This window comes from Nelumbo lutea, chromosome 8, assembly GCF_056320005.1.
Source record: "Nelumbo lutea isolate HS-2025 chromosome 8, American lotus-T2T, whole genome shotgun sequence".
NCBI lineage: Eukaryota > Viridiplantae > Streptophyta > Magnoliopsida > Proteales > Nelumbonaceae > Nelumbo > Nelumbo lutea.
Window position 1 is genome coordinate 51,039,152 of NC_142691.1, and position 129,203 is coordinate 51,168,354.

The window sequence follows — 129,203 nt, forward strand, 5'->3', positions numbered from 1 at the left end:
AAATTGATTAAAATGAATAAAATTTGTATATATAAAACAAATTTATTTAGCAATTTAAAAATTCATAAAAAATTGTATATATAATAATTAGTATACTTAAATCATTTAAGTTTCATGTAAAAACTAATAAAAAAAAGTTATACAACAAATAAATTGAAATTATATCTAGCCTCAACACCCAATTTTTGGTCGATCTCTTAACCCTATCTCTTTATACCCTCTTTTGAGACTTCAAAATTTGAAATCATAACCAAATTAACCTAAAACTTACTAAAACCTAAAATTCCATTTATTTAGCACAATCCCTACAACTGATGCTCGACGAAACCACACCAATAAACTTAACTTCTAATTGATGCGATTAATATTGAGACCAACATTTGACACTACATAGGGTTTAGTATTCTGATCAAATACAAACCCAACTTAGGAAAATAGAACTTAGTTACATGTTGAATTTCATGACCAAGCTCCAAGAATTCACTATTTATCATACTAACTTCTTTTCTATGGCCCCGATTTATGCTAATTTTGAACCTTGACCTTAAAAAACAAATTTGACACATCCATTGATTCAAGGATTTTAATAATATAATCAAGCCCCAAATCCTACCTTTAATCTACAACAATTAACCATACAAATGCAAAAATTTTATTTCAACAACCTTAGGTAAATAAAGCTAGACAACCAAGATGATTAAATTCTTTTCTCAGATCTGAACCTTTCACCCAACTCCTCATCATAATCCATGCCTATATGTTAAATTTCAAATCAAAATTTCTTTATTTAATTATCTGATCAATAAAGATTCTAATTTTATCTCTTTCATCCAAGTCTTATTTGACTAATCGGACCACACCACCAAGACTCAAAACCCAAAGTATCTTAGTATGTCAAATTTCCCAACCTAATTCGCCTATTTTACCGTTAAAGTAGAAAGATTCTATATAGATGCAACAAATTAAATCGCCAATTACTCTATTCCAACCTAAGACCCCAATAGAGTGGAAGATGATCTCAACCCTATACTTAAACCTATTAAAACACTTAAATCAATAAAATCGAGATTAGTAGACTTAAAAAAAAAAAAGAAAAACTAAAGATATCCCTACTAAAAGCTTGAAAAGAACCAAATGACATTTATAGTCAACTCAAGTTTACATTTTATTTCATTAAAAAGTCTCAAATACGAGCCTGCAATGTCAAGATTGCCCCTAACTCTCATTGAATGCACAAAACTTATGGAAATCAATCCTAAATCGAAGAGAAATGTTTCACCAAGAAAGAAAGGTTGATTGCAAACATTTTCCATTTGAAAAACTTATACCTTTTTTTATGTAAACACTCTCTTGTAACCTAACCCTTGTGATTAATTGAGTTTTAAACTTGATTTCCTTTTATTTTTCTATATATAAAGACCCATATCAAGCCTAGTAGAAAAAGAGACAAGTTGCAAGCATTCATAACCTCTAAGGCTGTTCACGGGTCAAGTAAGGTCGGTTTACTAGTGTTTTCTCAACTGACCCAACCTGGTTGGGTTACCTATAGATTAAACCAAAACCAATCCTCTACTAAGTAAAACTGACTTAGTCGGTTTGAGTCAGTTTGGGTCGGTTTGGGTTTCAACCAACTCCAAGCTTGCACAATGTACATGAAGTCAAAGTGCTAACATTATATATAACATTTCAGAATATATTTTCTGAATACACACACACACACACACACACACACACACACACACACACACACACACACACATATATATATATATATATATATATATATATATATATTAAAACCAAAACATATATACAAATATATCGGAATATATATTTTCTAATTTCTAGAAATATATATTTCATAAATATATATCTGATATATTTCAAAATAAATAATTTTTCAGATATATATTTATTATTTAAAACTAAAATATCTATATTTAACTGATATTTTTTCAGATAACTCGATTTGGTTCGGTTTGGTTTTGGTTTTCACACATGAAAACCTAAACCAAACTAAATTATTAGTTTACTCATCTTTGTAACCTGAAACCAATCGATAGTGAAAAAAACCGGCCAACTTGGGTTAGGTCGGGCCAGTTTGGTCGGTTTGGATTTATTTGTGAACAGCCCTAGTAACCTTTGCAACATCCTCATTTTTGTTTCCTCAAAAGAAACTCCCAAATCTTAAGTCCCTGAGCTTTTCAATATACCCAAAAAGATTTTTCTTACCTAATAAATTTTTCCCAACTTCAATTGACTTTTGTTCTAGTTATTGGATATTAATAGTCAAGGCTACATCCAAGAGGTAAGATTCTCAAATTGTCTCTTTAGTCAAAGTTTAATTTAGTGAAACTAATACCCAAATCTCAAGAACATCACCTCAGACCAAGTCTAAAGTAAGTTAAGAATCTTGGAAATGATATAATGTTCCTTTTGCCTCAATTTTCACTCAGTGATATAACATTTACAAGATTAACAAATAATAATTAACATAGTAATATAAATTTTTTTGATAGCCAAATCTTTGATTCAATCAACTTCGGCTGGTGTTAAAGATTACAAAATGTTCAAAAAAATCATGACACAGTAACTAAGTAAATGTTGGGGATTGAGACAAAGCAGCTTTGGCCGATCTATGGGCTAATTTCTTGTGTCATCTAACATATGTAACCAAAAAAGATTCTACACAATAAATTATTCTTTTGCACTTTGCAATAGTCATACTAATGCACCAAGAAGGAATGGAGTTGCCCTCTAAGGTGGACCAATACCTAACTCCCAAATCCTTAGGAAAGAATAATCCCTAGAGAAGCCAATGTCATTGCTACCAAGGGTGAGATAAAGCAAGACAAGCCTCTTAGGAAAATAATAAACTTTTGTAAGAGTCAAAAGGAATAATTCTACCACCGAAATCCTAGACTTCAACTGTCCAACAACGACACCAATGTTGGTTAGGTGTGAACCATCGTGTTGGAGAATCCAACAACCTTTCTTAAGCTCTATTTCACAAGGAAGAAACAAGATTAAAGAGCATTGGTGATGATTATATAAGCCTGTCTTCTGAACCACCTCCAAATTTTCAAAGGGTCTATGTTGAAAGATTAGGGCATTGCGAGCATTCCACACAAACCAAATTAAGTAACATCACCCCTCTCAAGAAGACATAATCACCCTATTGTCTATCCAAGTCCCAAAGTCACACCAATGATTTCATTTATTCCAGAGCAAAAAAGGTCTCCCTCATCTAGTTATAGAATTAGATGTTGAAGCATTATTAGTGATGTAGGCACAGATAGCTCTGTCTAATCACAGGATTGACACGTGTCGAATGGTGTGGGTCAAAGCTCACCAATCAGTTAACCCGTTTTGCCCAGCTCGATGGATTTTGAAGAGCCAATAGTGCAAGGTCACTTGGCGGCTTAGGATGGCCACACTCCCCACATAAAGACTCAATCCCCACCATCTGAGCTCACCTACTCTAGGCGATTCCAAGTATAAATATGATGTGACCCCCCTCTAGGTAGAGGATCGAATACTTGAGCTTTCTCAGTAGCACTTGAGATCTATTACTCTCCTATGACATTGTTCGGGTGCTCAAACCTTAGACTTCATCCACTCCACACCTCGGTATTGACTTGACGTTCGAATCATCGCCTCAAGTCTTCACCCGAGGCCTCTGACATTTTCCTTCTTGTAGAACCCACCTCTTAGCCCTCGACTACCTTGGACACAAGACGCAACGGACCTTAGAACTCGAACCTCAGATATTTACCACCTCGGTCACTAGTTCTCAGTCACCTCAGTCTTCGGACCTTGGGCACCTTGGTCCTACTTGGGATTAGGAGCAAATTGGCATTATTGTCCTTAGCCAATCCGAGCATCAACAATTAAAATCTCTAAAATTTTCCATAGAACTTCAGCTGAATAGAGTATTGATTGAAGGATGAAGCGCTATTGGAGAATTTCACTCCTTGGTGTATCAAATGCACTTTCTCTACGTGCAGAGATTATGTGTGAAGAATCCCAAAATACTCAATATCCTTCACTCCCAGAACTGCGAACAGGCCGACTCATCTTATTGCAGAAAACTAGTCATGTACTCTCTCATTCCTATCCTTATCCTTGTGCCTTGAATAACTTCATAGAAACTTGCATTCCAAATTATGCTTTTTGAGCAATCAATGAATTTTCTTTGTTAGGCTTAAAAAAATGCCAGTGAATATTTGGAACTTCTCTCATGGTGCACATCAGTTTGCATATCGAGGGATTATCCAACCATATCAACTGTACCTTCAAACAATAAAGGAATAAATGTTTAGTAGACTCTTCTAGAATGATTACAATTATAGAATGTTTAGTAGACTCTTCTAGAGTAAGGTAAAATTTTTATTAATAAAAATAAAAGGTATACAAGAAGTAAACGGTAAGTAGAATACAAGCAAAATCCAGCCAGCTCCCCTACCGACCAACTAAACTAAAGCCAAGAAAGACAACAAACAGAGACCACCAGACCTCCTTCCAAACAACTAAAACAAAACCATCCTAGAAACAACTCAAAACAACTAAGAACCCACCCCAACCATTGAAGCATGAAGTCTACAAAGATCCCTTAGCCACTGCCTATACCTCTTCTATCCCTCCCTTTGGATCCTTGGAGCCCACGAGAAGGAGAGTCCAGCAACTTTACATCATAACAATCGCCTAGGAATTTGGATTTCTTATTTCCAAGGAGGAATCCCATAGGATAAAAAGAGCAGGCCAACCAAGAGAAGTCGGTCTCTAAATCAAAATTTGACAATGTGCTAGGATCATCCCATGAACTAATCGACATGGCTTTGTTGGTAAATTTTGCATTGAACCAATCCCGCCCAAACAAGTCTTGCCTTGCTAGACAATAAACTTCAAGGAGCCTTCCGAAGCAAGATGTCTTTTTTGCCTAAATTGCGTTGCAACCATGAATACCCTCTTCAAACACCTGACAAGGTAATCCCCTCACCTCCTCACTAGTTGGGCTCTGCTCACCAGCACAAGGGCTTGTTGACTTCGCTTGCTTCTTACCATAAGACTCACCACCAAGACTGTCATAAGTTCCATAGATGAGCGGAGGGCCACTAGAAGAAGAGCCTCTAAGAGAAACAAAATGTTATCAAATGGAAGACAAAGGAACTAAAATGTTGGAAGATTCAATAGATATTTTTTTAGAATATATATTATTCAAATAACTTAGTTTGGTTCAGCTCAGTTTCGGTTTTCACACATGAAAAATGAAACCAAACCAAATTATTGGTTTATCCATCTTTGCAACTCGAAACTGACCGGTAGTGAAGAAAAACCAGCCAACTCGGGTTGGGTTAGGCTGAGTTGGTCTGTTTAGTTGGTTTGGATTTATTTGTGAAGAGCCTTACTGATGTTGCTTGATCTGAGGTGGTGCACAAACTAAGGCCACAGTCAGATAATCCTTGCCAATTAGGCAGAGCCGATGTGGAAGGACGAAACTGCGCTCCAAGATCTGCAATTAAGAAAAATGTCAGAGGCCCGAGGAATTATCCCCAGGTAGATACTTCGATGCTCAAGTCCGTGAAAGGTAGCAAGGAGTCAGGCCAAGCAGTTGGAGAACAATGTTGGTCCGAGCAGTATAATGATATGAGAGCTAGAAGTTGGGATCCATTACCTTGAGCGAGAGATACCTTTATATAGCCGAAGGTTCGTGTCTTAATCGGATTAAACTCCTGGGTTTCTGAGATGAGATTAACCACTGAGGTCTTCGGGTTAAGACCTAATCCCCAGCGGAGTTGTCCCCAGCGGAGTTGTCCCCATCCGCTCTCCTATCTTGGTTGTGTTTATCCGCATGATGTGGAACTTCTTGTCTTGGATATGCTTAAGTGGAGTTGTCCCCATCCGCTTATCCTCATTTTTGTTTCCTTACAAGAAGCTCCCACGTCTTAAGTCTTGAACTTTTCAATATGCCCAAAAAGATTTTTCTTAGCTAATATTGTTCTGGTTATTGGATATCAATAGTCAAGGCTACACCCAAGAGGTAAGATTCTCAATTTGTCTCTTTAGGGAAACTAATACCCAAATATCAAGAACAACACCTTAGACCAAGTCTAAAGTAAGTTAAGAATCTTGGAAATGCTATAATGCTCCTTTTGCCTCAATTTTCACTCAGTGATATAACATTTACAAGATTAATAAATAATAATTAATATAGTAATATATATATATATATATATATATTGATAGCTAAATCTTTGATTCAATCAACTTCGGTCAATGTTAGAACTTACAAAATGTTCAAAAAAATCATGACAATATAACTATGTAAATGTTGGGGACTGAGACAAAGTAGCTTTGGCCAATCTGTGGGCTAATTTCTTGTGCCATCTAACATATGTAACCGAAAAAGATTCTAAGCAATAAATTATTCTTTTGCACTTTGCAACAGTCGTACTAATTCACCAAGGAGGAATGGAGTTGTCCTCTAAGGTGGATCTACCTAACTCCCAAATCCTTAGGAAAGAAATAAAATTCAATGTCTTTGCCACCAAGGGTGAGATAAAGCAAGACAAGCTTCTTAGGAAAATAAGAAAATTTTGTAAGAGTCAAAAGGAATAATTCAACCACCGAAATCCTAGATTTCAACTGTCCAACAATGATTTCAATGTTGGTTAGGTGTGAACCATCGTGTTGGATAATTCGACTACCTTTCTTAAGCTCTATTGCAGAGGAAAGGAAACAAGATTAGAGAGCATTGGGTGATTATACAAGCCTGTCTTCTGAAACTCCAAAATTTCAAAGGGTCTACATTGAAAGATTAGACCATTGCGAGCCTTCCACACATACCAAATTAAATAACATCACCACTCTCAAGAAGATATGATCACCCTATTGTCTATCCCAGTTCCAAAGCCACACCAATGATTTATGCTATTCAAGAGAAACAAAAGGTCTCCCTTATCTAGCTAGAGAATTAGAGGCTGAAGCATTATAAGAATCTCTAAAATTTGTCATGGAACTTCAACTCGATAGAGTGTTGATTGAAGAATGAAACATTATTGGAGAATTTCACTCCTTGGTGTATCAAATGCACTTTGTCCACATGCAAAGCTTATGTGTCAAGAATCTCAAAATGCTCAATATCCTCCTCTACTAGAACTGCGAACAGGGTAGCTCATCTTATTGCAAAAAACTAGTCTTTTGCTCTTTCATTCCTATCCTTATCCTTGTGCCTTTATTAACTTCATAGAAACTTGCATTCTAAATGATGCTTTTTGAGCAGTCAATGAATTTTCCTTGTTAGGCTTAAAAAAAATGCCAATGAATATCTGGAACTTCTCTCATGGTGCACATCAGTTTGCATATTGAGGGATTATCCAAACCATACCAACTGTACCTTCAAACAATAAAGGAACAAATGATTAGTAGACTCTTCTAGAATGATTAATACAATTGTAGAATGTTTAATAGACTCTTTTACAGTATGGTAAAATTTTTATCAATAAAAATAAAAGGTATACTAGAAGTAAACGATAAGTAGAATACAAGCAAAATCCAGCCAGTTCCCCTACCGGCTAACTAAACTAAAGCCAAGAAAGACCACAAATAGAGACCACCAAACCTCCTTCCAATAACTAAAATAAAACCACCCTACAAACACTCGCAACAACTAAGAACCCACCCCAGCCATTAAAGCATGAAGTCTTCAAAGACCCCTTACTTAGCCACTGCCTATACCTCTTCTATCCCTCCCTCTAGAGCCTCGAAAGTCCACCAACTTTACATCATAACAATCAGCTAGAAGTTTGGATTTCCTATTTCCAAGGAGGAATCCCATTGGATCAAAAGAGCAGACTAACCAAGAGAAGTCGGTCTCTGAATCAAAGTCTGACAACGTGCTAGGAGCATCCTGTGAACTAACCGACTTGGCTTTGCTGGTAAACTTTGCATTAAACCAATCCTGCACAAGCGATTCTTGCTCTGCCGGGCAAGAAACTCCAAGGAACTTTTGGAAGAACAAAGTCTTTTTTGCCGGCATTGCATTGCTACCATGAATACACTCTTCAACCTCACAAGGTAATCCCCTTACCTCCTCACCAGTCGGGCTCTTCTCCTAACCAAGACCGCTAGAAATTCCACAGATGAGCAGAGGGCCACTAAAAGAAGAGCCTCTAACGGAACGAAATGTTGTCAAATGAAAGACAAAGGAACTAAAGTGTTGGAAGATTCAACAAGGCATAATTTCTTAATAGGACTTGGTGAGTCCAAGCCCAATTTGTGGCTATTGGATGAGGTGCACCAAAAAAGCATCCGAAGAGGTCGAGCCAAACCCTAAAGGGAAAGATTTGAACTCGAAGTAAAAAAAAAAAAAAAATCTGGTTGGTGAAAATTTTTAATTTCTGAATGAAAATTGAATCTCCCACCCTTGACGATTCACTAAGAGCTTGGGAGGCCATTTCAACCAATGGCTTCGGTAAATTAGAACCCATAGACACGATACTCAGACCCTTTTCCAACAATGACATAGGGATACTCATGTGTTGGGGCTTCACAACAATCACCCACAATATAAAATCATAAGGTATTTCAAATAGCAACCACGAGAAATCCAATAGCAACAAAAATGAAGAAATCCAGGCAAGGACAAATAAAAACAAGTACCGCAAAGAACATAAAGATTTACATGGTTTGGCTTTACTACCTATGTCCACAAGAGAGGTGAAACTTGTTATTTATTGTGAAAGAAAACTAAGAAGAATTACAAATATCTTGTGGCTTGTAATTCAAGCCAACCTTAACCCTTGTACACCCATTCTCCCATTCTTAATCCTACATACAAAAGAAAGCTTTTATATGTAAAACTTCTTTAAACTAAAGAGAGACCACACCAACCATTAGATTAAAATTAATCTAGTGGTTGTAAAATAAGACACAATCCCAACAATTTCCACTTTGACTTATTTTTCAACCACCTTAAAAATATTCTATTTGTACCTCCATCTGTTTGTAAATACTGCAAACCTTTATTTTCCTTATAAAATACCACCAGCTATACATAACATGAATAACTCGGTCTTAACTCTAGTTAATTCAAACAAAATAGCCAATGTACTTGTATAACTATACCCAATCTAACCTAGTTAACTTTAGAGAGGGACCTCAATCCTTCCTCTCTTCCAACAAGAGTCTTCCTCTCACCATAATCTATACCATGGAAACTTGTAGCACGTGTCTTTACTCTATTCGCAAAAGAAACACTTCATATGGCTACAAATGATACAAACACTTGAATTTTTGAAACATCCCATCAAGGTCTTGGGAACCACTATAGTCCTAAACAGATGATACAAACCCTTGAATTTTTCTCCCTCCATTAGGACCATATCACTATCTGTGATTTCATGGCTCCACCTGTATCAAAAGCTTGCATCCCTTGGAGTCTAACCGGCTAAGTGATATTAGACTCCTATACATTTTTTGGGACATAAGCCACACCACCCAAAGTGTGAACCACTCCATCAAACATTTGGATTTTCATTGTTCCAACACCCGTGATGTTACACGTAGACCCATCACCTAAGGAGACAACAACTGTCCTCCTCTCTTGGAATGTGTCAAAATATTATTTCATAGAGAAAATATGCATAGAACATCTAGAATCTAAAACCCATTCATTTGAAGAAAAATTTCACATACCTTTAGATATTGTGAGAATGTCTCCATCATCATTAGATGCAATTGCCATGCTTCCAGATTCATCCCCATTCCTTTTTTGTGCAAGACAATCTCTCTTCATATGACCAATTTCCTTGCTTTTATAACATTGTATCTTTCCCTTTTCCCTAGCCTTGGATCTAGACCTAGTGCTCGCAGACTCTCTGTCAAATGACCATACTTTTTGATATGTTCCCATTCTAACCAATACAAAGTCTTGCCTACACTCATACTTGGGCTTCCTCCTAACCTCATTGTATAGAAGAGATGTAGTAACTTCCTTCAACTTCATTATATCTTTCCTATACAGCAAGGTCGTCACCAAGTTTTCATACAAATTAAGAAATGAAGTAAGAAGTAAAAGGGCCATGTCTTCTTTCTCCACCATGACATCAACTTTCCCTAGTTGATTCAAGATATTGTTATTCCTGAAGATTCTCACCTTATTCCATATTCAGCCCGTACAACAATCGCTTCAAATATCACTTTGTATATAAGCTCTTTTCCAAATAAAGCTTCTCCAACTTATCCCACAATTTCGGTGCAAAATATTCCTCCATAACGTTATTACCATGAGCAATTGAATTGTACTCACACACCTTGGCTCAATGTCCTCCCAATCAGCATCCTTCATGTCTTCTATATTCCTATCATTTCCCTTCAATACTCTAGCAAAGCTTTGTTGAAACAAGACATCCTTTACCCTTCTTTGCCATTGGGTAAAACTACATTTTCCATCAAGCCTCTCAATTTGGAATTGAGAACTTATACCTTTTGTTGCCATTATGTCTCAAGCAATTTTACAAACACCTTGTAAACACTAACCTGGGAGCTCTGATACCACTTTGTTGGGGCTTCATAACAACCACCCATAGTATAAAATCACAAGATATTTGAAATAACAACTACGAGAAATCTAATGAAAATAAAAATTGATGAAATGCAAGTAAAGACAAATAAAAACAAGCATTACAAAGAATACAAAGATTTACGTGGTTCAGCCTTACTGCCTACGTCCATGGGAGAAATGAAACTTGTTATTCACTATGAAAGAAAACTAAGAAGCATTACAGATATCTTGTGGCTTGCAACTCAAACCAACCCTTAATCTTTGTACACCCTTTCTCCCATTACTCTCAACCCAAATAACAAAAACAAAAGAAAAAAAACACTCTCACACCAAGAGCACTCAATATTTTTCTCACACACCTTTCCTCCAAAAAATCCTTAACCCTACATACAAAAGAAAGCTTTTATGTGTAAAACCTCTTAAACCTAATGAGAGACTACAGCAACTATTAGATTAAAATTAATCCAGCGGTTGTAAAATAAGACACAATCCCAACACCAAGCGCTCCCCACCCGCTAGGTCCTGGGGTTGTGAACATTGATCTCTCCAACGCATAACCCGGTGCCAGACAAGTAGATGAAGCACTCCCCACCCTCCAACTACATTTTTTGATCCCATGAACACCGAGAGGCACCAGGATGAAAGGTTCTAATCCACCATTTCCCGAAGCCGTTCACTTATCCCTTCGAACAATGCAATAGCAAAACTTGCGGATCATTTCATGAGGACAAACTAGAAAAGAGGGACCCACTGGTTCCTTCCTCCGAAGCAAAAACGATGAGCCACTTATTCCCTTCCAACCTTTTCACCACCAGCTTCTACATGTTCCTCCATCACAAGGAAGACCAGGTTTCAACCTCTTTGTTGGATGGGAGATGCTACTAGAGAATTGAAGAACTAGAAACTTTTGTAGGAACCTCTCATGTTCTCAAACCCTAGTCCTTGAACTTGCACCACTGTGGTGCCTTCCTGAAAACACCTAGTAGTTCCACCATGAGAATGCCAAGTTCCACCTGTGAGTGAATCCTATGAATCCTTTGGTTCACTAGAAACATGTACCCTCCAATAGGAGTCGTGCATGTTCCCCTTTTTAAAATGGAGCTCCCATTAATGTTTAAAAGTCCCGTTAATGGGATGAATCCAGTTGAACTGGATAGAAAAATACAAAAATTAAAAGAATCCATCAATGATACTCATTACATTACCGCTTACAAAAGTCATTGTTTGTTTGGTGGAATGGGTTTCTTGAGCTATATGCATCTAACCAGTGGAGGTGTTGTTGAAGCTCTCTCTAGTGACAATCATAGGTTTTAAAAAGGGGATGTTTATAGTTTCTTTTAATGGATGACGCAATTGTTACCAGGGCTAGCTTGTGCAGCTATCACAGAATACATCTAAAAGCCTATACCTACGTCCTGATCTTCTTACTCCTTTGTATAAATTTGGACCTTCTTTTATCATTTTGGATAGCTTTTATTTCTGGGTATTTCGTTTTGGTTTTTAGATGAGGGGAATGTTCTTTAATTCAAAAGGGAAGGGGGTATTAGAAGTTTTAGAGATTTCGGGCATGTTCTATAATGTGGATGAGAAATTGGTGGGTGTGGATTGATCCACATCACACCTTGTGGCAGGGACCAATCTACACCATACCATAATCTACAACTGTTCTGAATTGTAAACAACAGTGGTGTTCTGTAGGCGTGGTGTGGACCAATCCACACCTCACTTTTTGATTCCATGTATTTCATATACATTTTATGAATGATTTATACAATTAATCATAAATGTCTAATTTTTACATTTTATATAATAAATATATTGAAAAATGCATTGATAAGTTAATACTAACTAATAAATATTAATTTTAATAAAAATGATAATAAATTAATTAATAATAAAAAATATATTTTAAATATTTAATAATATTATTTTATTAATAAAAACATTAAAAAATTTTCTAATTAAAAAAATCATATTTACCAACATTTAAAAATATTATTTTAATAAAAACAACATATAGATTTCAGACTCAACTTACCATGGTTAGTCAAATATACATAGAATTGGAATATTTTGAATCATTGTGAAGCAGGGTACCAAAATTTAACCATGGATGGACCCCCTCCACGAGAAAATGTCGTGGTCAATAATATGGGGTGTAGACAGGGCCGGTCCATGATATAGTGTAGATCAGTCCCATCCATGACCAATCGAACACCTTGTTCATCCTATGGCGTTAGACAAAACAGTCCATCCACAAGATGAACATGGAACTGAACACCGTCTTAGGGGGTGTTCTATAACGTGGATGAGAAATTGGTGAGTATGGACTAGTCCACACCATACTCGGTGTCAGGGACTAATCCACATGACATGCACTATTATTTACAGTTATTCTGAATTATGGATCAAATTATGCAAACAGAAACTGTCTACCCAAAAGGGCATTCTACAGGTGTAATGTGAACTAGTCCACATCACACCCATTGATTCCATACAATGTGGACTAGTCCGCACCACACGATTGATCATGTTGGATCGGATAAGGGTGATCCGAATTAGATCCAATACAATCCAAAAATATTACAAATGATTATCTGAATATGACAAAACTAGGACTGGATTTCGAGTTAGATTATGATTTGATCCATTTCCACCTGTAGGATCATGAATGAAAAAAAACCACATTTTAAACAAAAAATAATTTGAAATAATAATATAAAATAATAATGGATAAAATAAAACACCAATACATAATTACTAATAAGTATAAAATAAATAAATATTTATGTCATTATAATATTATCTTCAGCAATAAATAATTTAAAAAATAATTTTTATATAAATTATAATATATTAAAAGATTAAATAAAATAAGAGTAGTTGGACAAATGTAACACAAGTGTTTTACACTGAATCTTACCCACAAACTGTCAACATCTTAGTGTGGTGCATCCACAAAAAAATAATATGGACGATAAATTGGGGTGTATCCCATCCCTATCCACACTATTTTCACACTAATGTGGATAGGACCAAAACGGTCCTGTCCACGATAATTCCACAATACCGAAAACCATCTTCTCTCTAGATAGAAGTGGAAGGACTATAAGTCTGGGCAGTGAGAAGAAGCCCAAGTTTTCTTACATCTACCTCAACCCCGTATCTTCTTGCTTAGGTGGAGGTGGTGGCTCAACCAACACAGCCGACGTGGTGGCGATTCAGCTACCGTAGCTGAACCTGAGAGTTATGTTGTGGGTGGTGGTTCCCAGAAGGACGAAAGGGCCTAGGAGCTTCAACCTATTCCAACTTCACAAAGATTGTTAACAGCAGCACCACTAGAGTGTAAAAATGTGGCTTTGGAATGGAAGTTTGGAGAGTATGTTTGTTGGGATTTGTAGCTTTGCCCAGCCATGAACAATCGCTTTTCCAATGGATCGATCATGGGCAACATAGATGATCCATCATCTAGTTTTAAACAATTATTGCATGTTGGGGGGTTGTTCTTCGGATTTTGAAGGCAATGTTGTCAACAAGCCTGTGTTGGAATCACCGGTGCTGGTATGCTACATGGTTGTTAGGGCTTGGAGGAGAAAATGGGAGGAAGTTCGAATGAATAGATTCTTTTCATTTTTTGTGCTTTTCTATCAGGTTTAACGGAATTACCACATTAACGGGTGATTCATTTTAAACAAGGTGACGTGCACACCTCCTATTTTAATAATCATGTGAGATTATTAAAATAGATCAGTTGTAATAAATTAATTAATGGTTTAGAAACCCCATTAATCTTAAATTAATTAGTTAATTTAATAGAACTGTTGAGTTGAATTTATATAATTAAGTTCATTCTATGACATGACAGCCCATAGTTATATAAATAAATATAATCATGGTTTGAAACCACCCAAAATTCTCTCCAAACTATTCTTCTTTATTCTTCTTTTCTAAGTGAAATAACGATGATGCCAGGGAAAAGGCTCCACAAGGAAAGGGTGAGCGTCATGGGAAGCTGTTAGAATCCATCATACAGGACTGTGGTCTTAGAGATAATACAAAACCTCCAAAATCCCTTAGTAGTATCTACAGAATACCAAAGGCGCTTGTCAAGATCAATGGAAAGGTGTATGTGCCTCAGATAGTTTCCATTGGCCCCTTTTATTATACAATAAAACATGGTACCAGAAAACAGAAAAACAAATATCTCAGATACTTTCTGCGCCGTAATCCCAACTGCAGCTGGGAAACAACCTTGGATAGCTGCGTCGAAGCCTTGAAAGAACAAGAAAAAAAGGCTCGAAGGTGGTATTCCGAAGAGATAGAATTCATCGATAGTAATGAGTTTGTGACAATGATGTTAGTGGATGGTTGCTTCATTCTCGAGTTGTTATGTAGAATGTATGAGAGAGAACACCCACAAGCTGTGATCGGCAGCAAAACCGAGGACAACAACGATGATGAAGAGGGCCCAGTATCCAAGAAGATGCTCCCAAGAATACTACACGACATGTTATTACTTCAAAACCAACTTCCCTTTTTTATCCTTGACCTATTACTTAAAAAAACCATCCACATCTCATCAATATCCCTCATTGAACTTGTCTATTATTTCTTTCAAGACATAGCTCCAATCCAAAACGTGAAAGTGTTTCTACCCGAAACGACCAAGCATATACTCCATTTACTGCGCAAGTTTATGTGTGATTCATCGAAATTGGAAATCACAGGGAAGAGTAGTCGAGAGGCCAAATTAAGTAATTACTCTGTGACACAACTCATAGAAGCTGGAGTCAAGTTCAGGAAGAAGGAGAATGCTGATAGCTTCTTAGGCATAAGCTTCACAAATGGTGTATTAGAAATCCCCAATTTACGTGTTCATAGCTACACCGAATGCTTATTTCAAAATTTGATTGCATTTGAGCAGTATTTCCCTAAATGTACTGGTCGGATCACGTCTTATGCCTTCCTCATGGATAGCCTCATCAACACTCCAGAGGATGTCCAGTACCTCTACAAGAAAGGAATAATCACGCTTGGCTTGGTTAACCATGAAGAAGTATCAGATCTGTTCAACAATCTTAGAAAAGGAGCTTTCCTCCACCACTTCTATTATGAAGACGTCTGCACGGATCTTAATAACCATTATGACAAGCGTTGGAAAGTCTGGGGAGCAATTTTCAAGCGCGAACGTTTAAAAAATCCGTGGACGATTGTTTCACTCATTGTTGCAACTTTATTTTTTGTTCTCACCTTTTCATCGTCCTTGTTTTCTGTGCTCTCTTTCTTTGTCCATGGTTCTTGACCTACTATAGCCACTACTCTGGTTGAATAGCTCAGTCAGCTGGGTGTATATCCACGCATAATTACATGCAAGTCGATGATCACCGATCTACAACCCTTTCAACGGTGGCGCACAGTGGAATGGCAACCTTTCAAATTCTGCATCGATTCAAGTCTTTATATATCTATTGTTAATTAATATTTGTGTGTTTTATCTCTACTGTATTGATGAATTGCCATGACTTTGTTCATTTTATTGGTTGTGTTTTTCTTGGTCTCTCAGAGATGCATCTTAATTACCACCCAACTATTTGTACTTGTTCAATTACTTTACAATGTTAATGACTTTGTCAATTCAATTCTGTTTCACTTTGTGGGGATGCAACCCGGGCCTAGTTGGATCGAGTCATTCTGAGGTCAACACAAGCCAACCCTGACTTTAGAGTACTCAATTCAGCCATTACCCAACCCTCAACCTACAAAAGCAGTAATGACTATAAGGCTGAGCCCAACTCCAATATATAAATATGTAAAAAACTCGTATTTAATATTATTTTATATGCATTTATATTGTATACATTTGTATTTGTATTTGTATAAATACAAATAGATATAGTGCAAAACCTTGTATTTTATATCATTTTGTATGCATTTGTATTGTACATATTTGTATTTGCACTGTTTCCGAACTGAGCCTAAGCAACCTGGATTTTATAATTGGATTGGATTGTGCCACATTAATCCCACAATGATTTTCTTTTTTTTTTTTAGTTTTTTGAGTATCAAAAATACTCAGAAAACAAAAGGAAATCGTTGCTTCTATACTATTTTACTACTGTTATAGAAACTTAGAAGTGAAAGATTGGAATAGTTGTAGGTATAGCTGCAATTAATTTGGGCGTGCACAACCCAACCCTGAGCTTTTGCATAGTTAAGGCCTTAGTTTTTGGGCCTCTGTATGGGCCTGGATCAAAAAACTTGGACTTGACTAAACTTGGGTTCGGCACAGAACTGTGTTCTGTCATTTTCTGTAAATTCAAAACATTTTTTATTTTCAAAGAATTCAATATCTCTAGTTTCAACTATTATGTTGGACTCTAAGTCTAAAAGCCTATAAGTCATGCAAAACAGGGTTTTGCAAGAGAGAAGCTAATTTTTCAATTAAGTGTGCAAGTGCAATTTCTCATATAATTGACCAATCAAACCCATTGGATTTAATCTCTTAAGAGACTAAAATCCAACAATGTCTTTCTTACTCAACTTAGGGGGTTTTAGATCCTTATTATATTGGTTGTGACAGTAGAAGGCACAGTGGTTCCTGCTGCCACAAATCTAGCAAAGATTAACAACACACTTCAATGGTTTGGTCCAAGAAAGACCCTTGTCAATTGAGTGGAAGTTGGATCTCTCCAAAGACTAAGTTGTGTTTGAAGTTACTAGGGGCCCTGGTGTATGTTGCAGCGTCAAGATAGGGAAATAGAGACTACTAGGGGTGTCAATTGGACTAGGTTTGGCCCAATCCAATCCAGTCCAATCCAATATGAATCCATTACAAATGGACCAGGTCTAATCCAATCCAATGAATACTTTGGATCATTTTGGAATAGTCCAATTTAATATTTGAATCATCTAATATGTTTAAATTGGTTTTAATTTAGATCGGTTCCAGTCCAAACCTTGTCCATTGACAGCTACATTCTTATCTTCTATCAATGGACTAGTTATTAATTCAAACTGACCCAATCCAATATAAATACCATACAAACATATCAGGTCCAAATCAATATATATGTCTTATTGGTATGCCCAATGATTTGGATGGATCGGACCTAAAAATGCCCATTGACACCGCTAAAGGTAACGATTGAGTACAGTTATGCAAGCTTTCATGTAGTCCTCAGTAGAGATTATCAAAGTTCACATTGTTTGACTAAATTTGGATAAAGGTAACAAATGCATCAATGTCTAAGGGCGCGCCATTGAAGGTGTAATGGGAGTGCACTAGATCAGATAGTAGCTAACCAATAGCTACCAAGTTATCAAAAATAGTCTTGATACTATGCAAAGTTAATTTTGAAGTTGTGTAAAGCTAGAGTTTGAGCAAGAATATAGAGAGACTCCATGGTGTGCCAAACATCATGAAATGTGCATCTGACAAGTTGAGAAATGGCAGGCTCCTTGAGAGAGGAGGGAAGCTAGCCCATGAATATCTAGCCTTGTTGCTCCCATTGAGTGAATGCTGGATTGACTATAGTTTGTCTTTTTCATGAACACACTAAGATGGATTCTTCAGCATGGTTTTCAAAATCGGATCAGATCGGACCAAATGGTTGGACCGGAAAATCGGGTATTTTTCTCCAAAATCAGATTTTTGCAAAAAAAAACGTTAATTAGGTCAACAAACCTCTGACCTGGGCATTTGAACCGTCAACAGTTTTGACCATTTTTCTTTTTTTTTTGGTCAGAATGAGCTAATCGTTCGACCCAGGAATCGGACCCCTGACTAGTTCAGTCTCCGAATCAATTTTAAAAACCTTGCTCTTCAGTGTTTCATTGACATAATCGGAAATCCTGCACCCTTCAACATTGGTATAAAATGAAATTTCCATAGCAAGTGGCTCTTGCCATCCATCTTGATGCATGGCAACCAGATTAGCAATAACAATTCCAAGAATGACGAGCGATGTTGTGGTTATAGTGACAATGACAATGATTTATCGAGATGAGAAAAGGCAATGTAATCAACAATTCAGTTATGAGGATTTGATACCCTGAAACAATGTAGAATGTGAGAAATGATCTCAAGAATCGATGTGAATCATTGATTGCTTGTGAATATTTATATATGTATAAAGTTTGGTTACACTACATGGGTCACAACAGTGGGATAAGTTATATAAAAAGGGATAGAACAAATAAATTATGTATACCAATCATGGCTTATTGGTAGTGATCAAAGACTCTGTTTCATTTTCTTTAATGGACTCCACGCTTGGAGTTGGGATGGGAGCCTTCTATAGTTACGTTCCCATTTGGATCAGTTTCCCAAGATTGCTGATCAATCTCTACAATGATCGGTTTATCCATTCCCTTGCCCAGGTCATAGGGAGAGTTCTGAAGGTTGATCTCATGAATATTAGACTTAACCATACAACTGCCGCTAAGATTTGCATGGAAGTTTATTTGTTGAAAGAAAACCCTAATAGGGTTTGGATTGATGTTGGCAAGGAACAATTTTGGGAGAAGAATGTGTATAAGGATCTTCCCATATATTATAGTTTTTGCTATAAACATGGCAGTGATTAGGATGAATGTCATTAGAGGATTAAGAAGGAAGAAAAGAAGTTAGAGGGAGAGAAGATGACTCTGACCTCTAAAGATTAAAAAAAAAAAACCTGTCGAACCAAAGAACATGGAGATTATAAATCGGTGGTTAAGCAAATCTTTTAGCATACTGGCCATTTGGTCCAAATGGATCTAACTCCATTTTAGACGGACGTCCAATTCTGAATGGTCCAATCGTCCGATTTGAATGAATGGTCCATTCTGACAAAAAAAATATATTAAAACTCAAAATAATGGCCAAAAAATGTTATCGGGTCAGATGGTTTGATGGTTAGACCACCCGGGTCAGTGGCTTGCTGACCAAATTAATAGTTTTTTGCCAAATCAATGGTTTTGAAGTAAAATGGAACTGATCAAGTGACCGATTCCTGGTTTTTCAGTCCGACCATCCGGTCTGGTCCGATTTTAAAAATGTGCATTAACGTGAAAATTAAATTAAGGGACCTAATATCGATGTGATAAGTTTAAAAACCTTTGACTTAATTTTCTATTCTATCGAATTCAACTTTTTTGGTTTAGAAAAACAAAGTAACTCATTTATTAATAAACGATACAATAAGAAGAACTACACTACATTTCCAACGATTTGAATAAGTCTTAAAATAAAAACAACACCATGTCAACAACCTTAACGAAAGCACATCATGTGCAGCGCACTATTTTTTTATTCTTTCTAAACGCCATAAGGGTAATAGCCTTATGATCAAAATTCATTCAAAACACAGTGTTACAATATTTCCTTTTTGATAATATCACAAAAAAAAAAAAAAAAATCAGTGATAGAGGATCAGGTATGTATGCATGAAATTTTAAGGCAAAATTAGCAATTCTATAAGCAGCCTTATTTCCCACTCTAGGAGTTCAAGACACTGAGGCCCCGTTTGGTTCACGGGAATAGAGGGTTGGAATCGGAATTGGAATGAGCTATTCCATTCCTATTGATTGGGCAGAATTAGAAGATTCAGAACCTCATTTTCATTCTTTCTGGAATGATATTCTCCCATTTGAGGGAATGATATTCCCTGTCTTTCCTTTGGAAATGAAATCTCATTCTCACTAATTCTAATTTCTATTTCCATTATTGTCTGAATCAAACAGACTATGAAAATGGATTATTCTAATTCCGATTCTAATGGGAACTAGAAGTATGCAATCTATTATGAGATTCCAATTCTAACTATGAACCAAACGGACCTGAATGGGGTATGTATCAAGCAAAGGAAGCTCCCAAAACAGGCACGTACAGTTTGGGGATAAATGATGATCCTGATCGATCGGATCATTCTCGGGATACCCATGCAATTCAAAGAAAATTTATTATTTTAACACTGCAAGAAGGTGCAAAGTAATTAATTTTTCATATATATTAAGTGCAACTATCGGACTCAGAAAATCCCCTCTCTCTCCATTGAATCCAAACTAGTCCATTTTAAACTGTGGGATTCTTAATTTCATTTCCTTTCTCATGTTATATGAACTCTTTCTTTAATAAATAATTAACTATGAAAATCAGGAGGTGATTTTACTCCATACCAGGTCTCGCTCTCACTCCCCTCCCAGAACTGTGTGTCGTCTATTAGATGTTATCATGCATGTCTAATTTTTTTATTCCTTTTCTTTTCTTACAGATTTACGGATTTCTCCTAGTATTAACACTAGTCATCAAGGATTTAAATCCTCACAGGTATGTCTTTGTTAATCTATGCCACATAATATATAGTAGGATTTCCACCATGCCTGAGCAAACAATGAAGAATCGAATTCCCATTAAACATCATGCTTGGCGATGTTAGCTTCATATATAAACCAGTTAGTTAATCTATACAATTTATGGGGTTGAATTAGATTTTGATTAGCAAATTTGGGATTTAAAATCAGTTTGGGTCCATATTTAGGGTTAGGGTTTGTTTTGGATAAGCCTTTAGCCCAACCCAACCCAATTAATTTGTACCGCTACTTTATTAGATATAATCAAAAAAGATTCAAGAGAAAAACTTGCAGTATGGAATTCGGACCAACTGGATAAACATTTATTAAGTTGTAAATCGCTTTATACCTTAAAATTTTTACTACAAATGGTAATATCTAAACATAATAGGAAGTTAATTGCTGTTAATTTTTTTCTTTCTAAACATAATAGAAAGTTGGATTAATTGGATGATAGATAAAGATCATTCACATGCACTATATGCTTTCCTTTATGCAGGATGAATTGGAATTGGGCACCAGACAATCAGAGTAAGACGACACAGGTATGAAAATCAACTTATTAGGGAAAGAATTATGATATTGCATTGAAATTTGAAGTGATAGTAGGATTGGACCAAGAAATTAATTAGCATTGCTAGATTATATAAGTGAAAACAAGCTTGTTATTCTTATCTTGGCTCCTGGAACCACTTTTTATACCGACCTTTCACAATTTTGTGATTTCCCAAAAAAGCCATTATTGCCTTCCCATTTCAAGCATAAAAGAATTAGTAGGGTAGAAATAAACAAAAACTGTAGAATGCAGCGGCCTATAATGAATCCTAGTATGTTTCTTTTTCCATAAAACGGTTGAGGAGTAGGTGGACTGATTGAAATAATTGGAAGATAATTAAGAAAAAACATTGTTATAAGAGATGCCAAATTCAGAAATCTCTATTATTGCATAGGTTTAGTTGTTGCAGATTTGGAAGTTGAAGATATATGATTTGATTTCACTAGAAAGGTAGTTATTAGGGAGGTTTGAAGCGGTATGTCTTGGACACTTTAATAGATTTTAGGGAGGTTTAAAGCGGTATGTCTTGGCGAGAAAGGAATATATTTTTTTCCCAATTTTGCATCCAATGTTTGTTTCCTGAGAAATGGTATGGTCAAAATCCATTTTCTATTTGTTTTCTGAGAAAATTTAACAGAAAACATATTATCCCAAGTTTGTCAACCTTTCTCACCTTCATCAATGACGTGGTGATAAGAATTTATTTGAACGCAAATAGTAGATCTGAGATCAACACAACAAAAAAATGGTCAAATCAAAACCTGACAAAAAAGATGCTAAGAATTTATTTGAAAGATAGATTTGAGTTCACTTAATGTTTGGTGATAAGAGGAACTCTAGATCTGGAACATATGCTATATGCGAGAAGCCAGATCTAGAGCTTTGACACTAAACGAAGGAGAACCATCCTTTGAAAAGTGGATCAAACATGCCAAAGTTGAGGTGGCCGTTAATGTGGCCAAGGAGGACATAGAGTAGTTTAGTTCAATGTGGCCAAGTGCATGGAGGCCAAACACTATGCACAAACAAGAGATGAAGGTTGAGCACACCCTATGGAGAAGATCCATGGAAAATAAGATGCCAATGCAACATAAGTAAACATTGTTGCCCTATACCTAACCAACATGGTCATGCTTTCGTTTTGTAGGCAGTGCATGGACATGGAGTAAGGCACCTACACCATAAACTCATGAGCCAGAGGTCAAGAGGGAGATAAATAGGTAGTTTTATCTTGACAATGTGGAGTTTGTGGCTAGGAAGAACCTACAACATCTCAAGCATATGAGCAACTTAAGGAACTACATTGACAAATTTTCAATGTCCATACTCAAAACATAAGATGTGTTAGGAAAGGTCTTCTTGTTCTTGTTCCTGTTCCTAAATGACCCTTAACCAAAGGCACGAAAGGAGTTAAGACTAAGAATGTCAATAGGGTGTTGTGGGGGCGGGTTTGGCTTGCCCCATCCTTGACCTTGAACTCAAATACCCTGCTCTATCCCCCCCCCTCTCCCTCTACTAGGGCTAGAAATCCCAACCCCATCCCCATTCCTATGGAGAACAAGGATACATGAATTTGCACTGACCCACCTTGGTCATTCTAACAAGGAGTCTAGTTCAACATAAAGTGGGTTCAAGGCTGGGGATGAGATGGTCTTGACAAATACCATACATTCCCTATCCTTGATCCCTAAAATTTTAGGTTTCTCGAACCCACTCGAACCCTGATTAGTGATGGAAAGGTAAAGCCCCACAGGGATGGGGCAAATTTCCATGTCTAGTTAAGACATCATGATATATGGGCCTTGGCTAGTGCAATGACAATGGCAAAGCAACTAAGAGGGTATGAAAGGGAAATTAAGGACCCATACTTGAAAGTAAGTAGGGCAAAGGTGGGGAGATGCACAATAGACTCCAAAAAGGACCCTACCAAGCCACAATCATAAGGTAACAAGAACCAAATAAGTGAGGATTGGAAAGGACATGGACAAGAATAAAGAAAATAATCCATTGAAGTGCTTCCTATGTGATGATAACCACTTTGTCTAGAATTTCTCCAACAAACAAGCTTTCAACACACCTTAACTTCCAAATCAAAATAGAAGAAATACCAAGAGAAGAGTAAAGAGAATAAGGTAACAATTGCTTCACAATGTGAAAATTAAAGTTAGACAAGACACCTATGGAGAAGAGTAAGTCTAAGGTTAGGTTGATGTACATGGACATAGTCATGAAGGGAAAGTACACCCAAGCCATGATTGACATAAAATATACACACAACTTCTTCTTAGTAAAAGTAAGTAAACCAATTAAGCTTAAGCATCACCAATGGATTAGGGTGATTGAAGGCAGTCAACTTTGAGGCACTAGAGATTAAAGGAGTAGCTCAAGGAATGAGCCTAAAGATCAGGAACTGGCAAGGCATTATGGAAATCACTATGGTGCCCATGGATGATTACAGGTAGGTCTTGGATATGGACTTCTTATACCATTTCTGTCCAAGCCATGCCTGGATGATATGAATCAAGGACAACAAGGCACCATGCATGGTACCAATAGTGGGTAGTAAAGGAGCAACCACAAATACTTTCTCAACTATACACTTAGGAGTGACAAATTGCTAAGGTGAAGGCATGGGCCAAGACCATGGCCATGGACATGAAAAGAGCCAAGAACAAGGCCAAGGTAAAAATGAGAATAGAAACCAATCCACAAACACATGAAAGGCAACAAGTTAGCGGTCCAAGACCTGGACAAGAGGATGCATTGGCAACAATGAAGGCAACAACTAAGTCTAAATGGGTGCCAAAGGAGGTTATAGGTGATCGTGTCATTGGCTTTGCAGAGGGATTACCACCAAGTACTTAGTCATGTGAAGAGGCTTATTATAGAGTTCAAGATTACATGGAAACGAACTGAGGCCTAAGCAAGGCATCAACAACTTATTAAGCAATTGAACAAAGACTACACTAAGGATGTTGCACAATCAAATGGGGGAGAATGCCAGGGCCTACCTGAATAGAGCTATAGTGGAATTGAAGGCTATAGGTTTTTAGAGACTTTATAAGAAACTTGTAGACATACTAAGGAAATGGTAGAGCATTTTAGATTAATTTCATGCAACCTAAAGTCTTCTAGAGTTTTCTTGAAGAGTCTTGTACTTCCTTGAGCATATATTCTAGAATTTTGTAGAGGAGTTGAAGTCTATAATATGCTAGGCTTATCCTTTGTAAAAATATTGTAATATTCCAAAGAGGGAACATCCTAAGGAGTTTCATAGAAGCTCCTACCAAAGGAGTTGGAATGTATGGTTGATATAAGGAAGTGATAAACTTATGGGTAGGATAACGAGGTGCAATCTAATTACTATGGTAAGGAGGTAGAAAATGGACAATTAGAATTGCACCCTAAAGTAGATGGGATTGCCTATAAATAGGGCCCCTTATCCATTTGCAAGAGGCATCCAATGAGTAATCAAAGTAGAGAATAAGGTGTAAAAGATTGAGTCTTCTACTCTTATCTTTGAGCTAATAAAGAATTCCTTGAATTAATCCCTTGTGAGTATCATTGTCCCTAAGACCTTTCTACTTGTCCAAGTGTGAAGAAGCTTAGGAGTGAGCCCACTTGGTCCAAGAGCCAAAGAGTGTTCTAAAAGAATGAATAAGAATACTAGGCGCATAATGTTGAGTTGCGCCTAGTTGTTTTTATTCTTATTTTAAGTTATTTAGTTAGGAAGTTGTTGGGCTTTAGGCCCATTAGTTTATGTATTTAAGTTGTGACTGTTTAGTTGCATTAGTAGCCACCCTACTAAGGGCATCCTTGTATATTTCATCCTTTAAGTTAAGTATAAATGATAAGGACGGGTTGGCGGCTAGGTTTTATCTAAGAATCCCAGTTGATTTCCTACTCTTTTCTCCTCCTTTTTTCTTCTCTACTGCTAAAATCTTCATCTTCCTCCTCTTTCCCTTCACAAGAAATTCAACTAAATCTGTGATCAGTGATTTCTACTTGGTATTAGAGCCAGGTTGAAGGTTCCTTGAGTTGTTTTCTCATGCAGCCCTAGATCGGTCAACTGCATGGTGATTTAAGAGGTTGATCAAAGATCTCAAGTAAGCCCAGTTTTTTTATTTTTTGGTGGACCTATTTGCCCTATAGTTGATCTAGGTTTTCTCATCAAAATCAAGAAAAACTAGAGAAAGGGGAAGAATCATGTTTCTGTTGGACTCTTCAATTTTGACCTAGGAAGTGGCACCCTAATTTTTTAGGGTTCCTTGGAGTTTTTTGTAAGGGGTGGTTCAAGTCCTGCCTGATTTGGAGGCTTCTAGAGAGAGTGGTTGCCTCTTCTCTCTCTTCTCTCGTCCCACAGAAAATGAATCTTTTGTGGAAAGACAGTCTAGGACATCAGAAAGGTGTTGTTGGTTCTAGAAGTATTTTGTTTGATCTTTCTTACATATTTCAGTTATTTTCTTTACACTTTTTGAGAAGCATGGAGAGTCACGGAGTTGAAAATAAGCCCAGGAGTGAAATGGGACCTGTGGGAGGAGGTGATGGAGACCTTTTCAGGACTGGGACCATTACTACAGTTAGGTTGGATGGTGCAAATTACTTGGAATTGTCACAATCTGCAAAGATGGCCATTGGTGCTCGTGAGAAATTAGGGTATATCACTGGTAAAGAAGTGAAACCCAAAACTAGCAACTCTCGGTGGGTACAGGAGAATTATATGGTGATGACTTAGTTGTGTATTTCCATGTTGCCCCATATAAGTAAAATTTTTTATGGACAAATACAGCTAAGGAAATATGGGATGGAGTTGTAGAAACCTATTCACAGAGTGAGTGTTGCTAGGGCTTATTAGTTGAGAAATTAGATTATTTCTACAAGGTAGGGAGATAGACCTGTTACAGCCTTTTTTCAACCCTTAAAATCCTATGGCAAGAGATTAACCATTTGGAGACATTTGCTTGGGAAACCACTAAAGATGCAGCTACCTATCAGAAACATCTATAGAAATATAGGGTGTTTGAATTTTTTGTTGGCCTTAATCCTGAATATGATATTACAAGACAGCATCTTCTTTCCAGGGACAGTGCTACCCTTTTCCAGGCATATGCCTTTGTGTCAATGGAGGAGAGCAGGAGAGATGTGATGATGAAAAATCCTATTTTTGATCAATCTGCCATGGTAAGTATTGTGAAACCTAAACAAAGTGGAGATCGGGGTGGTAGTGAAATCAATAAGGAAGATAAAAGATATTTGATCTGTGACTAGTGTAAGAAGCCTAAACACACAAGAGATACTTGTTGAAAACTTCACCCACATCTTGTGCCATTTATACTAAAAAAAAAAAGGGAAATGCTCACATGGCAGTTACTGGTGACATTCCGGCCCCTCCTACTACAGTTGCTTTGGAGTCTGTTGCAGCTGTTGCAGTAAGGGCTGAAGTTGAGAGGTATAGGCAACTTCTGAAATAGGGGGATACAGAAAATTCCAATTCAGTAGTAAGTGGACAGCAAGGTACAACTGGTACTAGTGGAGTTCACTCTACTTCCTTTGCTCACATAGGTAGTTCACACATCACTGCAAATTATGTTTCTAATTCAAGTAATGAGGGACCTCTTTGGATTATAGATTCTGGAGCCTCAAAGCACATGACTCATAGCTCTACTATTTTCTCTTCTTACCAGATCTGTTCTAGCAGAGATAGGGTCTCCACAACTGATAGATCCTATGTTCCCATTGCTAGAAAGGGATCTGTCAAGATTAGTAGTTCTATTTCTCTACCCTGTCCTTCATGTTCCCAGATTGAGCACTAATTTGTTATCTGTTAGTAGTTTGATTAAGAACCTAAACTGCTCAATAATTTTTTCTCCTGGTCATTATATTTTACAATATCTGAATTCAAAGAAAATGATTGGGAGTGGTCGTGAAGTGAATAGGATCTACCTCCTGAATGTGCTTCCTTTTCATTATAGTCATCATGTCAGTAGGGATAGTGAGTCTGGGTTTGTGGGTCAAATTATGCTTTGGCATAATGCCATTTACATTTTTCTTCTTTAAGTGTTTTGTTTCCAAAACTTTTTGAGTATGTTAGTTTGTCAAGTCTAGAGTGTGAAAGTTGTCAACTTAGAAAGCATTGTAGACATTCATTTAAACCTACTAATAAAATATGTTCTTCTTCTTTTGATGTTATTCATTCTGATGTGTGGGGACCTTACCATGTTCATTCTATGGGAAGCTATTAATTTTTTCTCTTGTGGATGATTTCTCACGATACTCTTGGATTTACTTGATGAGATCCCGCAATCAAGTACCATCCTTGGTGAGGCAATTTCATCAGATGGTACTAACACAGTTTGGAACAAGAATAAAGGTGTTCAGATCAGACAATGCCAGGGAATATTTTGAAAAACACTTTGCCTCATATCTGTTAGAATATGGTGTTGTCCATCAGAGCAGTTGTCCCTACAGTCCACAACAGAATGGTGTTGTAGAAAGGAAGAACAGACACATTGTTGAGATTGCAAGAAGCATGATGATCACATTTACAGTTTTGGTTCGGTTTTGGGATGATGTAGTTCTCACAGCAGTATATCTGATTAACAGGGTGCCCTCTCGTATAGTTGGATTCATCACCCCATTCAATCTCATTTTTCTTAAGGAGGAGATGTTTCATATTCCTCTTAGGGTGTTTGGGTGTGTCTGCTTTGCACATATCCTTGGTCCTCCCCACTCGAAGCTTGATCTCAAGGCAAAAAAGTGTGTTTTACTTAGATATGCAGAAAATTAGAAAGGGTACTGCTACTATGATCCAGCCTCTAGGAGCCGGTATGTTACCATGGATGTCACCTTTTTTGAACCCACATACTTCTTCTCAAAGAATCATTCTCATGGGGAGTGTTTTGGGGAAGTGAATCACCAGTCTATTCCTCTCCCAGTTCCAATCCCTATGTCTACTCCTGTGTCACCTATCTTACCACTTCCTTTGCATCCTATTTCTCAGCATTACTTACAATAGAGACTTCACAAGGAGGTTGATTCCACTACAATAAAACTCACATCACTTCCTATCAATTCCTTGGAGACTCCATATTCAGTTGGCATGGATTCAGGTATTCCTCTTGGTCCCGCTACTATTTCAGTTCCCATTGATTCTACTAACCCTATTACAAATAACCTCGATCTTGCTATTGCTCTTAGAAAAGGGAAGAGAAAGTGTACTACTCATTGTATTTCATAGTACTTATCCTACAATGGATTTTCTCCTTCCTATCGTTCTTTTCTTTCCTCTCTTGACTCTATGTCTATACCCAAGGGTGTTAGTGAGACTCTCTCCAAACCTGAGTGGAAGACAGTTATGCGGGAAGAAATGACAGCTTTGATTAAGAATCAGACATAGGACATTGTAGATCTACCAAAGGGAAAGGAGACAGTTGGATGCAAATGGGTTTACACAGTAAAATTTAAGGCATATGGAAATATAGAAAGATACAAGGCAAGACTTGTTGCAAAATGGTACACACAAACCTATAGCATTGGTTACTTAGAGACCTTTGCACTATTTGCAAAGATGACATCTATTCGGATACTTCTTTCTCATGTTGCCTCATACTCTTAGCTCTTGTTTCAACTTGATGTGAAGAACACTTTCCTAAATGGGGATCTACAAGAGGAAGTGTATATGGATCTTCCTGTTGGTTTCTACAGTGATGCTGAAAAGGGAAAGGTATGTAGGCTTAAGAAGTCACTTTATGGCTTGAAACAATCTCCCAAAGAATGGTTTGGTAGATTCAGAAAGGCCTTGATTGTTTTTGGCTACACTCAGACTCAATCCGATCATACCTTGTTTGAAGCGAAGGGGATCTTTGGTGTCAGTCCTAATTGTTTATGTGGATGATATTGTTGTCACGGGGAATGACCTAAGTGAGATTAATTGTCTGAAAAGAAGTCTACAAAAAGAATTTGAAATCAATGATCATGGAGAACTGAGATACTTCTTAGGCATTGAAGTTGCATGACCAAAACATAGAATTTTTATCTCTCAAAGGAAGTATGTCTTGGATATTCTTCAAGAGATAGGGAAGCTCAGAACGAAGGCAATCAGTACCCCTATTGATTAGAACCATAGAATCAATGCATCAGAAGGTGAGACAGTAAAGGACATTGGGAGATATTAGAGACTTGTGGGTTGACTGCTATACTTGTGTATGACAAGACCAGACATTTCCTATGCAGTAAATGTGGTAAGTCAATACATGCATGTTCCACGAGTCCAGCATTGGGAGGCAGTTGACAGGATTCTTGCTTATCTGAAGGGACACCCGAGCAGAGGCATATTGTTTACTAATCATGGAAAATTGAAACTAGAGGCTTATACAAATGCAGATTGGGCAGGATGCCTTGATGACAGGAGATCAATTTCAGGAGTGTGCACCCTTGTTGGGGGTAACCTTGTCTCGTGGAAGAGTAAGAAACAAATAGTGGTGGCAAGATCAAGTGTTGAAGCTGAATACAGGGCCATGGCACATGGAGCTTCAAAACTTCTTTGGATCCGTTTCCTATTAGAATAAATTGGTGTATAGGCAGAAGAACCTATGATGTTGTACTGTGATAACCAGGCAGCAATTAACATTGCCCATAACCTAATCCAGCATGACCAAATTAAGCACATTGAAGTGGATAGTTTATTAGAGAAAGAGTGACTTCTGGAGAAATTTGTCTTCCACACATTGAGAGGAATTTGTCCTGAAGTCCAACTCTAGACAAATGAACGATTATTGATCAAGATTTATTTGAGTTATAAATCACTCCAATCCAGTAGTCACAAATGGGACAGATCTGGATGAAACGGATTCAGACAGTGCAGGGCCCATTCCAACAACCTGTATAGCCTTGCATTGATAATATCTCCCATTGAATAAAATACCATACATAAGTATGGATATGTTCTCAATGCAAGGCTGTAAAAACTGTTTGAACGGTGTCCGAATGGGTCTTGCACTGACTAAGCCGATCTCAGTCTAGATTCAATTAAGATAGCGCAAATAAGAGATGTTTTGACTTTCAAAACTACTGTAAGCTAATGAAGCTCTCTTGGAGGCTTCAATATTTATTAATTTATATATTAAATAGCTTGTAGTTTATTCAATGGCATTCATTTGTAATTTTTCAATTTTTTAGTCAAACAGTATCACATCAATATTTCTTATTATTCTATTTATGATTTAATGAATTTGTGAATGGCGTCACCAATATCAAGTGATGTTGTATATTCTTGATTTTTTTTGCCTTATTTTGAGGTCTAAAATGGCTCTTTTAAGTTCTTTTAAGATCTTTCCAAAAATCCGTTATTTGAGAATGGAATTGATTTTTTTTAATTCATTCAAATCAGATGGATTCAAAATATGATCCATTTGCATTAAAACAAGTTGGGGTGGATTCTCTTTGTACTGGATTCATATGGGATTTGATTGTGTTTGTTTGTGTGAGTTTTAGACATTTGAAAAGTTGTGGTGGGTTTAAGAGAAATGTTGAAAACTCGTGAGTTTTAGACAATTTCCCTTTTAAAAATAAGTGCTCATTTTTAAGCCCAAATTTTCAACTTTTTTAAGTACTTATACAATAAGCAGTTATTCGATATTTTTATAACAAAATTATCCCTAGTTTAATTTTAAAATACTATTTATAAAATTATGCCTAATTGAATGTTATAAAAGGCAATTTCCTTAAACTACTACTGTTTAGCTAATTCACTAACTCCACCCTTAATGTTTAGCTATTGTCTTAAAGTACCCTTAAGTTTTCTGATAACTATCTAAAACCTCCCGTTGTTAATTTTTCGTCACACTTTGCTCACATGTGACATCATATGAGTGGTAATTAATTTAAATTCCTAAAATACACTTATTGTTCACCGCCACTATTGGAAGTTGCAGGGATGGCAATGATTTTCTAGATCCAAAAAGAGCTAAAAGGAGTGAAGGAAACTCTAATATCCCTTTTCCCTTTGTTTGCGAAGGAAACTCTAATATCCCTTTTCCCTTTGTTTTTTGCCATCATAAACCCTATTGTAGTGGCGGCAGTGATTTCATCATCGGAAATGCTATGTTCCTCTAGAAGTTAGAAACCTTCATAATGCCTTTGTTGATAAGGGAGATGGAGACGATGAGGGAGATGGTGATCCACCCCAACCCCAATTTGAAGTCATTCTAGGATCTTCGCTGGTGACTGATATGGATCTAGATGTGTTGTCTGCTCATGGTTTGCAGTTCATCTCTCGTTGCGCTCCTCTTTCATCTAGCAAGAGACAGGCAAAGCAGAGTTGGGAGATTCTAGTTTCATTGGATTTGGTGGGAATGGTTATTTGTTCGGTGGAAGTCCTTGTGAGCAGATGAGGGCGCAAAGAACAGGGTTTGGTGAGAAGGAGGTAAACAAACCGCCCATTTCTTCTTTCAATCCATTCCTTCAGCCCTTGCTCACCATTTTGCCTTTGAGTTCACAATCAAGATTTGCTTTTAGAGATGAGAGAGTTAGCCACAGGAAAACGTTGTAGGAAGGGGGAAAAAGAAGAGAAATGCATCAATACCATATTGTTGACAAACTCTGTTTAGCTAATAACATTAATCATTCTCCACTCAAAGCTACCATGAAATTTAAACTAGAAAGTACAAAGCTGAAGAGAGATGACAATGGTACAGAGAGGGGAGAAAGTCAGTGAGGGAATTTATCGCGGAAGGCGGTCCACTCATGTTGGACTGAGCAGATACAGAGATGGGCGTTGATACTTAGGTGCACCAAACCTGCATACAAAGAGAAAAAGAAACAAATGCACAAGATAGGATCTCAAACAAAATGCAAGAGGGAACTGTCAAAACTGGATGGGGCCAAAATTTGGAGGTTGCTTGACCTTCCAAGTTATCTTAATTTTCACACCTTGCTATCTTTGTGATAGCCATGTATATAGGTCTTTCCCCAACATTCCCTTTCTTGTTTTGAGGAGAGAACTTAACCAACTTGAACGTTTGGAGGGAAAACCAAGTTAAGGCCTCTCCAGATTGAGACAAATGTCTCATACTAACCAAGGATCTAACCACATGGTCATCCAGTCTAGACCGGGTCAAATGGAAATCCATTGACCCAATAAGAGCTGGAACTTGTATCCAGAATAATCCAACATGCTGGTATCTTCATGCATAAAAACATTTTCAAATAAACAATCAAATAAATTTCTTTTTATAGAAAATAAATAAATAGATAATAATTTGAGAAAAAGAAGTGAATGATTGTGTGTGAAAGTATTGCATAGAGATAACCATAAGATAATCATCTTTCATCAACATGTGGCTTGTCACATGGCCATTGGATATTCCAACATGTTGAGGATCAAACGAGGGCCTATGGCCACTCTACCATCACGTCAGCGGTTCTGTCTTTCCATAGAATGACCTCTCGGCCGAGGATCCACTCATTGAAACAGAATTGGTAATCGAGGGTCTACTAGGTTTTCAATCAAAGAGAATCCACTCATTGGTGGTTATCTTTCCATAGAACGATCTCTTGGCCGAGGAGTTGAAAAGGAGTTGGTAATTGAGGGTGTAGGTCTTCGATCAGAGAGAATCCACTTGCCAGTAAGTTGGTGAGGGCTTTTGTGAATACCAGCAGTGGTGTTCTAGGTAGATGGCAAAAATCTCTCTAATCCTCTCTCTTGCACCACCGCTACCGACGTCTTGATTATCTCCCCATTTTAGGGGCAACGTGAGCTCGAAGTAAATACCAGGTGGTGGCTGTTCAAGGCCCCTTAACTTTGGAAGCCATTCGAAAGTTGGAGGCTGCGGAAAGTTGCAATGGCTGTCGTCGCTTGCAACAACAATAGTGCTCAGTCTCCGGGCATTCGGTTCAGTTGAGTGAGCCCTTAGCCATGAATATTGTCCTATCTTGATTGCCGATGGTGACTAGAAACATCGTCTAAGTCCTTTCTGGCAAAGATTTCACAAGCAAACCCATGGGAAACGAATGTTGCAACTTAGAACATTACATAGATGATTTAATGAGCAATGATTCACTGTCTGAACGAATAAGGGTTTTCAAATGGACACTATCGCCATTTTGAAAAAAAAAATACTCTCTTTTTCACACTATAAGGGCTATTTATGTCGTTCTACTTGAAAGTTCGGGTACTGCAGTAACACATTTGAAGTTCGGGTACTGCAGTAACACATTTGAGAGTTCGGTTACTAACTTCACACTACCTCCAAAATTTAAGATACTAAAATGGAATTTTCACAAATTTCAATTTAAAGTTTTTTTTTTTTTTTAAGTTGAGTGTCGTTATGAATTTGAAGAAAACTTTCGTATACTTTAATTTAGTGAGGCTTTGCTATGTATATTGGATGCTAATCAATGCGGTTTTTTTAATGATTTTCTGATACGACCTGAACCGACCCATTTAATCCCACCTGATTAAATGATAATCGGGTGAGACAGGTCATGAGTCACGATAGATTTGAGAAACTAGGAGGAAAACTTAAACAGGAGTAGGACGGGTTTGTGATCAAGGGTGTTGCGCATGGATTTGGGAATTGATAAAAGAGCAATTTTTGTGGGTACTCTACCAGTTTGCCATCCCTTCTTTTTACTCTGGAATAAATGACAAAAGATCCCATTAAGTATCAAGAGAGATGTCATACTTCCTCAAAAGCTTCAGAGTTTAGATAGAAAATATCCTATAAGCATCGGACATTAGCGATTAGAAACCTTAAACTACAAAAGGACAATGTAAACAGGGATTTTAGTACCATTTTGAACCGTATGGATCAATCATTTAATTGGTTGTCTGTAATTCTACATCCATCTCCTATGGAATATGAATTGAAAGTCCCAGACAACCATCATGGTTCTTTTGTTATCATCTTCTAATTCTTGCCACAGCTATATATATCAAGTCAGGAATCCTGTTTCGCCATCCTGTTCTGTTCAGTGCCATATCCACTGTCAATAAATTATGAGAGCAATTATGGCATTTTATAGAACACTATATTAATGATCAAACCCAACCTGTGTTGCACTGCAATTGAGTTAGAAACTATTATTCGGCAAAATACTCCACTCCTGGACCACCTCCACATGGTTTCTGGTTGGGTAGCAGAGTCACTGCTTGGACTAAGCTCCTCCTGCTCCCACATCTTAGAATCTGAAAGCTTTATCACATCATTATCTGGGCTTCATTCGATACATTCTATTGCTCCAAATTGAATGAAGAGTCATATGAAATATGTCATACTTTACTGGCTGACTGTGCCAAAGAAAATGCTGTTGCACCTTCTTCACCCTTAGCTGCATTGCAAGATACACCTCCTCTGGAATTGAAAGGAGTATGTTCTTCAAGTTTGGAATATCTTTCTCTGGGATGAAGACAGCAAATGCTTGCCAATCTAAAACCTCAAAGAATGGAGGCACATAGTTATCGGATAGGATCACAGGAACACACTCATAGAAGATTGCTTCTACCACTCGAGGAGTGTGGACTTCAAAACCCCTAGCACAGATGCAATACTTACTGCTCTTCATGTGTTGTATGTAACTCATTTTTCCCTCATCATCCCGAGGCATTGGACCAAATATTTTCATCTCAGGATCATTGTTCTCCCAATATTGCAGTAGGATTGGACGGAGATATCCATGCATGTTTCCTGCAAAGAATGCCAGAATTGGCCTCTCAGATGGGGATTTGCCTCCACGATCACCTAAAGGGTCCGTTGAATTGCTTACAAATGTCACCGGAAAGCTCACATCCTTTCCTACTTGAAATCCGCTGGCAACGTTGCTATTGCATAGGGCTCTGATGCAATTACCCATATGCTGCCTTGTTATTTTGAGGGCCTGACAATGTCCAGTTTTATTAGATATATAAATGGAATGTCATGCTTTAATCCATATTCAATGTATGTAGTTCCCCAATATAACAGAAATCACAAGCTGTAATTTAGCTAATAAAAGTAAGGCATGGGAAGCATACCCAGTCATGGGATGCAACAAGAAAATGATCTGCTCCACCAGTTCTGTTCCAAAAACGATATTTTGCTGCAATCATGTCCACATATTTGTTCAAATACTCAGCTAGGTTCCTCGCAGTGTGGAAATTTTTATATTTATGCAACATCGTTCGTACTCTTGTTGAACTAAAGGGTAAGTAAAACAGATGAGCTTTTCTGGGGTCCTTCACAACAAATTTTTTGTTTGCTTCCATCAACTTCATAAACCATCCTTCAGAAGCATATATTCCCTTCAGTTTTGGCTGATGGAATATTGGTTTTTCACCTTCTGTATAGACATAGACTTTGAGTATTCGTTCCATCAATCCATAACTCCTACATAAGCATTAGGAAAAAAATTTCATATTCTTAAAATCCTCTTATTCAGAATGTCTAAGGAATTCCACAGTACTTGTACCACCACTTAGACAATGTATATTACCTTTTAAACATAGAGATATTGCGAAAAACAGAAGCATGGAGTTCTGGATCATTCCTTATAATAGGAGCCATCTCAATCTGTGATTTTGCAGATAGAAGTTCCCTGTCACGGACTGAAAACTGTTGTTCCTTCAACTACAGAATAAAAGAAAATCAAGTGAAGAAGTCAACTATCAATTCAAAAACACTGAACTGTCTTAAAAGACCTCAAAATCCAAATTCATACCATTGGCTTGGAGGAAACACGGCTATCAAATAATAATCTGTTCATTTGGGAGATTGAGATTGGTGGCATCCCCCCAGTCTTCTTCTTCATGATGTTACTGGTAATTTTAGAACTATTGCTTGAAGTGATTGAATCTTCATCCAAGTTTCTAACAAGGTCCAAGTTACGGAAAGAAGGTGATCCCACACTAGTATTCAGATTTCCAAATTTATCCAATGCCGAACTGATATCTGACTTCAAAGTATCATTGGATAACAAATCAACTGATTTCGTATCTTCTTCTTTTGAAAGGAAAACCCCAGGTTCTCTGGTTTTTTCTAATGTAGAAACACTTCCTGAACCATTTTTATTGAATTTGGAATTCATAACCAGGGGTTCAGATTTTCCAAATGAAGGCTCATCATATGTGTTCTCAACGTCATCTAATTCTGAATCATATCCTTGGCCGAGGACCTCTTCTGATGCATAATCATCCTCTGGATCCTTACTTGATTCTTTCATATTCTCAGTTCTCCTCCCCATAACCGAACCCTTTACCACTCCAGGAACCAAAGATGAGTCAGTGAAATTTGAATCATTTAAAAGGGGCAAGTTTCCGACTATCACATGTGTAGGAGATGAATCTCCCGTTTGAAAGCTGCTTCTTCCAAGTACTGGATGCCTAAAAGCAGGTAGTATAGAGAACAAAATGCTTGCATAGGGAAGACATAGAAACTGAAACACCAAAGCAGCTGAACCTATTATAAGCATCAGCAGAATCAGTCTCCTGGACTCCATCTGCCATGGTCTTTGGAGTTGGAAAGTAAAAGCCATGTCATTATAAGCATCAACAGAATACCCAACAAATTAACAAATAACTCAATCTGCTAGGAGCCCAGGTTGCTATGGCTTCTCTGGCCCTGTAAAGTTAGCCAAAGCTCCATATCATTATAAGGAAATTTGTTAATACAAAGCTTGCCTTAAAACGGCAAAATATAAAGATTTACTTATTGCCAAGCCCCAAATCATTAAGGTCTATGCAGTTTCATTTGCAGTTTTGCAAAAGTATTTGAGTGCAATTATTTTTTTTTTTTTTTTAGTTTTAACCTTAATTCTTTTATTTGCATTATAGATGAATTAAAATAGCCTGAAGTGAAGTATAACCCAGAGCAAAGGTGAACCGAAACTTGGCATTCTCATGCACTTGTATACTGCTGCAAATGAAATTAGCTTAAACAGTTGAAGAAAGAAAGGTATGATTAAAAGGTCGAAAATTGCAAATCAAAACATTGATTTTCATTAACCTGAGTTAAGAACATTGAACATGTATGTTTGTGTGTGAATGAGAGAGAGAGAGAGAGAGAGAGAGAGAGAGATCATAAATTCATAATTGAGAAATTCAAGAGAGGGCTGTCGAGAGCTACAAAGATCATCCAACGAAGTTGACGAAATTTGGGGCTTTGTTACAGTAATTTTATGCTAAAATCCACAGATGGAGCTAGTAAGAAACTGAATCAAGAAAAAGCTGATTAAACAGAACAGAGATTTTGGAATATGATTTTCGAACCTGGGAAGAGGAGCAGCCCAACCTCTTATGGCAATGAACCTACAACCAGACAGAAGTTGAAGTCGATAGTCCTTTTCCGGATTAACTTGGCACAGTTTCTGAAAGAGATTACACTAGCTAAAGCACTGCTAACCCAGATGAGTTCGGGCGGATTCCCAATAATAATATAAATATTTTATTGAAATAGTGACATTTGAAACGTTACTCAATGTTTAATCTACCAGATGACGACCAACTTGCTGTGGCTGTCTCCCAGAGTCCCAGTTGTCATCATTCTCATAAAAATAATTAATTACTAACAGTACCCTGGCTCCTGTGACTCAAAATTTCTAGATGTTAAGAGTTTCCAAGTGTTTTTGAATCCAAAAGGGATGCATAATCCTGAATTCCAGCCCCCCTTATTATTAGCCCTTTAATTATTTTACTCTGAAATGAAACCCATTACAAGGACGGGAGATGTTCCCATTAAATGGGGGAGATGAGCTGTGGGGCGACTGTGGGAGGCTCCCTGTGGGCAGCCCATTCCGTCTCTCATCCTATTTTTCTTGCAAATGGGATATGTGGGAGGCATTCGGCATGATCTGTCTCGGCACATCTCACTGTGAGACTAAGACCCACAATGTATTTTGAATTTTTGAACAGCTTTTTGTTGTAAACAAATTTGGCCTCATTTTCCTGAATTTTTCTCAATTTAGATCTCCTATCAAGTGCCAAAAAAACATATTCTAATCTAGACTCCATTTATATAGTAGTGATTGAGTTTTAGAGGGGTTTACAGTTTACTAGTTCACATAGCCATTTGATCTCAAGCAAAAGCACCATTTTCCTGATGCTCTCCTGCAATTCCAGTAGTTTGATTGCATATTTTCAATCTCTCCATCCATCCCTTCAACGAGTACTCAAAACCAAGTTGAGACATCTAACACCGTAAAAATTCATCTTGTTCTCTTCCATTTTCTTTGGTATTGGAAGGATCAAAAGTTGGAGTCTTTGGAGATTTTCTTTACACTTACTAAATTCATGGCTCAATAAAAAGACATGGCGAAAGAATCCGGAATTAAATTTGAAGAGGTGAACTACAATGGAAATCCGAGTTAGAGCTGGTATGGGTTTTCAAATTAAAAATAGAATCTATAATGGCTTCTACTCTAATTTCTGATTCAAAAAAAAATAAAAATAAAAAGAACACTTTACTCCTTGAACAAAGGACGTTTTCGTCCTAAATATAATCAGATTAGGGCAATTCCCCCGCCCCCCAAATCCTAAAGACGTATAGCGTTCTTTTTTTGGATTTTGAGAGGGGAAAATTAGTCTAGCATGTTTTTTTTTCATATCTATGTGGGGACTAAGGAAAGTTTATTTTCTTAGGTATTACTTATCCGGCCATCTCCTAGGTGGATAAATATTTTCATCTAGGGAAAGTTGCCAACACATGAATGGGATAAAAATGTCCTTTTTAATATTGGATTTTTATGGCTAAAATGATCATTGCCATATTTACATGAGAAATAAAAGAGCATGGATAAATGTACTTATCTGGGGAAGTGTTTCCCAAGAAAACTGTATTCAGGTAATTGCATTTATCCAGATAAGTAACTTATCAAAAAATGGACGAAGCCTTAGGAATATATGGCAACGGAATGGGGATCATACTCCCCATCCCAACCCCAACTCTAAAACAAATCTATATCCGATCCTAATCTCCATCAAGGAAAAAAATGACCCTCCATCCCTAACTCTTGACAGGAATTCGTCCCCATCAAGGACCCAAATCCTTGAAACATTTAAATTGAAATTATTTTTAGAAAATAAATTTTCTTAAAATAGAGGAATTTTTTAAATATAAAATTTTTAAATATATTTTAATAAATAATATTGTATATATACATATTTAATATGTAATATATTTTTAATATATATAATGGGGATCAGGACAGGGAATTTATTCCCCATTCCCATCTTCGGTTGGATATCCTTTCAATCCCACCCCTACCATTCCTGACGATTAGGTTAAAGAAATTAGGTTAAAATAGGGAAAATTGTCATCCCTAATTCTACCACTCTCATCTCTTCTCCCATTCATCTATGTACAGATTCTTCAACAGCAAGTCTTGAAGAATGTCAACCATTTCCTTATTGCCTCAAATTTTAAATTGTGAGTGATGTTTTTCATTTGGATGATTTGAAAACACATGAGTTAACTCGGCAGGCAAATTACATCAGAAATGGTGAAACATGGAAACAGTGAAGAACCTGTTGGGTTTGGTATCGGACATTGCAGCTTTCATAATTCATATGAGAACTATTAGTTGATGACATTTTCAGAAGATGCTTTAGGCCGTAGGTGTCTACTAGCAAATGCTTTTTATTTAATTTATATTTTGTAGATGAATCTCCCATTAAGGTTGTGTTTGGTATCATTGTTGCTTCTACTAGGTTTATCAATACAATTTTTTTATAGTGAGACCAACTTGAGCCTAGTGCTTTATAGTGAGACCCCTTGTCACAGATGCATCTGTTAGTGCGTTTTCAATCTTGTTTCTGTTTTTGTCCATTGTTATTTTCATCTTGGTATACTTTCTTGGTCACACCTCAGTATTGTACTCTTCAAACGAAAATGGGGTTCACATCTTTTTTACAAAAAGGAAAACATTTTGTAAACTTTCTTAATATTGAAAAATGGGAATACCTCTTCAAATGATTCCTCCCCTTATTAAATGCAAATGAAATAAAAATCGGTGAATGATTTTCTTTGGGTGTTAATTTAGTTTGATTTAGGAAATCTAAGGCTCCGTTTGGGAAGGGTACAAATACAAATGTTATCATTTTCATGAACCTTGCATAGTTGTATTTGCACTTTTCTCAAATTGGGCCTAGTGAAAATTTCAATACAAAACCTTGTAAATGACATTTCTAAACCTTATATTTGCACTGTATACAGTTTTATTTATACTCCTTCCAAACTGAGCCTAAGGTTGTATTTTGTTAGAGTGCAAATGCTGAATCATCGCAAATTTGCACCATAGATCAGATTTGCATCCATTTGGTAAAGTTTTAAAAATATATTGATTCTCAACACAAAAATGTGTATAGAGTAGGGTTTTCATTGAAAATAAGAGAAAATTTTGTTTTCAAAAAAGGAAAGAAATTTTTGTTATTATTCTTGGGTGTCGCTTCTAATCCTTGAAGAAGGAAAGTGAGGAAAGCAGCTATGTAAACTGTAAAAGAGGAATAAAGACAGTAACTCCCACCTTCGATCTTTGAAAATTGAGAGAGCCAACTCTGTTATTTCGATCTTCATATTATTTTGTGCAAGGAGCATGTAGAGCGGCATGCAACTAGTGGACAACTGACGACTCCTCAACCATTTTTGCATCCAATATGATCTAAAGTATCAATATGATATGCCCTGTATTAAGCATATGGTATCATATCTTTTGGGTCCTTGGACCCCTTCATTTTAATAAAAAACACTAAACAGCATCTCCAAAATTAAGTTAAAAATTTAAAAGAAAACATAGCACACATAGTTTTTAGTACCGATACGCCTCTACTGGTACACAGGGGTGTATCAATACTTTAAACTTGGCATCCATGTGAAATCTCACATGTTCTTCTCCATATTATTCCTAAACATTTTTTTTTGGGATTTCTCTAATTTATTGGGTTGAAAACCCATTCCTGTGTCGTTTCTCACCAGATCTGCGATTGGGAAGACACATAACCACCTAGTTGGTGACGGTTTTAGGTTTGGTAACTTCAAGTTTTCAACCTTCCTAGCCATTTATCAATTTTTCCTATTTTTTTCTACAAACCACTATAAATGAACATGACAATACCCGAAATTTTCATTATTTGTTGTTAATAAGATATTAATATAAATTCCTTTTTGTGCTTGAATTGTTTTTTTGTTTGCTATAATATTGTAATATTTGTGGTTAATTAATTGGACAAAAATAGTGGTGCAGTTTCTTTCTTCATGAATATAATGATAATTCAATTTTGTTGTTTTTTTTTATTGTTTACCATGATATCAATATTTGTATAATATTATTATTATTAATTTATTACTACTATGAAATTAATTGTTATCGTTGTTGTTGTTGTTATGATGTTGTTAATGGTAAAGCTAGTTTTAAAGTTTGTAAATAATGGTCAATAGTTATGGGAAAAGTGGGGGAAGCTCCCAAATAACATGGACTCCTAAAGTGCATAATGTGTGGGTAGATCTTGTTTAAAGCAGGCCCTGGCTGGCCATAGGACAAATACTACAATGGATAGGTAGGGCTGGTCAGCTGCGATGCAAGAGTTTACATGAATTATAGAGAAGAGCTATTCTAAGATACAAATAAAAAATCATTAGGATATAGTTAAAAATGAATAAAAATATTCCATTAATTATTTATGTAAGTACACCGGGTCGGGGAGGACCCTATGTTTAGTATGAGAAATTTTGAATTTAAATTTCATAAATTAACAGTACATGTGCTTGATTTTAGGTATAACCCTACATAAATTAATAGTACACTGGACTTCAGGAGTTGTGTCAAGTCGGTCCCCAAACTTCAAAACATGTCTCTGTATTATCCTGAATTTTCAATTTGTGTCTAATAAGTCCCTACCATTAGCCAACACCATTATGTGACATCAGGTATGCATTAATAATTCCAAAATGTTTCATAAGAAGGGTTATGAAACAGGACATCAATCAACTATTGAAGCTCTTACTACCTTGTTCAAGCCCCCTCCCCTCCCCCCGCACTCAACGATCAATTATGACTGGACGATCACGTGTCCTGTTTTATAACCCTTCTTCCCCTTTACTTCTTTTAACACTCAAAGAAAATGGGTAAAATGGTTAAAAAATATCATAAAGGGTAATTTTACCATTTTGAAATTATTTAATGCATACCTGATGTCATGTGACAATGTTGATTAACGATACGGATCTATTAGACACAATTTGAAAGTTCAAATAGTTCATAGACACATTTTAAAGTTTAGGGACTGACTTGACACAACCTCCAAAGTTTAGGGTACTGTTCATGAATTTTCCCTAAAACATTTTCAGAATTTCACCTTTGCACCAAATTCCCCATGTGACAATCTCCCTCCTCTGCCTTTACTTAAATTTATTTCTTTTTTAGCAAGAAATGGGAGAAAGGAGTGATTTTTTTTTTTTTTTTTTGTAATTTTTCCAGATGAAGATGACTTGCAATAAAGGGTTTGAAGTTCAACATAACATTTAGGAACTAAGCGGCCATTAACAATCTGGTGTTTTCTCTACAACAGAAGGTTTTCTCTAAACAAGAACTCAACGACTTGGTTTGTAATAAAAGGTTTTCTCTTAACAAGAGCTTAGCAGTTTGCACAAGAACTCAACGACTTGGCTTGCAATAGAAGGTTTTCTCTGAACATGAACTTAGCAGATTGCAACAAAGGGTTTTTCTTTAAACAAGAATTTATCTACCATCGGCAAATGATGACACGCAACTTAAGGCAACAACCATCTTCTACAGTTTTGGCATGTTGGTTGCATTTGGTTCTTTGATTTTTTTTTTTTTTTTATTCTTTGATAATTTGGTATTGGCATGTTAAGGAAATCATCTATTCTTCCTAGTCCCTTCCTCTGCTCCCTTGTAACTCCGTTCCTTCTCCCCATCCAAAACCCTATCCTTCCCCACTCTCTTTCTCTCCCCCCACCAAACCCAATCCAATCACAGCCGTTGAAATAGGCAATAACTATTCTATTCTTCCATTTCTAAATAGTTATTATATTTTTAAATATTTATTATATTTTTTTATTATTTTTTGACATCACAAGTTTATCTACTCAAACCGAATGGTTGAACTGGAGACCCGGGAATCGGAGTGAAAAGTGGTTCCATTTTCAGGTTGATTTTTAAAACATTGATAACAATGGCTTGCATTCAAGAGGGATATAGAATACCCAATGCGGAAAAGGCCAATGTTTAAAGAATCAAATTGAGCATAAAACCAAAAAAAAAGGAGATTCACAAGTCAAATGTTCAACGGACTCAAATCAGAGGTTGAACCATGATGATGTAGCATATTTGTATATACTCTGGATTGTATAAATACTATATATAATATATTTTGCAAATTATATTATGTTTGATTGTGGTAGGTAGATGGAAAGTTTGTTAATTTTCAAAGTAAATTATTAGGATTCAAGCCTCTTCACTCACATTTACAAATGAATAAGAGGTTCAAGGTTTCAAGTCTTGCCATTGCTTAGGACTAATTTGCTAGTTCTTTGGTTGAATGAACCGATCAACAAGTTTTGATTGATTTTCTATAAATTCAGCTTTTTGGGGTATAACCAAATTGGCCAGTATTTTAGGCCACAGTTCAAGCAAAGGACTTAGATATAAAAATTGACCCACAACTTAATGACTTAAACTTGTGGATTAAAAGTGATATTCATCTCTTATATATAAATCTTATTTATGTGCATGGGCTCCCCATTTTTTTTCAATTCCCCTCAATGCACAACAGAAATCAAATAATATGCTATACAAATAAATTGCAAAGTAATATATAAATATTAAATAATGCATTATAAATTTGTAATGTATAATTTTTAATGGGAAGTGAACCCAGAAATCTATTCAACTTAATGTGGGCAAGATATTTATTTCTTAATATTTTTCACAAGTATTACATGTAACTCTGTATAATATTTCAATCAAACTCAGAAACATATATATTTATTATAAATTTGCATTTAGATATATAAGCATCAACAAAATTAATCTATATCGCTGAATCATCGAGAAAATTGTGCTTTACTAAAAAGAATACCGCTTAGGTTATGCCCTTCAACTTCAGTCAGGGCAAAGTCTGTTCCAACAGCCTTTACAGCCTTGTGTTGGAAATATCTCCGTAGTTATCTGATTTATTTCATGGGAGATATTCCCAATGCAAGGTTCCAAAAGGCGGCACGAAGGGTGCGAGCACCGACTTGCCCTGATAGAAGCCGAACTCTCATTTGGAAGCCTAAAACCGGCAGATTGCTAAATTTCCAACATTTATCAAACTACTCAATCGGGATAATTGGTTGCTGTAAGATTTCCAAAGTCAATTATCAGTCAGATGCCATAAACCTTACATAAACATTGAAGTATATTCTAAATTTCACTTTTTGGTATCACTGACACGACTAAAAGAAAATGCCACCAGATTCTTCCTTGTAGAAAGAACTATAACAGAATAGGGGAACGTTCTGCATAAGGCCTGGGGAAAGAGGGAAAGAGGGAATGAATGGACAAATGGACATAGCAATGGCCTCTATTGGCAACATCAGCACCCTACATGGCAAAGAATAGTTAAAAAAAGGCTGTCCAAAAACAAGCACAAGCCACAGCTTTCATGGCGATCCTACTTTACTAGAATACAACCCCATCTGAAATCCTTTTTCTACAGAAACTGTTCAAACTTCACTGGCAGCAAGAAAGATGAATACATTAATTTAGACTTAACCACTGAAGGTCCTGTACTGTTCTTTTTTGTCTTTAGATTAGAAACAATCAATTAAAGGCAACTAAAATCCTGAAGGGAAATTTATCTCAAGCAATATGCTCTGCCAAAGTAAGGATCTTAACATGTTTCTTCTTCCTTAGCTCATGTGGAACTGGACCAAATACTCTAGTACCAATTGGCTCTCCTTGTTTGTTGACAAGAACCACTGCATTATCATCAAACTTGATCTCACTCCCATCACAACGGCCCCGCTGCATGGCAGCACGCACAACTACACCATAGACAACATCCCCTTTCTTGACTTTTCCACGAGGTTGGGCTTCCTTCACTGATGCTATTATTGTGTCTCCCAGTCTTGCTCCTTTCTTCCCCTTCAAAGCTTGTATGCACATTACACGCTTTGCCCCTGAGTTATCTACAACCTTAAGGTTAGTCCTCATTTGTATGAACGTCCTTTGCTGCTGTAAACATGTAAACACAGCTTGATATCAGCTTGATCACTAATAACTGGACATTCAAGGAGTTGTGAGAATAAATAGAAGACGAAAACTAAAATGCAAATCAAACTAGATACACAGCTAAGAATATTACAGAGAGTAGACATATTATTTGACCGGTTTAACAAGATATTTAATAAACACAAAAAAAAATGAAAGAAATGAGAACATACTAATTTCACAAAGCAAATGAATTTGTCTTGAGATCCCTCTTTTTCAGATGAATCAGATCAAGGTTTATTGTCAGATTTGTAGATTTGTCTTTCTTCTTTATGTTTTGGATCATCAGCAAAATATGAATAAAGGTAGGCTTATTGAATAGTTTTCCAGATACAGATAGGAGTAGTTTTGCAGATCAACGTCATTATTTGAAATCCTTCTTTGATCCTCTTCACTGACTTTTTTTTTATTTCTTCATAATGATCTCTGAATTTATGGTTAATCATTTGGATTTATTTTCTTTCTTTTCCATGTCCTACTTGCAATTAATATACAACCCTTTTATCAAATCGACTGAAATCTCCATCAGATGGAGATCACTGAACTTATGGTTAATCTTCTTTTCCCCTGTTCTGTTAAAACAATGATACCTTGAGATTGCAGTAGACTAAATCAGAAAAGTAAAGCCTTACTGATCTCCATTTGATGCCTCCCCTACAGGATTATGTATGTATTTGTATTAAATTTCTTTCTTTCTTTCTTTCTTTTTTTGAAACAAATGGCAACAAAAAAACATTGTTCTTTTGAATCCTTCCAAATAAACAACAGTGCAATCTGCCCTTTAAACTGGTTTGTTTTTTGCATTTATACAAACTGAAATGTTTTGTATTTGTACCATGCAATTTTGTGTTTACACTCTTGCTAAATGCAGCCTATGGAACATTTTAATTTGAAAGTTTTCTGAGCAATTCAGGCACAAAATGACAAAAATCTTCATTCATGAGTGAAAACCCAAAAAAACTAGAAAGTACGTTCTCAAAATTTGGATAGGGAAAAATAAAAGTAAACTGAATTTGAGATGAATCTTAGATGATCTTGCACAAAATGACAACAAATTCCTAAAAAGAAAAGAACTGGAAATGGCTGAAATATTAAAAAAATATGAAAGAGAGAGGGATCTTAGCTTGGATTGTTTTAAGGGTCCTAAGGAATGATTTGAAGCCTTGTACTTAGCTGAAAGATATGCTAACAAGAAGATCTTGATTAAACATGTAATAGAGAACCATGGGAGAAGAATGAGAATTTGGAAAGTGGAGACAAATTGTTTATTTTTTTTTTTTTGGGGGGGGGTGGGGGCTCACATTGAGAAGAAACAAGGAAGAATTAGGCCACTGAAGAAACACATTCAATTCATTTTCTATCCAAAACAAGGCTTGCAAGAGATATTCATTTGCAAGCTTCAGTCCATAGAAAGCATAATAATTTAGTTTTACCTATCCTATAACCATGCACAACCTAAATAAGACCCAAATAATGACTAGATTATATTAACATCAAGTAAAATTACCAAAATACCTCTAAAGAAAAAAAATACTTAAAAATCAGAAATTAGAAAAAAAAATCGGGAACACTTATTGGTTGATTCTAGGAATATCATGCATCATTCTTCACCCAGTTTGAGAAAATTTCATCCTTGAATTAGATTATCCGTAACTTGCTAATGAGACTCAACAAAGAATAGTCCTAACTCCCAACTAACCAGCGTGAATTATAAGTATCTGTACAATGAATTCACGAGATTTTGATCATCTTTCCATCATCATGCCTTAATGGGTACGCTCTTAATAAACAGACTATGACATTTTGATTTCCTAAAGAAGTAGCCAGCTTCTATTAAAAAGTGTAATAAAAAATTTGCTATTCCACAAAGCAAAGCAAATTATAGTGCACTATGTAGCAGGTATTCATACCCCACATTAAGCTTGAACAATAGAATAATCTGCGTATAGATAATGCAACTGGAAGCCAAAGACAACATCATAGAAATAAAAACTAACCAGAGATAAGAAATTATTGCAAGTCATCGTTGTTGCCATCTCATGTGATGCTCCCAGAAAATTAGATGAATTGATGCCAAGATTCCCCAACAATGACTGACCTACTATATTTTTTAGCATAAATTAAATGAGATTCAATTCAGTTGCCCAGAAAATAGTGATACATTATAAAAGAGACAAATACTTTTGATATCCTTTTAGTTAATCCTAAAGTATTTGGTGGAATTATTTGAATAGCATGCCATGCATGTATAATAACAAAGTTCAACAACACAGAAATGAATTAAATTAGAACAAAGAATGGTTACAACAGGTTGTGATAAAAAAAAAAAAAAGCACAGATTTAGAAAAGCTGACCCAATCCAAAAATTACAATTGAACCCAATACAGATAAGTTCTTTGTACCCCTTGCTTAGCTAAACCATCTGCCAAGCTGTTGGCAGCTCTCCTCACTCATTTAACTCAGATTCACATGTCCTTTGATAGCCATTTAAATCGTCCAAATTCATTCCTCAAATGCCATGTCACCCCCTCCCCCTTCTGCAGCCATTTCACAACAGTTTTCGAGTCTCCCTCAATGAAAATCTATTAATACCCAACTCTTTTGCCTTTTCAACCCCATATACTGCAGCCCAAAGCTCTGATCCTGCCACATCACCTTGTTCAACAGGTCCGGAGTATAAAGCAATGATGTTTCCTTCTTCATCCCTAATGGCCTCCCCATGCTTGAGGGGTCCACATTCCCAGACAACTCCCATCAAAATTCAGCTTCTTCAAGCCACCTATTGGAGGTGACCATTGTCTCGGCAGATTTCTGTCATCTAGATGACAAGGCAACAATAACACCCCAAGCCCTGAAAAAGTCTTCAACCTTAAAATCTGAAAACAGCTTCAGGATTTTGCCCAGTGTGCCACTCTCAAAGTAATTATTCCAATCAAGGCTTCCTTGCTTCTTTCTCTTTCTTCAAATATTCTTGCATTTCTTTCCTCCCAAACAATCCAAAGCACCACTGCCCTAGTGTCACGGGGCTAGTCGACGAGGCCCCATGCGGTGCTCGATTGGGGTCGAGAAAGCCTACAAAAGCAAGCATCAACACACAAAAGGAAACAAGAGTGCACACAAATTAGACAAAAGCCACTTGTATTGCATTAATCAGTGGTAAGCACAAGCACACAGTATAGTGTCGAGGGGATCTCATGCTTAACCTTTACACGCTTATGAGCTCACTCGACTACCTACCTCCCCTCAAAGAGTACGTTAAGCTTTTGGGGGAGTGACAGAATAATACATCAAAATACTGTACATGCATACTACTATTTACATAATTGCCATTGGCATACCCCCCCCCCTTACAAAAAGAGTACAAGGACCCAACCCAAAACACTTGGATGGCGTGCTGATGGTGGCTGAACCGTCACACTAGTACACTTTCCCAAGATCCTACCCGTCCTTTTAGTGCAACTAAGGCTAGTAGAGCTAAACAATCCTTCCAACCTGTTAGGAGACCATCTGAATCCAAAGAGGGAAGCAAACCAATTCCAAATAAAGCTAACAAAAGGGCATGAGGTTAGAAGATGAAATGCAGTCTGGCCATTTATAACTTACATAGGACACACCAGCTGCAGGACAAACACCAAGTTGGTCTTTTTCTTTGAAGCAAGTCAAAGGTATTGATACAACAATGAAACACTTCCCAAGAGAAAGCACTAAACTTCCTTGACTAGGTAAGGAGAAGGGGAGGTGGCTACCAAGGAATTTAAGAAAGATTTACAAGAAAACAACCCATCAGAACTAAGGCCCCAAATCCTAGAATCTGAGCCTCCTCCCAAAAACACTGAATTCAGCAAGCTTAACAACTTTGACACACTAGAAATTTCAGATTCTCTAAGGTTCCTGTTAAAGCCAAAGTTCCAGTTCCACCCTGAAGGATGAAGGTGCTGGCCTATGAAGTCAAAAATAGGTCTACCCTTAAACCTGGAACGATCAAATAGAGAAGGAAATCTCTCACCTAGAAAGATATCCATAATCCACACATCCTCTCAGAATCTGATTTTCTATAACCCAAAGCCAAGCCATCAGAATTAAGAAAGATTTACAAGAAAACAGCCCATCAGAATTAAGGCCCCAAATCCTAGAATCTGAGCCTCCTCCCAAAAACACTGATTTCAGCAAGCTTAACAACTCAGACACACTAGAAATTTCAGATTCTCTAAGGTTCCTGTTAAAGCCAAAGTTCCAGTTCAGCCTTGAAGGATGAAGGTGCGGACCTATGAATTCAAAAATAGGGCTACCCTTAAACCGGGAACGATCAAATAGAGAAGGAAATCTCTAGCCTAGAGGGATATCCCCAATCCACACATCCTCAGAGAATCTAATTTTCTAACCCAAAGCCAAGCCATACCTAATATGATTTAGAAAGATAGGAAAATTTTCATGGATGGCCTTCCAAGGAGCAACCAAGGTAGCTCTATGGAGACATCCAGCATCTCATCCATTCTTGACATGCCTAGTGTTTTAAAAGCGCAAGGCGCAAAAAAGGCGCAAGGTGAGGCGCGTGCCTTTGGAAGCAAAGCACACAATTTAAAAAAAAAAAAAAAAAAGCTAAAAATTCTAAAAAAATGCAAAAACATCAAAAAAAATTATAAAACATAGCACTAATAACAATATACTTAAGTTTTAAAATAAATGTTTTAAAAAACCTATTATCTAAAATTAAAATACATAATATGTAAAGCATATTCAAATGAGAATTTTAAAATGAAATCAAACATATAAAACATTTCAAGCATATAAAACCCACAATCTCTTTTTTTTCTCAACTGCATCAAGTAGCTAATGTGACATATTACATTCCTAATTCTACGAGCCGCCTTTGTGCCACGCCCCTCGAGGCAAGCCCAAACAAGTCCATGTTAGGGTCTTAAACCCAGCCGCCAGACTCAAAAAAAAAAAGGAAAAAGCGGCAAATTTTCAAAGGGCACACGCCTAGGCACACCAGGCATGCGCCTTTTGAATGGGCTTTGCCTAGGACTTGGGCGAGGCGCCTACCCTAAAATGCGCATCGCCTGTGCGCCTAGGCACACCTTTTAAATCACTAGACATGCCATGAATACGTGTAACAATTTTGTGCCATAATTTCCCATTTTCATTGATACCCAGCAGCCAATCCACATGCAACCATCTATGCTAATTCTAGGTAAGCTTGTCCATTTGGTTTTAGATACTAACTTGGGTTCTCTGCCTATAACAGATGTCCTGGAATCCCAACCAGACCAACCAACTGGTAGCAGGGAAGTGGCGATTGATAATGATGGAGTCTGATTAGAGAAGGGAGTTGGGTTGTTAGAAAGGAAACAAGAGGAGTTAGAGTGGATTTGAGAGCAGATTTGTGCTCTGCTGGAGGAATTGATACAGGTGGCTCCCAAAAACCCTGAATCAGAGGCAAGAACCAATAGATTGGGGCAGGAATTAGGAAATAAAGGGCAGAATAGGAAGTCAATGGGAAATAAGGGTAGGAAAAAGAAGAGAAAGTCTGAAGTAGAGAGACTAATAATGGACATTGAAGGGGATATCGAGTTCAGTGGCAAAGGGGAAAGAAAGAAGGGTTATCAATGAAGGAACACCATATTGGAGGGCTAAATTCTTGAAAGGTAATGAAGACAATAAGCTGGAATGTAAGGGATTTGGGCAATGCTAGAAAAAGAAGATCGATTAAGGAGCTACTTAGGAGAGAAAGACTTGATGTTGTGATCTTGCAGGAGACAAAATTAGTTGAACTGGATAGAAGGTAGGTCAGGGAGATCTAGAAAATAAGAGGGGTAAGATGGTGCTCAGCTCCGTCGTGGGGAGCCTCGGAGGGAATAATAACTTTGTGGAAGGAGGACTTCGTAGAACTAGTAGAGGAGATAGTAGGAAACTTCACTGTATCCCTAAAATTCAGAATGGTGGAAAATGGATTTATTTGGGTGCTAAAAAATGTGTATGGTCCAAATAATCATAGAGAGAGGAATGAGTTATGGGAGGAGCTTCATGGAATTCAAGGTTTGTGGAAAGACCCTTGGTGTTTGGGGGGATTTTGATGCAATAAGATTAACAAATGAGTCAAATAATCCCACATAGGCCATTACAACTAGTATGAGGAAGTTCAATGACTTCATAAATTCCTTTGAGTTATGGGAGCTTCCTTTACTACAGGCTACCTACACTTGATCCAACTTCTGAGAAAACCCAACCTGCTCAAAGCTAAGGCCCTACCTAGGATAACCTCTGATCACTGCCCTATAGAAGTAGGACAAGAACCTCTTGGTAATGGACCTAGACCATTCAGGTTTGAAAACATGTGGCTGACACACCCGGACTTCTTGCCTAAGGTTAAGGAATGGTAGAGTGAAGAAATGAGAGAAGTGAAATGGGATGGGGTTAGATTCCACAAAAAATTAAAAAGGTTGAGAGGCAAAATAAAAGAATGGAATAAGGATCAATTTGGAAGAGTGGAGGTAAAAGCTAGATTATTGGTTCAGATTGAAGAGTTAGATGCAAAAGAATCCCAAGGGATGATGGATGAGAAAGATGGAGAAATGAAGAGGAAAGTGAAAAAGGAGTTAGAGGAAACTTTTTTGAGCAAGGAGATCTCTTGGAGACAAAAATCTAGGCATAAGTGGATCAAGGAAGGGGATGGGAACGCCAAGTTCTTTCATGCTTTGGCTAATGGGAGAAGAAGGAAAATTTTGATATTAAAGCTTGAAGTTGATGGTGTGGAGATAACCTCTCAAGAGGAGATTGCCAGTAGGATTGTGGATTACTTCAAATCCATCTTTCAAAGATCCTTAGAGAATTGGTTAATAGTAGGGGAGGAGAATTGGCCAACTTTGAACCAAACAGATAAGGGATGACTGGAAAGAATGATTGAGGAAGAGGAAATTAAACAAGCTGTTTTTTCTATGGATAGGGCTAAGGCACTGGGTCCTGACGGATTTACAATGGCATTTTATCAGGACTATTGGGACATAGTGAAAAAAGACTTAATTAGAGTATTTAGAGAGTTTGAGGATAAACATTTTGAGTCCTGGAATCAATGCCACCTTTATAGCTTTAATTCCCAAAAAGAATGATGCTAGATACCCCAAAGATTTTCGGCCAATTAGCCTGGTGACAAGCATCTATAAGATTCTGGCAAAAGTGCTCACTAGGAGGATCAAAGCAGTTTCCCCTCTCTCATTAGCCAAGCACAAGGAGACTTTATACAAGATAAACAAATTACAAATCAGATCCTTATTGCAAACAAGAGTGTGGAAGAGATGAGGAGATCGGGCAGGAAAGGATTTATTTGCAAATTGGACTTGGAGAAAGCCTATGACTTAGTGGATTGGAGTTTCCTGCTGGAGATGTCAAGAAGACGTGGATTTGGGGATAAATGGTGTAATTGGATAAGAGGATGCTTAAACTCTTGTCATTATTCAATGTTGGTGAATGGGATGGTTAAGGACTTTTTTCCGGCCAATAGAGGCTTAAGACAAGGGGATCGGAGATCCACTCTCCCCTTTCCTCCTTACACTTATTGCTGATGTCAGGATGATCTCCAAAGTAGATGAGGAGGGCCAAATAAAGGGATGGAGAATAGGGAGTAGAGGCATTCCAATAAACCACCTTCAATTTGCTAATGATATTGTTATTTTCTATGAAGGAAATGATTTGAGCAAAGTGGAGAACCTTAAGATTTTAATTACTTATGAGAGGGTCTCCAACTTGAAGGTAAATTTTGATAAAAGTTGTGTGGCTGGAGTAAACATGGAGAATAGGGAGATTGAATCCATTGTAGAATGCTTACGTTGCAATATTTCTTCTTGGCCTTTGACATACTTAGGGCTACCCTTAGGAGCCAACCCTAAAGAAAGTAGTTTATGGGCCCCTATAGTGGAGAAATTTGATAAGTGCTTGGCAGCTTGGACAAAGAATTACATTTCAATAGGGGGTAGGCTGACTTTAATTAAGGCTACACTAGCCAACCTTCCAACCTACTTCCTTTCAGTATTCAGGATTCCTCCAAGGGAGGCTAAGAAACTGGAGAAGAGAATGAGGAATTTTCTATGGGAACTAGGAGAGGTGAAAAAAGGATCACTTAATCAGATGGGAGATAGTTAACAAACCAAAGGAAGAAGGGGGTTTAAGAATAGAGAACATAGTGCTGAAGAATGTAGCCCTTCTAGGGAAGTGGGTATGGAGATGGCCCAAAGAGAGAGAGAGAGAGAGAGAGAGAGAGAGAGAGAGAGAGAGATTATGGCATGAGGTGGTGGCAAGCATTCATGGTTGTGCAGTTTCCCTTCACAAACATGAGCCAATTACAACTTTTCTCCTGAGCCTGTTAAACCCCTTATCTTTAAACTGGGACTTTGGGTTTCGTAGAGGGTTAAGGGATGGTGAGTCGAGTTGTGTTATTGAGCTAATTCTTTTACTAGAATCCGTTTGCTTGGACCCCACTTCTTTTGATCAAAGGATTTGGATTCCTCTTCCAAAAGGTACTTTTCTTGCTCTTTTTTTCTAAAATCCCGTAGTTCTAACCCCATTTCCCAAGGATTCCCTGTCGAAGAAGTCTGGGCACGACCTATTCCCCCAAAAATTGTTGTATTCTGTTGGAAAGTGTTCTATGGGAAAATCAATACTTTGGAAAACTTACAGAAAAAGAGACCCTCTCTTTGTCTTTCCCCAAATTGTTGTTCCTTGTGTAAGGCCGAGAATGATGACTGTTTCCATTTGCTGATCTCTTGTTCCTTTGCTACAGTACAGCTATATGGAGGTGGAGCCTTTGTTTATTTGGAGGTAGGTGGTCTATGCCTTCTGATTTAAGCTCGTTATTCAACCCATCCGTCTTTGTTTGGCACACTAGAAGAGGTAAGGTCATGTGAAAATGTGTCAAGGCAGCCACTTTGTGGACTCTTTGGGAGGAAAGGAATGCAAGAATTTTCTTAGAGAAGGAAAAAAGGTTAGATGAAATAAAGGATTGTATTCTAACAAGGGCAATCCATTGGCTGAAAACTGTGGATATTTTTTATGACTTGTGGAGGAATTGGCTAGCAATAGCTAACACTTCAACAAAGAATGATAGAATTCTGTCAGAATGGGTTCCACCTTTGGAAGGTGTCACCAAGCTGAACTTTGATGGAAGCAGCCAAGGCAACCCCGGGCCTTTAGGTATAGGGGGTATCCTGAGAAATAAGGACAGCAACATAATTTCCTTATTCTTAGGACCAATGGGAGTGGGGGATTCCACAAGGGCAGAAATCCTTGCTCCAGTACAAGGAATTCAGATCGCCAACCAGCTTGGGGTGGAGCATCTCCTAGTTGAAAGGGACTCTTAGGTGGTAACAAGGTGGCTCCTAAACTTGGATACCACCATTTGGGGCTACAAAGATCTCATCAAAAAAGTAAAGTGGTTAACCAGCAATATGAAAGTTGAGGTAAAATGGGTTAGTAGGTCTGCTAATTCTTTGGTTGATGCTTTAGCCAAACAGGGGGTTTATAGGGAAGATCTATTTTGTGCTTCTTCGTAAGTTGTTATTAATTTGGAAATCTGTAATTAACCAGCTCGGAGAGGTTGCAACTCGTGACTCTCCTTGGGGACTTTGTACTATTGTCTATTGCTGATTAATAAAATTATTTCAATTATCAAAAAAAAAAAAAAACCTCCATAGAAGATGAAATGCAGTCTGACCATTCATAACTTACATAGGACACACTAGCTGCAAGAAAACACCAAGTTGGTCTTTTTCTTTGAGGCAAGTCAAAGGTATTAGTACAACAACAAAACAGTTCCCAAGAGAAAGCACCAAACTTCCTTTACTGGGAAAGAAGACGGGGAGGTGGCTACTAAGGAATTTAAGAAAGATTTACAAGAAAACAACCCATCAGAATTAAGGCCCCAAATCCTAGAATCTGAGCCTCCTCCCAGAAACACTGAATTCAGCAAGCTTAACAACTGGAACACACTAGGAATTTCAGATTTTCTAAAGTTCTCGTTAAAGCCGAAGTTCTAGTTCAACCCTGAAGTATTAGGGTGCTAACCTATGAAGTCAAAAATAGGTCTACCCTTAAACCTGGAAAGATCAAAAAGAGAAGGAAATCTCTCACCTAGAGGGATATCCCCAATCCACACACACTCCCAGAATCTGATTTTCTAACCCAAAGCCAAGTCATGCCTAACATGATTTAGACTGATTGGAAGAATTTCATGGGTGGCCTTCTAAGGAGCAACCAAGGTAGCTCTATGGAGAAACCCAGCATCTCATCCATTCTTGACATGCCACAAATACGTGCAACAACTTTGTGCCATAATTTCCCATTTTCATTGGGGAACCTCCATACCCATTTGCTAAGCAAAGCCAGATTCTTCAACTTGACATTACCAATTCCAAATCCCCCTTCTGCCTTCAATTTCACTACTATGAGAACTTTTCTAGGATAAGTTCCATTCACAACTTTAGTGAAAAAGAAATTATTAAGATTGTCATACGAAGTATGAAGTTTACCAATCCAAGTAATTGAACTTATATTCCTGACTAGGTGCAATGCATGTAGGATGCCAAAGCAAGCAGAACAAATGACCCAAGTACTGCTGAGATACAATACCACAAAAATAACATTAGTATCAGTCCACAGTTCTAATTATGTTCTTATACCACAAATAAAATACCACACTGATATAAATGTAACTACTCCATGCAATGCCACTTATTGACTAAAGTACTTGTTCAGGAAAAAAAAAAGACGAAGAGAGAAGGAAAACAAGAATAAAATGATATATATTGCTATACATATGATAAATAACCAAATGAATAGCCCAGGTCATAATGGTTCTATACAATTTTAGTGTTTATGCACTCAGATCATAATTATTAAGATAATTAGTGCTCTCACACTTCAAGTAAGACTATCATGGAAACACTTTGAAGGACTTATCCAAGTAATTCAAAGAGAAGAGAAGATTTTTATAAGAAGACATCTAAATGGACATGTGGGGAGAAGAAGTGCAGCTTATGATGTGGTGCAGGGAGGATTTGGCTTTGGAGAAGGGAATGAAACAAGAAATACAGTTTTATAATTTGCAAATGTTTATGGTGTGATAATAGTAAACACATTTTAAAAAGAATGAAGATTTAATAACATTTAAAAGTGAATCAAACTTAAGTCAAATAGATATTTCTTTTTCTCCTTTCTAGCAGAATAGAACAAGTGATGTGCAAAATCTACAAAGTTACTTGGCAGGAAAGCTTAACCACACAATAGAGATCAATGGTAGTAGATGTGCACATTAAATAATGAAAGAGAAACGGAAAAGGAAATAGGTGCTGATGAATTAGGTGGGGAAAAAGGAGAAAAAATAGTACAATTTAGAGGCGTACTGGTAGCAAAAGGAAAATAGAAGATGGAGAAACTAATAATATGTGGCTTGAAATGGCTAACTTTATAAAAAAAATGAGTTAATAGGTGGGAAGGTCAGCTAAAGTGGAGCTGATAACAGTATTTTTTTTTAATAAATGAAGAATTTATTAGAGAAAGAAATCAGGAGCAACTTTTACAGAAGTCACTTGGAGTGGCACTAGCTGCAACCTCTCCAACCCTTCAAACACTAAAACAGATTACAGTCGAGCTCAATACAAATGTTCCCTTATTACCCCTTGCTTGGGTAACTAGTCAGCCATAGCATTAGCAGATCTCCCTACCCATTGTATTCTAACATACAAGTTTCTCATCAAGCATTTGAATCTTAAGTTCATTTCTGAAGCACCAAACTGCAGTCTCTGGATTCTGTAGCCACCCCACAACCACCTTAGAATCACCTTCTATTAGTAGCTGCTCCACTCCTAGCTATACAACAAACTGTAGCCCTTGTTGTGCAGCTAATAGTTCTGCCCTCGTAGGGTCCCCCTCACCTAAAGGACCTGAAAAAAGAAGAGCCACAGAACCACTTTCATTCCTTATAACCCTTTCCATCCCAGAAGGGCCTGGGTTTCCGAGGCCACTCCCATCAAAATTTAATTTCAAGAAGCCTTCAGGTGGGGGTACCCAGCTCATGAGCATCTTTGTCTTCAATAAGGAACTGCTTGCCACTTCTGCCCAATAACTCCATAGGTCATCCAAAGAAAACTGCTGAAATAACTCCGAAGATTTTAGCCACACTATAGCCCTGTACAGGATACAGTCCTTCAAATCTTGTTGGCTTCGCATGTTCTCTAAGAATGGGTCTACCACAGACCTCCAAACTAAGGGTGAACAAGAAGGGCAATAGTTGATCTCTTTGCCTTACCCCTCTTTGTAGAAACAAAATCTTTTACCACCTCATTTACTAATACCAAGTAGGGAGTAGTAACAAGATCTTAAACATCCAACAATGCATTTCCTCTAACAGTCTTCAAAGCCACATCTTTCTAAGGTCTCTCCCAAAAATGACTAGTCCACTAGGTCGTATGCCTTTTCTAAATCCAATATACGAAACTCTTGCTATCAAACAGATAAGATAGCAACAACAAATACAAACAACTCAAGGCTGACTAGACATATATATTTTCTGTTTACAAAGCCTAGCATATGAAACACATAAGTTATGTCAAACATTCTAAATTTAGGATATGCAAGATGCACGTGTTTTACAAAGGAAGGCAAATTAACTTTTGTGAAGTAATAAAAAAAAAAAAAATCTTGCATTAGCATCTAGAAGATAATCCCAATGAGAAGTGTGGTTTTCATACATGGCTATCGCATGGATCATAGATAATTATATATAACCAATAACAATGTTATACGAAGAAAGTAAATCAAACTTATAAAACTAATAGAGAGCATACCAGTGAACAATCTAGAAGTACGACGAATCATCTCTACAGCTAAGGTGCCAATCTAAATAAACTACTCCTGCTTTCCTGTGTCATTGTCAACCAAAAAGTAGTATTAGACAAGAATCCTTCAACAATGTCTGACAAGAATTTTGGAACTACTCCAAAATGATGTTTTTGCTCACCTCGGTTGTGTAAATAATTTAAATACAGATTAAATAGAAAAAATTAAAACAGAAAAGAAAAACAAAATGATGTTTTGGACAAGAATCGTTCATTATTCGGTTTATTATGAGAGATCACGTAGTATATTAACATTCATCGACAGACATGAGCAGTAGGGTAGGGAACGACAGACATGAGCAGGAGCTGTATATTAACATTCATCACACAACATATACTGGTTCTCAAACAAAACATTTGGGAGTCAAATAACGAAAATACCAGTCGATATGAAATACCAACCTGCTGCGATTTCGACCGCAGGTAATAGATTGCCGCCGCTGGTTCAGTGAGAAGATGAGGGAGAGGAGAAAACACAGTGAGAAAATGAAGGAAAATGGTAAAAATCGCAGTGAATGGAAGGAGTACACTCTGCCATGAAAGAAATCTTACCTCAATGTTCGCCAAAGGGAAGAAACGAGCAATGGGGAAATTAAAAAACGAGTATACTCCGCCAAAGGGAGAAAACGCAGTGAGAAAGGGAAGAAACGAGTATACTCCGCCGCTGGTTGGAGAGAGCAATGGAAAAGATGACAAATTAAAAAATGGCTTAGGGCTTAAATCGCTTATTGATAAAAAAAAAAAAAAAACGAGCAATGGGGAAAGATTGTGTCGAATGTCGATGGGAAAACCTGCTTTCAGATTCGAAGGGCACTAATGGTATTATAAATTTTTTGGGGGGACAGTTTTGATAGGAAAAAATAAAAAATGGCTTACTGTTTAAATCCTTAAAAAAACTTAAAAATTGGATTTATATTTATAATTTAATATATATATATATACTTTCGGCCGCTTCAACATTAATAATAGTAATAGTATAGGCTAAATGTCGGGCCTGGGCCCAAGCTCGGGCTTTCGGAGTTTTTATGAGGGCTGGGCTCGGGCCCAAGTTATAGGTTTGATGGTCGGGCCGGGCACGGGCTCGGGCCTTAGAAAAATTTGTTAATATACAGTAAAAGCCCGGCCCGGCCCGACCAATCTTCTTCTTTTGATTGAGCTTTCATGTACTGCTGGCTTTTCCACTCCCGAGTGACTCCATTCTCTTCTGCTCATTATTTTTATGCTTGGGGTTTACCTTTTCAAATATTTCTCATTACTGGGTTATAATTTTTAGGATTTAGTTGGTCGATAAAGCGGAGAGAGGGACATGCTAGATGAATGAATGGCCATTGGAATCGAGAAGATGTTTCAGGAACCCACACGCTTGTAGCTTCAATCGGTTTTCCTGCCAAATAGGTAAACTGTTATTGTTTAACTTTTATTTCTTATTAATCGTTACTTTTAGATTGTTGAATCTGAGTTCAATTTCCATTTAGTAGAGAGAGTGAACCTGTATGTTTCATTTCCAATTAGCAGAGAGGGAATATTGTCTTTCTTGTATTTTTGAATGTTATGGCCATTTTCTCTTGCTATTATTTTTCAAAAGACTCTGCAGATAGTGAGTAATAGAAGTTCCCTTATCCAAGTTTTAATTTTTTAGCTGTTAATAATGGAACAAATAATCCATTGCTTTATTACCCCTGTTTCTATTGGATTTAGGTAAACGGTTGGGGGGAGCTTAAACATGAAAACATGAGGCTCTCATGCGGTATAAATCTGTTCATATTCAATAATTTCCTGCTGTGCAGATCTGTTTCAACATTGACTTCACATTGTCAGAGGCATTTGGTTTTTTACAAAAAGGAAACCTTGTGAAGCATTAAAAGGTGCAATAGCATAAAGAAAACCATGTAATTTTATTCCTATGCACCAAGAAAGAATAATACATTCTAGTCTCAATTCCTCATAAATATTGGGGCATACCAACCCTAGAGGAAGAATTGCACACCACAATCTGAATAAACTCATTTATGCTTATGTATGTTATGACTAAATCACAACAATGTAATTTGGATAAGTCCTGCACAATTGTGGTAGGAATTTCATTGGAGATGCATAAACTCTTAAACATAGATGAAGCCAGCATCTTTTTTTAAGCTGGTCGTATGCTTTCATAGCTGCTTCAACATTATCATTATCAAACTAAACTTGAGTGCTCATTCTTTTTTACACTAGATGCTCTACATCTCCTAGTTCCACTTCACTTGCTTTGCTTCTCCGTTATTCTAAAATAGCAACTTTATCTCCTCTAGAGACTTTCCCTTTGTTTTTGGGACAAATTTACAACAAAGACAATAGAGAGAGAGAGAGAGCGCTAATATCATGGAAAAGACGAAGAAGGTTCTCGCCATTGTAACGGCATTGGAAATAGAGAGGAAGGACATGGCAACTAGTAGGGGTGCTCATGGTTTGGTTAACCGAACCGTGGGGTTATTTTTTGAACCAAATCGATTTGATCAGTTTTTTGAATATTTGAACTAAAACCGAATCGATGCAACTGGTTAACCGGTCATTGACGGGTTAACCGGTGGATCTATTAACTGCAGTTCAGTTTTTTAGTTTTTTATGCACTCAAAGTAAAGAGAGAGAGAGAGAGAGAGAGAGAGAGAGAGAAGGTTGTTGTTCTATCTGGTCATTGGGATTTTTTTTCCATTGGGAAAGAAGAAGAGAGATGAGAAACTAAGAACTCAGAGGCCGCCGATTGGAGCCCGTAGGTCATTGGTCAGAGACTCTGAAGCCGTTGGTCAGTATGGGGAAGAACAAGACTAGAGAGATAAGAGACTGAGAACTGAGAGTGAGTGAGAAAGGAAAAGGCGTTTAATCTGAGAGAGAGAACTGAGAGATGAGAGACTGAGAAATCGAAGGTCTTCACCCATCGGTCGGAGCCCAGAGATCATCAATCGGAGACTTGGAGGCCGTCATTTGGTTTGGGGAAGAAGAAGACTAGAGAGATGAGACTAAGGACTGAGAACTAAGAGTGAGAAAGGAATTTAGCCATTTAAGACAAGTTAATTTGATTCAAAGAGAGGAAATCATTAAAAGTTGTTGGACTGGGCAGATAAGTGTCGCTCTAGATCTGCACGTCTGCAACAAGAAATATAATATATAAATCATGAAAATTGAAAAGTTGAATCACCATAAAGAGAAAGTCAAAAAACGACAAAGGAATGCATTAAAAGTTAAAGGAGAAAATATATTATAATATATTATAAGATAGAGGACTATACTTAAATATATTTTATTTTATTACATATTAGAAATCTGCAAGAAGCCTATTCAATTTTAAAAAATATAGACTATTAGTATACATATACCAGTTGGTTTGGTTAATTACCGGTTTTTTAAAGGTTAACCAAAACCAAACCAGAATTGTCAGTTTTTAAGAATATCAAACCAAAAACGAACTGACCGATTCGATTACCTGAGTTTTTTATTCGGTTTCGGTCAGTTTGATTTTTCAGTTTTTTTTCCTCACCCCTAGAAACTAGGTCACTTGTACACCCGATTTCCTACTGCCCCTAAGGCTGATGCTTGAGCTTGCAACCTTAGAGGGAAAATTTCAGATGTCAACACCCAACAAAATGGACTAATTCCCACCAAGAAAAAAGGCTACATTCCCACAAACTGCTAAAATCTCTAGCACTATTGCAAGCAAACAAGGAGTCATATCATCCCAGTTGTGCTCACATATAGAAGTGGCTTTCTTCCCACTCTATCTTGGTAAATCCAACAGCAATAGTTGCAGCAAGAAGTGGGCCATTATCCTTTCTTCTAACTTCTCTAAATATTGTCGAACTATAATATACAGTTGCACCGATATTTGTGATCTATTGTAAACATTGGATTCAAAAATTCACACCACACAACCTTTTCTTCATGCTTCTCTGCATTAGCAATACTTGCTACTTCTTGTATCTTGGTCAGCCTTTGTTCCACCTCACTCTCATGAGTACACAAAATTCAAGATACCCTCCTCTATATCACTAAAACAATTTCGTATATTTAAGATTTTTGAGGTAATGCCACAAAGCCTCTTATCAATTTTGTCACTAGCAACATTGCACAATTCATATTTGAGAGAGAGAATTGTTTTAGCTTTTACCTTTATAATAATTAATAGATAAAATTAACTAATAAGTTAAGTAAGTTTTGTAATTTAATGGCCATTTCCCCTAAAAAATTAAGGGTCTATTTGGTTTGCAATGGGAATTGGAATGGTTCATTCCCATAGTGTGTTTGGTTCAGACAAGAATGGAAATGAAAATTGAATTTAGCAGGAATGGCATGTCATTCCCAAGGGAGGGGTAGGGAATGGTCATTCCCCCAAATGGAGGGATGCCATTCCATCAAGAATGGGAATGAGATTCAGATTCCGCCCAACCAAACAATTGGATATTCTGATTCCAATTCTAGACCCCTATTCCATTGAACCAAACGCAGCCTAAGTAATTATGACTTTGAGATTTAATACCCTTCTTAGAGGGAAAATTTTTTCATTTTGGATTTGCATAAGTCAAATAGTTGCTTATTTTAATTTTTATTTTGATTTTCCAGAGGAAAAAAAATATATTTTCTTATTGGATTAATTTAGAAAAGAAATCCACTTTTGCACAAGTTTGATTTTATTTATAAGAACATGCAAAATAAAATTGAAAAAACTTGTTTATTTATAAGAACAAGTTTGATTTTATTTAATTTTCTATTTTCCAATTTACATAATTCTAATAGAGCAATATATCTTGTCATTAGCCCCTACGAAGCAAGGGCACCCTTGCTAGTATATAATTTATAATCCAATACATATAATATATTACATATAAATTATACATACATATAAATTTTATATTTATATATAATATAATATAATATAATATATATATAATTTATATTATGTTATAAAAGAATATAATTATTATTTTAAATATATTATAATCTAATACATATAATTATACTTTGATCTATTAACCTCTCCATCTTCCGGGTAAATGTACAGTTTAACATTGGTTATTTGCAAAATTTAAAGAACCGGACCTGATTGAACCAGTTGAACCATGACCTAGAAACCTAACCGGTTTGGTCATACCCAAAATTGTAGTAGGGGAAAAAATAGGTCAAAATCAGTAACCCGATTTTGGTTTTAGAAAACCAGTCGGTTTTTTGACAATTTTGTTTTTTGCACATAAATGTGGACTTTAAAAGCCATAACTTTATGCCCGGATATCCAATTAGGGTGATCGTTTTTTTTTTTTTTTTGGGTAGCTTTTTGAAATCTACATGTTTTTAAGGTGGAAAAGGTGCTTTGCTCCATTATTTTTGCTAAAAAATGCTTTTTTTGCTTTAAATATTAATTTTTTAATATAAAAAGTTGAAACTAAAAAAATGCATATTCTACAAAAAACCATAGTGGACAAAATTTTTCCTTAAGCATACAGAAATTTGCAAGTTGCATGTTAATTCAAAGAATCCTATCATAGTTGCACAAAATAGATAATGTGTCATATGGACCATATTTTTCCATACAAATGTTATCACATGTTCATATGAGTTATAATAAACATATCACTACATCTTAATTCACTCAAGTTTTTGTAGTTAATTAACATATGATTAAATAGACATCATAAGCCACATCAATAACATCATACATATGATGTTACAACCACAACAAGCAACAATTGCAATGTATTTAATGTTGGGCTTGGTTTGGATGTGGATGAATTATGGTAAATAGTCTCCTAAGTGATTTTGGATGGGTCCCAAGGTATTCATCCACCTAAATAAATGATCATCTATGGTTTCCTCGAATTGGATAGTGAAGAAATGTTGCCCATAATTTGTTTTAATTTTTGTTATACATAGGGTCATAAGACCACTTCCACACGAGCATTGCAAGTAAATCTCTTCGACCATTTGCACTTTCAAAATACAATGTTAATAAGCATAAAAACATCATAATCATATAATCAAAGCAACATGATAATTTATATGAGATAGATAAAACATTAGCTACGACATCATACATAAAATACCAATAATATCCAATCATACAAATATCAAACAAAAAGTGCATCCAATTACAAATTATCATAAATGTCAATAGTAACACATACAATTATATAATGACTAAAAAAGCTATAGGTAGAACACTAAGTCATTGTTGATTCTTTTGGTACTGCTCCCATAATGCATTAGCAATATTGTCCCTAATAATGCTCATTTTGATATTGGAAGTAGAAGAACTAGCAACTTGTTGTCTGACTCCAAGACCACCACTTTCATCATTTGATGTCACATCTTTATTGGCCCAATGGTTAATGTATAAATCCTTGCATGCCCCTCTCTTTATGAAGTATGTTATGAAACATACTACTATGATTTACTGTTGATGTCTAAGTCATAGCATGTCATGTTTTTCAATATTGAAAATTTACTCTTTAGTATCCTGAAGCACTACTCGATGACATTATGCAAAGAAGAGTGAGTATAGTTAAAAGAATCCTCCTTGGATCTAAACCTATCATTGTGCCCACAAAACTCACTAAGATGATATTATTGTCTAGCATATGGAATTAGGAATCCTAATGCATTAAAAAAACCAACATCAACGAGATAATATGTACTTACATGTCAACATGTGATTAGTATGAAGAATAATTGAATAAATGTATAGTGGATATAATATTTTATTTTGAATCACCTGGAATAGGTATTGAAAATCCAACATTTGGCCTAGTCATGGCTTTTGCAAGTATCCTAAAACAAAGCATGTGCAGATCCTTCCTAACCAATGTATACAAAGGTAAAAAGCATATCAAAATTGCATATTGCTAAGACATTTGATGTACAAGCTTTTTTCCTACCCTTATAAGATATATGCTCAACTTGCGACACACTAACAAAAACATATGTGCCATCCATAGCACTAATGCAATCCTATTGGCACAAAACAAACTCAATAGAAAATCATAAACAATAATAAAATAGTAGTGTGATTAATATTATAAATACCTTAAACATTAGGTAGAATCTCTTTGACTCCCTAATATATGTCGAAACTTGATCGATGGGAGGTAGAGTCATTATTTTTCTCCCTACTTTACCATCAAGCAGTTTTTATCATTTTGGCTTACAATTATAAGAAAAAATGAATGCCAATGTCTCCTTTAGAATGATATTCCTCATGTCTTTCATGTATCCCCTTTGCCTAAGTAGATTTGCAAAGTTTTTGAGCATATTCGCTCTATCCTAAATAACTCATAAAATTTAGTATTTTATGCCATGCATATGTACGTCCCTTTAGGGAAAATGTCTTACATGGTCATTTTAATATTTTCATATTGAATGCATCCAACACTAAGGCATTGCAACACCCATCTTCATCATGTCATCGTCTGATGGTGATGAATCATCGTCATTTGCACGCCTTTTATGCCAACGTGTCATCATGACGATATATTCCACTATAATAGAAAATAATTACCCTATGATGGTTAACATAAACAAGATCAAACAAAAAATGAATTCCAAAGCAATAATCCAATATACATTAGACTAATGATTATGTATTCTCATATGGCTTCTCAAAAACAAAAATATATAATGAAACCTAACATAGTCCACATAGGAGTTCCAAAAAAGTCATATAGGAAGCATATCAAAATACCCAAGAAAATCGGACTACTAGTTGGAAGTCCATAGTAAATGATAATAAGATGTCAATGATGGCTCAATGGTCCATCACCCATGAGAGCAGCAATCCAATTGTTCCCATGTTTAGGTCTTACTGACATGAAAGATTTCCTCCATTTTGCACCATAAAAGAGTTCCATCGCTTTGAAGTAACAATAGAGTGAAAAGTGTGAGTTGTCATACATATCATTAAGAATGTTCATGCATTGTTGTATTTCTTCCCTCTATATTATCTCCTTCATTTCCTTCTCCTTCAACATTTCTTCATTGTCATTTCTCTTGCTATATCTCTCTTGTACATCACTACATCTTGTTCCATTCATCTCCACCCAAGTATGAATGGCATGTTCTATCCCTTGAATGTTATGTCTTTTCCCCTTCTTCATGGCGGTTGGAGGATCTCCAATTCTAGTATGACGTTCAAGGGACTTTGTTGGGATGTCATCGTTAAGATCAACGCTATTGGGAATTGACAATGATTCCCTAATAAAGGGGGTTCCATTGTCTTGAAGATCAACTACTGCTACAGAGCTAGATGGTTGTGTGGACTTGGTAAGGTGATCTGAATCCATATTGGTTGAGTAATCCCTATTTTCCACTGTTTGTGTCTCCTCAAATATGTATTCTAATTCATCCTAGTATTGATATGTCATTATCCCAAATTTCTTTGCCCACGTCCATTTTTACATGTGTTTATGTATAGTCAATATTTACATCAATCAACTTTTAAACCATGTCAATGTTTGTGATTCACTAACCTTGTAAACATTTTATTAAACATCTTTATTGGAAACTGGCATCTTGGTCTCAAGATCCACTATAAATCCATTATGCTTTATAAGTTTGTTATAATCCTAGTGGCATTTCCTAAGTATGTTGTATTTGTTCTTAAATTGCACATGCACATAATTCTTATTGTGGATTCGATTAAAATTTTTCCTAATAGAGTTCCACCCTATGTTGTTGAAACTCGATGTAGGTCTGTTTCCATTTGTCACCATCTTAACCATCAACCGGATGATTGTCACTTTTTTCGCATCAATCCATGTTGTGGATTGGTCAATTATCATACAATCATCATTAGCTGATGTATTTGTTTCCATCCTATTTGCCACATGATTGTGTATTAAATAAGAACACTCATAATTAAAGTAAAACAAGAGCACAGAACCATTATTCTATCAATGTACCATTCCCTAATAGAAACATAAGTGTTCAAATAAAGATGTGACTATACAAAAGTATACAAAAATATTGATTTTTCTTACTCCAACATGCAAAATAAGTAAGAAATAATTTTTTTGTATCATGATTTCTTTTCCTTTTTGTATCTCTAAATTAATTGATAAAATCGTTTATGGTCCTTGTCCATTCCAAGAGTTCAGCCCTTGGAGAAGTTTTGGTCCTTGCCCATCCTAAGAGTTCAGCCCTTGGTAAAAACAAAATTTCATGAATGGATGCTTAAGCAGATGGAACTATAGTCTATCCCTTGGATAAGTTCTAGTCCTGCCCATCCCAAGAGCTCAGCCCTTGGATTGTAAGAGCTAAGAGCTCAGCTCGCGGAGAAGTTATGATCCTTGCCCATCCCAAGATTTTCAGCCTTTGGTGAAAACAGAATTTCATGAATGGATGTTTAATCAGATGGAACTGTAGTCTGGGCCTTGGATTGTAAGAGCTAAGGGTTTAGCCCTTGGAGAAGTTCTGGTCCTTGCCCATCCCAAGAGTTCAACCATTGGTGAAAATAGAATTTCACAAAGGGATGTTTAGTCAAAATTTGCATACAAAAAAAGAATATCAAAATATCATGAATGGATGGCTCTACAAGTTCCTTTGTATACAAAGAATTCTGCTATAGGACAAAGGTATGTTAATATTGTTGGGATGGTAATGTGAAAAATGACAAAGGCAGCGATTTGTTGGGTAATATGGGAAGAGATGAACAACAAGTTTTTCTTGAAAAAAAGTAGAACAATAGAGGAAGTGATTGATAATATCAAGGCAAAAGTAGCTCATTGAGTAAAACCCTTGGATAGCTTTCAAGTCTTCTCAGCCATAGGCATTCTAAGAACATGGTCCGAAGTAGCATAGTCATTGATAGTAAGAGATAAAGTAAGGCTGGAGTGTAAACCACTAGAAGGCAATCAAGTAAAACTGGATTTTGACGGGAATTCCTTTGAAAATGCGGGCATCTTAGGAATAGGAGTATTCGGAGACTCTGAAATGAGGATATTGGGATATTCTTAGGACCAATTGACATTGGAAACTCACTGAAGGCTAAACTGTTGGCATTACTACAAGGGTTAAAGCAAGCCAAACAGCTAAGATACAAGCATGTTGAAATGGAAGAGAACTCAAAAGTAGTAATTTCATGAGCAACAAACAATAGTCATGCCCCATGGACGTTTTAACATGTGATTAGGGAAGTGGAGAAGATTGCAAAGGAGGTTGAGGCTGAATTTAAATGGGTCCAAAGAAGTGCAAATGGGCTATCTAATGGTTTAGCAAAACAAGGGGCATTGAGACAACAATTGTTTTGGGTTGCACTATAATAAGGGATAGAACAAAGTGATTAAAGGGGATCAATTGTCCCATCACCAAGTTGTATAAATTGTTTACAATCTAAATTTTAATAAAATTTACTGATAAAAATATTAATTGTTAACCCTAGTTAGGAGTTCAGGAGTTAGAAATCTATGCTGATATTCGAATTCAAGGGTTTTGTTGTTAAGGGTTGGCTGTTTTAATCAGTTACCCTACTTACAATCCATTAATGATCTTTCATCTTTGGGTAGAACATCAGTCCTACTAGAGAGAATTTCATCTCTATCTGCTGGTTAATTCAGTCTTTCTAATCAAGGAATTAACTAAGGAAAGTTTCTTGAAATGAACTTAAATAGAGGCTAAATTTCTTTTCAATCCATAGCAATATTGATGACTTATGGATGATGTTAAAAAGAGGACTATCTAAGCAACAACAAGAAAATTAGCAGGGTTACTTTCCCATACACACCCATGTATCCAAATAGGATCAAGTCCAACTGTTCTGGCATCAATTATGGGTTTATAGAAAAGAAAAAGACTAAATAATATTGGGAAGCTGCCAAGCCAACTAGATAAATTTACATATAAAACATAAAAAATAAATGCTTAATTCCCAACTACTCAAAGCAACTCCTTGCTATTGTTATAAAGGGGTAAAGCAAAAGAGAGGAAAGCCAAATTTACAAAGAGAAGATAATGAAAAGGCACACTATAAGACCAAAGTTCATATGGATTTGAATCAAAATCCATCATAAATTCTTTTTTTTTTCAGTTAGTTAATACTATTTTTTGTTAATAAGTGTGCTTCACTTTACCATGGAATGTGTGATTTGTTTTACATTTTTGAATCATTTTTTACTTACTAATTATGGAAGGTCAACTACTATATGATGAAATGCAGCATAGAAGAATGCAATTTAATGTTGAAATTATCTTATCTTTTTATTTTTGTGCAATTTTCTTGCACAATAGATCTGGCTCCATCTACTAATTTCCCATTTATCTATTTGGTTTTCTTCTTTGTCATTTTCATAAATTATGGGTTCTACTTTAATTTGATGATGTGTTTATGTTTTTCTTTTGTGAAATCGTTATTAGTGAGCCATGGGAATGGCAATGGGATGAAGATTTTCTCCAAAAGGATTCCAATCTTGGAGATTTTGAAGACATTTTGAAGAAGATATCTTATGTGGAGGTGGTGAATTTGTTTCAAACAGATGCCTCAGATTATCTATGGGATGAAATAAACCAAAATGAAGAAGATTTTTCCTACATGTTAGATGAAGGCTTGTGGGGATTTTGCTTACCATACTATTGAAAGTGGTAATGCATTTTTTCCTCTTTCTTGTAACCCTTGTGGCATTTATACTTGGAATTGTAATTTCATTGTGTGGATTTTGCTTACCATACTTGGAACCTTGTTTGTTTTCCTAAGGCTGCATTTGGAAATGATGCAAATAAATGTGAATGCAAATATTAGTATAAAACAATCCATATAAATTGCAAAGTTGGGTTAGTTTTGCACAGACAAATTTACCTTCTTACAAATTTGACTTCTAGTTGTAATGGATGCAAACACGAATTCCAATAAAGCATATGTCTTTTTTATCAAAAGCCCACTTGAATGCAAATTTACTTCTTTTTTTTATTTTTGTACTTTTACATCTTATTATCAATGTAAATATGCATTAGAAAATGCATTTTCTGTCATTTGTCAATGCATAAATGTAATGTTGTCAAACACAGGCAAAAGTGAACCAGAGTGCAAATTTACCCTAAACCGAGATTTACATTCCATTTGCATCATTTCCAAACGCAGCCTAAAGAACAACCTTCATTGCCGCCACCCACATAATGGCATCTGATGATTCCTTAACCATTATTAACTACTAGAACTATAGATCCGATGATCCATAAGCAAAAAACAAAAAAAACAAAATTAAAGATACAAAAATACTAAGATATGATGATTCAAAAAAAAAATAAAAAAAAAAAAACATTTGAAGACACACCTATAGCGGTTCCGAAGACAAATAAGGTGAGGCGATTTCGAATGGAAGACAAATAGGCTGGACACAAGTATGCTTGACCCCTAGCGGCTAAAAACAAAAAAGTCTGGTGAAGTCTATTCTTTAGCAATGAATTTGACATTTAGGGCCGACTAAGAGAGCAATAGCAATGGAAGAAAGAATTGGAATATGCTCCTCACACAAGGCACCTCACAACGATCACATGAGCACATCTCACCATGCATTGGGAGCATCTCCTGTGAATAATAACGTATAAGTATTGGAGATTTTCTCAATTCATGGCGGAATGTGTATGTGAGGTTGGTGTGAGGTGCAGATCCGACATCTGAAAGAAAAACAAAATGTATTAGGATTTGTTTAACAGGGGAGTAACGGTTTTTGTGGTGCCTTGCGATGCACTGTATGAAGTCAAAGATGTGCCACGTTAGATGCTATGTAATCACCACATCATGTCACTATTAACAACAATGGTAAGAAATTTGGAAAAATGTCAATTTCATTATTACCTCTGACCATGTATTCCAATTTCCATGTCGCAGTTGTTTTGTCCCCATTTTTTTTGGAAAAAACGGAATCAAACAACCATCCTTTGTTTCTAGCACCATTTTCTTTGACATGGTGCCTATATGGTACTGTTTTTTCAGAAAACAACACCGATAACAAACATCACCCTCAATATACGGGGATAGTTCCACGTGCAGAAAAGTCCCTTGGGATTTGTGGATTGGAAATATTTGCTACCAACTAAATACTTACAACATTGTACATGTTTTATTCCCAATGTGCGGCTGCTATGGCTAATTGGAAAATGTTGGACCTTTGGTTGGTAAGGTATCAGAATCGGAAGGAACTAGGGGTACTATTAAATAAGTAAGGGAAAATTTCAGTTTAATACCTTGAACTTTGGGGATAGTATCAAGTTAGTATCTGAACTTTAAAGTGAGTCACTATAGTATTCAAACTTTCGAAAACTATCAGTTTAGTCTAAAACCGTTAATAATTAACAAACGTCAAGTGGCATGTGAAATGACACAAATTCCCTATAGATGTCATCTAATTTTCTTACAATGTCTTTTGTGAAAATGGCACAAAGCTGAAGGTTGGACGACGGACACGTAAAAAGGACCGGCAATTTATCTCAACGAGGACGAGAGCAAAGGTGTAGGCAAAGGTAGTGTCTCTGATGGCTTGAAAGACCATCCACATTTTCTCAGTTGTAGTGACATCCAATCCAACTTTGACCCCTCTCAAACTAGTCCTAACATTATGGTTTCTCTCTGCAAAATGAAACCCATCCAAGGTATCTATCCATCCAAGTATATGTTGTTTCAGAGTTTTATGAATCGGTTGCTGAAATCTACAACTTTTGCTGTGGAGAGATCGGTTCCTATTAGAGAATAAGAAAATGGCATAATAGTTGATATGATGGATAGCCAAGAGAGCTTATGAAAATTGGGTATTTGAAACAAAATTATCTGAATGCATACAACGATGATCATGAAGAGAGTGTGTGATGCGTTGCACTTGGCATAGTTGCTGTTCTTGTGGAATCTGTTGGGCATTTGAACTGCCCTGATTGAGAAAAGCAATATGAAATCAAAACTAGACATTATCTACAAACAATTAAAACCAAAATTGAATGAAAAGAAGTTAATAACAACATTTAAAGCTTAGAGGGCATCGAATTAAATTACTTACGCCATACTCATAGGTGTAGTGATGGTGTATCCGATGGTAGTCCCTACAAAGCTACCATATGAGCTAATCCAGAGAGCTGAAGAAAAAAAAAAGGATTAGGATTCCGGACATTCAAGAGAGACCCACTTGGTTTATCAAATGTTTTGAACCTGGATTTTGAAAGGTTTGTTTAATTTCTCTTAAAAATCTCACCAAGAATAGATTGGTTTCAGGAACCTCTTCTATTTTTTTACCTATATCGGCTTTCACTGCGTCCATGTATGCATAGTTTCTCTTGCTTGTAACAGGAGGGTCAGGAGACCTGTAACACTCGGCAAGTAGAACAGATGTGAACCAAGTGATGACAGCGAAGAGTATGAGAGCAATAGGTCATTTGGAGATCAGCTTTTATCAGCCTACACCATTATAATAGTCTTTTGTAATTTTGCATTGAGAATATCTCCCCATAAAATAAAGCACACAAGTATAGAGCTATTCTCAATGCAAGGCAATAAAAATGCCCGAATAGGCTTTGCCCTGACTGAAACCCAACTCCAAGGTGGTGAGTTACAACCGAAGTTAGAGAGAAAACTTCGGATCCGGATCCGGATCCAATAACAGTAGTAAATATGTGAGCACTTGCAGTCATCAATGTTCCTTGGTATCAAAACGAATCACAACGTAAATATACTTACCTTATTTTTCAATAAGAATCTCAGGATTGTTTTAACAACCGGAAACAATTACCGGTCCTCTTTACGCATCTGTCATGTCCAAATCCTTATTGGTATTAGTTTTCTGGTATTATCAGTCCTTATTTTTTTTAATTTCTGATATTAATTTTTTTTTTAATAGCCAAATTTTTCATCCACATACCCTTCGGTGGTTTAGTTTCAGTTTTAAAATGTTATAAATCACATGTGATATCACTTGCATCAGTTAATTGTCGGACTGCTAACGGTGGTATTAAATCGACAGTTTTCCAAAGTTTGGTACTGTATTGACATTAGCTTCGGTTGACACAACCCTGAAGTTCAGCGTACTAAGCTAATATTTTCCCAATAAATAATTAAAATAAATAAAAAATGAAAACAAGAAAAAAAAAAGACTTTAAAAAATGAAGAAAAATCTCTTCAATCACTCACCTAGCGGCCAGTAGAACAACAAGTAGCGGAGGTAGCTGCTACTGAAACATTGCCACCGGAAACCTGCCGAACTCCGAGACAAAAATGCCGAGTATAATTCAAAACCAATAAAGATGTCGCTAAAGACGACCTTCCCTTTTCCCATATTCGCGCCACAAGTTCCTTCTCACCGACCGGCGACCGAAGTTCGTTTCTCCCGCTGGAACAACGCCAACGCTGAGAGGTTCCTCCGCCGTGAACGCGCCCAGAAAGAAATTGAAGATGAAATCCGCCGGGAGAGACGTTTTGACTCAGCCTCAAGAATTGCTGATGATTACGATAACGAGGCCATCAACACCTCCATCATCGCTACCACCACGGGCAATGAAAACTTTAAGTCCATCGGAACGCCTTCCTCTCCTTCTCGTTCATCTATTCCTGGAAAAGCTTCCAAGTACTCCAAAAACCCTAATTCTGACTCCAAATTCTCGCACCCGGCGTTCCGTCGAGTTTCAAAGGTTTCCAGGCTTCCTAGGGTTCCTCCGGAGACTGAAACCGGTGTCACCGTTGGGGAAAACGGAGTTTCGTATACATTCCCAAATGCGCCGTTTGAATTTCAGTACAGTTATACTGAGACACCAAAGGTGAAGCCATTAGCGCTGCGTGAGCCACCATTTGTTCCGTTTGGACCAAGCACAATGCCTCGGCCTTGGACTGGAAGAAAGCCGCTTCCTCCGAGCAAGAAGAAGCTGCCTGAGTTTGACTCATTTCGGTTGCCGCCACCACATAAGAAAGGGGTGAAACCGGTACAGTCACCGGGACCTTTTTTGGCGGGCTCAGGGCCGAAGTATGTGAGGTCGAGGGAGGATATTTTGGGGGAGCCTTTGACGGAGGAAGAGATTAAGGATCTTGTTCAGGGATGCTTAAAGTCAAAGAGGCAATTGAATATGGGTTTGTATGAACTCATGAGTTTTTCCCTGAAAATGTCTATGTATTTATTTCTCTTTTTCTGTTTTCATTTGTATGAATTTAGGTGACTAATCTAGAAATTTTCTTCTTTTGAATATTTGTGAAATTTATTTCTTTGGAAATAGGGTCCTATTTTGTACATTTGAATAATCATATCTGTGTTTTGCAATTTAAATATTACTTCTTTTCTTCCCCCCGCTTCTGCAGGTAGAGATGGATTAACACACAACATGTTGGATAACATTCATGCTCACTGGAAGCGGCGGAGAGTATGCAAGATAAAATGCAAAGGAGTCTGCACAGTTGACATGGACAATGTCCGCCAACAGTTAGAGGTTGGGTTCTTTGATTGTGAACTTCATCGTCTTCTATATACTCACATGCTATGTTGTCCCCGATGTTTTCCTTTCTGTTGTACAATATCTTCTACGTAATATGTTATGTATGAATATAACTAGGAAACCTAAAATATGATGTTGCCTTCTTTATCTTTGGCTCAATTCAACTGTCTTTTTTCTTGCTTCTTTCTCGCTTAGTTCTAATAATTATTCATTATTTAAGATTTACAAAATGTAATTGTCATATGTGTACCTTAGAGTTCTTAGTGGATAAAATCATTCGTAGGTATAGTGTGGACAGTGTATATGAGAATTCAGTCCTGTCATTCAAATGATTTGTAGTCTATGCATGGCTGAAGAACTTTTCTTCTAACTTCAGATGAATGGCCAAATCAGATGGATCCCAAGGGATCTCAAATCCTGTGGATGATAACAAGCTAAATTAGGGACGGGAAGATCCTTATTGTATAGTGGAAACATTTTTCCCAATTTTGAAAATATAGTCCAATCTTGCCCATCCAAAATTATAGTCCAATCTCCTTTTTATTTGGCTGGTTATGTTTAGTTCCTTGTGAGAGGTCTCAAGTTCACCTCCTTCTCCCTTTGCAGTACTGGTTCAACTGATTAGTTTATTGTGCCCACACTTTGCACGGTCGCTTGTAGTGCCTTATAATGATGTTGCCTACCAAAATAAATGATTTAATTGTTTGGAGAAAAAAAGTATTTCTCCATAGCTTCTTCCAAGTCATATGTGGTCATCTTGTTATTATTATTTTTTTTTTGAGGATTGAAATAAGTTTATTAATGAGTGTTATAATTCGGCCTGCCTTTGAATTCTGTTTGTCTGTTAACAGTCAAGAAGAAAGAAGGAAGAAAGAGAGAGAGAGAAAGGAAGAGAAAAGGGGAGAAGAAAAGTCTGGTTCGAATTAGGGAAAAAGTAATCCTCCCATTCGGCTAGACATGTTTTTATATTATTAATATAATGGAAAAGACACAAGTGCCCTTATTTAAGTAAGAGACACTAGTTCTAACATAATACTACAGATCAGCAACCTCAACATAAGTATAAAGACAGAAAATACCCCTATGCTAACAATGAGCAATAGACAATAGTACAAAGTCCCTGAGTAGAGGCACGAGTTGCAACCGCTCCGGGCTAGTTAAGTACAAATTCCAGATTACTAATAGTTTACGAAGTAGCACAAAAAAGGTCTTCCCTGGAAACCCCCTGTTTGGCTAAAGAGTCAACCATTGAATTAGCAGACCTGCTAACCCATTTTACCTCAACTCTCATATTGTTGGTTAACCACTTTACTTTTTTTATGAGACCTTTGTATCCCCAAATGGTAGTATCCGGGTTTAGAAGCCATTCCGTTACCACCTGAGAGTCCCCTTCAACTAGGAGATGCTCCACCCCAAGCTGGTTAGCAATCTGAATTCTTTGTACTGCAGCAAGGATTTCTGCCCTTGTGGAGTCCCCTACTCCCACCGGTCCTGAGAATAAGGAGATTATGTTGCTGTCCTTATTTCTCAGGACACCCCCTACACCTGAAGGCCCTAGGTTACCTTGGCTGCTTCTATCAAAATTTAACTTGATGACACCTTCCAAAGGCGGAACCCATTCTGACAAGATTCTATTCTTCTTTGTTGAAGTGTTAGCTATTATTAACCAATTCCTCCACAAGTCATCAAAGGAGAAATCATCAAACATATTTAATGTTTTCAGCCAATGGATTGTTCTTGTAAGGATGCAGTCCTTCACTTCATCTAACCCTCTTTCCTTCTCTGAAAAAATTCTTCCATTCCTTTCCTCCCAAACAGTCCACAAAGTGGCTGTCCTGACGCATTTCCACATGACTTTGCCTCTTCTGGTGTGCCAAACAAAAAAAGATGGGTTTAAATAATGACTTTAAATCAGAAGGCAAAGACCGCCTACCTCTGAATAAACAAAGGCTCCAATTCCATAAAGCTGTAGCAAATGAATAGGAGATCAGCAAATGGAAACAGTCATCATTCTTGGCCTTACACAAGGAACACCAATTTGGGAAAAGACAAAGAGAGGGTCTCTTTTTCTGTAAGTTTTCCAAAGTATTGATTTTCCCGTAGTAGACTTCCCAGTAGACTTCCAAAGTATTGATTTTCCCATGTGGTCATCTTGTTATTCTATTGGATATAATTGGAGAATCATATTCCACTAGAAACAATCATCATTTTTTTTTATTTGGAAAAAGGTTAAATTATTTCATTCAAAATGAGTGGTAAACATGTGCAAGTATAAGCCCATGTAGAGTGAGTGACTCTGTACATTCAGGGAGTGCCCAAAAATCATCCTACTAGGTTCTCACACTGCCAGCTACACAAACAATGTGATATGTTGAAAAAAGGATGCTGTGGAAGTAGAAGACTCTTGAACTGCTAATGTCCCAATACCATGGATTGTGGCTGTAGCCTTGTGAATCACCAGCCCCTTTGAAGAGCATCTATTCTCAAAATTCCTAATATTGAGATGGCGTTCCGTAACAACCATTCCTGTTATGACACTGGATGTTCCACCCATTTAATAGTTCTAATACAGTTCCTGGGTTGCACCAACTAAAGTTAAACATTTGGCTAAAGTGAGCATATTTCCATGCAGTATAAGAGCAGTATACAAACATATAGATTCCATTGTTTCTCTGTTCCTTTATTAGTCGATAAAAATTTCCTTTCATGAAGGTTTAATTTCCTGAGACTACATGGTTTGACACAGGAGAAAACAGGAGGGAGGATCATCTACAGTAGAGGAGGGGTTCTACTCCTATTCCGTGGCAGAAATTACAACTACAGGACTCGCCCTCGATTTCCTCTTATGCTTTGGAAACCTGTTACCCCAGTGTATCCAAGATTGATTCAGCGTGTTCCAGAAGGTCTGACACTGGAGGAAGCAAGTGAAATGCGCAAGAAAGGGCGGAATTTACCACCAATATGTAAACTTGGTAAGTGGTTTTCCTTTCCCTAAACGAATTGATGACCATGAGATATGATTCACCATACCCACAAGGAAACTAATTGTTTATTGTTGTGCATATTTACAGGAAAAAATGGTGTATACTCTGACCTTGCTAAAAATGTCAGAGAAGCATTTGAAGAGTGCGAGTTGGTTAGAATAAATTGCCAGGGAATGAATAAAAGCGACTACCAGAAAATAGGTGCTAAACTCAAGGTTGTATAATTAGCTTCGTTGGTTAGAATATCCATTCTCATATATTATTTCTAAATTACAAGATCTCCATGAATTTGGTAATTGCAGGACCTTGTCCCATGCGTCTTGATCTCATTTGAAAATGAACACATTCTTATGTGGAGGGGAAGGGATTGGAAATCCTCCCTTGTGAATCCAGAAGATGATTCTGAGGAAGCTAGGCAATCTGAAAAAGATTGTGTTACTGCCACTCCACCTAGTAATGAAAGTGTGCTGCTTGGAGAACATCAGGAGACATTAGATTTATGTGATTCAGAAAGCTCAAACATGGATGCAAGTTGCAATGTTCCTATTAATAGCACATGCTCTTTGAGTAGTGGAGGTGCAAACTTAGAAGGGAAGGATGGTTTATCATTCAATACTGAAAGGAATGTGCAGCCATCTGAAGCTACAAATGTTGGTGTAACTATGAAGAATATCTCTGGATCTGGGACTGTATCAGATAACAAGGCAGGCATTGCTGATGAATCACTGGCCGCACCGTTGGTTTGCAATGCTCTGAATACTAACAATTCTGAAACCAAATTGGACAGCATATGGAATAATGATGATGATTCAGAAGCTGTGTCAATGGGCAAGACAACACTGGAAAATCTGCAAGGAGGCTCGGAATGTTTAAGTGAGCTGGAAAGTCCCACTACGAATTGTACAGATGGAGTAATATTACTTTTGAATCAAGCTATTGAGAATGGAAGTGCGGTTATTTTGGACAGTGCCTCTTTAGATGCTGATATCATTTATGAAAGATCAATTGTCCTTGCTAAGACTGCTCCCCGTGGGCCTATTTTCAAGCACAGACCACGTAAAGTCTTGGTTCAAAAGGGGGACAAGCAAGAGACTGGAAATTCCAAGATTGAAGAGGCTGTAGCAGTTTTAGAGAAGAAAGGAAATGTAGAGAAAAATACCAGGCATCAAAGAACAAAAGATCTAAAAGGAGTTTATTCTGAAGTAGTGCCACACGGGAGTCTTGGAGTAGATGAAATCGCAAAGTTATTAGCTTAGCATTTAAGGCTGATTATATATTTTTGAAGTGCGTTTTTTTACCTCTCTGATTTGGAAGCTTTTGCAATAGCTATTTGCTATCTGCTAGACTGGTACAAAACCATTTTGTAGTATTTAAATGTTCATTCATTTATTTCATACACACATTTTAGCATAGATACTTGACATTTCTACACCAACTGTCTATAGAAGATCTAGATGACCTTTGCAGTCTTAAAGATCATGATCTGTAGCTAGTCATAATCTGATTTGATTAAGCTGGATATGACTCCTAAGTAGTTTATTTCTTTCTGACCCAATCAAACATGAATCCAAAATCCAGCATATTTGATACATATAAGATTGCATCCCTTATTGTTTGTATGGTTATAAGTATTTGTTGATGTTAATAGAAAATGCTTTTTATTGGTGGTATGGATAATGTTTTTTAACTAAAATGTTATAGGTTCAAGCCTCATGGAAGATATTTCTAATTTCTTCAATAGAATATATCCTAGAGAGAGAGAGAAGAAGGGAGAAGAGAGAGTTGAGAGCCAAAAAAGGTACTGCTGGTGGCGCCAGCTTTGATATATATACTAGGATGATAGAACATAAAAATTAAAAGAAGAAAATTACAAGAGTACCCCTGCGGTACTATACTTAGACAAATAACAGTCTTTTAACACTCCCCCTCAAGTTGGAACATAGATGTCAATCATGCCCAGCTTGTCACATAAATCATGATGCCGTGAGTGGTGTAACCCTTTTGTAAAGATGTATGTAAGTTGATCTTCAGAACTAACATAAGGAGTACACACTTCCCCTGTGATGGCCTTTTCTCTGATAAAATGTTTGTCGACTTCGATGTGTTTAGTTCTATCATGCAACACTAGATTAGCAGCAATGTTTATGTTGCTTTGTTATCACTGAATAGTGTCATAGGTCCGTCAACTGGAAGACCCAACTCACCCAACAAGTTTTTCAGCCACTCCATGAGACATTGCTCGGTATTCAGTTTCAGCACTAGATCTAGCTACCACATTTTGCTTTTTGCTTCTCCAAATAACTAAATTACCTACTATGAAGGTACAATAGCCACTAGTTGACTTTCTGTCATTTAGGAATCCTGCCTAATCTGAAGCAGTATACACTTCAACTTTCAAATGTCCATACTTTTGGAACAACAAGCCTGCACCTAGGAACTTCTTAAGATATCTGAGAACTCTTTCTGCTATTTCAAGATGGATAGTCTTAGGGGCATATGTCTGGTCGAGTCATAGAAAGATATAACAGTCTTCCTACAAGTCTCTAGAACATTTTCACATCCTTGATGGGTTCACCCTGACAGTCACCTAGTTTGTGGTTAGGGTCAATGGGGGAATCAACTGGCTTCACTCTTAGTTTTCCTGTATCCTGGAGTAGATCTAGGACATACTTTCTTTGGAAAATGAAGATACCCTTTTGTGAGTGGGCCGCTTCAATCCCAAGGAAGTACCTTAGTGGACCTAGATCTTTCACTTCAAACTGGGTAGCAAGAAAATTCTTCAACTTCTAAATTTCATCCTTCCAATCACCAATGGTAACTATATCATCAACATATACTATCAGTGCTGCAATTTTCCCTTCCCCTCTCTTCACAAACAATGTGTGATCAGACTAACACTGTTTATATCCTCTTTGCTGTACTGCTACATGGAACCTGCTGAACCAGGCTCTTGGTGATTGTTTCAGCCCATAAAATGATTTCTTTATTCTGCACACTTTTTGTTCATTACCTTGAGCCCGAAAACTAGGGGGTAGAACCATGTATACTTCCTCTTCAAGGTCACCATTCAGGAAGGCATTCTTGATGTCAAGCTGATGTAGATCCCAGTCAAGGTTAGCAGAAAGGGAGAAAAAGACTTTAATGGAGTTCATCTTAGCAACAGGTGCAAAAGTTTCTGCATAATCTACTCCATGCACTTGTATAAACCCCTTTGCCACTAAACGAGCTTTATACAGTTCCATGGTGCCATCAACCTTGTGTTTAACTGTAAAAACCCATTTACATCCAACTGGATCTTTCCCTTCAAGAAGATCTACAAGTTCCCATGTGCCATTTTTATGTAATGCATTAATTTCTTCCTTCATAGCATCCGTCCATTCAGGTACTGAAAGAGCTTCTGCCACATTCTTAGGGATAGGGACACTATCAATGGAAGAAAGAAATGCTCGAAAGGAGGGTGAAATGTTTTCATAGGAAACAAAGTGGGAAGTTGGGTGTTTAGTGGTGCAAGATCTAATACCTTTCCGGTGAGCAATAAGAAGGTCAAGGTCATTAGCAACAGAAGTGTCAATCGCAATAGGGTCAGGAACATCAATAGGGACCAATGTACCTGAATGGGTATGATCTACTCCTGGAGAGTCTGATGGCATTGGTGGTACAACTTCTAGGTGCCCCACAACTCTTGAACATGGTTGGCCTTTGTGGTGATAAAAGGGAGGAGGATCAGGAAGAGGAGGGAGATGAACTAGTTTCTCCTCATTCCTACACTCCCCCTGAGGAGAAACAGGGAAGAAAGGCTCACTAAAAAAAAGAGACATTCATAGAGACATAAAATTTCCGAGAGACGGGATCAAAGCACCAGTATCCCTTCTGAGTGAAGGAGTACCCCAAGAAAATGCAAGGAATGGCATGAGGATCTAATTTGCCATGAGTGGGTGACAAATTTTGAACAAAACAATGACACCCAAACACACGAGGAGGAATAGGAAGAAGAGGAGCCTTAGGGAAAAGAAGTTGATGTGGGGCTTTGTACTCTAACCACCGAGAGGGCATGCGGCTGATGAGGTAGGTATCACAAAGGACAAACTCACACCAAAAATGTTTCGGGACATTCATATGGAATAGCAACCCTCGGGCTACTTCAAGAAGATGTCGATTCTTTCTTTCAACAACACCGTTTTGTTGTGGTGTTCAGGAACAAGAGCTATGGTGAAGTGAGCCATGCGAAGCAAAAAATTCCGTGAGATCACTATGAAAATATTCTTTGGCGTTGTCCGATTGAAAGATTTGGGTTTCAGTTTGAAATTGGGTGAAGATCATCTGCTAGAAATCTTGGATAATTTTAGGTACTTCATCCCTGGTTTGCATTGGATATACCCATGTATATCTGGAGTAATCATCAATAAGGGTAAGAAAATACTTGTAGCCACTCTCAGATGGTAAAGTAACAGGGCCCTAAACATCAGAATGAATAACGTGGAAAGGAAATTCAGATTTATTATTCTTTGAAGAGAAATGAGTTCTACATTGCTTACTCAATTGACAAGTTTGACAAGTAAATTCTGACACTGACACTGACTTAAACAATTCTGGAAACACAACTTTTAAAGACTCAAAAGATAAATGACCAAGAGGATTATGCCATAAATAGACCTAACTCTTACAAGACTGACTCTTAGACTCTGTGACTTGAAGGCCAACCTTATTCTCCAACATGTAAAGCCCATCCACAATACATCCTCTACCAATCATCTTCCCCGAGGCCAGATCTTGGATCACACAGTGAGAAGGGAAAAAGGTTACCGAGCAGTTTAAGGAATTAGTAATACTACTAATAGAGCACAAATTAATAGGAAATTTTGGGACATGTAAAACATTAGATAAGGTAAGGTCAAAAGGAAGAGAAATGGTTCCTTGACCAGCTATGGTAGAATATGATCCATCGGCTAGTCTCACTTTGTCTTTTCCAGAAAGGAGGTGATAGGTTTGAAAGTAAGAGGACTTACTAGTCATGTGTTTAGATGCTCCAGAATCAATGATCCAAGGAGTGTCAGGGGTAAGAGATGCTACGTGGAAAGCTGTGGCAGAGTTACCTGATGTAGACGCAAATGAGGTTGAGGGAGGAGTATCCATCTGACGAATTGCTCTACCATAAAGTTCTAAATGGTCACAGAAGGAATTTATAATATCCTCCCTTGGGTCAGATCTAGAGAAATGTGTTTGAGTCACAATAGTAATGGGGGGCTGATTCTCCTGAGTAGCCATATTTTCCATAGTGTGTTTTCTTGTACCTTGTTGTCCTGACTTTTTATTCATATTTGAACCTTGCTTCTTATTCAGATATTGAACCCATTTCGGCTTCTCATGAAGATCCCAACATGTGTCTCGGGTGTGTCGGGGTTTCTAACAATGAGTACACCACAATTTGTCCTTGTCATTCACCTTTTTTTGAAAATCCCCCTTCTTAAAGGTATTTCCCCACCAGTAGTGATGATGGGTAATTTGGCACGACCTAGTAAATAAAGGTCACGTGGACGCGATCTTCCTGTAGGATGACAACTCAGCAAGGGGAACCTAGTCAGTAGTATGCGGAGTTCGGACGTTTGGCCACCTCGGCATAAAGCCACCTCGGTGCCTAATCGAGTTCGGGGCCCAGGAACCGAAGTGACATGTAATCAATTCCAGTAGCTTCCCAGCAGACTCCGAATATTACGGGATCACACCGCATAATGGCAAGCCTTATTATCTTCTCCCCACCCGGATCAGGCGGCGACAATGAGGTTCATTGATTGATACGTTACTCCCCGACTAAAGCGGAAACGGATCCCGTCCATTTAGGCCGCAAATCTCAGAACTGTTTCGGGAAACCCACAATAGCTCAGCTATATAAAGGCATCAATCCCTCTATGGTCCAGGTACACGCGCGATTACTTGCATCCAAGCTCTCTAGCACTCATTCTAGCTCGCAACCATAGCAAAATACTGACTTAAGCATCGGAGCGACCTCCCTGGGTCATCCACCCCGGTCACTCTGATCACTGTTTTTTAGTTTGCTTCAACTCATCGCTCGAGTACGTCCAGGCAACCCTCCAGCTAGGAGCTTCCAGATCGCGCATCATCAAGTACTAACACTCCCTTTCGCTGCCAACACAACTGCATCTCCTCCGGAATTGTTCATCAAATTCCTTTTGCTTTCTTCTGATTGTACAAGAGCATAAACTTCTTGGACTGATGGAAGATCCTTGCTACCAAGTATTTGGACTCTGATAGATTCATATGTAGGGTTCAAACCATGTAGGAAAGCAAACACTCTTTGTTGGGAAACAAGTTTTTTGTACAGTTTTGCATAATGACGCAGTTCAAAATAGGTTGATTTTGCTTGTTCCCAGATCTCATTTGCCGTTTCAGCCCACATAAATTTCCTTCTTATTTGAGGTTGCATAGACACTAAAAGCCAAGACATGACCATGCTGTTTTCCTGGTTCCATCTGTCATATTCAGCACTCCCAGAATTGGGTTCTTTGATTTTCTCATTTATATAACCTATCTTTCCCCTTGCAGTGATGTACAACTTGATCCCTCTTGACCACTCTAAATGATTTAAGCCATCGAGAGGAATAACAGTCATGGGAAAGGATAGGTCCACACCCCCACTCATTCAATTCGGCATTGAGGAAACACTAGATGTAGCAGAATCTTCACCACTCATGATTTCAGATTCAGAAAAACACTCTTAAATGGGGTACACAGCCTTAAAAAATATTTTAACACCGAGGGAGAAAGGAAAAACCCCTTTTTTCTTTGGAAACACACATCTTTTTGTAAAAAACACAGGTGCTGTTACAGCACTAACAGGTCATCCCTTGACCTATAGAATCAACACAAGTGTTTCCACAGTGCATACAGGTCATCTCTTGACCTATGCATCAACAGGACGGCTGTTACAGCAAGCACAGGTCACTTTCTGACCTTCAGTTCACTATAGAAGCTGCTGTTGCAGCACACAAAATCTGTTACAGCAAGTACAGGTCACTTTCTGACCTTCAGTTCACCATAAAAGCTGCTGTTGCAGCACACAAAAGGTCCTCACGACCTACAGTTTTACAGGGATCAGCCAACCCTACAAAAAAGGAAAGAAAGAGGTGCTGATCACCTCACATCCAATCAGCAGACCTAGTACAGGTTCTGCCCTGGCACATGACCAGAAAAAAGGAGAGAGAGAAAAGTTACTTCAGTGTGTGAGATCTTCAATCAGCTGAACAGCAGATGAGGGCGGCAGATCTGGAAATCTGGTGCAAAGAAAAACTGTTCACTCAACTTCTCCTTTCAGATCTGATAGTCCTGCTTTGATACCATGTTATGCAGGAGAGAAGAATGGAAGAAGAGAGAAGAGAGAGAGAGAGAGAGAAGAAGAGAGAATCGGAGAACTGAGATCCAAAAAAGGTACTGCTGACGGCGACAGAACATAAAAAGTAAAGAAAATTACAAGAGTACCCCTGCGGTACTATACTTAGACAAATAACAATCTTTTAACATATCCAAATCTACCAGTCATGTCTGAATGCAATCTGGTTGAAGTCTAGGGAAGTTTAAAGCCTTTCTAGTGGACTATGAGCCCTGGAGGAAGAAGATACTTGATCCAGGCAATGGTTTTTTCTTATGTCTGCACATCGGGAACTGGTTTTTTCTTATGTCTGCCCCGTACTTGTATGTATTATTCATGGGGAGATGTTCACAATACAGGATGGGATGTGGCTGTGAGGTCGGTGTGAGGAGCAGATCCAAATTCGTGAGTGGGAAGCAATTCCTGCAGGGGGTCTGATAATTGTTTGGGATTCAAGCTCTCTTGTGGTTCAGGGGGTTTTGAAGGGTTCGTTCTCAGTGTCAATCCTGTTCCAAACTACTGAGAATCATTTCAACTGGGTTATGGCAGGAGTGTATGGGCCAACGGAAGATAGAAGAAGAGGGGAATTTTGGGCTGAATTGGATGGGATTAGAGAGAGTTGGGATTTTCCATGGGTAATCAGGGGTGGGGGTGGGGGATTTTAATAGTCAGATTTTCTTCTGAGAAGAGGGGTGGTAATAACAGGTGCAGGGGTAGACATGGCTTCTCACAGTTTATGAGGTGGGAGCTAGTGGATTTACCTTTAGTGCGGGCCAGGTATACCTGGACAAACAATCAGGAGGAACCTGTTTTAGAGAAATTGGGCAGATTTGTAGTTTCTTCTGACTGGAAGGATAGTTTCCCAAATTTATCCCAAGAAGCACTGCTCCGTCCTCTATCAGACCACCCTCCAATTCTGTTGTACTTTAGAGGAATAGCTGCTATTAAAAACCCACCTTTCAGATTCGAACATATGTGGCTGGAAGAGGAAGGTTTCCTGGATCAGAGTCAAAGGTGGTGGAAGGAATGTACAGTAACTGGAACAGAAAGCATGTTTTCTGTAAGAAACTCTCTTATGTAAAGTCAGAGTGAAATGGTGGAAGATGCAGGTTTTTAAAGGGTTAGAAGAGAAAAAAAGGATTCCCTCAGAAAAATAGTGGAGGTGGATAGAGTGGAGGAAGAGGAGAAACAAAGGAGGAAAAGGGCAAAATTAGAATTTGACAAACTGTGCTTCCAGGAGCACAGACTTCTTCCATAAAATGGCAAATGGAAGAAGAAGAACTAATACTATTAGGAAGAGGGGAGGTGATTGAAGGGGAAGGAAGGATCAGGCAAACAGCTACAAATTACTATAAAGACCTCTATAACGAAAGGTTGATGAGGAGGCCAAAGATGGATGGGTTGCCTTTTAAGTGTCCATCTCAAGAAGAAGCCAGTCAATAGTCAATTGGAGTAAGATTTTACGGAAGACGGGAAGAGGAAGTAAGAATCGTAATCGAAGAAATAGAAGGTGACAAAGCAGCAGGGCTGGATGGATTCACAATGGGAATTTTTAAAAGAAGCTAGAGCTTCATAAAGGAGGATCTAATGAAGGTGTTCCAGGAGTTCCACCAGAATGGGGCATTCGAAAGAAGTCTGAACTCTACTTTTTTGCTTTGATCCCCAAGAAGAAGGGGTAGCAGGATTGAAAGATTTCAGGCCAATAAGCATTGTTAGCAGTGTGTATAAAGTGCTAGTGAAGGTGTTGTCTAAAAGAATGAAAGGTTTAATGGGTAAATTAATATCAGAGTCTCAAGGGGCATTTGTAGATGGGAGGCAAATTACTGATGGAGTTCCAGTGGCAAATGAGCTTGTTGACTCTAAGAGAAGAAGTGGAGAGGAAGGGGTGCTGCTTAAAGTTGATATTGAAAATCTGTATACCATATAAATTAGGATTTTTTGGACAACATGCTTCAAAGGTTCAATTTTGGTAGGAGGTGGAGAAATTGGATAAAGGTTTTTGTATCTACAGCTAGATTTTTCTATTCTGGTAAATGGTGTTCTAGTAGGCAGATTTCAGAGTTCTAGGGGTTTAAGACAAGGTTATCCCCTCTCACCTTTGTTGTTTATTTGTGTATCGGAAGCCCTAAGCATAATGGTGAATAAGGCGGTGGAAGGAGGTTTCCTCGAAGGTTGTAAGGTGGGAGAGGAAGTGGAGGTAGCATTGCTACAGTATGCAGATGATACTATCTTTTTTGCCAATGCTTCACAAGAACAATTGGAAATAATCAGAATGATACTAATATGGTTTGAAGTAGTCTCTGGTCTTAAAGTTAACATGCATAAAAGTGAACTAATGGCAGTGGGGGCTGGTCTTAACCTGGAAGTGTTGGCGGATATAGTGGGCTGCAAATTTGGAAATTGCCTTCAAAAGTATTTGGGGATGCTGCTTGGAGAAAAATGCATTTCTAAGAAGATTTGGGAACTGGCTGTGGAAAGAATGGAGTGGAAAGTAGCCCCTTGGAAATCGAGGTGTTTATTGAAAGGAAGAAAACTAACACTAATAAAAAGTGTATTGTCTTCTCTCCCCACTTACTTCCCTATTCCGGCCAGTATAGCCAAGATTTTGGAGAAGACAACGAGAGATTTTCTGTGCAGGGATGGAGGGATGAGTTTAAAATTCACTTAGTCAATTGGAGTAAAGTATACAGGTCAAGAAAGGTCAGAGGTTTAGGGAAAAGGAAACTAAGAAAGTTCAACTTGGCCTGTCCAGGGAAATGGTGTTGGATGTGGAATGAACAGTCCACAAACCAGTGGAGAAGAGTTATAGAGGTTAGATATGGTTCAAGGAACTCAAACGGGGAACCAGGGAATCAAGTCTCCCCTATGGTTGTGCAGTCTGGAGCAGCACACAGAAACCAGTAAAGGAATTCAAGCAAGGAATAAGGATGGAACTAGGAGATGGGTCAAGAATCAGCATATGGCAGGAGGTTTGGCATGGGGATAGCCCTCTTTAGGACAGACACCCAACTATTTTTGAAATTGCTCTCAACAGGGATTGTTTGGTGTTGGAGATGTTCTCTCGGGGAGGCGGGGTGAGAGTTTGGTGTCCCATTTTCAAAAGGAACCTAAACAATTGGCAAGTGGAGCAATGGGAAGACTTAATGCAGATCTTGAATACAGTAAGGGCGGATAGCACAAGGAAGAATAAGAGGATTTGGTTAGGGGAGAAATCTGGAATTTTCAGTCAAATCTTTTTATAACAGACTGTAATGATGAGGAGGTTTCTTTCCCCAAAGACAGGGTCTGGAGATTGGTGGCTCCCCTAAAAGTCTCTTTCTGTTTGTGGGTGACAGCTTTGGGGAGGTGCCTAACAGTGGACAATTTATCAAAGAGAGGACTGGAGGTAGAGCCCAGCAGATGTGTTCCGTTCAGCAAAAGTTCTGAGTTGGAACATCTCTTTCTGCATTGTAGCTTCAGTTGGGAAATGTGAATGAAAGTACTAAAAATGTTTGGAGTTCAACTGTGTTTCCCAAGGGATGTATAGGCACTGTTAAAGAGCAGGTTTTCTGAGTGGTTTGTCGAGGAGAGGTATGATTGTATGGAAGGTGGTTCCAGTGGCAGTGGTGTGGTCAATTTGGATAGGAAGAAAAAGGAGACTATTTGAAGACAGGTTTAGTTCAGAAGAGGTAGTTTTAAAGAGCATTTGGGGAAGGTTATACTCTTGGGTGGTGTCCTTACAGCTCTTTTTTTGAGTGCAGCATTCTTTTTGTATGAGTTTGAAATAGCGGTTTTTTGGGATGTATAAAGTTTTTCCTGCCTTCCCCAGTGCCTTGTTAGACAAGGCTGTATTCATGGACAGTTTGCTTAATGAAAACTTTACCTTTTCCCTCAAAAAAAAATTATAGTTTAATTGTCTTGGGTTTTACTTTATTCTGCTTCAGGTCTTATTGTACTTAATTTGTACTGCAATCAAACAAAATAAGGTAAATTTTGAAACAAAAATAAATCAGAATTGCCACCCAACTCATTTGCACTACCATAATTTTGCATCAGTATAAATAAATTTGCGCTGCAAATGCAGTCTTGGTTTTTTTTTTTTCCGACTTGTAAATTTCTGCTTCCTTCTTATGATCTTATCTATGAAATTCTACACTTCAATACCTATGACTAGAATTCCATCTCTTCATGGCCATTTGAATGGAGTGTTATCAAGCTATTGGATAAAAGTTGACAAACAGAAGAAAAAGAAAAAGCATCAAGAAAGCCAGTCCAACTTCCTAACAAGAGATGTATTGTTGAAGTTTAAGAATTGGTATTATCCTAATTGATTTGTTTGACTATGGCAAGTGTGGAATTAAAACACAGTACATTATTGGTTAAGAACCTGAAAGATTATCAACACCCAACTCTTCCAAATGACAAAATATGGATGATAATTGACTACTAGTTCCAATATCTTGCCCAAATCCTTCCAATTATCATATTTTGTTTTGAAGATTAATATTTTTTCTAAACCCAAAGCCACTATTCAATGGGAAACTACCAATGTTGAGTGAATTGTCTGGATTAAAGTATGCTTACTGTGTAATGTTAATATAAATAATCAATTTGACACAATCCCTTCTGATTTTGTCAATGGCCCCGCTGGTTTATCCATTCAACTTAAGAACTAGATGGTCTGTTCCTACTGAGTTGTAGAATTCACCTTAGACTGTGTTTGGTTGCAGCGCAAATTTATTTGCACCAGTACAATGCATGGGAGTGCAAATATAAAAAATGCAAATTCTTGTTTAATCTTGTTTTGGATTTTACTTTATTCTGCTTTATGTCTTAATTTACTTAATTTGTACTACAACCAAACAAAATAAGCTAAAATTTGAAACAAAAATAGGTAAGAATTTATTCTCAAATCATTTGTACTGCATGGTTTTGCATCAGTGCAAATTTATTTGCATTGCAACCAAACGAAGCCTTAGTTAACCAATCTGTCCTTAATGGGGTGCAATTTGGTTGTCTCTGTGTCAGACTTCCTAGGTTCATTTCTATGCAGTTGCTGATTCTGTGGCTGAGAATTCAGAATGGTGGAAGATGACCAGACCAATAGATGTAATTGGGAACCTTTATTCACTGACACAGATATGGCTACATGAAAATGAATTCACTGGGATGTAATCAACATGTGTGTGATTGCCAAGAGCACGACAAGTATGCAACTTCAGAATTTAGATTTCAACAATAACATGTTGATGAGTCCAATGCCAGACTTATGTTTTAATAATTTCAGTTATGATGGATTTTTTTTGTCTTTGACTGTCTTAAAATATTTGAAACAATCTTAACTTCTATTGCTAAATTTAATGAAAGTGTGAAGGTTGTTTTAGATGGAAATCCTCTATTTCAACAGTAATCAATCTGTCACACCTTCCTCGGTTTAGTAATTCATTGTCATCAGGGACTTTGTGTTCTCCATCCAGCAACCCTTGTCCAACCAAGGGCTCAGAATCTAATTCAGATGTTCCCAGTGAAGAATAATCCAAGCCAACAGGTTTATGGCGAAATTAATCCTGGTACTAAGTTTTCAAGAAGAAAATATTACAGACATAAGGGTTCTCTTACTGTTTCTCCCATGCAAAGCTATTTGAAATTTTGAATCATAGAAAAGAAGGTATTGGTATTGCAATCTTTACTCATTTTCTCATTTTGATGCAAGTCTAATACAGCTCACTGCTCACTAAAGACTTCTTATTTTGTAGGTAATGAAAGCTACAAGAATGCAAGGGATTTACCAGATACTATTCATGATGTAAGTTTCTAAGTTGATCCTCTGAAATGATTATTAGTTGGGTATTTAGGAGCAGTGGCACATAATGGAGGCTTTGTTAACAGTGAGCTCGTAAATCCTCATTTTATACATTACTTTCCTATTTTACAGTTGGAAACTGACAAGTGTGAGTTTTGTGTCATAGCATGGCATGAGAAGAATGGTCAGTTTCATTTTGGTCATCTTCCGGAATGTAATTCTTAGCAAAAAAAAAAGAGAGGGAGAGAGAGAGAGAGAGAGAGGAGTCAAAATGTTGTTTAAGTTCTCTTGGTACCGGTAAACATATGGTCCAAACATCCTAGAAGGTTAAATTGTAAGTAAGCAAAGAAAACTTATATACCGTACTAAAATATAAGTTAAAAAGCTGTTTAGACCAAGAAAAGTTGATGTTTTCCTGTAACATTATTTAAGAGTTGGATCTTGGTGTATATGTAGGAAGGGCTAGCTGCAACATTAACAACCAATGAAACTTTGAAGCATGATACACGTAAATTACAACAAAATATAACAACCAAATGTTTACATTAGTTTGTAGGTGAAAATTGTAAGCCCAACTTTTTCGACCACCATATATATATATATATATATATATATATATATATATATATATATTTGTTTTTTTGATAAGCGACCAACATAAAAATTTTCAAATCTGACAGTTAATCCAATTAAAAAGTAAAATTTCAAAAAGTCCTATACACTGTGCTCTTGTAGATTATGTAATATTATAGACTTTGTAGTTGACAATCATCTTCCTATTTTGTATACAGGTGGCATGCAGTATTTTTCTGGTGTCCATTAGCAAGGAACTTACACGTCACCAGTACTGTATATGTGATCAATCCAGTTATGATCCAAAAAAACGGTCAAAAATCAAGACTGGAGACCAATCTTATAATATTAGGGTTTGTATAACCAACACGATCTCAAATCATTCTAGCCATATTCAACCAATTGATGTCAGAATATCTTAAAAAATAAAGTAAATTAAATACCAGGATTACATTTCCGGTCTGCTTCAGCAGTTGATTGAATGAGTTGGACTAAACAGCTAGTTAGATAAATCGAATCTCGATTTAGTGCATTAGGGCTGTCCAAGTTTTCTTTTCTTTTTTGATAGAAGGGATGATCCAAGTTTAAATACATAATTTTGGACCTTGTTTTCTGAATTTTAAAACATTAGAAAAAGGAGCACTTCACAAATCAATGGGAGAGAATTCTTTTTGTTGATTATGTAAATGAGTTAATAGTAGATGCATCTTATACGAATTCACATCTGTGCCCCACAGGCGCCCCACTTGCACATCTGAGTATGCATTCGGAACATCACCCCTACTTGTCATTGGGAGATGTTCCCAATGCACGGTTCGGATGTGCTTTTGGGCGTCTGTGGGGCACAGATGTGATCTCAACTTATACAGTAGGTTTATTTCTTGTATAGTTGTTCTGGCATGTGGCCCGGATGCATTCCTTTTATAATTACTTTGAGGGAATCTCTCCCTCCTTTGAGTAAACCAATATACCTTATTCATTAAAAAAAGAAAAATGGTCCATTCTAAGAGACATTGCTTGGTTAGGGTGGTAAAATGAATCTCCAGATGACAGGTTGGGAAATGGTGTTTACAGACCATCGAGCCTCTTCCATGTGTGGTGTGGTTAATGAACATGAAACAGGTAAATTTATTCTTACATCATGTGTGGTTCTTGAATACGACAACTATCAATTGCTTTTTTAGTGTTCAATCTCATGTTAACGATGGCATGTCAATTGATTATGACATTATTGGTTATGGCATATTCCTCTATGCGCATTGATAAGTTTTCAATTTGATGGCTCTCTTGAGAATGTATGCCATTATATGCCTGTGGCTGATGGCAAAACAATATGACCTGTACGGATGTACCCTCATTCCCTTAACATCCTTGTCAGTGGAGAACGCTTATGTCATCAGATTTCTGGTAGTGACTGTCCATTGGAGTCATTCCTGTGTAGGGGTGCAAGTTGGGCGGGTTGGGCCGGGTTTATGGTCAACCCAGGTCCGGTCCTAAAATTTGGGCTCAGGCCTAAACCCGAGTCAAGCCCAATTTTCTCAACCCGAGCCCAGCCTCGCTCTGTAATTTGATGCAGTCGGATAGGGCTTATATATATATATATATATATATATATATAAATGTAATTATCCGAATATATACACATTTATGAATGTATGGAAATATGTATGCAAAATATCTATACAAATGTTATATATACAAATATGTATGTATATATATATATATATATATATATATATATATATATATATATATATATATATATATATATATATGTAAATATGTATGCAACATTTACATGTATACACATGTATGTATAAATGTATATGATTGCATTGGGTTTGGGCTATCTAAAGGCTAGGCCCGAGCCCAGCCTGAAAAATAAAAAAGACTGACTTTTTGGGCCTGAGCCCAACCCGAGGACCGAAAATCCAAGGCAAATCCATGTGAAATTCCAGGTTGGGCCGGTTTAGGCTTGGGCTGGGTTCGCCCAAGTTGCACCCCTATTCCGCCTTGGATTATGGAAATAGTTATCTTAAGAGATTCTACAATGTGGAGCCCCTCAAGGGACAAAGGGTGCTTGACACATCTTGTATATGTTTCCTCCACCCTTTTATCGCTTATTAAGAAAAATGAACAGATGCTAATCATAAACAAATGTTGGGCCCTCTTAATCTCTCATATTGTCTAAGTTGAAGATCAGAACCCACTATCATACGAGTCCAGGTGGTCGGTGATATATCAACTAGAAAGACACATCAGCCAAACGTGTGTGGAGAGTGAACCTCATTTGAGACTAATGGAAGGGATTGGAATGTTCTTCCCTTTAACCCACTTTCAAAATTAACACCTCTCAGGATCCCGGAGGGGAGCTATTCAAATCCTAATTGAAGGAGGCAGGGAGGAAGAGGGTTTCAATGATTTCATTGAAGATTCGAAGGGTATTTATAGGAACAAATAGCTTGTTAACTAATTTAACCATGTGACTTTCCACATAGGATAATAAACTCTTTACCTTTATTTTTTTTTGGTATTATAACTTCCCTTGACCCCTTTTTTCCCCAAGTACTGGTTGTGGGATTTAATTTTGCGTTAAAGCTAGAACAAACCAGATAACACACCAACGAGCTAGCCTTGGGTTGGTGACTCTTTACCTATGTCTTCCGATGATATGGGAAGTCTTGATTTCTTTGGGCTGAATGTGTCATGTGCCCATAACAAAGGTGACAATCGATATCTATATACTTGGTTGCTCATGGAAGACCGGATTTGCAACAATATGGATGGTCACTTTGCTATCATAATAAAGAACCCTTGGAGTGGATAGGGAGATGGTGATAACAATTAGTACACGTTTGAGCCATGGCATGGTATTCTTAGAGGTGTAAGGTGGGCTGTGTCACGCTGGCACAGCACGATTTTGTGGGCCGCTCGTGCTTTAGTGGGCCATGCTGTGCCAGTGCACTAGCCTGGGTGGGTTGTACTTGCCTAGCCCAAAACCTTCAAATGTCAAGCTTGGCACAACCTGTGGCACAAGCCTAAGGCCCTAAGCAAGCCTGTGTCAGGTTGGGCCAGGCTGTGGGTCGGGGCCATGAGGGACATATTTTAAAAAAGTAAAAAATAATGAAAATTAAAAATAAATTAACAAAATAAACAAGAAATTGAAAAAAAAAATCTTAGAATTTTATTCTATATGAATTTTGCTGTATACAATTGTTTATATATGAACTATGAAGTAATAAAATGAAATTAAAAAAATTACAATATAATGGGAATAAACTAGTATAATATATACCATGTAGGGCAAAGCCACTAGTGGAGGATAGAAACAACTGATGAGAAGGTGTGACATTGAGATATTGGACCACCTGTAGAGTTATAAGATGCTCTTGTTATGGTGATTGTAGATGTTGGTTGAGAACATGGACCGCAAAGCAAAGTTTTAGTCATGTCACTTAAAGATAAACTAGGCATCCAACAAGCTGCTTGTATTGTGTTGGATGGCTTGCAACCCGTCATGCTTGATTTAGTTATGATATCCTAAATATAATTTTGTTGGCCAAGAAAAATGCCATCAGGAGTTCCAGTTAACTTAACGCCTAAGAAGAATTGTAATGGGCCCAAATCTTTTTGTTTGGAAACAAGTGTTGATGTAAGACTTCAAAGAAGAGTTATGATTGGGTCATCACCCGTTATGACCTATGATGATCAGGTCATCTATATAAACCAACACTACAATGTATAACTTGGATTTGTCTAAAACAAAGAGGGAGTAGTCAGCTACAAATGAAATTCATAATCAAGTAATGCTTAAATGAGCTTGGCAAACCATTGGCATGAGGCTTGTTTCAGATCATAAAGAGATTTATTGAGCCGGCATACTTTATGATCATGAGAAAAATAAACCAGAGGAGTTATATAGACTTCTTCATGAAGATAATCATAGAGGAAGGCATTGTTGACGTCAAGCTAGTACAATTCCCACCCTCTGATTGCAGTAATAAAGCTAATAGGCATCTTATAATAACCAATTTTGCTATAGGTGCAAAAGTATCATGATAATCTAGGTCCTCGACTTGGGTGTAACCTTTGGCAACAAATTGAAATGTTCAATTGAACCATCAGCTTTAAACTTGGTGTGGTATATCCACTTACACCCAATGGCCCATTTCCCAGATGAAAGATCAAGTGTCCAGATATGATTACACTCAAGAGCATCAAGTTTATGTTTCATAGCCTACTGCCATTTTGGGTCTATGGCATATTGAGCATAGGAATGAGGTTCAAAGGGGGTTGATAAAGAACTGAGAAGAGCATGGTGGAAGCTAGACATTTCATAGACAAAGTTAAATGAGTAGGTAGTCACCCAGTCTGAGTAGGCTTGGGGATGTGACTAAAATCTAATGGTTTAGGTTTAATGGTGGGAGGTCAGCCAGTTCAAGGGTCGTCAGTTCAAGCTTAGTCATGGGCTGCCCAGATTCAGGGTTTGGAGTGGGCCTAGGTTGTGGAAGAGTTAGTGAAACTAAATAGGTGGGGTAGATAGAAATCACTCATCAGCCATAGGTAATGGCAGGGTTACATGTCGATCACCAAGGGGTTCAGTCGAGGATTAGAATGGGCTCATGAAAGACAACAAGATTAAATTTTCTTTTTAGCTACACACACATTAATATATTGTGTGGGGGAATATTATAAAATATGGAGTGAACTGCTCTTGCAACAAATTTATCAAGGGGGTGAGGTCCAAGCCACGAAGGGTGATTTGTTAGACATCAATGGTGTGGACAGGATGACAAAATTTGTTGTAAGCATTCACCCGAAAAATTTAGGGAAAATTATAAAGACCCCCCTGTACTATGGGGTCTGTGACAAAGACCCCCCTGTATTTTGTTTTGTGACAAAAACCCCTCTGTACTATGCCCGTGAGACAAAGACCCCCTTCCGTTAGTCTTCTGTCCAAAAAAGCCGTTATAATATTTTTTAATCCCCATTCCGTTACTTCACATTTCTCTCTCTCTCTCTCTCTCTCTCTCTCTCTCTCCTGATCTCTCTTCTTGCCCTTCCCCTTAACAACATCAGGATTGAACCCATTTAATTCAATTCCGATCTCTCTCTCCATTGAGGTGGGGTTCCGACACCTTGTGGAGCCTCTGGAAACCAATTAACAAAATACATCTCTTCATTGCTTCTCTTCTGTGAAACCATTTATAGAAGATATGCGGTTTTGGCGTATGTAGTTCATGAGTCCAACCACAACGTGATGCTAGCTACGGCTTGTGGACTCAGCTGATCACTGAATTCCCCCATATTGAATCCTTAAGAGAAATATTTGCCAAGTTTGTCGATTGTAGCCTCAGTTGATCGTTGAATTGCCAGAATGACTGCTGATTGTTCTCCATTTTTCTCCTTTGATGATTCAAAGATATTTGAGCAGAGAGGGAGAGGGAGTCTCTCAAAGAAACCATTCAACCTAAAAGCTTAAGCTATTAGGTGAGGTCCTTGAATAGGTTCATATTCTCTAACACGCCCCCTCGCATGAAAGTCCATTGGACTTGAAGTGTGAACAAGCACAGGCCCACCCATATCCTTTGCTGAAACTTAATTAATTATAATGAGGGTACTGAGGATTGAACACTAGACCACTTGGTCAAAGTGGCTTTGATACCATCCCAAAGAAACCATTCAACCTAAAAGCTTAAGCTGTTAGGTGAGGTCCTTGAATAGGTTCATATTCTCTAACAGAGTCCTAAGATGGAGATAAATAGAATAAAGAAGAAAAGAGGAACCAAGTAAACGAGGCTGATAATCCAATGAATGTTGGAAGAAGTGACGATATATAGAAAAGGATCAAATGATTGAGATGGGAAGGGGAGAGAAATTTTAAGGGTAGAGTGAGAGGGGGGAGGGAGGAAATAGGTTTGTTTCGTGTAGATTTGTCAAATCGGAGAATCAAAAGCTTGGAAAGGAAATTTGCATAGTCTACAGTTTTGGTAGTTAGTAAGTAGTCGATGGGCGTGATGATGCCAAAACCATGTATAAATGGTTTTGGTAGTTAGTAAGTAGTCCACGAGTCCAACCATGACGAACACGTTTAGGTCGGGATGTGACGCCGGCTCCACAAGTGTTGCAAGGGAGGCGGCTTTGGCTCCGGCTCTGCAAGTGCTGCAAGAGGAGAGTCTCCGGCTCTGTCAACTACAAGTCTTTCCGTCCTTTTTTTCTCCCTTTGCTAGTTGCCATGGAAGCAGAAGAAGTCAACGATGACAATGAGGAAAAGATGGAAGATGGAGAAGACGAAGATATGGGCAAACATCTATTGTTAGGCTATCAAGCATTGCAGTTTCCCATGATCGCGGCATCGTTGGCGACGGCTATAGAGACGAGATTGAATATGGATAAGAGAATAAAGGGAAGATGAAAAATGGGTTTCCTCCATCCTTTCATTTAGGAGAATTGGGAGAGAGAAAGAATGAAAGAGGACGGTGAGGGAGGGGAAAAGAAGAGAATAAAGGAAAACAATAGGTTAAATAGGTTTTAAGAGAAAAAAGAGCAAAAAAAAAGAAAATAGAAAAAATTTAGTGGGGTATTTTGGTAATTTAATGCAATCTGTCATCTACTTAATGGTCAAGGGGGGTCTTTGTCTCATGGTCATAATAAGGGGGTCTTTGTCGCAAAACAAAGTACAGGGGGGTTTTGTCACAGACCCCATAGCACAGGGGGGTCTTTATAATTTACCCAAAATTTTAATGAGTAAATGGGCTTGAAACTAGAGAGTTTAACAGATGTAGATAATACAGCGACTTCTAATTCGATTCGTCACAAGTTATTGTTGTTGTCTTTCTCGTTAAAGACGGCGATGCCATAACTAGTGGTTGTTGCAGAGTGTTAGCAAGGAAACAAAGCTAACTTGACTTTGATACCATGTAAAAATGGTATGAAATACAAGAAAAGGAGATGACTTCATTGAAGAATCTAAGGGTATTTATAGATGTAAATAGCCGGATAACTAATTTAACTACGTAATTCTTGCCATATAGGATAACAAACCCTTTTTTTGTTACAACCCACTTATGTCTTATCTTTAACACACTAGTGGCACACACCTCCAACTCCTCCCCAAAGACACAAAAGAAGAGGAACCCTAATTCTATTGCCTCTTCTCTCATTAGCAACAAGAGTAGAGGTGTAAATCAGGTTGTGCCTCCCATGGCATGGTCCAACCCGACTTTGGACTGGCCCAGCATGACGACATGTTGGTCGTGCCAAGCCTAACATGATGGTTTGGGTTGTATTGGGCTTGGGGTTTTAGGTCTGCGGGCCGGGCCAATATGACACGACTGAGCGGGTTGTGCCGCCCACGGCCCGGCTTGGCACGGCCCAATATAGCCCATATATTATATTATATTATATATATATATATAATATAAACTATAATTATATAATAATATATAGTATATAATATATTAATAAAATAAACAATTATTTTCAATTTTATTATACTAATTTATTTAACTATCGTATATATAAGCAATTGTATACATCAAAATTCATATAAAATTAAAATTTTAAGTTTTTTCTTTTTATTTTTTAAATAAATAGACAAAAACAACTTTGGCCCAATCCACAGCCTGGCCTGGCCTAAGGCTTGGCCCACAGACCAGCCCGACCCGCAGCATGGCATGGGCCCACATGGGCTGTGCCAGGCTGAACTTCGAGTTATAACAGGGGAGGGCGGCACAACCCATTTTACACCTCTAAACAAGAGTTACACTACTACACGCAGCACCAATGTCTAAGACCACTACTTCAGCTACCAACAAAGAAGAAACAAGAGCCTGCCATTGATTTCACAAACCCTTTACTCAGGTAGACCCTTCTTTTTTTTTTTTTTCTTTTCTATACTTCTTTTCAGTTTGCTTTGATTACAAGAATTGAGTATGATCTTTCGTACCTTATTATTTTTAATTGATAGATTCTGCACCAATTATAGTTGCCATTTCTTGGGTTGACAGTTCTATCATAAAAAATTTATGCTAAACTTTCTTTTATGGATTACTGATTTTTCAATTGCATTTGTCCTAAAATGTTGATGTGGCTTGTTATAATAGAATCCTTTCATTCTTACCTTATCCATGATGTTGCTAACAATGCATGTCTTGTATCTTCCTTTTCTTGGTAATCTATATTTATCTATACATGAGGTTTTCTCGTTTTGTATATGGAACTTGTAGACAACATTATATGGATAATCTATTGTCAGTGATAAATGAACATGCATATTTATTGGTAAATTAATAAATAAATAAATATTTCTACCTTCTGCTTTCGTAGTTCATGTCAGTTTTGTATTTGTTAACTAAAAGAAAGCTTTTGATATTTGTTCCTACTTATTTTCTTATTGTTTTCGCTTGTTTCAGGTTGAACCATTGGACCAATTGTCTTGCTTGGTCCTAATGCCTACTTGGGATATGTGGTCAAGTAGCAGTTTCTCAAGGGGGAATTCTCTAGAATTTCTTTTCCAAGGTTATTGCCTTGGGAAGGAGACGAATTATAGGCTTATTTTAGTTTAAGAGATACGTGGGGAAGAGCTTATTGGAAGATGCATGGTTTTGAAAACTGAACTGGACTGGATCGGACGGTCAGACCGGTTGAACCCTTGTAACATGATGAAGAGGATTCTGTTTTTGTAGCCTTGTAGGTAGAGTGGTAGGGGTGCTCACGGGCAGAATGGGATTCCGATTCCCATTCCTAGCAGAATAGCATCCTCCCATTTGAGGGAATGGCTATTCTGACTGACCTTGTAAACGAGGATCTCATTCCAGCTGGCCATAAAAACAAACAATAAAAAAAATAGCAAGTGACTTAAACTCCACTAAATCCTTTATCTCTTTACTCAACACCAACCCTCCTTGGAAAAAAACTGCTAGGCAAACAAGAAACATGCTTAAAAATGTTTAGATATGAAGATGCTGATGTAGATGAGAGCTAAAGTGGTAGGAAATGATCAAGGACTTATTTGAGAGAAAATGGCTTCTGATAGAGAACAATGGCAAGAAAGGATTTGAATAGTCAATCCCAAATGGTAGGGATTAAGATGCTTAGTTACATAGGCTAATAACGCTGCTCCTCTTCATTCCTCATGGATCTTTACCTTTCAAATGAATAACTTTGCTGATTGTAGCTGGTATATGGGGTGGTAATTAACTTGGAAGCAGTTTTCCAGTATATGCCCTGTCCAAGTAGATCTTCAACATCTCTAGACTAAACTGCAGTCTGTAAACAACTTTGATGCCTGCATCTGCAATAGGGTTAATTTAAGATACTGGCTCTTGATGTGAATTCTGTGAAATGGGCTGAGACTGCACCCAAGGCTCAGTTTGGAAAGAGTACAAATACAAATATGTACAATGCAAAATAATACAAAATACAAGGTTTTGTACTCTACATATTTGTATTTGTACTCCTCCCGAACTAAGCCTAAGGCTGAGTTTGGAAGGAGTACAAATACAAATATGTACAGTGCAAATACATACAGAATACAAGGTTTTTCACTGTATATTTGTATTTATACTCCTTCCTAACTGAACCTCAGTGAGAGGGAGAAATGGATGTCTATTTGCACTGTACATATTTGTATTTGTACTCCTTCCGAACTGAACTCCAGTGAGAGAGAGAAATGGATGCCTCAAATTCTAACAATAGGATTAAATTTAAAAGGTACTACAAATATCTCAAGTTTTGCTTAGTCTTCAATTGGTAAATGGAAATTTCATTGATCAAGAGAAATATATAAATATATACAGCTGCTAGCAGTCACCAGACCCTATTCAACTCCTTTTTACATAAATAAAAGTTCTTTTATCCCTTTTTCTTGTTTGTACAAAACACCTCCATGAGAGATATTTAATTTATTAAAGTAATAACATATTTACATAAAAAGAAGAAAGAGATGCATTGTTTTCCTTTGGTAGTAGAGTTTCCCTTTGTTTCCACTAAGAAGACTTCAAACAATCAAAGATGGTGTGGAGAGAACAGACTATATAGAGGGGGATGCCATTTAAAGTAGGTAGTAGAAAATAAATAAAAGTTACAAGATCAAAGTGACCGCTGTTGGATATAGTACAAGGAAAAAGCTGCAATTGAACTTTTTGTTAGTGGCAAAATGGTGAGATTGTACTAGATGTTGTGATCTAAAATGCCACCGTCTCTCTTATTCCACAGATTGGGGCACTAATGACTGCAGACACAAATAAAAGCAGAAATTCTATGATGGGAAACAACCAATTAGAAATGTTCAATTAGTAACTTACACAAAGCAACGCAAGAGGGATGACTACTACTCTCTCCTCCCTGAGATAGATGATAAAAATGCCAAGGCTCAAAATTAACGAGGCTGAACAGTGAGTTAAGGCTGAATATGCAAATGTGGGATGAGACTCAGGTCACTCATAACATTTATGCTGGTTCCACTTACAGAACCTTCTGCCATAGACTTTAGGGCCAATAGTTTCTAATTCATGCAATACCTTTTGGCATATAAACCACTTTTCCCTTGATTGTCAGCTTTCAAATTCACCAGAAGCCTCACTTATCATTTTGCTCCATGTCTACCTGATATTTGGTCAATCTTTCAATCTTTTAATAATGATGATATTCATTATTAAAACCTTGGGATGGCAAGTATGAGAATGTGGATTCAAGTCTGAGGGCAGCCACTTTGTGCACAAAAAATGCCAATAGGACTATACCCAGTCTGTCCCTCATGTTCCCCCTCTTCACCTCCCTAAGACCAGAACAAAAATTCCTTTTACATGTGCCTGTACCACTTATTTTATGACAAGGCTAAACATCCCATAATCTCTCTAATACTTGTTAAAGTGCACCTATGGTCTCCATGATTTAACAAGTAATGCATGGCTGACCAAGGATCAACATTGTAATTTTCACCCAATATAATGTTCTCTACCTTTATATCAGTGGAAGATGCAGTTTGACACTCCTCATGAAGAATTATAATTAGAAATAAGAGTGTGTACAAACAGCAATTATACCGTGTAACAGGAGAGTAATAATTTAACACAATATTGAATAGACCAAATAAGCAATCCTTAGTTAAATTGAACTTGTACAAGAGTATATGCATGACAGATGGAAGAAAAATCTCAATTTGAGAGCTTGAACCATACATAAAACAAGAATACAGGGTATATAACAATTAGGTTATAACAATACAACAATACAACAAAACTTACCTGCATTAGTCTTCTTCATAGACAAGATTTTTGGAAGGATTATAATTTGAACCGGCTGTCATACAATTAAATGTGAGAAAGAGGGTTCAAAGTTCAATTTTGAAGCAGAGAGGATGAAGTTCTCTCAATGTTCCTCCCTGAAACAGATGATGGAACTCCTAAGGCTTGGAATGATGAGGTTGAGGATGGACCTGGGCCTGAAGCTGCAAAGGTGGAGAAATTACTCACACTACTACTAGCATTTATGCTAGTCCCACTTACAGATCCCTCTGTCGTGGCCTTTGGGGCTGGTGGTTTTTCAATAGATGTAATCCCTTCTAACATTTGCACCACTTTTCCCATCATTGGCCTCTGAGATGGCTGCTCCTGGATGCACCAGAAGCTCACCTGAACTGCTCTCATTGCTTGTTCCATATCAACGTCATGCTCAGTCAACCTTCTGTCAACAATATTCTCTATATTTCCCCTTTCAAACTCTTCATAAGCCCACAGAGAAAATTTCTTATGGGATGTGCTAGCTGAAACTTCGAAATTCCTTCGACCACTGACAAGCTCCAATAAAACCATTCCATAACTGTAGACATCAGATTTGGATGTTATGGGAAGGTTTGCAAGCCACTCTGGTGCCAAGTATCCCCTTGTTCCTCTGACACTTGTTAAGGTCCGCCTATGGTCTTTTGGATTTATAAGCTTTGCAAGGCCAAAATCTGAGACCTTAGCACTATAATTTTCATCTAGCAGAATGTTCTCTGGTTTTATATCACAGTGGACAATGCAGTCCCGACACTCCTCATGAAGGTATGTGATACCCCTTGCAGTTCCAAGTGCTATATTAAAACGGGCCTCCCAGTCCAACAATCTTACAGGCTGCTCTTCTGTTGTGAAAAGGAAATTATCGAGAGAGCCATTTTTCATGAACTCATAAACCAGCAACCTATGGCGACCTTCAGAGCAAAACCCAATCAACCTCACCAAATTCAAATGGTGAGTACTGCTTATTGTTGCAACTTCCATCCTGAATTGCTTCTCTCCTTGCTCAATCCCTTCAAGCTGTTTCACTGCAACCACTGTTCTATTAGCAAGAATCCCTCTATAAACAGCACCGAACCCACCTGCTCCAAGCTTCTCCTTGAACCCTTTTGTTGAGCGCTGCAGCTCCTTATAGGAGAACTGGACTGGAGCACCAGAGGCATATTCAAGAAGAGCATACTGAGCTGAGAATCCCCCAAAGTTGGGGCTATTCCTACAGCACCACCACCACAATCCACTCTCCAAGAGGACTAACCCAACCAGTGTTACCAAAACCACAACCACAACTACCCATGCACGCAACCCCCGAGTCTTTGTATCGGTTGAGCTCGGGGAAGATGGGGGTGAGTTGGGAAGCTCTGGGCTGCAGACCTTGACAAAAGAAGTACTAGGAAGGGAAGGGGATTGATACCCACAAACGAAATCTGAAACCTTCAAATAACACTGTCCCGTTCCATCAGCCAAAGAGGTAGACGCAACACAGGAAGCACCTACGAGGCAATTCAACCTGCAACCGGATATTCCAACAAAGAAGACCTGGGAAGAGAGCTCAGGAAGGTAAGTCAAAAACTGGGTATGTTCCAGTTGCAGCATAGTTGAATTGCCAGGGCAATCTTCAATCTCTACCTTTCTCTTGCACCCCTTTCTACTGTCATTCGGATCCACAAACTCGAAATTCTGAGATGGGCAACCACAAATAGGCTTGGTATCGTTGTAGCTACAAATCCCCATGTTACCACACCACCCGAAAACCTGACACTGGTCTAAAACAGCAGCCCACCTCTCAGTGGAGGCACCGGAACCCTTAACAGAGCTGTAGATTCTCAAGTTTCCATCAGAATCTAACTTCAGAAACCTAAGAACATCAGTACCCTCTCCATAGTCGCTACTATAAGCCACAACAACAGGTTGAGCAAGCTTAAGATCGTAAAGCGACAGAAGTCCAATAGATTGAAGGGACAAGCTGGGGGCCGTCAAATTCGCATCAATCGACGAATTCAAACCTTGATTCCAGTAAACAATGGTGTCGTTCCATCTTAGAGTCAGATTTCCAGACTTCAGAAGAACAACAGAGTAAGACCCAGATCGCAATCTCTTATCCATGGTGAAATTCTGGGTCGGCAAGATCGTATCTGTTGGATTATCGAAAGTAGACCAAACCATAACCGAGTCGTTCCTCAGAACAAAATTACCTGTGTCTTCAAGCGTCGCCATTGTAACGCCGCGGTTGCCCGTCTTAGACTCCCAGACGACGTAGCCAGATCCATTAACGAGGCGGAGATTGCCATCTGTGCGGAATTCAAAGGCCGCATTGGAGTCAACAACGCCGTCGTCGCCACCGGCTTTCCAGACAGGGATGCCGGAGTAGGAAATTGCAGCGGAAACTGAAGATGGGTTGTTTGAGTTGACGCTGATGAAGGACAGAGAAAAGGTGTTGTTTGCTGATGTCAAGTTTGTGTTGGGTCCCCCAACTCGAAGCGTCCAGCCGGGAGAGATGCTTGCAGAGATCAGGCAACAGAAAAGACCAGACAGAAGTAACAACAATAGAGAGAAGTAGGGAATCATCATCATCTCTCTCACTCTCTCACTCTCTCACCTTCTCCTCTTTTTGTTCTACCTGGTTCTGTGGTTACAGGGGTGTTGGGGTTTTTGAGAGGCTGAGTTACAGAGTCAGAGAGGGGGAAAACGGAAGTGGGTCGGGGTAGAAGACTTTGACAGGAGGAAAAACTTGTGGCGACAACGTTGGTTGGAAAATTAGACGGGTTGCCCGTGGTTCAGCGTGGCAAGTAAGTTGCCACGTGGAAGATCAGACCGTTGACCGGATGACTTTGAAAAGACCGTGTCATACGCAGGTGGCTTGCCTGTGATCCAGCGGGGCAAATAAGTGGGGACATGGCACTGATGGCAGATCAGACCGTTTAATGGAAGACTCTGAAAGGAAAAATTACTAATAAGACAGTCATCCAACAGGAGTTGCTTGTGACCCAGCATGGCAAAAAATAAGTAGCCACGTGGCAGAACAGGCCGCTGACATGGGAGATCAGCCCCAGGTTTACCTCTCCATTTGAGTCCCACTTTACTTAACATCATTTCATCTGATTCAAGGCGGGCTCATATCAACACAGCGAGGGCTGTGATACATGGTCACGGTTTTTGGAAGAGCTATGCCAAGCCAACGGAGGTAGCAGATATTTCTCGATTTCAGGCGTATCCAACCAACCATTCCGTTAGTCACGTGTTAGAAACCTTGAATATTGGATAATATACCAACCTCTGATTGGGCCAGAAATTTAAAATGTTTTCTGGTCTGCCACGTGGCTATGAAATAGGCCACGTCATGCCTCGGGTGTATCGCCGTTGGTGACGTCATTACGCGATAGGGTTTGGCGTTGCAGGTCTGTCACGATTTAAATATTTGAAAGAGATACTTTGCTGTTGGTGCGAGGCCTGACCAAGGAGCGAGGGGCGAGGGATGGATTTGATGATTTCTGTCTGAACTCTGAATTCAAATGCTTGTATAAAGTTTGGGTGAAATTTAATCTGGGTGTACATCACCTATCGCCTGTACATCACATGCGTCATTAATGGACCGTAGATCTAATTGGTGGGTCCATGTGATCATAACTAGTTTAGTCCCCATTTGATGGGAATTGCTAGATTATGTTGGCCTCTCGAATGAGAAACCCTCACAAGGTCACAGTTCAATATTCAATATTGAGGGCCCAGGCCCACTACCATTGACCATTATCACCATGTGTGGTCTATTAAAATCCATTAGTCTCGGCAGAGAAGATTAGGTTATGGGCAACTAGTCCTCCCTCTCTGACAAGATAAATATATAAATATGAGAACGGAACAAGTAGAATGGTGGAGCATCCCAATATTGAATATTGTCATTGCGTTATTTATATGGGAAATATAAGAATATAGGTAAATGTATTCATTTGGGTAAGTTTTTCTTAGAAAAATATTTATTCGAATATAAATAATTTATAAAAAAAACGAATGGGGCCTTAATTTCTATTAATTAATTAATAATATACAAAAGTGAGAATTACTCTTTTAATTCCAACTCATATATACAAAACTGAGAAGTTGAAAATTCGGGTCAGTTTGGTTCATGGACAGGATTGGAATCGGAATCATCTATTTCTGACACCTGTTTGGTTCAACCAGGAATCAGAATCAGATTTCGATTGTTGCTGTTTGATTCAACTAGAAGTTAGAATCGGAATCAACCAAAATTTCCAATTCTACCTGTTAAAAAAATCACAAAACAACCCATTTATTATATATATTTTCGACAAACGCATACTGATATGCAGAAAATATGAAAAAATGAATGGTTATCAGAACTTGTGCTGGTAGATTTATACAGTCAAACACTGAGCCATTATACCCTTGCCAAACACTGGGGAGAGCAATTTTATTGATTTCGGCCTACAGGTTGACCTTTCCTGTAAACATAAATCTGATGTTTTTCCTTGTCCCAAGGAAGGGCATAATGAAAAAGGATCTAATAAATAATCAAGCAACATTTCTTTGTGAATCACTGGCTCCATCAATTGTCCATTGATAAAGGCATGCAAAGCATGCTAGTTGACTCCAAAATAAGAGTGGGGTTTTGTCCTCCATGTAAAAATGATTTTGATGAACTAATGTCAACTAAATAACTTATAAACCTGTGGTACAGAAATTCAGGAAACCATCTATTTTCTGTTTCCTTGGAAGAAAGGAAATAGCAGGAACATTCCTTTAAGGTGTTATCAAAAAACTGTTTAGATGGCAACACTTGCTCTGCCAATAAATGTTGCACAAAGGAGGGGAGTTAGCATTCTGATGGCCTTTCATCAGGGAATTTTCTAATATATGAGGATGATGTTTAAGTTTACAATCAAATGATCTTAACCATTGCATGTGTGACTATTCTTTTGGAAGGTCAGAAAACCAAAAACAAATGGGAGTGTCCCTTTACATTTTGGGGTGGATGCAAAGGTCCATCTCTAAACTATATAGACACCACGGACACAAAACACAAGGGATAGGCATATTTACTGGAAAAAAAACTATTAACCATGGAGATATATGGAATAAATTCCTCCCATAATTCCAGGGATTTGTTCCTTGGAGCAAATGCTAATGATCTGCATTATTGTTTACAGCAACATGGTTACGAAGAGAAGGATTCCATGTGGCATCCTGTCGTTCACTACAAGAGCCACAAGTAGAGGGGAAGAATTTCATGTGGCATCTTGGGTTGCATGTGGTATCTTGTCTTGGATTTTTCTTTCCTTTTTTTTGGTGAAAGTTATACCACAGTTAGTAATGGCATATCTCTTGTTAAGCCCACCCCAGCACCATCTTCATGCATGTCATTGGGGAATGCAGCAGTTGCTACAAGTAGCACAGATTCAGCTTGTATAGCTTCGAATTGTAGATCAGCTATTATGATTCCATCAACATCTTCATTAAATCTTCATAATATTAGCAAGCTAAGTGATCAATTGGCTCTAAAATAACATACTGTAACCGAGAGATTCTCTCTTTATTTTCTTATTCTTTTCTATTCACTCAATCTATAAATGTATTCAAAGGTTATGAAATCATTTGAGATTTTTCCCACCATGGATTTGGATCATTGCTTTCTCATTCACTTTATCTTTGGCTATGAACTGAAACTTGGCTTAGACTCAACAAATCCAATCACTTATAATCCCTCTTATGGATAACGGTTTGACAAATGAGTAAAATCAAATGTATATGACAAAACATTTTTTTTAATGTCTTATCAATATGCATTTCTATTTTTTTGGGTAGTTGTTTGTTGTTGATAATGGGGATAAGATAATTGTTGATGCAGTTGTTGCTACCAACGTTGATGATGAACTAATTAGATGTAGATGTTGTGACATGAAATCTTTACTGTGTTTAACTAATTAGATGTAGACACTTGTCTCCATCTGTTACGAGAAGGGTATTTTTGGAATTATGTAATGCTTAACTAACGGATGTATCTAAGTAGGGGTGCAATTTGGGTGAGTCCAACCCGAGTCTAAACTGGCCCGATCCAAAATTTTATACGGGTTGGGCTTGGATTTTCGGTCCTTGTGCCGGGCACAAGAAGTTGGGCTTTTTTTATTTTTCGGGCCGGGCATGGGCCTAGCCCTTGGGTAGTCTGAACCCAGATCGAGCCCGGTCCAATTATATACATTTATGCATATATGTGTATATATGTAAATGTTGCATACATATTTACATATATATACATACATATCTGTGCATATAACATTTTTATAGATATTTTGCATACATACATAAATATATGTATATATATATTTGTATAAATACATTTATATATGTATAATTTTAGAGTGGTTTTATTGACTAATCTGAGCCCAGGCCAGGCTCGAACCCAACCCGAGTGCATCGAATTATAGGGTGGGCTGAGCTCGGTTTCAAAAAATCAGACTTGACCTCAGGCTCAAGCCGGGCTTAGGCCTTAAGCCCAAATTTTAGAGTCGGGCCTGGGTTGACCATAAACCTGGCCCAACACACCCGACTTGCACCCCTAAACCTAATGTCTATGTTGGGAAGAAACTATGTTTATCCACAAACTATTTCTCTCCCAAAAATAAAAACTTGTAGATATTCAGCTATCACAATTCCAAACAAGATATCAACAAAAAAAATCATAAGCCAAGCAAAGAGAGACACACACGATATTTAATGTGGAAAACCCCTCCAATGTGAATGGTAAAAACCACGGGGCCAAGGAGACTCAACCAAAAATCTCCACTAATAACTTGAGGTAACAATTACAGCAACTCAAACACCACAATATGCTCACAAACTTAGAGCAAATACAGATTCTCAAACATACAAACGAGAATACCAAAAGCGGTGAAAATAACAGTCAGAAAAACTCACAAACGTGTCTACTGTTCAGGCCACAACATGGAGACCTTCACTACTCCAAATCAGATCTCCACCATTCCGATCGTAGGTCTGTGAGTTTCGAACAATCCCACCAAATTCAGCCAAATCGAACCACAAATTACCCTTGATCAGAATAAATGATGAAGACTGCCGCGAAATGTTTTCTTTTCCCGAACAACTACGAGTTGCTTCTGTTCGACCTCAAATAACCGGCGATTCAGAGCTCCGATCAAAGATCCGACCGTTCAGAATGAAGAAAAATGAGTTATCCACTTACTATCCAAATTTCTGCTCGATCGGACGGTGGATCGGAAAGTTCCGGCCATTTGATGAACTCTGTGCACTGAGAAATCTGCACAGTATTTCGATTTCTCTCTTTTCCTCTCTCTCTTCAACACGCCGCGCGCAAAAAAAAAATCTAACCCTAGTTTTTGTTTTTGTTTTTTTTTTTTTTTGAAAAAAACAGTTGGCTGAAGGAGAGTGGGCTATAATATGGGTCAATATCCCATAATGGGCTGGGCCCAACAATTCTCCCCCTCCAGCCCATGAGAGAAGGGAGACACTTCAAAAAAGGCAATTATGCAAATTTAAGGCTGGCTGCTCCGGCACACAGTTCAAGCTTCTCTCGAGGCACCACTTTTGTCGTCATGTCAGCAGCATTTTTGTCAGTGTTAATATTTTCAAGTTCAATCAACTTGGAGTTCAAAACATCTCGAATCCAATGATATCTTACATCAATATGCTTCGATCTATTATGAAATGTTGGATTTTTACCAAGATGAATAGCACTCTGACTATCACGTTATAAGACATACCTCTTTTGAGTGAAACCAAGTTCATGCACAAACTTTTTCATCCACAGCAACTCCTTACATGCTTCAGTAATAGCGATGAACTCAGCCTCAGTCGTAGACAATGCAACACACTTCTGCAACCTAGACTGCTAGGCCACAGCTCCCCCTGCAAAGGTAATCAAATAACCAGAAGTAGACTTTCTAGAATCAACATCCCCAGCCATGTCTGAATCTGTAAAACTACAAAGAATAGGTTTCTCAATTCCAAAACAGAGTTTTAAACTAGAAGTACCCCGGAGATATCTCAATATCCACTTCACAATAGTCCAATGTTCTCTACCTGGATTGGATAGAAAACGACTGACAACACCAACTGCATGAGCTATATCAGGCATTGTGCAAGCCATTGCATACATTAAACTTCCTACTGCAGATGCATAAGGAATACGTTGCATTTCTCTTTTTTCTTTATCACTAGAAGGAGCTTGTCTAGTACTAAGCTTAAAGTGTAAAGCAAGAGGTGTACTTACCACTTTAGCCTTATCCATATGAAACCGCTGAAGTATTTTCTCAATATACTTCTCTTGAGATAACCACAATTTCTTGGCCTCTCTGTCACGAGTAATATGCATGCCAAGTATATGTCTTGCTGGTCCCAAGTCTTTCATTGCAAAAGACTTACTAAGCTCATTTTTCAACCTGTCAATTCTAGAACAGTTATGACCAACAATCAACATGTTATCGACATAGAGCAATAAAATGATGAAGTCATTATCATAAAATTTCTGCACAAAAACACAATGGTCTTAGGTTGTCTTCTTAAATCCCTGCTGGACCATAACAAACTCAAACTTCTTGTACCATTGTCTCGGGGCTTGTTTCAACCCATATAGACTTTTTTTCAATCTGCAGACATAGTCTTCTTTACCCTTCACCACGAAACCTTCTGGTTGCTCCATGTAAATTTCATCCTCCAAATCATCGTGAAGGAAAGCAATTTTTACATCCATCTGTTCAACCTCTAAATCAAGACTGGGTGCCAAACCAAGAACAACTCGGATAGATGACATTTTGACAACAGGCAAGAAAATCTCCTCAAAGTCAATTTCCTTTTTCTGACGATAGCCTTTGACAACTAATCTAGCTTTGTATCATGGATTAGAAGTATTCTCCTCAGTCTTTAACCTGTAAACCCACCGATTTTGCAAAGCTTTCCTGTCCTTAGGCAACTTGACCAGTTCAAAAGTATGGTTGTCAACCAAAGATTTCATCTCATCATTCATAGCGGCAACCCATTCTTTCTTGTGCTCAAACTCCATAGCCTCTTTGTAGCAATCAGGTTCTCCCCCATCAGTGAGAAGCACATATTCATTAGACGAATAACGAGTAGAGGGAATATGCTATCTAGAAGACCTTCTAAGTGGGGCAACAGGTTCACCAATAGCACCACTGGTAGAAGCATCAATATCATCAGCAACATCATCATCATTATCTTCAACCAAATCATCATGAATATGATTCTGATCATCATCATGATTACCAAGCTCAGCTACACTGGGCGTATGTGTCTCAGGAACTGGATTAAGATCAACCAATCCATTAGTACTTGAAGACTCTGATTTCTCCGCCTTATCAATATCCTCAATGGTCTGATCCTCCATAAAAATAACATCACGACTTCTTACAAGCTTCTTTTCAACTGGATCGTACAATCTATAGCCAAATTCGTCGTGACCATAGCCAATGAAGATACATTGTCTTGTCTTGACATCTAATTTGGACCTTTCATCTTTTGGCACATGCACAAATGCTTTACAGCCAAAGACAAGTAAATGGTCATAGGATACATCTTTTCCGTACCACACCTTGTTAGGAACATCAGCTTACAAAGCAACAACAGGAGATAAATTAATAACATGTGCAGCAGTATATAAAGCCTCACCCCAAAAAGATCCAGGCAACTTTGCTTCTGAAAGAAAACATCTAACTCTCTCCATCAACGTCCTGTTCATCCTCTCTGCCAGGCCATTAAGCTGAGGAGTCTTAGGGGGCGTCTTCTGGTGTCTAATGCCCTACTGCCTGTAGTACTCATCAAATGGTCCATAATATTCACCACCATTATCAGTGCGAATACATTTCAGTTTCTTCCATGTTTCCCTCTCAACAGAAGCTTGAAACTGCTTAAAGACACCAAGTACCTGGTCTTTACTCTTCAAGACATAAACCCAAAGTTTCCTTGAATGATCATCAATAAAAGTAACAAAATAAAATGCACCACCAAATGTTTTTGTCTTCACCGGACCACAAAAATCTGAATGCACCAACTCAAGCAACTCTGATTTCCTAGAGGGAGGATGGCTCTTGAAAGAGACTCTATTTTGTTTCCCAGCCAAGCAATGAGCACACTTTTCTAACCTTGCACCTTTCAAACCTGAAAGTAGATTCTTCATCGCCAAACAATCAAGCCCCTTCTCACTGATGTAGCTTAGTCTTTTGTGCCATAACACTGATAAGTTATCACACTCAACTGCATTCACACCATCAATGGAAACTGAAGTCTTGGTCCAGTACAGACCAAAACACTTCTTTCCACATGCCACAACCAAAGAACCTTTCATGAGTTTCCATTGTCCATTACCAAAGGTACTAACATAACCATCATCATCAAGAACACTGGTAGAAATCAGATGCAAATGAATGTCTGGTGCATGTCTGACATTTTTCAAAATCAATTCAGTCCCATTACTTGTTTTTAGACAAATGGTGCCAATGCCAATCACCTTTGACAAACCATTATTACCCATCTTTAAAACCCCATAATCACCTAGAGTATAAGATGTGAAAAAATCCTTTCTCGATGTAACATGAAAACAGGCACCACTGTTAACAATCCAACTTGTCTCATCACAAGCAATATTAATCAAATTCTCATCACAGACAATCACAAGATCACCTATAGTGGTGGTGGCAACACGATCATCATTGTCATTATCTTTATTTTATTGCTTACCTTTGTTACCTTTATTGTCTTTCTTCAGCTGAAAACAAAATCTTTTGATATGTCCATTTTTACCACAATAGTTGCATTCAAGGTTTTTGTACTTAGACCTTGATTTGCTTCTAGCCTTACTTTTACCTCTGTTACCTTGTCCTCGGTCTTTATCATTGCTTCTCCCCCTGTTTTCAGTAATCAAAACATCTGATTGAGAAGAGGATGCTTGCTGAGTTCGTCGTCTGACTTCTTCATTCAAAACAACAGCTTTTACATATTCCAAGGTCACTACACCACCAGGAGCAGAACTGGACAAAATCACGCGCAAATTTTCCCAAGAGTCAGGTAGAGTATTAAGCAACTAAAGTCCCAAAATTTCACCTTCAAATTTTATACCCATGTCGGACAATTGATCAAAGCACCCATGAAATTCACTTATGTGATCAGAAATAGGAGTACCTTCCTTGTACCTCAAATTCATAACCTGTTTCAACAGAAATAATTTATTGTTCCCAGTTTTAGAGGCATACAAAGTCTCAAGCTTATCCTACAAGGTTCTGGCATGCGAATCATTAGCAATATGATTCAAAACATTATCATCTACCCATTGTCGAATAAAGCCACAAACCATCTCATGCTCAAAAGCCCATTCTTCATCAGATTTATTTTCAAGTTTTTGAGTAGAAAAAACTGATAAATGTAACTTTTTCACAAATAGTAGATATTTCATTTTTCCTCTCCACTTGTGGTAATTGATGCCATTCAAACTAATCATTCTACCATAATTAGGCTCCATCATGCAATTAAACAAATCCATAAACAAATAACATGGCTCTGATACCACTTTGTTGGGAAGAAACTAAGTTTATCCACAAACTATTTCTCTCCCAAAAATAAAAACTTGTAGATATTCAGCTATCACAATTCCAAACAAGATATCAACAAAAACAATCATAAGCCAAGCAAAGAGAGACACACACGATATTTAACGTGGAAAACCCCTCCAATGTGAAGGGTAAAAACCACTGGGCCAAGGACACCCAACAAAAAATCTCCACTAATAACTTGAGGTAACAATTACAGCAACTCAAACACCACAATATTCTCACAAACTTAGAGCAAATACAGATTCTCAAACATATAAACGAGAATACCAAAAGCGGTGAAAATAACAGTCAGAAAAACTCACAAACACAGCTACTGTTCAGGCCACAACATGGAGACTTTCACTACTCCAAATCAGATCTCCACCATTCCGATCGTAGGTCTGTGAGTTTCGAACAATCCCACCAAATTTCAGCCAAATCGAACCACAAATTACCCTTGATCAGAATAATTGATGAAGACTGCCGCGAAATGTTTTCTTTTCCCGAACAACTACGAGTTGTTTCTGTTCGACCTCAAATAACTGGCGATTCAGAGCTCCGATCAAAGATCCGACCGTTCAGAATGAAGAAAAATGAGTTATCCACTTACTGTCCAAATTTTCTGCTCGATCGGATGGTGGATCGGAAAGTTCCGGCCATTTGATGAACTCTGTGCACTGAGAAATCTGCACAGTATTTCGATTTCTCTCTTTTCCTCTCTCTTCAACACGCCGCGCACAAAAAAATCTAACCCTAGTTTTTGTTATTTTTTTTTTTTTTTGAAAAAAAAAACAGTTGGCTGAAGGAGAGTGGGCTATAATATGGGTCAATATCCCATAATGGACTGGGCCCAACAGTCTATTTTTGAGAGTTCATGATACTCAAGCTTTGCAATTTAAAGTTCAAGGTACCTATCTGTCACTACCCCCAAAGTACAAAGTACCTATTTGTAATTTACTCAATAATAATCACCCTTCTCTGTGTGTTGCAGGTTTATTAAGTACAAGAAGCCTCTACCAGCCAACCATACAGGAGAAACATTTTGAGGCATGCATCTTCCCCTTTTCTACACATAGAATAGGCCTCCATCATTTCTTTTCTTCCTTTTTTTTAATAATATAAAAAAAGTTATTTTTATAGGTTTACTTTTACTGAGCATAGACACATAGAAACAAATAAATGTATTGAAACTTTAAAAGAGAAATGGTGATGAGGAGGATTGTTGTATTCCTATTTTGCAAGTTCCCCTATTACTCCTCACCTCTTAGGACTGTTGGTTCAATAAACCCAAGAAACCAATGTTGAAATTTTTAGAGCCTAAGGCCTTGTTTGGCATTCTCCAGAGTAAAATCTCGTTTGGGTTTGTCAGCTCCTTGGGATTCATCTTTTTTTCGAGTGGAATTTCTCATCCAAAGGCCCGCTCCCAAGAAATGAAAAAAGATCACTTCAAAGGTTGAGAAAATTTTCATCCGCCTAATTCTTACTATGATGGTCCTTAAGTGTCTGTTCGGCATCGATGTCGTTGCTCCAGAAAATGATGACACGTTAGTGCCATGTCGAAAAAAATTGTGCTCTAGGAAACGTCTGTTTGTTTGGAACCATTTTTCCATGAAAAATTGTGCTCCAAGCCATGCCTTGGAAATTGAGAATGCATAGTTTGGAGCAACACTGAATTTGACGTTTTCTCGGATTGAAGCTCATTGCTACCAATGAGGATGTGATGTGGCAGTGACGTGCACATCCTATAATAGAAACCAGTGCTGAAAATAGACATGGAGCACTGATACAAAATAGAAAGTGTTGTTGCTCCAAGAAACATCCTACATGACAACAACATTTCCAAACAAAAAAAGACATTGTTTTCTTAGAAAACAGTGCTTCCAACCCACACTCTCTTACTCTTATTCCTTAATAGTTAAGCAAAGCTAATTGAATAATAATTTTTCTTACTTTATACAAGCGGTGACCTAGGTGATGCATGGGATATTGTATTTATACCTTTTTATGTATAGAATAGTAGAAAAAAAATCTTTTTCAATTTTTCATTTTTATATAGTGTATATATTATGAGAAGCACATAAACCAAGTGATAGTGGCTCAATTGATTCCTTATCTAGTTAGTTGTAGGAGAGACTTGGATTGGGGCAATGGGTTACCTCCCATTGTATAAGTTAAATAATAATAATAATAATTTCAAAATTGAATTGATGAAGATAACCAAAAACTTGCATTTAGTTATTACTACATTTTATTATTGAATCAGAACAATACATTAAACAAATATACATTAAATTAAATCAATAAATACAAAGAAAGAAACCCGAACCATGGAAATAAGAAAAATAGAGGAAAAAACCTGATAACTCAAAGAAAGGAGCAATTATTTGTTTATATTGGTTTTTAGACATTAATTTGGGTTCAAGCTAAGGTTCAAATTTAGGTTTTTCTTCTTCTTCTTCTTCTTCTTCTTCTTCTTCTTCTTCTTCTTTTGATAAGCAAGGTTTATTTGTGGGTTGATCCTTAATCTAACCCAACCCGTATAATTTACACCCTACTTTATTAGAGAGAGCCAAAAGGGATTAAGATATATTCAAGACTAATAGGAAAATAAGGATTTAATGGGAAGGGGAGATGTTACAAACATTGACTATTAAGGTGAGAGAGAGAGATTTATTAGAGAGTGAGAAATATGCATGGAGTTTATTAGAGGCAATAAAGATCCATGGGATTTTTAATGATTTAATATAAAAATAAATATGCACATGTGTGACAAAGGAGCAAAGGAGGAGGTACTTGTGACTTAAATCTTTGTTCCTCTTTGTGTTCATTAGCAAATCTGTCAACTCTAACCTATTTGGGATTGCTCATGAAGGTAAAAACACATTCAGTTTAAAATAAGTTAAATTTATTGTCCTCGTAATATTATGGGTACAGATTGATGAATGATGATTTGACCCACCAGTTGTAAAATGCAACATGTCAACTCTAGACCATCTTATAACACCTTGATTCTTCTTGGAGATCGTTTGTTCCTAACCAGACTGGGCAAAGCCGACCTGACTGAGGTGGAGATTGGATAGCAAGAGACCGGTCTTTCACTCCTCGAGGGAGCGGAGCACCTCACCCCAGTGGAGCAGGGCCATGATCTCAAGTGACAACCTACACTCCACCTGACCTAGGCTGCCAACGACTGGAGTAGCCAATCGACCTATGGGGTACTGACCTACGTAGCGGGCTATCGTAATCTGGGGGTACGCCTATCCATTCCAAAATGGGCAGCATGTCACCCCAAGATTTAATAGACTACATTATCACCATGAGTGGTCTATTAAAATCCATTAGTCTCGGCAGAGAAAATTAGGTTATGGGCAATTAGTCCTCCCTCTGACAGGATAAGTATATAAAAATGAGAATGGGCAAAATATTTATCTAGGTAAATGTATATTTATCCGAGTAAATAATTTATAAAAAACGAATGGGACCTTAATTTCTATTAATTAATTAATTAATCATATACAAAAGTGAGAATTACTCTTTTAGTTCCAATTCATATATCATTTAATTTCTATTAATTAATTAATTAATCATATACAAAAGTGAGAATTACTCTTTTAGTTCCAATTCATATATCATTTAATTTCTATTAATTAATTAATCATATACAAAAATGAGAAGTTGAGAATTACTCTTATAGTTTCAATTCTATCCTTTCATTTTTTTTTCATTCCAACCTATGTTAGTTCTTCCAGCATGACACGAGGCAAAAAGGGTTAGATTATTTTTTAAACCTGTTTTTACAAAATGAATGCAAGTGCATGTGTTCTCATTTTCAATAATAATGGGTAAATTACATATACTTAGGGCTACCAATTGGATTGGATTTAGTCCAATCTGTTCCAGTCCAATGTTACTCTATTACAAATGGACCAAGTCCAATCCAATCCAATGAATATTTTGGACCATTTTGGATCGGTCTAATTCAATGTCTAGACCGTCCAATTTGTTCAAATTTGTTTTAATTAGATTGGTTTCAACCCAAACCTAGTCCATTGACACCTATATTCTTATCTTATATCAATGGACCAGATATTGGATTAATTCAACCCAATCAAATATAAATTTATTACGGATGGACCAAGTGCAATCCGATCTAATAAATATTTTGGGCTGGACTGGTCCAATCCAATATATCTTGTTGGGCCATCTAATTCGTCCAAATTGATTTTGGACTAGATGAGATCCAGTCCAAAATCGATCCATTGACACCCTTACCTATACTTTGGGGGTAGTGACAGATAGGTATCTTGCACTTTAAATTACAACACTTGAGTGCCCTGAACTCTCAAAAATAGACATTTGGGTCCATCTGCTAGTATTCCGTCAGTTAAACATTACATAATGTCAAAAATATCCTTCTCGTGTTTTTTTTTGAGATTATTCTTTGGAGCAAAATCATCTCTACAGAATAACATCGTTCAAAATTTTGAATATGTTATTTGCTGTACATGTGAGAGCATCATCATGGGGGAGACGTTCGTTTACCTAAGAATGATATCAAACATACATGAGAAGGGTATTTTTGACATTATGTAATGTTTAACTAACGGATGGACCTAAGTGTCTATTTTTGAGAGTTTAGGGTAACCAAGTATTGCAATTTAAAGTTCAAGGTACCTATATATTTGTCACTACCCCCAAAGAACATAATACATATCTGTAATTTACCCAATAATAATCACTTTCTCTTTGTGTTCCAGGTTTATTAAGCACAAGAAGCCTCTACCAACCAACCATACAAGAGAAACATTTTGAGGTATGTATCTTCTCTTTTTCTAACACATAGAATAAACCTCCATCATTTCTTTTATTCCATTTTTTTCTAATAATATAAAAAAAAAGTTATTTTTAGAGGTTTACTTTTACTGAGAATAGACACAAAGAAACAAATAGATGTATTGAAACTTTAAAACAAAAATGGTGATGAGGAGGATTGTTGTATTCCTGTTTTGCAAGTTCCCCTGTTACTCTTCACCTCTTAGGATTGTTGGTTCAATAAACCCAAGATACCAAAGTTGAAAATTGTAGAGGCTAAGGCCCTATTTGGCATTCTACTGAATAAAATCTCATTTGGGTTTGTTAGCTCCTTGGAATTCAACTTTTTTTTTGGGGTGGAATTTCTCATCCAAAGGCCCACTCCCAAGAAATGAAAAAAGATCACTTCAAAGGATGAGAAATTTTTCATCCACCCAATTCTCACTATGGTGGTCTTTAAGCGTCTATTTGGCATCGATGTCGTTGCTCCAAAAAATAGTGATACATTAGCGTCACGTTGAAAAAAAACAGTGTTCCAGGAAATATATTCTTGTTTGGAACTGTTTTTCCATAAAAAATGGTGCTCCAAGCCATGCCTTGGAAATCGAGAAGGCATGGTTGGAGCAACACTGAGTTTGATGTTTTCTCAGGTTGGATCTCGTTGCTTCCAATGAGGACGTGATGTGGACTTCCTATAATGGGTACTAGTGCTGGAAATAAATATGGAGCACTAGTACAAAACATAAAGTATTGTTGTTGCTCCAGAAAACATCCTACCTGGCAGCATTGTTTCCAAACAAAAAAAAAAAGACACAATTTTCTGAGAAAACGGTGCTTCCAACCCACACATCAGCAGCACATCTTCCTCATATTCCTTAATAGTTAAGCAAAGCTAATTGAATAATAATTCTTCCTTACTTTATACTAGCAGTGGCCTATGTGATGCATGGGATACTAAATTTATACTTTTTTATGTATCGAATAGTAGTTTATATATTATGAGAAGCACATAAACAAGTGATAGTGGCTCAATTGGTATCTTATCTAGTTAATTGTAGGAGAGACTTGGATTGGGGCAATGGGTTACCTCCCATTGTATAAGTTAAAAAAAAAAAGCTTTCAAAACTGAACTGATGAATATAACCAAAAACTCACATTTAATTCTTACTACATTTTATTATTGAATCAGAACAATCCATTAAACAAATCTACATTAAATTAAATTGATAAAAACAATGGAAAAAACCTGAAGCAAGGAAATGAGCAAAATAGAGGAAAATACCTGATAACTCAAAGAAAGGAGCAAGGATTTGTTTATATTAGTTTTTATACTTTAATTTGGGTTCAAGCTAAGGTTCAAAGTTAGTGTTTTTTTTTTTTTTTTGATAAGCATGGTTCATATGTAGGTTGATCCTTAACCTAACCCAACCCATCTAATTTATATCCTACTTTATTAAAAAGAGCCAAAAGGAATTAAGAGATATTTTAAAACTAAGAGGAAAATAAGGACTTAATGGGAAAGGGAGACTAAGAGGAAAATAAGGATTTAATGGGAAGGAGAGATGATAGAAACATTGACTATTAAGGGGTGTGTGTGTGTGAGAGAGAGAGAGAGAGAGATTTATTAGAGAGTAATAAATATGCATGGATTTTATTAGAGACAATAAAGATCCATGAGATTTTTAATGATTTAATATAAAAATAAATGTGCACATGTGTGAGAAAGGAGAGAAGGAGGAGGTATGTGAGACTTAAATCTTTGTTCCCCTTTGTGTTCATTAGCAAATCTGTCAACTCTAACCTAGTTGGGATTGCTAATGAAGGTAAAAACACATTCAATTTAGAATAAGTTAAATTTATTGTCCATAGTAATGTTGTGGGTGTAGGTTGATGAGGGGTGATTTGGCCCACCAGTTGTGAAACACCACATGGTGAGTCTGGACCATCTTATAGCACCTTGGTTCTTTGTGGAGATCGTTTGTTCCTGACCAGGCCGGGCAAAGCTGACCTGACCGAGGCGGAGATCGGATAGCAAGAGACTAGTCTTTCACTCCTCAAGAGAGCGAAGCACCTCACCCCAGTGGAACAGGGTCATGACCTCAAGTGACAACCTGCACTCCACCTGACCTAGGCAGCCAATGACTTGAGTAGCCAACCGACCTACATAGCAGGCTGTCCTTATCCAGGGAACGCCTATCCGTTCCAAAATGGATGGCAACATGTTACCCACTAGGCAAAGCTGATTCCCAATTTTGCCCACTCTATGAGGAACCGAATAAGGATCACAACCAGCGCTGGTAGAATGTGCTTCAGGGATGATGGACCCATAAGGCTTATCACCTCGGATATCTCAGACACCTTGCCCAAACACCGAAGCCTATATAAAGGCTCCTCCATTCCTTTACAAGATACACGTGATTAAGTCCAAATTCCATTACTTTCTTTCTCTCTACTTCCCCGCTCTCTTGTAACCAGATCGGATGACTTAAGCATCGGAATGCCCAGCCCAAATCCAAACCCCAGGTACTCTGATTTCATCTATCTTGCATATCAGCCTGCCGACCTCAGCATCTCATTGCCCAAGCTGTCATCCAGCAGGGATCGTGAGCAAACTGAGCTTCATCATAGGCTTTTCAATTGAACGATGTAATGTTATTTACTTGTTTCTTATTTTTTAGTCTAATTTATTGTATTTTAATTTTCCAATTTCCTTTCTTGTCAAAGTAACATGGTTGTCTTCGGTTCAGATAGCATCAGAGCCAATGCTTTAAGGGGTTAAAGTTATTAAGTCATCGAAAATGCTACTAAAACAGTGATTAATTTACTTATCATCTAATCATTAGTAGTAATTGTTTTCATAGATTTTAGAAAATGCCAGAAAAGGAGATTGGTTAACAGTGGCCTCTCCATCAATTCTTTGATTCATTGGGGTGACTCATCTCTATATGTAATGTTGTTGATATCATTGATTTGGTATATTATTTTTCCAATCTAATGCATTTGCAACTGACATTATATGAAAATTACGAAATTCAAATCTTACCTTTTTTATTGTATTGTATAATTGTTTTTTAAGACTTGAACTGTATTTGAACTTTCATCTGTGCCCAAGATATGAGATGTACAGTCAAACATTACGATCATTATCATCTTCTCAATGTTGCACTGCCATGTTTGGATTAGAAAGGACATCAGAATTTGATTTTAATCTCTATTTAATTTTTTATTTTTTAGTATTTTTTGTATTAGAAAAGACATTTCACCTCACATGCAAATTATCTACAACTTTTCTGATTAAGGAAAACGCTACCTAAATAAGCATGTTCTTTCTTTTCCTTAATTTTTTGAAAAAAAAAAAAAAAGATATTGATCCAAAACCTCATACCTCAATGTTTAATCTCCTTAATCATTGAAAAAAAAAAAAGATAATTTCACCGCACATCCAAATGATCCAAAACTTCCAAAATTGCACTAAGTTATCTGTTATTTTCAATTAAAATTAATCAATAATTTTCTGAAAATGTAATTATGAGAATCACGCTGATTTTCTGAATAATCAATTATTAATTTTCAATAATTTCAGTAATCTATTGAATAATCAATAAATTATCCATACTTTCCAAAAACTACACCAAACTATTTTTCATTTTCAAATGAAATTAATCAATAATTTATAATTATCTGAAATCATAATTATAATTTTTAGAAATTTAATTATTTCAATATATTTTACCAACAATCAATTACTAAAATTTTTAGAAATTATTGAAAATAAATTAATTATTTTTATTTATTTTCAGAAATTACTATCATTATTTTTGTAAACTTAAATGAATATTATTGATTAATAATGATAAATAATAAATTTATTAATAATAGTAAAGCTTTAATTGTTCTAATTTATTAATTATTGCCTCACTAATTAATATATAAATTATAGATTATTGTGATATACTTATTTATTAATTAATGCATTAGTAATTTAGTAATTATCTCATTTACTAATCTAGTTGGATTGGACCTGTTCTAAAAATGAACCAAACATTTGTAATCTAGGGTTTTTGCTGAAACTCTACTTGTCCCATTCTCTTCAAGCATTTTAAGAGGGGATAGGATTGAAAAAATTAAATCATGGAGGGGTAGGATTGGAAATATAAAATCAGGGTGTTGGACGATTCATCAATTTCTTCTTTTTTTATAAATGGGTAAGATATATATAGGTTTTATTGGCCAACCTTTAGTATTTCAGCATTTTCAAATGTTCAATACCCCGTGCGTTGCATGGGTCATTCTACTAGTAATTAAAAAAAGGATAATTTATAAAGAGCCCCTATATTATGAGGTCAGAGACAATTAACCCTGAACTTTTGTAATGAACGCCTCCTGAATTTTTATTTTGCAATAAATACCTTTTCGCCATTAAGTCATATGACAGAAGGTATTAAATTATTAAAATATTCATTTGAATTTGTATATTTTCTTTTTCTTTTTCATTTCTCTTAGATCTTAATTGATTTAAAAATATCTCCATTTTCTCCAAACTAAACCAGCTAAAATAACAAGAATCATTTCATTGACATAGAAATACAAGTTTCTTTAAATTCTTATTTCATTTCACTAGCATGAATATCTCTCTCCATCTTAAAACATGACAATTATTCACTCCTTTCTCCAAAAAATCAAAGAAAACCAAACAAAACCTTAAATTTATATCTATCAGAAAAGAAACCACTCTACCATTTCATTTGAATATTGTATCCAATAAGGATCTATTAGAGCAACTGAGACCTGAATGAACTTTAATATTATATTTAGAAGATTAATCAAATCATAAATTATTCAAATAAATAAGAAAAAGGTGATTTGGAGATTTAAAATAATTAAACAGATAGATGAATGATAATCTTTTTTTGAAGTTAATTGACAGAGTTCTAACAATAGGGGTATTTGTCCCAAAGTTAAAGTTCAGGTGTCTTTGTTGCAAATGTAGGTTCAGGTGGGGAGGTAATTGTCACTTACCCTATAGAATGGGGTCTCTGCAATTAAACCAAAAAAATACGGGCCCACCATTTGGTTATGGCAGATGAAGTATAATACTCATCAGTTTGAAAGAGGCTTATGATAATCATGGATTTATCTAACATAGTTATATTTCCACAACATCAGATGGTTGAACTTCACTTGATCATGCTACCTTTTGGGTGGGCCTTCTTTTAGGTGTACTCTCACAAACCCTCCTAGAATTTAGCAAGGTTTTTTTCGATATGGTTTGGAATGGCAAGGGGGCAGGGTGGGGCCGAGTTTTGCCTGCCCTATCCTCGATTCCAAACTCAAATGCTCTGCTCCATCCTCACCTCGAAGTTCAGTGGAGCTAGAAATCCTAACTCATCCATGTCTCAATGGAGAACAAGGATTCGAAATTTGCCCGGCCCTATCCCACGCCATTCCTACTTGTATTCTTACAATATATATATATATATATATATATATATATATATTCTTTTTTTTTTTCTTTTTGTTTTGAATCCTACCTAGAACTATCCCAAAGTTTTAGATTTCTCCGAACCCACTTTGAACCCCTTGTCAATGGTCAAAAACCTGCCCTGATCAGGACAAGGCGGGGCCTCATGGGAACGGGTCAAATTGTCATCTTTAGATATGGGACGGATAAAGATGGAGATACAACAGTCATAGGATGGCAATTTTCTCCATTTCTCCATCCCCACAAAGATTCACCCGAATGGGGATGGTTTGGTTATCATGGTTTTCCCCATGGTGTGGGGAGTTGGCAAAAATGGGTAGCATTCCTCAACCCATGGGGTCCTTGATCCTCACCCCGTGGGGATGTGTTTGTATTAACATTATTTTTCAAAAAAAATGGTAAAATATGATTGAATAAATTTGAATATGTTTAGATCTAGTTGATAGAAATTGGAATGAAATAGAAATAAAAATCAAATGAATTTGACATCATTAAAGAAAAAAAGACAAGTGGGAATCCCGATGGGAACATAGATGGAAAAAACTGTCCATATTGGTGAGGATGGGGATGGGGAGTGGCTCCTTGTCCCTACCCCACCCCATTGCCATTCCTAAGAAGACCTCTCTCTATTTGGTTATCTAATACTTCATTAACGGAAGAAAGATGATACAAAGCATAAGTTACCAGGCAAACTAATTTGTTATTGAAAATGACAATAAACACAGATTTCAAGATATTACATTCAAAACAAGCGTGCACCAAATATATATATATATATATATATATATGCAAATTTTTGCACTCAAAATTGGTACTTATCATGACTAAAAATCATTTGGCAACAGTACAAAATTATTAATACAAAACTAAACCAGTTTTGCATTTTTTATGAACCAGACATAATTGAGAAGAGAGCATAAAAAAGCAACCAACCCAACTATTAACAGTACGGGGGCATTCTACAACGTCAATTGGTTGTCTTGTTACTGGTTCTGAAAACAAATCAAAACCATTTAGTTTAAAAATAGATTGTTTTTCAAAGTGTATACGATTTCCAGGTCAAAGCTGACCAAAAAAAACCGTGGCCAAAGCCGTTCAAATTCCAGGCCCGTTTTTAAAACATTGACATAAACACAAATAAAAACATGTTCTTGGTTGTTTTTCATTTTCAAAACCGAAATGGAAAAACATGTATTGTTTCAAAAGCCATTATTACTTTTTAAACAAAACCAACTTATTTTTCCCTTTAAAAACGAAGTGTTCAATACCATGCTTTTATTTTATTTTTGCTTGTGGTTACAAACAAAACATTTATGTTATAAAACACCACCATATTGAGGTTGGGTTTAGTTTGAAGGAAAAAGTAGGGAAAGGAAGAGAAAGACAGGTAAACATATACAAGGTTTGTAAAGGTTTCCCTACCTTTTCCTTTCAAACCAAACCATAGCCTAAAGCTTTGCAATCCCCTTCAATGACGACTAGAGACTGGCAATAAGGACATGTATCCCACCAAATGTGTATGTTAATTTAATGACTTAGGGTCCATTTTATTCACAGTTTGGAATTGGAATCAAAATCAAAATCCATCAGAAACAGAATTAGAACGATTTATTCCTTATTCAATTCAAACAGGAATCAGAATCAACTGGTCATAATGGATAAATGCCATTCCACCAAAAATGAAAATGGGATTACAATTCCATCTAATCATATGATTGGAGATTCTATACCAAACCCCTATTCCATGAACCAAAAGAATCCTAACAGTTAAGAAACGTCTAATAACCTTTCTTTCTGTTTTTATTTTTATTTTTTATTTTTAAATTTTATAAACAAGTTCATGCACATGTATGCATAGTCTTCAATGTACGACAAGACACAAACAGATAGAAACATTTGGCTTAACTTTGTGTTTTTCATTACAAACTTCAATGTTACTATGATCATGTTAGCTGGGTAGGCCGATGTGGATTCGAATCCTGCTATTTACCACCTACATTGAAAAGTTGTGTTAAGTACAGAAAAAAAAATGTTATTATGATTTTAACTGACTTCTTTTTCTTTATTCGTTGATTCTAGTAATTCAAAATTTTCCTATTTTGCGCACAATAGTCAATTAGGAATTAACTCCAGGAAAAATAACATATCTTCTAACTTTACACAAAAAAAAAAAGCATATTTTCCTATGACTATTGAATAGAAAACTAATTAGTTACAACTTCATTATAAGGTCTCATTAGAAGATACTCTCATACTCCGGCGAGGATTTGGATGCTGAGTGGAATAAAATCTGCTCATTGTATATATCAGCTAGGGGTGAGTGGGTTGGTCCCATAGAACCAACCTCAAACCGGCCTATCTAATTTGTTACCAAGTCTACTTTCAAATTCTTGAAACCAACACCCCAAGTCTAGGGGTTTATCCTAGCTAAACCAACCTAAAGAGCTGGTCTTATTTGGTCTCGATGGAACCAGTCTTAGAATTGAACTTGCCTTGAAATAAATCCTAAAATAATTTCAAGATATAAAGATTTGAACCCAAATACTTTGAAGATGTAAAGACCATTCTCACTTGACCATAGAGTCATTCAAGTGATTTGATCATTTTTCTTAAACTTATTATTTAAATGTGTATATAAATAATGTAAAAGGTAATATTTACAAAATTAAAATTATAATGATAGGTTACTTTTGGGGGGGCAACAGATAGGTTGCACGAATAAACCCGGAAACAAGCCCTAAAATCACCAAAACCAACCTTGATACTAATTTCCATAGGGTAGGTTCCAGTTCCAAAACCTAAAACCCACCCCTACAGGTAAGGGTGTCAATGGACTGGTTTTGGATTGAACCCCATCCAAACCAAAATCATTTTGGACAAATTGGATAGACCAACAAGACATTGAATTGGACCAATCTAGACTTAATGGTCCAAAGTATTTATTGGATTGGATTGAACCTAATCCATCCATAATGAATTTATATTGGATTGAGTTGGATTAAGCCAATATCCAATTTATTGATAGAAGATAAGAATATAGGTGTAAGTGAACCAGGTTTGGATTAGAATTAATCTAAATTAAAACAAATTTGAATTGGACAATCCACTGGATGAACCGTTCAAAGGGTTAGAACCCTAATCAATTTGTTGGTCCATAGCCATGCCAGGACGATTAAACAACTTCCTAGTTGTGTTGGGACCAAGGTTCAAAATATCGATATGCCCGATACATTGGTAGGGGTGTATCTGGCGAATCGATACCCTTTTTAAATTTTTTTATTTTTTTATTTTTTGAAACAGGTTCAAGGGCCGATTTAGGTCTCCTCCACCCCTTGAACCGGTCAGACCCCCGATACACCCCCTATAGGGGCATATCAAAGGGGTCTTGGAATGATACGTATCAACTTGTATACGTGTTGATACTTTGAACTTTGGCTAGGACGATTTCATAGAAAGCATCGATGTATCAAGTAATATAAAAATAGTTACGAAGCTGTTTAATTTACTTAAGAAGATGATTGAGAAGATTGGTGAAAAGAATGTCATTCAAGTGCTTACTGGCAATGCTTCAAACCATGTTTTGGTAGATAAATTTTCCAACTTGTTTATTTTCTATACAACTTTTACTTTCAATGGGTCCATCCTCTCAATCATCTTATCAAGTAAATTAAACAACTTCTTAGTTGTTTTTATATCACCTGGTGCATCGATGCTTTCTATGAACATCATCCCAACACTACTATGAACCAAAAAATTGATTAAGATTCAATCATTTCTATCGTCCATCCATCAGTCTAGACTTAATGGTCCGAAGCATTTATTGGATTGGATTGAACATAATCCATCCATAATGAATTTATATTGGATTGGGTTGGATTGAGCCAATATTTGATTTATTAATAAAGATAAGAATATAGGTGTAAATGCACTAGGTTTGGATTATAATTAATCTAAATTAAAACAAATTTGAACAGATTGGACGGTCAAGACATTGAGCTGAACTAATCCATAATAATTCATTAGATTGAATTGGACCTGGTCCATATGTAATGTACTCACATTGGATTGAACCAAATCTAGTCGAATTGACACCCTTACTTACAAGGTAGGTTCCAAGTTATGCCTTAGACCAAACCAAACCGACTCGTGCTCACCCCAAAAGGTAAGGTGTATCAGAAAGATAATTTTAAGAGGCGTATCGGGATACGCTTTGGGTACGTATGGATGCAGACATAAAATCAAGATATGCATAAATGTGCTAAAAGGCTTAAATAAATCCTAAAAAATATAGTAATAACGATAGTTACAAGTTTTAGATGATTGTAAATAA

The 129,203-nt window shown here is 37.2% G+C and overlaps 5 protein-coding genes, 2 long non-coding RNA genes and 1 pseudogene across 15 annotated transcripts; 4 read left to right on the plus strand and 4 right to left on the minus strand.

The window, feature by feature from the left end:
- Nucleotides 1-14,522: 14,522 nt before the first annotated feature.
- Nucleotides 14,523-15,866, plus strand: LOC148844132 (UPF0481 protein At3g47200-like; the record flags this gene model as incomplete). Its single annotated transcript, XM_088959506.1, has 1 exon — nucleotides 14,523-15,866. A coding segment is annotated over one exon (1,344 nt), but the record flags the coding sequence as incomplete, so codon positions are not given.
- Nucleotides 15,867-20,448: 4,582 nt separating this feature from the next.
- On the plus strand, nucleotides 20,449-21,461 carry LOC148844133 (uncharacterized). The gene is made up of 3 exons (XR_016103119.1): nucleotides 20,449-20,725; nucleotides 20,818-20,873; nucleotides 21,396-21,461. It is a non-coding gene; the product is annotated as an uncharacterized LOC148844133 (long non-coding RNA).
- A 12,649-nt stretch (nucleotides 21,462-34,110) lies between these two features.
- On the minus strand, nucleotides 34,111-38,075 carry LOC148844134 (putative glycosyltransferase At3g07620). The gene is made up of 5 exons (XM_088957109.1): nucleotides 37,693-38,075; nucleotides 36,147-37,045; nucleotides 35,922-36,055; nucleotides 35,464-35,815; nucleotides 34,111-35,327 (listed from the first exon to the last, which is right to left on the minus strand). The coding sequence occupies exons 2-5, from the start codon at nucleotides 36,957-36,959 to the stop codon at nucleotides 34,659-34,661; spliced, it is 1,968 nt and encodes a 655-aa protein (XP_088813235.1). The 5' UTR covers nucleotides 36,960-37,045; nucleotides 37,693-38,075; the 3' UTR covers nucleotides 34,111-34,658.
- A 7,081-nt stretch (nucleotides 38,076-45,156) lies between these two features.
- LOC148844135 (Ribosomal protein L14p/L23e family protein) lies at nucleotides 45,157-59,433 on the minus strand. Of its 4 annotated transcripts, none has more exons than XM_088958599.1 (5): nucleotides 59,132-59,433; nucleotides 58,982-59,019; nucleotides 58,529-58,603; nucleotides 47,690-47,790; nucleotides 45,157-45,653 (listed from the first exon to the last, which is right to left on the minus strand). In XM_088958599.1, exons 3-5 carry the CDS (start codon nucleotides 58,557-58,559, stop codon nucleotides 45,282-45,284), a joined length of 504 nt encoding a protein of 167 aa, XP_088814725.1. In that variant the 5' UTR covers nucleotides 58,560-58,603; nucleotides 58,982-59,019; nucleotides 59,132-59,433; the 3' UTR covers nucleotides 45,157-45,281. The 4 variants fall into 4 exon arrangements, with proteins under 4 accessions (XP_088814725.1, XP_088814724.1, XP_088814723.1 ...); XM_088958598.1 differs by having other exon boundaries at nucleotides 45,157-45,656; XM_088958597.1 differs by having other exon boundaries at nucleotides 47,690-47,793.
- Nucleotides 59,434-59,795: 362 nt separating this feature from the next.
- On the plus strand, nucleotides 59,796-70,255 carry LOC148844136 (uncharacterized). Its single transcript, XR_016103022.1, has 2 exons — nucleotides 59,796-59,974; nucleotides 69,947-70,255. It is a non-coding gene; the product is annotated as an uncharacterized LOC148844136 (long non-coding RNA).
- LOC148844137 (putative polyol transporter 4 pseudogene) lies at nucleotides 60,761-66,879 on the minus strand (annotated as a pseudogene).
- Nucleotides 70,256-73,653: 3,398 nt separating the features above from the next.
- CAF1 (RNA-binding CRS1 / YhbY (CRM) domain-containing protein) lies at nucleotides 73,654-92,169 on the plus strand. 6 transcript variants are annotated; one of them, XR_016103726.1, is made up of 8 exons: nucleotides 73,682-74,630; nucleotides 74,856-74,983; nucleotides 77,736-77,961; nucleotides 78,061-78,188; nucleotides 78,276-79,321; nucleotides 90,365-91,004; nucleotides 91,093-91,142; nucleotides 91,931-92,169. XR_016103726.1 is itself a non-coding variant. In XM_088959600.1 (5 exons), exons 1-5 carry the CDS (start codon nucleotides 73,814-73,816, stop codon nucleotides 79,227-79,229), a joined length of 2,253 nt encoding a protein of 750 aa, XP_088815726.1. In that variant the 5' UTR covers nucleotides 73,654-73,813; the 3' UTR covers nucleotides 79,230-79,404. The 6 variants fall into 6 exon arrangements, 1 of the variants encoding a protein (XP_088815726.1); XR_016103725.1 differs by having other exon boundaries at nucleotides 90,792-91,004; XR_016103727.1 differs by having other exon boundaries at nucleotides 78,276-79,257; nucleotides 90,792-91,004.
- A 10,624-nt stretch (nucleotides 92,170-102,793) lies between these two features.
- On the minus strand, nucleotides 102,794-105,712 carry LOC148844139 (lectin protein kinase family protein). The gene has a single exon (XM_088956719.1). The coding sequence runs from the start codon at nucleotides 105,560-105,562 to the stop codon at nucleotides 103,055-103,057; it is 2,508 nt and encodes an 835-aa protein (XP_088812845.1). The 5' UTR covers nucleotides 105,563-105,712; the 3' UTR covers nucleotides 102,794-103,054.
- Nucleotides 105,713-129,203: the final 23,491 nt, after the last annotated feature.

What these genes read in the sequence shown, in the direction of transcription:
- LOC148844134 (XM_088957109.1), bottom strand. Translation starts at nt 36,959, where the DNA reads ATGGCTTTTACTTTCCAACTCCAAAGACCATGGCAGATGGAGTCCAGG. An exon ending in GTGTTTCCTCCAAGCCAATG is followed by an intron (nt 36,056 to 36,146) that starts GTATGAATTTGG and finishes TTTATTCTGTAG; the next exon opens with TTGAAGGAACAACAGTTTTC. An exon ending in TTGTTGCATCCCATGACTGG is followed by an intron (nt 35,328 to 35,463) that starts GTATGCTTCCCA and finishes GGACATTGTCAG; the next exon opens with GCCCTCAAAATAACAAGGCA.
- LOC148844135 (XM_088958596.1), bottom strand. Translation starts at nt 58,559, where the DNA reads ATGATTCGTCGTACTTCTAGATTGTTCACTG. An exon ending in TACTTCTAGATTGTTCACTG is followed by an intron (nt 47,794 to 58,528) that starts GTATGCTCTCTA and finishes TAAAAAATATAG; the next exon opens with TAGGTCAGTCATTGTTGGGG. An exon ending in GCAATAATTTCTTATCTCTG is followed by an intron (nt 45,657 to 47,689) that starts GTTAGTTTTTAT and finishes ACATGTTTACAG; the next exon opens with CAGCAAAGGACGTTCATACA.
- CAF1 (XM_088959600.1), top strand. Translation starts at nt 73,814, where the DNA reads ATGTCGCTAAAGACGACCTTCCCTTTTCCCATATTCGCGCCACAAGTT. An exon ending in ATGTCCGCCAACAGTTAGAG is followed by an intron (nt 74,984 to 77,735) that starts GTTGGGTTCTTT and finishes GGTTTGACACAG; the next exon opens with GAGAAAACAGGAGGGAGGAT. An exon ending in AAATAGGTGCTAAACTCAAG is followed by an intron (nt 78,189 to 78,275) that starts GTTGTATAATTA and finishes TGGTAATTGCAG; the next exon opens with GACCTTGTCCCATGCGTCTT.
- LOC148844139 (XM_088956719.1), bottom strand. Translation starts at nt 105,562, where the DNA reads ATGATGATGATTCCCTACTTCTCTCTATTGTTGTTACTTCTGTCTGGT.